The sequence below is a fragment of the Xyrauchen texanus genome, chromosome 31 (assembly GCF_025860055.1).
Source record: "Xyrauchen texanus isolate HMW12.3.18 chromosome 31, RBS_HiC_50CHRs, whole genome shotgun sequence".
Classification (NCBI taxonomy): domain Eukaryota; kingdom Metazoa; phylum Chordata; class Actinopteri; order Cypriniformes; family Catostomidae; genus Xyrauchen; species Xyrauchen texanus.
In genome coordinates this window covers 19,219,267-19,363,445 of record NC_068306.1, presented here as the reverse complement: position 1 = coordinate 19,363,445, position 144,179 = coordinate 19,219,267, and the positions used below count along the sequence as shown (strand labels likewise).

The following is a 144,179-nucleotide window of genomic DNA, read 5'->3' as shown; positions in this document are numbered from 1 at the left end:
GTACTGGCAGAGTTTTTATAGTCAAAACAATTGAAAAAAATCTACCAGTGCTGAAGAAGTAATTCAAAGGATTTAGAATACGTTATTGACCTTGAGTATTCAAACTGAATACATTACAAATTACATTTACAGCATGTATTCTGTAATCTGTAGTGGAATACATTTCAAAAGTAACCCTCCAAACCATGTAAATAGAATTATAGATCATTACAAGGCAAGATAATGATGAAGTCACTAAACATAAATGAGGACCCCCCCCCCCCAACCCCCCACCCGCCATATTTTTTATAGAAATATAATAATTATTATGTTATTACATTTATATAAAAAATCTATATAGCCTAATAATAACTTAAACATATATTAAAATAGAATCATAACATTATATAATGCTTTGCAGGTCTCAGTGCAATTCTTTCATGTAGCCTGCATGCATAAAAGAACGTGCATACTTATGTTAAGCATTATAGAACGTTTACTGAAATACTTATTAATGAAAGTTGGATATTTAGAGAAATGTCTTATTGCTTTTATGCTATTAAATCACACATCGAAATAATTTGTTCTACACAGAAACAGTACACCCCCGCCTCGTGAAAAGAGGAGAAAGACAGAGAGAGAGAGAGAGAGAGAGAGAGAGAGAGAGAGAGAGAGAGAGAGAGAGAGAGAGAGAGACGAGAAGCTCCTATATTCATTAAGACCGACACACTGGAACGCACCCAGTGCGCAAAGAAGAGAAAAGACCCGTCTGCAGAACCAACCCGAACAATGGGCTGTTTCTGGATCCTAGGCTTGTTGCATCTCTGTAACACAAAACATGTTTTGGCTTTGTCCATTACTACCCTATTAAGAGGACAACTGAAGAGTTTTGAAAGTTAGAAAATAATTTTGGTATGATACGTTTGGTGTGGATTTATGTTTGCCGGATTGCGCAGCGCTTCACATTGGCAGTTACGTTAAGATGGAAGTCGACGCGCGTCTTGGATGAGAATACCCGTGGAAATGGGGAATCGCCTCCAGACGCGTCCAGAATGGATTTAACTACCTTGCTGAACTCATCCACGGATAATAACGGCACTAGCGCACCGAGACCACCGCCACATTCCCAGTACGCGGCGGTGTTGATCATTCTCGTGGTCACCGTAATAATCTTGATGACCATCGTTGGGAACGTGTTAGTCGTGGTGGCCGTTTTCACCAGCCGCGCGCTGCGTGCGCCACAGAACCTCTTTCTGGTCTCTTTGGCGTCCGCGGATATTTTGGTGGCCACTTTAGTCATCCCCTTCTCCCTCGCCAATGAAGTGATGGGCTACTGGTACTTCGGCAGCACCTGGTGTGCCTTCTACCTGGCACTGGACGTGCTCTTCTGCACGTCATCCATCGTCCACCTCTGCGCCATCAGTTTGGACAGGTACTGGTCGGTGACCAAAGCGGTCAGTTACAACCTAAAGAGGACCCCGCGGAGAATCAAGAGCATGATCGCGATGGTGTGGGTCATTTCGGCCGTGATCTCCTTCCCACCGCTTCTCATGACCAAACACGACGAGCTGGAGTGCTTGCTGAACAACGAGACCTGGTACATTCTCTCATCCTGCATGGTGTCGTTTTTTGCGCCCGGTCTCATCATGATTTTGGTCTACTGTAAGATTTACAGGGTGGCCAAACAGCGCTCGGCCACCGTGTTCGTTGCCAAAAACTGGATGGAGCGACAGACTTCGCAGTCAGAGACATGCTTCATGCGTAAATCTGACAAGTCCGAGGTGGAGAGCCCCAACAGCCACAGCTCGGGCAGTTGCGAGCGCAAAGGCGAGCTAGACGACATCGATCTGGAGGAGAGCAGCGTCTCCAACAAACACAGCAACTCGCGATTCACCAAGAGCAGGAAAGTGGAAGGGGAAAATCAGTGCCCAAAGCCAAATGGACGCCTGTCGTGGGCATGCGGCCGTTCCTCGGAGCTCGACCAGGAGCAGAAGACGCGACAGCGGTCTTACTCCAAGTCCAAACTGGCACAGATGCGCGAGAAGCGCTTTACATTCGTTCTAGCCGTGGTCATGGGGGTGTTCGTGCTCTGCTGGTTCCCTTTCTTCTTCACCTACAGCCTTCATGCCATTTGCCGCGAAAGTTGCACAATACCGGATTCTCTGTTTAACCTATTTTTCTGGATTGGCTACTGCAACAGCTCAGTGAACCCTATAATATATACCATCTTCAACAGAGACTTTAGGAAAGCGTTCAAGAAGATTATGTGCCAGAACCCAATAAGCACGTAAATGTAGGCTACATATTGGCGCGTGTGATTCGCTTACCTGTGTACGAGCGCTGAAAACTGAGAGACATTGTGCGCGTGTCCGCGTCTCTGTAAACAGTGTTATATTAATTGATGAGATTTTCCTGTTCTTTGTTTACATGTCTTGAAATGTAGAACACTATTTCATATTTTAGCTTAAAAATATTAACAGTGTTTTTATTTCCTCGGACAAACACTTGCAGGTATCCTGGTAAAAATTGAAAATTGGCCATTCTGCTTCAATTCTGCAGCACATTTTCGAATGGAATAAGAAAAAATCTGGCTTGAAAGGCTCTTATTTGGCACAATGGTACTTTATTCTATTATTCAATCATGTTCCATTGTATAAGAGCATAAATGTGAGGTATTTAAAATAAAGTTTTTTGAAATGCACTTTCAGAGCCATTGTTCATGCAAACAGATGACATAAACATTTAGCTGTTAAAATCTCGGAAAACGTTATAGCCCAGAAAGTATGGCACAACAACCACTTCCACATTAGAAGCACCCTTTTTACAGTCTTGCGATGAAACGGCAAACTCAGGACTGACCTGACCTGAGCTGCAGCTATGCTTGTCGCTGTCCTCGGTCCTGATGGGCTTCAAAGGCCTTGAAAGTAGCCTAAACCTCTTGGTGAATTGGTTTCATTTAACCATGCAGAAACGCCCTAAAATGCATGCTGTACTTCTTTTTGATCACATTGAGGTGACTAACAAGGTTTGTCAAATGGGTCAACGAATTGACGCTCTTTTTTTCTTTCTTTTTTTCTATTCCGGATCTATTTAGTTATTCAAAAACTATGCAAAAATGCAATTTGCGCAAAACAACGAGTTGAATACACCTCTTCAATGATGAACATGCTTTCAATTACTTAATTCGAAGTTATTTATATACTTAGAAAAGAAAAACATAAAATAACTAAAAGCTGAGTCTCTTGAAAATGAATTGTTAGCATGAGTTGTGCAGAATAATCTTCCTAAAAAAATAAGCAGTACAATTATTTTGGTTTGAAAACCATGAAAGGTGCATTCAGTTATTTGTGGCTAATTTAAAAAGTTTTACACAACAAATAAATAGTGTTTTTGTGAAGAGTGATCTGAATGGCTGCCGCCTATGTAGAAATGCATGGCAATGCATATTGCGGTGTTGTTGGTGATGCAAAGATTCTTTCCATAAGATCAAAATCTCTACATTATTCCAAACATTTGGCTGCCAGTGTACATAAATCTTTTGTCCACCAAATCAAAGTCATAATATGGCGTATCCAACATTTAGGTTGTTGTCAAGTAAAAAAAAAAAAAAATTATTATTAGAACGAAAAATAATTTCAAATTTTTAAATGAATGATTAAGTACACTTTTACTTGGTATCACCACATTACTTTTTTCAATTCTATTTTTATTAGTTTTTTATATATATATAATTCAAAAGAACAACACAAAATATAGAACAATTGGAACTTTCCCACCCCAATATATATATATATATTATATAAGGTAAAATAACAGTAGGCCTAATAATAAAGAAATACAAATAGGAATACATTTGTAAAATAATAATAAATGATCATAGGAAAAATCCTTAAATCACAGTTACAGTTACAGTATCTGTTATTGTTTAAAAAAATGTTTTTTTCACAGTCATCCTTATTTAACATTCCCCATCAAGGATTTGTTCTCAGTAATCATTATTTACCTTCCACATTATCTATTTGTTAACAAATTGTATAAAGGGGGTCCAAATCTGATTAAACACATCACGACATTTCTTTGATCCATTGAGAGAAAGATGGCCTCTGGGTATTTTTTCCATGTCAAAGTAATAACCTGTTTAGCCTGTATTAAACTCAAATCTATCAGCTTACATTTGCTTGCACGTATAACAACAGTCACAGGGTAAATATGCAACATGCACAACTTAGCTTCCAATGGATTTTTATTTTCAGTTAGTTCACATGTCAAATCAAAAATCTCTTTCCAGAACACTTTTAACTCTCAGCATTCCAACATGCAATGAAAAATGTGCCAACCTCCTTACTACATTTTATGCAATTGTCTCGAATGCTGGGATTTAACCTGTGCAGCTTAACTGGGGTAATATAAATTCTAAGAAGCCATTTATTTTGTAGTAATTTGTATCTTGTACTGATGGATTGAGTTTGAGTCAGAGGACAGGATTTCTCCCACTCTTCTCTAGAGATTTCTACCTGGAGATCCCTCTGCCATGCTGAGAGATATGACAAAGAGTTCTCCTTTGATCCCACCAGTAGTGTTTTATTAAACAAGGAAATACTTCCCCTGCCACTCATGTGGATTAAGGTGGTTTGTTCTAGGGTAGAGAGTGGGTGTTTCAAATATGTTTTTATGTGAAAATGTGTATAAATCCTAATCTGTAAATATTTGAAAAAAAAAAACACATTTTGTGACAATTGTTGAAAGGTCATCAGATTGCCTCCTTCATATAAGTCTTTTAATGTACATAATCCTATTAGCATCCAATTTTTAAATCCCATTCCTCCCGGGTACGAAACTTCTATTTCCACAAATTGGTGAAAAAGCTGAAATTAATATCGTCTCATCCCAAAAGGAGTGGGCTTCATGCCAGACTGCCAAGGTGTTTCTGAGGAAGGGATTAAGAGTGGACTATTTAAGTGTTTTAACTGATGATGAATATTTATAAAAAAGTGTAATGGAAGCATTAATCTAGTCTTTTCAATATCGGTCCAGGCTGGATGGTCTGTTGTGGAAAAAATAAAACAAGGCTGTATGAAGCTGTGCTGCCCAATAGTATATTTTCATATTTGGCAATTGGAGCCCACCTCGATCATATGGTAAGTAAAGAAGGGATAAACATAGCTGAGAATGCTTATTATTCCAAATAAACCTAGTGAAGGCCTTCTTGAGAGTGGAGAAGAAAACAGCCAGCAATGGGTGAGGAATAGATTGAAAAAGATACAGAAATCTAGGTAAAATTGACATTTTGATCATATTTATGCATCCTAATCGGGAAATGGGCATTGTGCTCCATTTGTCCAGAGATTCTATAGTGCTCTTCAGTAATGGATCATAGTAAGAGTGGACTGTATCCTTTATATCTGGCTTCATTTTAATCCCTAAATAAATGTAAAGCCCTTGGATGTATTGGCAAATTGTGGATAGCTTCATTCTGTTTTTCCTCTCCTGACTATTTAGTATTAGTAAAACACTCTTGCTTGCACTCTTGTTGTTGACTTTGTAGCCAGAGAACTCCCCAAATTTTCCCAGAATATTGACTAGTGGGGGAATGGATTTTTTCACATTTTTTAACTGGAGACAGTGGTTCATTGTACAATAATTGTAGCCATTGTAAGTATCTGTCTCCAAATCCAAACCTCCAAAGTGTCCAAAGTACCACCATTCAATCCTGTCAAATGCCTTTTCGGCATCCAAGTGCAGAATCGCATGGTCATTAGAACAGCACTTTTTACGTAATCATTTTGAGTGTTGTGAAAAGCCTGCCTACCAAGAATAAATCCATTCTGATCATTTATGAGAATGTGTGGTATATGTATTTCGATCATCCTTGCTAGAGCTTTGCAGAGTATTTTTGTATCACAGGACATTAAGGAAATAGGTAGATAAGATTCTCTATCTGTGGATGACTGGTTTTAGCACAAGGGTGATTAAAGCTAATCTTAAAGATGGGGGCACCTTATCTGTTTCAAATGATTCATTGAACATTTCTAGAAGGAGAGGCAGCAGTTTCCAAGAGAATCTTTTTATACATTTCTACAGGTAAGCCGTCTGGCCCAGGAGCTTTTCCACTAGTCATACTTTGTAGCACCTCCACCAGTTCTTCAATATCCAACCCATTTTCCAGATTTAATTTAGCATCTTCTGTTAACTAGGGACATTCAAGTTCCTCTAAAAACCTGTTTTGGTTTTCCAAAGTGTCCAAACACTCGGAGTTGTACAAGTTTTCATAATATATTTTTCTGGGTCGAACAAGGTTTGTTCATCATCTAATGTAATCGTGTTTGTAGCTCTATTCATTTATATCTGTTTTATTCTCCATGCCAGTAGTTTTCCAGGTTTTTCGCTTTGGTCACAGTATGATTGGTTTAACCACATCAAATTTGTGGCTATTTTGTTGACAGTTAACTCATTATACTGGGCCTTCAATAACATTAGTTATTTTTGTTTCCCAGAATCTGCTCCAGTTCTTTAATTTGCTGATCAAGATTTCCCAGCTTCTTATAGTATTCTTCGGATTTATAACTTTTGTAACTCATTATTTCACCCCTTGAGGCTTCCCATTTCACTGAAGTGCTTGTCTGTTCCATGTTAAGTAGAAAATACTCATCTATTTTCTTATCTATGAAGTCTACAAAGTCTGAGTTTTGGAGCCATCCTGCTTGAAATCAAATCTAAATGGAGTAGGATTCAGATTGCTTATCTGCACTGCAAATGTTAATGGGGCATGATGTACAGTACAATGCTGTCATACCAGAATCTTCTGACTTTGGACAACAAACTATTAGAGATTAGAAAATAATCAATCCCATAGTAGGTTTTATGTGTACTCGAGAAACATGAGTACTCTCTTTTATTGGGATTAATATGTCACCAGATCTCTGTTAAATTTAGATATTTTATACAGGTCTTAATTATTCCCCTGAACTGGTGATGTGTATTATCTATACCCCTGGAGCAATTGATCTGTGCGTCCAATACACAGTTGAAGTTACCTCCAAAAATATATTGTCCAGGATATGATGAAATTGTAAAGAAAAGGTTATGGCAGAAGTGTCACGGTATTTAATCCTATGTCTCTTCCTTGTCTCGTGCCTTGTTCTTAGTGTGTGTTGTGTGGGTGCGTGAATGTGTGGGCGTGTTGTTTGTACCATGATTAGCGCTCTGCACAATCACTCCTCTCACCAGCTGTTACTCATTCCCATTCCCTTTAAATTCTCACCACTCTCTCATCTCCTTGTCAGATCGTTGTTTGTGATGTCCGGTGTTGTTCAGCTCTTCAGAGTTCCAGTCCAGTTCTCTCGTTGTCCCTGTTTCGGTGTCCTGTTTGCTGTTACCGGATTAGCGTGTCTGTTCAACACTTCTCTTCACTCTTCTCACCACGATCATCTGACCATTGGAGACTCTCGCCACTAGACCATCACCCGGACTTTTCCCTATCTTCTCAATTTGACTGTCAATAAACTAATTGTCAACTTGCAACTTGCTTCCTAGCTTCATTACGTCACAGAACGATCTGACCACAAGATGGAAGCAGCGAGTAACAATTCAGACAGCCTAGAAGAATTACGTGATGAACAGCAGACTTCGTATGGAGAACCAGGAGAAGAATCTCAATGACACGGCTCAGCTGTCCAGGCTCTAGTGGCGCAGGTGTCCGGACTCACCCAGCAAATTCAACTTCTGCGAGCTCCCACTGCGCCACCCGCACGCTGATTCCTCAACCACCACCAGCACCCCCTCCCAGTCGGAGCCCGCCTACGGTTCCAGAGCTATATTCAGGTGAACCTAATTTTTGCGAGCTTTTCTAACACGATGCTCAATGCATTTTTCTTTACAACCCAGAACATTCTGTGATGAAAGAACCAAGGTAAGCTTTTGTCCTGGCGCTACTTTCTGGGAGAGCGGCCCTTTGGGGAACGGCGGTGTGGGAGAATCAAGATGAATGCTGCACCTCTTTTCAAGCACTCTCAGCGGAGATGAAGCGAGTTTTCGACCGTGCTGTCTCCGGTAGAGAGGCAGCCAGAGTGCTGGCCGACTTGCGTCAGGGAGAGATCTGTATCAGACTTTTCTATCGAGTTCGGACGCTAGCGGCGGAGAGCCAATGGAGCGAGGGCGCAGTGGGACATGTTCCTGCATGGGCTGGCTGATCGGCGTCAAAAAGGAGATATCGCCATGGATCTCCCCACCAAGCTAAGCGATTTGATCGCCTTGGCTTAGAGTGGGCGCTAAGGTTATCCAGAATGGAACAGCGAGTACAAACCAACCGCCCCTTGAGAGGATTAGGCGGTCAATGTTCTGGAGGCGGGGCAGCGTTCAGCCCGTCTGTGATCCCGAGCCCATGCAGGTGGGTCGAGCCCGGCTTTCCGGGAGGAGAAGGAAAGGCGGAGATCCCAGGGACTGTGTTTGTACTGTGGTGGTGCTGGACATTTTGCCTACAACTGTCCTTTAAAAGGATCCGCCCGATAGCAAGTATGAGGCTACTATCGGGTGGGATCTCCGCCGAGAAGACCTCATCCACATCTACCCTCCTTCCGGTAAGTCTTCAATGGTCTAATCACCGTCCACGACTGTCGAGCACTTCTGGATTCTGGGGCCGAAGGAAATTTCATGGACTACACTTTTGCACTCAACCACCAAGTCCCCTCAAGTCTCTCACTCACCGGATCGCTGTTCACGCCCTCAATGGCCAGAAACTTCCCACCATTTCCCTAGCCACTGAAGACATCACTCTCGTCACGTCAGGCAATCACACCGAGACCATCTCCTTCTACATACTGGACACTCCTCTTGCCCCCATCGTCCTTGGTCATCCCTGGCTCACCCATCACAACCCTAAAGTGGACTGGCAGTCTAAGTCTGTGTCAGCGTGGAGCACTCAATGTCATAAGTCTTGTCTTGTTTCTGCCTGTTAGGTCTGTTTTTGTCCCTGTTTTTTCAGGAAGAGCGGTGGATTTATCTAGCGTGCCCGTGAGTACCTGGACCTGAAGGAGGTGTTCAGTAAGTCTCGGTGACTTCTCTCCCTCCACATCGTCCCTATGACTGTGCCATAGAGTTATTGCCAGGTACATCTCCGCCTAAGGGCAAGTTATATTCACTCTCGATTCCAGAGAGGGAGGCTATGGAGAAATATATTTCTGATTCTCTAGCTAATGGATTCATCCGCCCTTCCTCTTCTCCAGCGGTGAGGATTCTTTTTGTGGGGAAGAAGGATGGATCTCTGCGACCTTGCATTGATTACGGGGGCTGAACAACATCACGGTAAAGAATACTTATCCTCTACCGTTGATGTCTTCAGCTTTTGAGAGGTTGCAGGGAGCATCCATCTTCCGCGAAATTGGATTCACGTAATGCTTATCATTTGGTCCGCATCAGGGAGGGGGATGAATGGAAAACCGCTTTTAACACCCCAGGGGTACTTTGAATACTTGGTCATGCCGTTCGACTTGTCCAACTCCCCAGCGGTCTTCCAGGCACTTCGTCAATGGCGTGCTGCGAGACATGGTTGATCAGTTCATATATGTTTACCTGGATGACATATTGATTTTTCTTCTTCTCTCCAGGAACATGTGCAGCACGTCCGGCTAGTGCTTCAGAGATTGCTAGAGAATGGGCTTTTTGTCAAAGCGGAGAAATACGCTTTTCATGCACAGTCTGTTCCTTTCTTAGGGTACATCGTGTCGGTTGAGGAATGCGCATGGATCCTGAGAAGATCAAGGCTGTGGTAGATTGGCCAAGTCCAGAGTCTCGTAAGGCCCTACTGAGATTCCTGGGGTTAGCCAATTTCTACCGGCGTTTCATTCGCAATTTCAGTCAACTAGCCACACCTCTGACCGCCCTGACCTCCCCAGAACAACGTTCAGGTGGTCAGAGCGCAGCTGAGGCTGCGTTTGCCAAACTGAAAGGTTGCTTTGTTTCAGCCCCCATCCTGATAACCCCTGATCCATCACGTCAGTTACGTGGTGGAGGTCGATGCATCAGAGGTGGGGGTAGGCGCAATGCTATCCCAGCGTTCTCCTTCAGGCGACAAGATACACCCTTGCGGCGTTTTTTCTCATCGCTTGTCCTCGGCGAGCGTAATTATGACATTGGTAACAGAGAGTTGTTGGCAGTCAAGTTAGCTTTGGAGGAATGGCGCCACTGGTTGGAGGGTTCGGGGTACCTTTTATCGTCTGGACCGATCACAAGAATTTGGAATATATTACGCACAGCTAAAAGATTAAACTCCAGGCAGGCTCGGTGGGCTCTTTTTTCGGTCGTTTTGATTTTACTCTCTCGTACCGCCCGGGTTCCAAGAACATCAAACCCGATTCTTTATCACGTATTTTTGATCACTCCGAGCGCCCGTCTACTCCGAGTGCATTTTACCAGAGACTCTATTCATCTCTACACTCACATGGGAGATCGAATCGAAGGTCAAGACGGCCTTAGAAGGAGTAGCGCCCCGGCTCGGTGCCCACCGAACCGTTTGTTTGTGCCGGAGGGTTACGGTCCAGCGTTATTCAGTGGGGACATTGTTCTAATGTGGCTTGTCATCCAGGAGTTAATCGAACTAAGTTTTTAGTCAAGCAACGATTCTGGTGGCCTTTGATGGTTCAGTGGCGTTCACAGTTTTGTTTTGGCTTGCTCAGTCTGCGCCACTGGTAAGAGTTCCAATCGACCCCCAGGCGGGTTACTTCAACCGCTGCGGTGCCATCGAGACCCTGGTCCCATATCGCTCTAGATTTTATCACCGCCCTCCCACCCTCACAGGGACACACGGTAGTTTTAACCGTGGTGGACCGGTTCTCAGCGGCCCACTTCATTCCCTTGCCCAAATTACCCTCTGCCAAGGAGACAGCGGTGATTGTCATTGACCACGTCTTTCGGCTACATGGCCTCCCGACAGATGTGGTCTCTGACAGAGGACCCCAATTTGTGTCCAAATTTTGGCGAGAATTTTGTAAATTACTGGGAGCGACTGTTAGTCTGTCCTCAGGGTTTCATCCCCAGAGCAATGGTCAATCTGAGCGAGCCAACCAGGATCTGGAGAGAGCGTTACGATGTTTGGTATCCAAGAATCCTTCCTCATGGAGTCAGCAACTGTCTTTTGTTGAGTACGCCCACAACACGTTACCAGTATCATCCACGGGCCTATCTCCGTTTGAGTGTAGTGTAGGTTACCAGCCACCTATTTTTCCTAGTCTGGAATCCGAAGTCGCGGTCCCTCCGCTCACGCCTTCGTCCAGAGGTGTCACCGCACTTGGACTAGGGCCGGGAGACTCTACTCCAAGTGGGGTCACGCACCAAGGCCAAAGCTGATCGCCACCGGTCTAGGCCTCCCGTATACGTCGTTGGTCAAAAAGTGTGGCTTTCTACTAAGAACATTCCTCTACGTTCCGTATCTAATAAACTTGCACCTAAATTTATTGGCCCGTTCAGCTGTCACCAAGATCGTTAGTCCGGTGGCAGTCCGCCTCAACCTTCCTCCAGCGTACAGGAGAATTCACCCGTATTTCATGTATCCAAAATAAAACCCGTCTTTTATTCCGCATTAACCCGCCGGTTCGGTTCCCCCGCCGCGACTTCGTAGGCGGGAACCTACTTATTCGGTCAACCGTATTCTGGACTCAAGGCGGAGGGGCGCGGATTTCAGTACCTGGTGGACTGGGAAGGTTACGGTCCGGAGGAGAGGTTGGGTACCGGCCAGAGACATTCTGGATCACTCCCTTATCGATGACTACAATCGGCAGGTAAGGGAGCCTGGGAACGCCAGGAGGCGTTCCTAGGGGAAGGGTACTGTCACGGTATTTAATCCTATGTCTCTTCCTTGTCTCGTGCCTTGTTCTTAGTGTGTGTTGTGTGGGTGCGTGAATGTGTGGGCGTGTTGTTTGTACCATGATTACGCTCTGCGCTAATCACTCCTCTCACCAGCTGTTACTCATTCCCATTCCCTTTAAATTCTCACCACTCTCTCATCTCCTTGTCAGATCGTTGTTTGTGATGTCGGTGTTGTTAAGCTCTTCAGAGTTCCAGTCCAGTTCTCTCGTTGTCCCTGTTTAGTGTCCTGTTTGCTGTTACCGGATTACGCCGTGTCTGTTCAACACTTCTCTTCACTCTTCTCACCACGATCATCTGACCATTGGAGACTCTGCGCCACTAGACCATCACCCCGGACTTTTCCCCTATCTTCTCAATTTGACTGTCAATAAACTAATTGTCAACTTGCAACTTGCTTCCTAGCTTCATTACGTCACAAGAAGGAGGTATCATCTTCATTGGGAGCATATATACTTATTAAATTAACCTGCAAATTCACAATTAAAACATTGAGGATTATAAATCTACGCGATGGGTCTATATGTTGTCTTTGTAATAGAAATGGGATCAACTGGTAGATAAATATCATAACTCCCTGAGCATTCAAGGTATGGAAGATGCCCCAGCCATCTATTTGAAACTTGAATGGTATTGTCCCTTATCAGATGTGTTTTCTGTAGAAATATTATATTAAATCTCATTTGCTTAATCCTATCCAATACCTCCTTGAGTTTTACAAGTTTGTTCAATCCCCTCAAATTCCAACTACAAATCCTTAACTGTGCCATGTTAGATTATACTCTATAGGCGGTGTAGAACCACAAGAAAAAAGAAAAGAAAAGAAGAAAAAATTAACCCCTCCCTATTAATAGAAACAACCATGCACTTCTCCAAACGAAGTGCATGAGCATAACCCCCATTCCAAACATTTGTTATGAAGAATGATTGATCCATATTATATGGAGCAACACAGCGTGAGCTTTCAATCATCTCCCAATTTCAAGTGCGCTTCAAATTGTATAGGTTATCCTAAAGCCTTGCCCATATAAAGATAAACATTGTTGTCTTGCAGTTAGTCCCATACATAGATCTTTACATTTATTGTAAAGTGACATACACCACCGGTCAAAAGTTTTTAAACACTTACTCATTCTTTATTATAATGTTGTTGTTTTTTTTTTCAAATTTTAGAAAAAACTATGGAATAACATAAATGGAACTATGGGAATTATGTTGTGACTAAACAAATTCCGAAATAAATCAAAACGTGTGTGTTATATTTTAGCGTCTTCAGAGTCACCCTTTGCCTAGAATTTGCAGACATGTACTCTTGACATTTTCTCAACAAACTTCTTGAGGTATCACCCTGGGATGCTTTTTAAACAGTATTGAAGCAGTTCCCATCTATGTTGGGCACTTGTTAGCTGCTTTTCTTTATTATTTGTTCTGTCATCAATTTCAAAAACGTTTTTTTATTACATTTTTGTTTTATAATGAAATAAATTAATATGGTGGCACGATTATATTTTTGTCTACATACTAATTTAAAAAATGTAAACATACGTCTTTAGATCAAAAGATTTTTAAGGTCATGAGAAACATTTCTGTCAAGTGTTTCAAAACTTTTGACATGTATGTATGTGTAAAGGGATCAATGGAAAGGAGGAGGCGAGAACCGGCTTTTCAATAAAAATAATCGTTTAATGATAAACTTAAAAGAAGACACAAACACACACATGACGGACATGTCCGTAAACGATCTCTCTCTCCCGCACGATCCCCTGCAGTCGACCTTTACCCCTCACATAGGCATAATTAGCCTAATACGGGACCGGGTGTGTAGGATCACGACCCAGCCCCACCCTCCGCCATGCCACAGTATATCTTCCTAGATCAAAGTAAATAGATCAAAAGAGTTTTACCTTCTTTTTGTGGGACAAAGAAAAATCTGTATATTGGTCTATCTGTACTCTTATTCTGTTCATGTGGTGGTCTTCAACCCCTTAATTAAAAATTAATTATTTTGCTTCCAAAATGGACTTGAAGATGTGGTGTCGGTCTGCATGTGTCACTATCAAATGGGCTGGATAAAGCATGCTGTATCGAATATCCATCGCTTTCAGCTGAGCCTTCACACCGTCGAAGCATCGCTGGTGTTGGCGAGTCTCAGCCGACAGATCCAGGAACAGACTGACTCGCTGGTCACCGTATCACTTTTAATTACTGCCCGCTCTCAGTGTCTTCTTTATCCTTATAATTCACAAATTTCATCACAAATGTTCTGGGAGCAGAGAGACAATTCAGATTAATCTGGCCCACCCGAAGGGTTCTTTAAATAATAGGAGCAGTCGCAAAAGTATCTGAGAGAGCTCTGGGGAACCAATCTTCCAGAAAAGTACATACATCCATTCCACCTGTTTTCTCAGGCAGGCCAACCAGCCTCAGATTAGAACGTCACCCTTGGTCTTCCAGGTCTTGAATCTTGTTACTTAATGACTCGACAGTTTGCTCTAACCTCTTCTTTTTTTTTTTTTTTTTTAGTTTTTTGCTGGAGTGTAACAATGTCTTATTTGGCTTGTGAGATTCTATCCTCAGCTTCTCCAATTCTCCTGGATTGTGATTGAAGCTCTGTTTTGATACAGTTAATGGCTTCCAGCATATCTGTGTATTGTTTAGCCAAATCTATAGCGATTGAATGGCTGAAAGAATGGCTCCATTTGTAGCATCATCTCCATTTGCCACATTAGCCTCTAGCTTGTTAGCTTGATTCATGAACACCAAGTCTATTTGGGGTTGTGGTTTCAGCTGCTGTCCCCATTTCATGTTTTTTGGTGGCATAATCTTCCGAAAGACAAGTCCTCGAATTCCACCATTTGTTAGTGCGCTTTGGTAGTTTTATAGGCTTTTTTCACAGCAAGTTAGCGAAAGCTCCAAAAAAAAAAAAGCATGACTGATCAGCTATACGTCATTACTGGAAGTCCCCCACATGTCATTTTTTAAGTAATACAATTATTGATTCATTTTTGTAGAAAAAGCTATGTGTCTCAAAAATATACAAAACCAAAGTATACACAAAGACTATATATCTCCGAATTTGACATTTTGATTTTAAAAGACTTTAAAAAGATTTGTATTTTTTATCACATTGTATAATCTTATTTGTCAATAACCTGTAGACTGCAGAAACTGACAAATAAAATCTGTGGGTATTAAATCTAAAATTATATTATCCTAATTACATGTAATTTATCAGATTTTTTTCCTTGTGGTGGCATAGTGACTCCGGGTGGAAGAGGACGAATCTCTGAGTGTGCCTCCGAGTGTGAGACCATCAATCCCACATCTTATCAAGTGGTTTGTTGAGCGCGTTACAGCGGAGACGTAGCTCATGTGGAGGCATTCGCTATTCTCCGCAGCATCCATGCACAACTCACCACGCGCCCAAACAACAGGGAGAACCACACATTATAGTAACCATGAGGAGGTTACCCCATGTGACTCTACCCTCCCTAGCAACCGGGCTAATTTGGTTGCTTAGAAGACCTGGCTGGAGTCTCTCAGCATGCCCTGGATTCGAACTCGCGACTACAGGGGTGGTAGTCAGCGTCAACAATCGCTGAGCTACCCAGGCCCCAATGTAATTTATCTGTTAATGTCTCCATAACAATTCCATGGACAATTCAATGAAATGTCCAAAGCATTCACATCTCAGCTGAACTGAACAGTTGTATAAAGTATGACTATCCATGTCAACTGTTAACTGTTAAGTAGTACCTTAAACCTCTAAGAACAGGTCTCGATTACCAGCTATGGATAAAGTGTAGTGGAACATAATTTCTTTAGAAAAAACACACAAAACAGGTTTTACAGGCCTGAAAGAATTAGATTAGTGTTATTTATGCTATCATTTCCTGGGGCAAATATAAAGGGCGAAAGGATTCATTTCTCAGTTTGTGCTGGTTTCGCCTTGTGGCAGGGCGGAGGGCGGGGCCGGGTCGTGATCCTACACACCCGGTCACGTATTAGGCTAATTATGCCTCCGTGAGGGATAAAGGCTGACTGCAGAGGATCGTTGACGGACAATCTCTCTCTCCCGCACGATCCTCTGCAGTCGACCTTTATACCTCAGAGGCTTGATTAGCCTAATACGGGACCGGGTGTGTAGGATCACGACCCGGCCCCGCCCTCCGCCCTGCCACACGCCTTATTTGGGGATTAATCATATCCCTGTTTTTCCTTATCATAAAAATTCACTATGTTAAAATAAATGGTATTCTATTTATAATGTTCTCATGTAAAACCTCAGTGGGGTGTTCTTCTTTTCTGGCATCAACTAAAAGCAAGTGACCTAATAAGAGAGCTGGCAGAAGTGGTACAAAGTTATAGCAAAGGTAATCTTATCTCCAACTCGAATGCTATTGAAAAACTACCATCTATAAAAAATTTAGACAACTTTCATTGGCCAATGGTCAGAGAGACTTCAAACTAAAGAAAATTAAACAGAATAGCAGAAAACAGGGTCAGTGTAAAATGTGTAAAATCTTGCCAGCCACGTGTGTTCCGCTCTTTACACACCTCACATTAAGGCCACTGCTGTTTAACATTGTTGTGATGAAAACCGCGTTTGATGCTTAATGTGACAGTTCACTCAAAATGAAAATTGTAAGAGACTGACAGCTTTACGCACCATCCTCTTTCATTATATGGAAAAAAGATGCAAAAGAAGTGAATAGTGTCTGAGATAAAAATATTGCCTAATCTCTTTTTTTGTGTTTCATGTAAGAAAGTCATACAGGTTTGAAACAACATGGTTTGGGGGTAAATTATGTCATAATTTTCATTTTTGAATTACTATCCCTTTAAGTTTGAGGCAAGACTGCAATGCAAGACTTTCTTGTCCCTTTTGAAGTGTTTAATCATCAAACCCCCCCTTTGAAAAGTAAAAACAAAACAAACGTAATTTATTGCTTTAATTTCATGCTTCAACACCACATTTTGGCAGTGCTCTTCATCAAAAACTCAGGCAAGAAGCAAAATAAATATTTCAGAGGACCATAAATGCAGTCGGTTGAAGTCCAAGCCAAAAACACACACACAGATGAACAGAACACATAACGAAATGACTAAAACCAAGGAGGCATCCACTTTTCATTCACATTGATGACTGTTATGAGAACGAGAGAGAGAGATCACATGAGAGATTTTCCCTGGAACAGGGTCAGATCAAAGGAGGCCAGGGGGCAGGCGGCAACTCCAGCACACAATAATATGATGAGGGTGCCACGGCACAGAGGGAGATGATGAGATTCCTCAAAACGTTCAGTCCTCACAGGAATGTGTGCAACCTCAGAGCAAAACAACCTGACTTGATACAATTAGGTTGCAGAAAAAAATATGGCACGACAGATACTTTTGCTTGTCATCACATGACTGAGACATGCCTATTGCTAAACTTGGTGCCGTCATGTCCTGTGCAATTTTGGTTTGGTTAAACTGTTTGGTTTAAGGAAATTAATAAAATTATGCCTATGCATATTTTGTGCAGGGCAGTTTCATGACAGAGCTGTCACCGTTGCGACTTTTTTAACCCTAGAACCCTAGATCTAGATGCTTACTCATAATGAAACTACTTATTTAAGGAAAATGATCTCTCCTGATAATTGTATTAGTTATTATATTTTTTAAACAGTATATATCTGAAGAGTTTCAGACACCTTGAAACGGGAGTAGGAGTTTTGGGTGTGAGTCTATAAAAGCCTAAATAACAGAAATATGGAAATTGTCATGTTTGGTGGCAAAATATGAAATGTCTCAACAACAACCTGTTCAATATTGTCGAATGACACTATATTTCAGTATTACTATATAGAGTGGTGTGGCGTACTAAAAAATAAGTTGCAGGTTCAAACACACTACGAAGTGGTCCAAACGCTGTAACCATTGTGCCCTTGCTGTGAACAAGGCATCTAATTTCAGGTTGCTCCATTTGGACTGTCCCTGTAATGGATTTAATGTCAAGCAATTTGGAGTCATATCCCGATGTTACCAGAGCCAGACAGATCCAGCTCCGTTCCTTCTTGGTGTCGGACTCCACTGCTACGTGTTGCTGAGTGATGACGACAAACTACAGCCGGTGCTATTCAGTATTTTACGATGGACTTCAGAGGATGAACTGATGCAAGCTCCAACTGTAAGACATCAGCTAATTCACATGCCACTGCCTGAACCTTGGATTTAGGATGGACCCCACCAAACCTCACTGAAATTACCTGTACCTATAGATTATCAATTAATTTGCCAACAAAAGCCTTCATCAGCCAACTAAAAAAGGACAATACATCTATGTGAACTTCTGCAGTTAATCCAGGATGGACTTCAAAGACATTAATCATTCATTTTACAGTTCTTACAAACTCTTAGTTTAAACACTGGCCCTTAACACTTTCTTAATTTAATAATTTTAAACCATGACTTGCACTGCACATAAATAACTAATATTGGCATTATATTTATGCTGTTTAGCCATAGAGGAACTGGCCCCCACAGTGAGCCTGGTTTCACCCAAGGTTATTTTCTCCATTACCCAACATCTTTGAGATTTGTGTTGCTTGCCAGTCGCCTTCGACATGCTTACCTGGGTTCGAAATACAATTATTATTTAACTAATTCATTATTCATTTTTATACACAAATTACAATTAAACAATGACTCTACTTTATAGATATTAAAGTTTCATTTTCTGTTTGTGACAAAGCAGGCGGAGAATGGAGATCTATATGCAGCAGTTTATTAAAAAATCATAAAGAAACTCAGAAGAAAGCAAAACAAGGGAAACCTGGCACAGAGCATTTTAAAACGTGCAAGAACTAACAAGGAAACTAAAAGGGTTTATATACAAAAAGGAACAAACAAGGGAATAAGGAACACCTGGGGTAACAATCAGGGAATGAGAACTAATCAGGGGAACACCAATCATAAAAAGAAACTACAAAAGGACTACAAAAACCAAACAGGAACTAAACTAAACTTCAACATAAAAGCACAAAAACAAAAGACAACAGTGAACATGACAGAGCCCCCACTTTAAGGAGCGGATTCCAGACGCTCCAAAAAGTAAAAACAAAACAAGAAAAACAAAAATCAAATTGTACAGGGAGGCACAGGAGGCGGAGCAGAGGGAGGCTCTAGAGGCAGAGCTGTAGGAGGTGGCGCCGTGGAAGGCTCAGGAATTGAAGCCATGGGAGGCTCGAGGGGCAGAGCCCCGGGAGGCTCTGGGACGGTCGAGGCTGCAGGCGCTGGCTCTGGGACGGTCGAGGCTGCAGGCGCTGGCTCTGGGACGGTCGAGGCTGCAGGCGCTGGCTCTGGGACGGTCGAGGCTGCAGGCTGGCTCTGGGACGGTCGAGGCTGCAGGCGCTGGCTCTGGGACGGTCGAGGCTGCAGGCGCTGGCTCTGGGACGGTCGAGGCTGCAGGCGCTGGCTCTGGGACGGTCGAGGCTGCAGGCGCTGGCTCTGGGACGGTCGAGGCTGCAGGCGCTGGCTCTGGGACGGTCGAGGCACTCGTAGAGTCTCCTCCACAAACTCGAGGAGCGTCCAGTGAGGTTCTGCCGGAGGCAAATGCTCCTTTAGTGAACTACAGAGACCTGCTCTGAAGAAAACCACCAAGGAAAATTCTGGGTAGTCCACTAAATTTGCCAGATCTAAGAACTCACGAACGTGATCCTCAACTGGATGGTCCTCTTGCCTGAGGAGGAGAATTCTGACAGCTGCTAGATCCATAATGGTGGTTAGTTCTTCTGTGACGAAGCAGGCGGAGAATGGGGATCTATATGCAGCAGTTTATTCAAAAAACATAAAGAAAAACTCAGGAGAAAGCAAAACAAGGGAGACCTGGCAAAACATGCAAGAACTAACAAGGAAACAAGGAAACTAAAAGGGCTTATATACAAAAAGGAACAATCAAGGGAATAAGGAACACCTGGGGTAACAATCAGGGAATGAGAACTAATCAGGGGAACACCAATCATAAAAAGAAACTACAAAGGACTACAAAAACCAAACAGGAAACAGGAACTAAACTAAACTTCAACATAAAAGCACAAAAACAAAAGACAACAGTGAACATGACACTGTTAAAGCATGATTTTCTGTAAAACTGCTTTGAAACGATGTGTGTTGTGAAATACGCTATACAAATAAAAATAACTTGACTTCACTTGTTAAATGCACTGAATATCAGAGGAAACACATCTAAGTTACATAGGACCCGCATACGTATTCTTGGAGTAGTGTTGCAAATACTCTTATAATTAAAAAAATATTAAACTTAATGTAAAAAAGTAACTTCACATGATAGAAGACACATTAATTGAGGAATACCTGGAGTGGCAGATCAAAAGATCACTTCATGTAAATATTATGTCCTAAAAACTACACGCAAGGTCACTTTTGACCCGCATCCGCATTCTAATATTTAAAATCATAATGAAAATATCCTTGTCATTCCATTCTCACCTCGGTTTTGAAGATTCCGCTACAGACTCGTCAATCTTCTGATTCATCACATGTGTTTAACTGCTATATTTTATAATACTTATAAATATATTAGTTTAGTTCAATTACAATCATATCAGTATTTTAGATCCCTCACTCAACCCCTATTCTTAACCCTAACCAATTATCAACAATATAAAACTTGTAACAGACTAGTACATTTTGTCAAAACAATTTGAGTCACATTAAACTGTTATATACTGCAGATATTTTTGAGCACATAACCTCACTTAATCCTAACCAATATAAATTACGAAACAAGCAGATAATAGTAGTCGCAATAATGTATTCCAAAAAATGACAAAAAGCACTATAAACGTATTTCTAAAGACGCATGCTGCATTTAATTGGTGAAAATTGTTCTCTCTTTGAAGGCAGTCATATCTCATTCAAAAAATACATACTTCAGAATACCATAATCAGTCACAATACATGTGAAAACCAATAAAACTTTACTTCACTGATGTCAAAGCTATTGTTATGCTTCTTAAGATGGCAATTTTTAAATGAGTTGGGATATGGGTCAGGCTGTGAGTGTTACAGATTATGGGGCTGATGATTGTTGCATAAAGGCTTAATCTGTTTCTCACACAAAGCGTTACACAAGGTTTAGGAAGATCCAGAATACAGCACACAAATAGCATGGATTAAAGATAATATTTATGCCCTTTTTCTAATTTTTTGCCGCAGCTTGGACATTCAGAAAACTCCCTTAAACAAAATAAAAATGAAATGATAAAGTAATTAGTAAATGATGACTGCATTTTCAATTAATTTTTCTGTTTTAAATGTAGCCTTGGGTAAAGTTTTGAAATCCTCTAAAATTTGTTTAATACAGCATCAAAAAGACGTTTAAAGTACAAAACAATGGCAAATGTTTTGGGGGTGCAGGCAAAAAGACACTATAATGATGCATCGTTTTAAGAGTGTGTTGATTTTGGCCAATAGGGTTATTGCTGTTGTGTCAAATTGAGCAAGTTTGTTGGAGATTTTACTTAAACCAGCGTCACACTACCTGATATTTTCCCAGAGATTTTCATGTGTGATGACAGCACACATTAGCATCTGCCAGCAGAAGCTGTTAATCACTTGACCATTGGGACTCCCTGCTTATTAATTAATGGTTCCAGCAACAGGGAAAAAAACATAAAATAAAATAATTGCTCTGTAGCTGAATGTTTTCATCGCACTCAGCTGCATATAATTACAAACGCTGATTGTAATCCATAGTGATTCTGTTACCAAGCATTTGTGAAATCAGAAATCAGAAAGTGGAGGTACAACATTGAATGTAATTTCTTTATTCACTGAACGCTGCATATAGACATATACGTTCTACGGCAAGACTTGAGGGGATAATTACACACTTTCAAAAGGTAAAGTTACTAAATGAATCATGTCCTAAATCACTCTATTGCAATTGTTTATGCTCATAAAGTACTCCTGTTGTTATTCGGCAAGCTCCACATGACAGGGATTAAGAGAGAGAGTTGGTATGTTTGTCACAACTGTACCAGCAAGTGTGTCATACCTCATACCTCAGATTGAAGAGCGTGAAATCTCAGCAAAACAGTCAGCAAGTGTGACATCCTCGGCCAAAATCAAGTTGTTCTGAGACTGCTATTGTGATGCCGGCTTCTGCCTTCACAGGCAGTATACGAATGTAGGAATGTCCGAATCCAATGATTGCTGTCTACTAAGATGGTTTTGTGGTTGTTTTTTTAAGGGAGCATATATGTATCCTTCACTGTCTATTATATGCCATAATCCAGTGTTTGTGGTTTGGTATTGGTGGAAAGAATAAAAATGGAATGGAGTGTCTGAAAGAAAAGAAGTAATTTAACTCATAAATGTTTATTTATTCATTATTTTCAACATAGAATTCCATCTCGAGAAATAAACCTTGTAGAAAAATAAATATTTGCTTTGTAATCTAAGGCTCACTTGAATGCTCTAGGCTATCAGACATGACATTATGGTGCCTTGTAAACTAGTCTGAAACCAGTTTCAATAGGAGGTAATTCCATACAAAAAATCTGCCTACAAAGTCATCAGACTTATCGGACTGTGAATTCGGCAACAGTTGGTCAAAATTTAGCTGCTGAAATCTATTTGTGCTTCGCAGAATTCAAATCACTGCCCCACTGGCCAAAGTTGAAAATGTTGTTGTGTGTTAAGGCATGTGTAAGCTCCAGTTACTGGGTAAAATGTTCACAGAGTGGCACTAAAAGTGAGTTGGAATTTTAGTTGTAAATTATGTATTACAATCAACAGGAATGCATATTTTATTAACTCTAATATTCATAAATCTAACCATCAGTGGGGTAAAATTTTTATTTTAAAGACAAAATGCAACCTCCGAATTGCACTCACCGTTGTTTATGTGAATGCAACTACTTATGGGGCTTTTCCACTGCACGGTACAACTCGACTCGACTCTGCTCACTTTTTGGTTTTCCACTGTGGATAGTACCTAGTACTTTTTTAGTACCACCTCGGTCGAGGTCCCAAGCGAGCCGAGCTGATATTAAATGTGACGTCAAAACCCTGCAGATCATAGATTGGCCAGAGAGAATCGTCCCTACCAGTATCACTGGATTTGCGACACGGGACATCAACCCACTAGTTTTAAAGTTAGCAACAGCGATAGCAGTTTCGTTTGTTCATGTGACTTTCAAATTGTAAAAATAAATGGCTGTGCGTAAAACCACACCCTGGTCAATAAATGAGGTGCAGACGTTCCTCTCGTTAGCGACTAACGAAATGACGTGAAATTAAAAATTGACGTGTCTTGATGTGTCTCAGCTGTTGGCCATACATGGCTACCACCGGACCAACCAACAGTGGTAAAGAAAAGAAAAGTTAAAAAAAAATTAAAAGTGACTACAGAACCATCAAGGAAAAGTGGAAGTGGTTTGACCAAATGGATGAGACTGGGAGGGAGAGTGCCCTGGACTCAGCCACAGCTGGAGTCCACGATGGAGGATGGTACGTTAACTCTATACTCTGCTTGAAAGCTTCACTTTATTTAGTTGACCAGCTACTGGAAATCTTGCTTTTAAAACAACCAGGCCAATTTAACTGTTACACTTGTGTAAAATCCCCATGCAACAACTACTTTATACAGCACAATGAGCTAGTAGCTAACAGCTAGCGGTCGTGTTATTGTTTATGGTCAGTAATGTTTGTGTCATGTTTAAGATTATGTCACGGCAGTAGAGGTGGCGCAACTATGATGATCTGCCTATAATCCCACCCACGTTGAGGCAGCACTAAACAGCAGTTGAAAAGCAAGCTCAGAAAAGTAAAGCAAGTGAGTCGAGTTGAACCGTAACATGCTGTGGAAAAGTGCCATTGCTGATTCCTGTGGGACCAGAACCTGTCTCAAATATTGCTTGTGCGATGGAAATGTATGCACACTTGAAATTATGCAAAAATGGGGGATGGTGCTTGACAGTAGTTCGCTAAATTGGGTTGATTTGAGGGTACATGAACTTTCGGAAGCAGTATTTAAATTTCCAATGTGATCATGTTATAGGCAGCAAGTTGCAACAATGACACTCCAAACACCACGGAGTGATATTTGAGCAGTGATATTGGTCTTTAATTTTTTTGTACGTTTTTCAAGTTAAACACATAAATGAGATGTAGGTAAACTCATTGGACTTACTCTCCATAATGGAGGGCTTGACCATGAGACTTGACTTGAGCTCAAAATTCCCCCCAGACAACTTAATTACTGAATATCAAAGCAAAATGTATTAAATAAAGGTGGATTTGGGGTGGTGGAGGGATGCCAGAAGAATTATCACAGGGGTGAAAGGAGCAGCCGTTTATAAATACTTGTGTTTTGATTGGCATGATTAACTTTTGTTAAGAAGGCCATTAAATGAATGTAGATAGACATCTGGGCAGATGCATTTAAAATAAGAGCTACTAGAGGACTACCTAAACAGATGTATGTAACTTAAGGGCTAAATGGGCAGTTTTTTCAGGTTTCTCTATAGGGCAATCACCAGTGTCAATGGGTTTTAATGCCTGAAATGTATCTTTACACACTTTAAGCAGTTGCATATTCATTCAGACGATAATTGTCTCATTCAGAAAACCATCACAGGTGTCAGCTGTGTGTTTTAAATGAGATGTATATCTTTGATCTTTGAGATTTCCGTAAGCCATCATTAACAGGTCCACATAAATAACACCAGTCTCTCATCAGCTTTTTAGCCGAGAGACATAACAAATGAGTTGTGATTCATTATAATTAAGTCCTCTTAGGAAACATTTTATTAATACTCATAACTCTCTAAATGAAATTAATTAAATGTTCTCTAGACCCTAACAAGGGAACATGGCTCAGCCATTATTTCAAATATTTTCCACCTGCTTCTATTATGTATTCTGCTCTCTGGGACTATGGTATTCCTAGTAGCTCCATTGGGAAGCTTCTGAAGTCTTTCAGCTCTTCTCAGCCTCAGATGCATCACTAGGGAATGAGTTAGGTGAAAAAAAATAACATCGACTAAGAGCTAATGTAACCTACAGAAAGACCTGACACGTTATTTAAAAAAGAAAGTTCCTTTTCTCTGGCTTCATATATCATTCTTGAAAAGAATCAGGCATCAGCAAATGCTTTAGCCTGAATTATTCCACTGTTCTTTTCCCTTTAAAGGTTTTTGAGGACGTGTCAAGTTAAGACTGCAGAATCTCTAATTTCCTCATGTTCTTCGAAACAGATGTAAGGAATGATCACAACGGCAGTGTGACGCAAGACAAAGTAATGTTAAACACGAGAAGCTTCAAACATATAATGTTAATGAGTCATGATTTTTGTTGATTTACATTAATTCCCATGACAGCTAAGGGTTTCACATGTAAAAAAGGGATGTTTTTGTGCAGAAATTAAACAACAAATAGAAATGACAAATATTAATACGATTAATAATAAATGTGCTACAGGAACCATATTTTACATTGAACATTGAGTGGTCACTCAAAAGAGTGCAACAATAGTTTCTTATATAAAATTAAATAAAAAATATCCTTTCAATCAAACTTTAAAATTGTTGATGTTTGTTGCAAGTGAACCCATATTTAACCAGTGTCAAATTTTCATGGTTCTGTTCATGGTTTTCGAAAATGAGGTCATGTCATGTAACCTGTCCATGTTGGCATCTGCCTCATTTGGCTAGTTTCAACCAAGTGAGAGATGAATGTGCTCCAAAATACAAGCGTTTAATTGGATGCACACAGCCTTTTGATGAAAAGATTGTAAGTTTTTTCTCTTCCATTTTAACAGTTTACAAACCTATTTATTTAGCTATTTATTTTGTTATTTGCATTTTATTTTTTGCATTTCCATGGATTGTCTGTGAATCTATCTGAACTGATGGCAGGAAGCATTTTCTCCTTCTTGTTTTTACAAATGTATTAATTTAGCTATTTTTTACATTGGATTTTAACAAAAATGTACATGCATTTTATTATTTGCATATCAGAACAGACTTGGATTCACAGTAACACTTTACAATAAGGTTGTATTTGATAACATTGCTTAATGCATTAGTTTTCATGAACTAACAATAAAAATATCTTAATTGTTAATCTTAATACAGTAAATGTTGGTTTATCAACATAATATTATTCTTTATATTTTGTTTATGTTAATTCATAATGCTTTAATATTAACACACATTTTGATTGATAAACAAAAGTTAATCAATCCACTTTTGGTTCAAGAATCACAGTTGTAGGGTAGAAAATAACAACAGAACAATTAAAAATTCACACTTGTTTCTATACGGGTTATTGGCATTCAAATGATAGTTGGGGGGAGCAAGTGAGGGCTAAATGGAGTGCAGAGAAACATTTGAGTAAAGAGACATAAACAAGCAGAGGAAGACAGAAAAAAGACAAAGGTTACAGCAGAACATTTCCCTCAAGTCTTCATTTTGAAAGTGGAAAACATCTAGGGTACTAGTGTAGCCCTGGTTCCCTGAGAGGAGGGAATGAGACGTTATGGTCAGGGGCATCTCCTGGGAAGCACCTGATCTCTCTGATTTATATACCATCATGACAATATATTGAAAGGTGATGCTGTGCATCACCACCCACCTACCCACGTGTGAGTATAAAGGGAGGAGCAGCATCACCTATACGTCAGGATTCCGACTGAAGAGGCGAGACGGTCCCACCATCTTCAGTGGCCATCAGCCTTCTGGCCAACTTAAGTAATGTCTTCTTCCCTCCTCTCAGGGAACAAGGGTTATACTAGTAACCTAGACGTTCCCTTTGAAGTCGGTCACATTGACGTTACGGTCAGGAGTGTATACCACAATGCCTTAATGCTGAGGTCAGCAACGCCTACCCAAGACGCTCACTGGACGACCCATCTCTGCATATGGGGAAAAATTATGGGACATAAAGTTATGACATGAAATTTGGCAAAAGCCAACCACGCGCAATGGCATAGGGGCATGGGGCTGTTTTAAAGGCATAGGTGGCCACACCAAATATTGATTTAGCTTTTTTATGTTACTGGACTTTATTTGATGTTAATTGATAAATGAAAACTATTTATGGCATTATTTTTGAAGACATCCTCACTATGCAACATTTTTCACAAGTGCCTAAAACTTTTGCATAGTACTGTAGTATACATAAATTGTCCGACAGAATAGACAGAGTGTATTTGGGAGGAAAATGACTAACGTCTAGAATATAAAATCCAGCAGACTGGTCTTTCCATAAAGAAAAAGTTCATCATAGAGGGAAGCTGTGTAGTCAAAAGACAAAACATGCTTAACCATAATCTCTATTCCAAAGGAGCACCCACCTATATAGGGGGAAAACTCTTAATTATTGTAGCCGTGGCAAGTGTGCTCAAAAGACAGCTATACATCCTAGGAAGAACCTGGGAGAAGACTGACGCAACGCCTAAATTATAAAATGTAGCAAATGTGTTCGGGATGCCCACCCAGCAGCCATTTTTCTGATATGGATACACCCTTTAGACACACCCAAGAGGAAGCCATGACTCAGGTGGAGTGTGCTTTTACACCCACAGTAAATTGTAAGCCCTGGGATTGGTAAGCAAGGGCTATAGCATCGACCAACCAATGGGAGTGTCGTTGCTTAGACACAGCCAAATCTTTAGACTGCTCCCCATAGCAGACAAAGACCTGATCAGTTAATCTAAATGGGCTTGTGCCCTCGATATAAATATCTGAATTCTAAATAGGTTTTGTCAACAGACAATGCCTGTAAGTCTCCAGTACGCTTCACTGAAGCCAGTACAATGAGCAAAGCAGTCTTTAAAGACAGAATGCGTAAGCTCTCCAGTGGTTCAAATGTAGAAACACAGAGTGTTCAGGATCATGGAGAGGTCCCAGATTTGAACTGTGGTCAGGCATCCTCAGACATTTTGCTCCATGCAAAAACCTGGTGACCAGCTCATGTCTACCCAATGAAACGCCCCAAGCAGGGGCATGATTTACTGCTATTACCACAATAAATACATGAAGCATAGAGGGGGCTCCTGTAAGAAGTCCAGTATTTATTCTGTTATAAACAATTGCATAGCTTGAGCAAAGGCTTAACAGATAGCGTACAACTTCAGAAAAGAACTCCAGAAAGCAGTCTGAGAAAGTTTAGTAACTTTACTGGTGATTGTTCTTCTAAATGTTCAGGTCTGAATTCTTTCTTGAATTTTGTAAAACTACAAACAGGACAAGAAAATATGAATGAACATTACATTCACATTTACAACATATTAATTTGAATACTTACAACAAAGATACAATAATAATCTAACAACCTCTAATATGTATATATAATCACTATTTAATACAAATACAGCACTTACGGACATAAATATTCAAGGCTTAGATGATGAACTCAACCACCGAATTGAACTGCATGCATGTTAACTCTTGACTGCATTCACTGAGGGAAATCGAAAGTAAACTGAACTGAATAATTATATTGCAGTACCTTAAATGCGGATAAGAAACACAAATGGGAATATACAACAGCACACTCCCTGTCTGGTATAATAACTTATTATACCATTATTGATCCTTTTGTTGCTTCCTATGCAGGAGTAGTACTACCTCTGAGATGGGCCTAAGGTATACCTTTGCAGATTGTTCCTTAATCTTTATCTCCACCTTCCTCACTCTATCATCACTGCTGGGTATGGTTTTCACAATGAGCCCAACCGGCCACTCATTACGTTTCACATTAGAGTCCTTAAGCAAGACAACATCACCTTCCTGAAGGTTTTGTATTTCCTTAGTCCACTTCCTTCGTACTTGCTATGTTGCAAGATAGTTTCTCCTCCATGCCTTCCAGAAAGCATCTGCCAGATATTGAACCTGCCTTTTGGGTAAGAAGCATTGCAGAAGATAGAACTTCCAATGAGTCAGGATCAGAAGAAATAGGAAGTAAAGCTCTAGCATTCATTATTGCCATGACTTCTGACATGAGAGTAGTCAAAACCTCATGGGTAAGAAGGGAAAGAACGGTTTTCAGCAACAATACATCCAGAATGCACCGTGCTATGTTAATCATCTTTTCCCAAGCTCCTCCCATGTGGGAAGAGTGAGGAGCATTACATGTCCATATGCAATATTGTTCCTGCAAGTAACCATTGAGTTGTGGATCATCGGTATTGATGTTCAGTTCTCGACAGGCTCCGATGAAATCTTAAGAAATCTCCAGATCTTAAGTGTTTGACCGTTCCATGGACGGCCAAGAACAGCCTGAGGGCGACATAGACTCAATGACTTCCAGATGGACAGCTCTTGTACTTGAGCAAGAAAATATGGCTTGCGTAATGAAGGAAGCGGGTTTTGTGAAATGTATGAAAGCTACCAACCATAGGAAGGGAGCATGTTTGTTTGAGGTTTCTTTGAACAGAGACCGAATGAAGAGGAAATTGCTCTTTTTGAAAATGTATAAGCTTGTTTTTATAATTACACAGTATAAATATAAATACAAAGGCAACAGTGAAATAGAGTTTAACTTACAGTAGTTGCCACAACAAAAATATGCGCAAGTTGACGTAGAGATTTATTTAAGGTTTATTCTAACTTAAAGGTGCACTGAGTATACTTTTTCCAGAGTGACCATTAGCAGTAGGTGTGAATATAACCTGCCACACAGTGCAGCTATTTGCACTCAAAAAGTCTGATGAAACACTGAAATTAAAGACAAACTACACCCTCAAATGTTACTTCAATGCCATTGTGTGTAAAGATGCTATGGAGATGTTTCTCTCGTACGAACGTCCCAGGTTCGATTCCCTCTTTTGTCTGTCCTACTTTTCCCCATCCTGTTTCCTGTCTCCACTCTTAATATTTCCTTTAAAGGGTTCATCAAATTTTCCTTGATCTGTTGACATATAAGAGGTCATTGTACTATAAAAACATACTGTAAGTTTCAGAACTGAAAAATACTCCTTAATAGAAAAAAAGCATTTATTTAAACCAGGCTCTAGAAATGGGTCGTTTGGAATTTGTGGAACTTGTGATGTCACAAGGACCAAAAACATCTGCATAATTACTGCCTCTAGCAAGACATCAAGGCCTATTTTTAGTCATTGCACCATTGGCCCCACTTCTGGTGGTCACAGTCAGTCACAGAGGTGAGGAGAAGAGAAGGGCCTTTCATAGGAGATTCATCTACAGCAAAGGGGGCTTACACAGGACCCCTTCATGTGCCTGTATTGAAATGTTTTTCTACACTTGACCATTATCATGCATCTTTTGCCACTTTTAAAAGACGCAATATCAAGTTTGATCTATATAGGAGACCTCCAATGTGTTTCATTCAGGTGTGTTTTTCCTGTTATTTTGTAGTCATCCTAGACCATTTTTGCACCCATCTGTGCTATTTCTAATTGTTGATCTTTTGTGAACATGACTAGATGGACGTCTTTAATCATTTCGAAGCATTTCCGGCAATGTGCGCCACGTTTTAAGAGCGGTACAAGTGCAACTTTTAGAAAAACAAATGGCATTCTGAGTTTATACAAACACGGAGGATGTGAGCTCTCGTTCCGGTGAAGACCAGTGTCTCTGCTTTGGCCGGTTGAAGCACTCAACATCACCATGTACTGTATTACATTTGCGTATTCATAACATTTCAGTGTGGATTGTATGTTTTTGGCTCATATAGGGTGGATTGCTTGTGAACCAGTCACAATATGATTCAAGCTTTGCAAAGGAACTGAAAGATGCTGCATTTAAATACTACCGGCCCCGGTAGTGATTACACAGTTTAATTCACAAATGTTTCAAATGTCATGACTGTTTGATAGTTGCTGTGCAATAGGGAAAATTTCTATACATTCAAATGAAATGTGTTGGGTATACGTTATGTGTTGACTATGAAAATAATTTTTTCGATTGAATTTCAAATATAACTGTATTTGAGGGACTGCATGATGTTAGCCAATCAGAATTCTACAATGACATCTGTAACTGAAAACATTTGCTCATGCTAAATGCTTCATACCCACCGCTAGGTGTCAGTATCCAGGATTACTGACATGTTGGCCAGCACAACATAAGCAAAACAAATGACTTTTGATCTTGTTCTACTTAAGATCTTTGTGACATAAAAATAAGGGTTTATATTACAAAATAAACACACATTTTCTGTATAGAAGCAAAGTTTCTAGCCGTTTTTCCTAATTTTCTCTTCTCAATTTGAATTCGGCCTTTTGTACTAAGGCTGTGGTTAACAAAATATACTTTAGGCCTATAATATGAAGATTTGTATGACTAGGCTGTTGTTAACTTGTTATGAAGATTACATGATTAAGAGCTTTTTGCAGTTTGCTTTTCCAATTTTCTGAGTTTTGGTGCAATCAAGGGAAGTAATGTTGGGTTGATATAAAAAGTCCTAATCATTCCTTTAAGGCCGATCTTGTCAGTAGCAAAAAATATGAAATGTTAGACCCAGGCCTAAAAGGATATTTTGTTCAACTGATAATATCTGATAAAAATGCAGAATGGTGAAAAAGCCTCAGCAGTGCACAAGATTCAAAATTTAGACTCAATATATCATTGGGGACATGGGTGCTTGTGGCTCTTTGATGGGGTCAGCAAGAGAAAAATTATTAATCTCTGATCGAGAATTTCAATCTTGTAACAGATTCACAGACTCGAAGGTAGAGTTAAACCCGGAGGTGTAGTTTATTGAGGGAAAAGGGAAGCTGGTGAACCTGAGTGCACACCGCAGTGCTATGGAGAGGAGATCACGGGAACTTGTCGATGGAGCAATGGAGTGAGGAGCTTGAACAAGCCGGAGCGTTGGAGAGGAGAATTACGTGGAACGTTGCTGGAACGAGGAGCTCTGGACGATGACCATGAAACGTCTAGGAGAGGAAGCAGGTAATTGAGTCTATGATCGACTTATGAGACCAGACAAAGAGTGAATGGTGAGTGGAGCTTATATACTGTGAGGCAGGTGATGAGGGAACAGGTTTCAGGTGCGGGTGATTAGTATTCGGGAGAGAGAGAACGCGGAGTGTAAGTGCTGGGAGTGTCAGGCGGAACTGTGACAAATCTGTTTTTGTTCTGCAGATAGACTTTTAAGTGCCATTCACTTACATTGGCTCATCAGAAACACTCTCTGAGAAGTAACTTGTACATTACACAATTGCTTTAGTGTTACTATATACTGGAGATTCAGAATACTCATTGAAATACATTTGAATATTTGCTTGCTATTTGATGGATTTTACATGAAAATGACTTAGCAAAGCACCCCAGTACAGTTAAAGCAAGTTACAAAAATAAATGCCATTAGTATTTATGTGGCCAACGAGCACATGGAAAAATATAACATCATATCAACAGTCAACAGTTCAATTTACACAAGGTCTTTGTCATTCTTGTTTTTCCTAGAGTGGCTCGGATCACTGCAGCAAGGTGGCAAAGAAAATGATACATTCAGTCAAAAGAAAATTCTGCTACGGTATCAAAAGCACAGACACAACTGACAGCCATGATATGATGCCCCAAGTCCATCATTCATCAGTTGTTAAGACACCATGAATCTGATCAATCAAAACATTCTTTTTGTCCAGGGTTTCAACTCAACACATTAACTTACTCACATACTCTAACCACACATGAAGTTACTCTAACCACTCTTAGATAGATAAAAGTAGGCATGTCCAATCCCTTTTCACCACTCACTGCTTTTTTGAGTGGGGGAATGCTTCAGATAAAATTTATTGCCAAATAATAATGCTTTTGAAGACTGTTAATGCAAAGTTGGAGTCATCTAATTATATGAACCACAGCCTGGGGAAAACAGTGCTTTAGTTTCTTGAAACTGAGCAAAAAACTGGGGTTTCTGTGGGTGTGTTTTGATTACTGAGTCATTTTGGGGCCAAATGTGATCAGCTCACTGTGACATCTATTAAAAGAAACACAGAGTGCCTCACTGATGCTCTTTGCAAAGCGAATCTAAGACTGTCTGAGACTGAGACTGACAGAGCAATAGATTCTTGCCACCATTATTGAAAGGTACTATGTTAATGCAAGCAGCAGTGATAATGTGGTAAATTAGCTTAGCGTATTTAAATGCAACAGTTTGAATGCTTTCATTAATGACCTAATATTACAAGTCCAGAATTGGACTCTGGATGCTATGGGTCAGTGGTTTCGATTCAGGTCCAAGATTAACATTGGACATCAAGTGGTGACTCATCACAGAACCAAAGTTGTTTTATGTAAAAAAGTAAACAAAATGTCCTTAGAATCAAACTTTGAAATGTATTCATATAATGATGAACTGCATAGACAATACACAAAATTGTTAAAATGAAAATATTTAGAAATATCTCTTCAATTGCGTTTGTTTCACGGTCTCTGAAGCCAATAATTCACTGCACAAAACAAATTGTGGTTGGCGCAAACCATGTTTTCAGCAAGTGAACCTCAAGTCTGGGCAATTTTTTATTTTATCTTGTGTAGATTTATTCATGGCTTTCAGGGATGAAGGCATGCATGCAACACAACCTGTCTATGCTGACATTACTTTATTTGACTAATTTCTCATTGAGATTGATTGAATGCACAGTATCAATAAATTATACTTGAAGCATTTTCTCCTCCCTAATAAATTACTTTTTTTTTCACATAAATCTACACTCCATACCCCATAATGAGAAAGCAATGAGAACTTTGCAAATTTATTAAAAAGAAAAAATGTAAATAACATATTGACATAAGTATTCAGACCCTTTGCTATGACTCTTAGCTTGAAATTTAGCTCAGGTGAATCCCATTTCTCTGGATCATCTTTGAATTATTTCTACACTTTGACTGGAGTGGCTAATTCAATCTGTGGCTAATTCAATTGATTGGACATGATTTGGAAAGGCACATACCTGTCTATATAGGTTGTCACAGCTTGAAATGCATATCAGAGCAAAAACCAAGCCATGAGGTACATAAGGAACTGCCTGCAGAGCACAGAGACAAGATTGTATCAAGGCACAGATCAGGAGAAGGCTACAAAAAATTTATATTTTATAGTCTCACCAAATATTTCGATATACGATTAATTGTGATTAATTAATCGGCACATGTATGTAAATAATTAGATAAAATTTTTTAATTGATTGACAGCTTTACTTTTAACATCATAGGCACAAAAATGCTAAGTAAAATTATATATATATATATATATATATATATATATATATATATATATATATATATATATATATATATATATATATATATATATATATATAATATGGTATTACCACTGGTTGGACGCTAAGTGGTACTATGGGGTAATTTTCATTAACCAATAGCCTACACAATAATGCAAGGCAGCTTGATTTCAAACTTTTAACTTTATTTTTTATTTATTTTAACAAATAATTCTAATGGAACTGAAATAAATTAAAAGCAATTAAAATGTGTGTTTTCAACGTTTTGAAAGCTGGCTTTACAACAGTTGGGAAGGGCAACATTGCTTTGGCAACAAACCAACTTCATCTGTTAATTCTCTCCATCATAGGCTACCAGTCGGGTATTTCATTGTCTGGGCAAATACATCACTTATTGTGGGTTGTTGCAGGTTTAATGTTATTATTATTAAGGTTTATTACCTTTCATCCCAGGACCCAGTTTAGCTACTTCTGAAGGTTAATGAATTTAAATGTGCAAATAAATTTGTTTTGCGCCCTCCTAGGGCTGGGCGATATGCAAGAAATATGTTCACAATATTTTTATTTAAAAAAAAAATACATATATATATCACAGTATCCAATTATCCACATAATGGTGCATTCATGTCATGTCAGAATTACCATAATTACGAGATTCCGACTTGTAAAAAGCATTCACATCTTCGTGGAACTCGTAAATACTAGTTGTAAATGGAATTTTGTGAAGTTATGTGAGAAGAACCAATTTGGCAGAGTCCTCAACAGTTAAAGTTGGTGAACACATATTTCTGTTTGATATACCATCCTATTATGGCAACGTTACCTGTAGCGTTTTCTTTGTTCTTGAACATTTTGCAACAACATATCAAGGTTAATTAATTAATTTATGCGGTGATAAATGTTTTTCATGGTATGCTATTTACACCCCAGTTCAAATAGTGGCAGATATTATTTTCACCCCAACCCTGGTGCAAAATAATGGTTGATACTAATTGCACCCTGCTGCACAGAGTGCACCCATATTGACATACTAACATGCGGTCACTGCAATGTGTTTATTTATAGTCCCACAGACACACTACATTAAATCCTACCCCTAAACTCAATCATGACCTATAAACTTTTCACCATGGTATTTTGTTGTAAATTTACACATCACAAACTTAACCATGGTATATTACCACCATATTACTGTAGTAACACCATGGCTAATTGCATTAAAACGATGGTTTCTGCCAAAAAATATGGTTACTACAATATTACTATAGTATAATTAAATCTACACACAAGCGATGCAGAACAAGTGCGATCAACAGACCTCACCCCTGGATCAAACCCTTCTCTGCACTCCCCGACATTCACTGTGACCAAATCACTGTGATAAAATTAACTTTAATATTAATTTTTATATATTATTTTAAGTAGCATTAAAGGAAATATTAAGAGTGGAAACAGGAAATCAGATGGGAAAAAGAGTGTGACAAAAGGCAGATTCAAACCATGGTCACTAGTACAAAAGTACACATTTACACCGTCTTTACATCCCACGTAACAGCAGCGACACTTGTCGTATATTTCTGTGGTTTCGCCAGACCAATGAGTTGCAAATAGCTGCACTGTGTGGCAGATGCTATTTACAACAGGGTGCAAATAGACACTATGTAAATATTTTGATGTTATCAACAAAAAAGCTGTATAAGCGTTATGAGTGTTGTCATAGAAATAAATTATTTCAGAGTTCCCATGACGTGAACGAGTAGCTCCGAGTAGAACCTCCGAGTTGTCATCTCGTAATTACAGTAATTCCGACACAACGTGAACACAGCATATATGTATTTGTTCGAATTTTATTTTGGATGCATTTAAACATAGATGTAAACTTAAAAAAAATGGATCTCAAGACCCTGCATTCATTTATGCTCTGCCCAGCTGTCTTTGAATGCAAGAACATGTCCTGCTCTGTGAAGTTCCTCATTTAGCACTTGCTGCCTGCTCTCGGTAAGTGTGTCTGTAGAGCAAAAGTTGCGCTGCCCTCTACTGACTGCTATTATAAAAATCATGAAGGTGGTACCTCAAGGTTGCCTGAATTGCTCCAACTGTAGGAAAATCTACTGAGTCGGAGTATCTGAGTTTTGGCTGAGGGTCTCAGAACACAGATCAGCACAGTATCTTTAACATTACTGAGAATTTGCAAGAATTCCTTGGCTCTGAACGGCTACAAAGCCACTGTACAAAATGCCTCAGTGTTTCAAATGAATGCATCAATAAATTGTGCATTTTCTCTGTTTCAGTTCATTAGAATGCCATATGGTTCTTGGATCAACTTGGACCTGTGTTGGTCTGGACCTAGATCTTAATGGGGCTGGTCTTGACCCCAACTTACTATATTTAATGACAAATACAATTTAAAACTTCTCCCTTACCTATAATGTTATCACATACTGTAGGGCTATGCTGTGTGAATGATGGGCAAAAATCTGCATGAGATCCTCATTTACTGCTAAATCTAAAGACACCTTTATACTCGCCTGGTTAATTTGCTTTAATATCCTCACATCTTTTGGTCCCAAATAGCTCAAAACCCTTGTTAAAGTGAGATGGTGAGAGGCAGAGAGAAAGAAAGACAGAACAATCGATTTAGCAGAAACTGTTGTCAAGAGAAGTCTACTGAGAGTGAAAGTCTACATTCACAAATGACCTTTGACACATGTCAGGTACCTTCGGTATTCTGGTAGAATTTTAATTAACTAAATTCCTGCACTGTGCCCTGAATGTGTGAGAGCCACAAATGCAATTCCTGACCTTTTTTTTTTTTTTACTGATCTCTACCTGGAGCACTCTCTGTGGAGTTTTCACCCTCATTTCTGACAGTATAGAGGTCTTTCACAGCTGCTAAATGGGCACCACACAGAGGCTTGACTTAGAAAATCTCAAGCCAACCAGAGAAAATTTTCCAGTGAATCCTTCCTTAATTTGACCTGTTGTTGCATATGACATCTGTCAACATGGTACTTTCATTCAGATGTTTTGCAGTTTTGCCTAGAATAGTGAGTTTACAGCTAGGAATTTACACAAAACTGGAGAGCTCTGAGAAAATCCATATTCATTTTTAACAAACTTCTATCAAAGGCAGAATTTCTGGGGTTTTATTTTGTGTCAGCACAAAATTAAACATCTTCTTAAATCCCAACTAGCAAATAAATATGCTTACTGTTTTAAACTGCAAACAGTAGTGTTGACCCTGCTGGAAGAAATTGCTTAGACAAGCATGAATTGCCATGCATGTTCAGTCTTGTTTATATTTGTTGGTTCTGGTCTAGTAATGGTCTAGTAGGTAGATGAGCATATCCGTGCTTTTCACATGCAGAAAAGCTGGTAAACTGGCATGATGTTTCTTTTAAAGCTGGTAGGGCAAAGAAGTCTTGCTTGGTGGCACAGAAGATCCTGGGTTGGAATCCTGCCTCAACTGGGCCTTTCTGTGTGGAGTTTGCATGTTCTCCCAGTGTTCATATGGGTTATGCTTTGGTTTGTTCTATTTCAATGTTCATGTTTATAATCAAAAAGGGAGGTGTGATATAAATCTAGTTTGATAATAAAAAAAGTTGTAATGAATTTTCTAACAAACAGAAGGGTTAAGCTCAGAGGCGTAACTTGGATCTTATGGGCCCAAGTGCAAAGAACCTGTCGGGCCCCCTCATTGGGACGTGCACAGACATTTTGGGGGGCATTCCCTCACACTCACAAAATTGTTTCATACTCAACAGATTTCTACAAAATAAGCAGTTCACACAGAGACCATGGTCTTCTTTAGTATTCACTAGGTTTATCACAAGAGCATGCAACAGCAAATGAAACAATGCCACAATGTGCATGTTTTCTATGCTACTAGATTTAAGTATATATTTAGAATAAATGACTGCACCAAGAAGAGGGACATAGTTTCACTAATAATTTGTTTATTTCACAAGACAGTAAATCGTTTTAATTCTTTTGGTGTTATTGGAATACATAACACTTCAAAATCAACAAAAATCTTCATTAAGTACAATACATTAGCCTGTATGGCCATGATTATATAGCCTTAGCTAAACTTAAGCTAATAGCTCATGAGTCATGCATGTTAGCAAGACACAAGTTAACTAAATATTATTTGTCTTTTGGCTAATTAGCTGTTAAATCGAGGCACTGGTAGCTTAGTCTATTGTTCATCACCACTCACCTCCACACAAGCCAAGAAAAATAGGAGCTGGGAGGGGCTGCTGCCTGCCTGTCCATGTGTCTGATATGCTGATGTGTGCTTCACTGCTGCGCGGAGGGAATCGGAACTCGACAAAGTCTCATCTCCCGACCTGATATTTTGATTGTTTATTCAATAAACAATATATTTGTATGACAGGGAAGCTATGGGCAAACAGAAATATATATATATATATATATATATATATATATATATATATATATATATATATATATATATATATATATATATATATATCTGTTATATATATATATTAATTTATTTAAATTTTTAAAAAAAAAAGCACCCCAGATAAAAGGACACATTCTCTAGAGGAAGTAAAAGGGCAGGTACTCAAGCCCCCTTTGATGTCTGTGTGCGCACGTGCCTGCCCGTCAGCCACTCTCAGCTTCACACCCAGCCTATTCCTGTAGTTACGCCCCTGGTTAAGCTAATTAAGAAGTCTGGTGGGGACACCAGCTCACCAGTATACCATAATGGGGACCAGCATGCAAAACAACATATGCTGATTACCAGAAATGCTATCAATTGCCAACATTTGTTTTATCATCACCAAACATATTTTGTATGATTTGATGTATTTTGAAACAGAACAATTAATTTTTCAAAAGATTTAACACCAAAATTTTGCATTTTATAGCTTCACCTATCTTTTATTCTATTCAACTATCCTCAGTATATTTCTAGCAATTCATTTGTAATTGTTAATCCATATATTTAATTAAAGGGTCAAAGAGTCATTAGTGAAAGTACAAAAGTGCAAATGATTGGGCCAATCCTAAATGTCCCTGCATTTTGCAGGTAAATTAATTCTGGAATAATAAAAAATGTAAGACCCCTTTAGATAAAGCAGTCTCTCTCTCTCTCTCTCTCTCTCTCTCTCTCACCCACTCACCCTCAGCACCCTCGGAGCTACTCGTTCACGTCATGGGAACTCTGAAATAATTTATTTCCATGACAACACTCATAATGCTTAAACAGAAATGGAATAGTTTAGAGTAGATAGAGCAGCATTTTGATACTGACAGTGAGGGGAGATGGACTTTAAGACCTAATTCTGTGTTTACTAGCCTACAAGTAAGGAATACAAAGAGGTATCGTATATACACTGTAGATAGAGAGAGTGGGCACATGCAATCCCATACCAATCTAAAGAGATGGGAGGCTCACAAGAAGGAATTTAAGCATGTTTTGCTAGGGCAGGAGTTCATTAAGCGACTAAAGCCGTGTTCAAGTAAGGAAGTAACTGAATCGAAATGACTCAGTGTACAAATAGTGGAAGATGTGCTACCAACTCTTTTTTTTATACATATTTAAAATGTATTAAAGGAGAAATGAAATCTTGAAATGAATCTAAATTTCTTCATAATATCATTAGTTGAATTTATGAAGATAAAAATTAAAACCTAACCCATGATATCTCAAATCATGCGCCTTATTGAGGAGAGTGTGCTATTACTTTTCGAAATGATCAGATGAGTGATTTTCCTCCCCCCAAATTCCTTAGACTTAGATTTAAGAAAGCACACAAACCATATCTAGGGACCAGAATATCACAGAGACTTGGGGGTGAGATCTTTTCACTTGGGCCAGTAAGCAACTACTAAGCAACCCTCAGAACACCCTAGAAACCACTCTGCAACAAGATAAAACCCACTCTGAACACCTTCCTGTTCAGCATAGCAACATCCATGAAATCCCCTACCACAGCTTAACATTGTGCTGGTGATTTCTCATTCAAGCACCACTCACGTGTTCTTCAAAAAATGAGAATATCTAGTTTATTTTATATTCTCAAACCACTCTCACTCAAAATGAGAAAAGGTGCTTTTATCTGTGATATTTTTGTAAGATTTTTGCTGCTATTCTCTTTCCTGTTCAAATTGTTTTTCAATGGTCTTTTAACCACAATGTTTTTTTTATTAAGCTGTCATTAGACTTCCATATAACAGAGCACAGATAAAAGACATCTGCCCTGAGGGAAAACATCTCAGACAACCTTGAAATTATGAATAAATGTTGATGTACACAAAAGCTTTCATAAACATAATCCTTCTCAATAGTGAGACACAACAGTGTCTCTCACATTGAAATGAATTCAACACAAACAGATTTAGCAGTTAGAGCCCCCCTTTCTTACAACCCCACAATGTAACTAAATCATGTGAGAGTACAGCTGCAGAAAAAGTATTGTGAATCCATTGATTATACTTGGATTTGTGCATGAATTGGTCATAACATTCACTGAAAACTCAGGGGTGCCCAATACGTCGATCGCGATCTACCAGTCGATCGCAGAGGCAATGCTGGTAGATCGCACAAAATTTAAATGTACTTTCGAAAAATTTTAATAAAAATAAATATAATGTCTTTCCTTCTTTTAGTTTCTGTCTGACTTGCACTTGTCGAGTAAATATTGACCAGGCGAGGTTTTGTTTATTCAGTTGCCATGACAACTAGGCTTGCGCATATGCGCCTTCCAAGGACTTCTGAGAACAGAGCGCGAAATTGCGATACTACTGCCCGGATTAGGCAAAACTGAATGGAATCAGACAGTTTTGCCTAATCCGGGCAGTAGCATCACAATTTCGCGCTCTGTTCTCAGAAGTCCTTGGAAGGCGTGGCTATTGTAATCTATTGTGCTGTAGGTGTTTAAAATGCTTGTTAGGACTACTGCATGTATCCCTACATGGAATTTGTTTTAAAACTGAATGATATCAACATTGAACATTATTATATATTTTTTTTTATTAATTAGAAGATGAATTCCATTTAGGGATACATGCAGTAGTCCAAACAAGCGTTTTCTTATTTTAAATGAAACTGTGTATTTTTAGTTGGTAGATCTTATTGAGTTAATTCAACTGTGGATATTGGTTCCACTCAATGAAAAAAAAACCTAATTGAAGTGAAGGCAGCACTCTGCTTTTTCAAGTGAAAACATAAAATCATTGATTTAACCTCACTTAAATTTGATGTGTCAAAATTACTTCATAGAACCTTGCAGATAGCTGTAAGCTAGCAACAACGCACCTTATCATATATCTTTTAGGGTTAACTGATCCTCTGTCAGTCATTATACTGATGATCTCTCAGTATTTGCTTCATCATTAAATCAATACACTCTGCTACTTCTGTGGCAATATAACTATCCTTGACCTAAACCATAGCTCCACTCTTCTCAACAATTATAAAGTAAAAAACAAAACAAACTCAAACATGACCTAAACTCCTCTAAATCCCAACATAACATAACAATAAAGACTAACAAGTCCCCTACTTGTTTCATTTTTAGAAATCCATGAAAACATGTTGATGTGCAAATCCCCAAAACTGATGTCGCTTTGTTTAAATTAATTCACATTTTCAAATTTGACAAATTTGTGCTGAGTGACTCCAGCCAGGTCTCCTAAGCAGCCAAATTGGTCCGGATGCTAGGGAAGGTAGAGTCACATGGGTGGGGTCAATGAGCATCAACAGGTCATATTAAGGTCCCTATGCTAGGGAAAGCTCAGACAGAGTATCTGACAAATCGGAATGAATAAGCTCCATTTGGAGGGTGTGGAAAGAGTCGCTTCAGATTGAAATCGAAGGCTGCGTGCTAGGTAGGACATGTCCTTTGAAGACTACAGTATACCAAGCGTCCTCCTTCAAACAAATCTCGTTTATTGTGCTATGTACTGCTTATTTTGTGTACAACGCACTGAGAATCTGCTTTAAAGGTGCTATATAAAATAAAGTTAATTATTATAATTATTAAACGAGATGGCCTTCGTAGGACAAACAGTAATGGAACATAACATGGTTGCTATGACAGCACACCACTCTTTAACAAGTGCGAGCGATTCGAGTGAGACGGTAACAAAGTCCCTTCAGAAGGGAATGTATGAGGTAAATATTAGGAGCGTTAGAAAGATGTAAAGAGAAAAGAAAATAGATTTTACAGGTGTACTTTTAGTCTAATACTTTATTTTAATTATACATATTATATATTCTGCACCCATCTATTAAGGTACTTCAACTTGGGAATTACTTGCATTTGAAGATAATATTTATGGTTTTTTTAAGACATTTCCATTGAAGCAAAGAATTGTGGGTTGTGAGTGCCCACGAAGGATACACCTCATGCATCCTCCGAATTCCCGTGAAAGAAGGTCGCATTCGAAGGCTGCATTCAAAGTGTCCTACTCGCTTTTATGAAACGAGACAACCTCGATGTCGTATGCGGCCAAGAAATGGGACCAAAGGAGGACGGAGCCTTCCAAATGAGACACAGCCAGTGACTACGATTGTACAATGCACAACTGGTCTGGCCTCATGGTGATTTTAAAAGTCAACATTGTCAGAGTGCACTGCAGCAAAAGTTGGAATGTTCTTAGCTTTTCATCGTGTGACAGAGCGTGACTTTCGCAAATCCTTGCGTTTACCTATACCTTACCTCTGTCCTTCCTACACACCATATCCATTAAAATCAATTAATTTGCAGTGTTCTCTGATACAGCAAAAGCTCTAGTGTGTAGGCTAAAATTGCAACAAACACAGCTGTTTTTTGTTTGTTAGTGCTCACGGTTTTTTTTATGGTCTTAGTCTGACTGAAATCAAACTTTTAGAGCAAGTAATACATTTTCACATCTCCATCAAACACAACGTGTAAATATTCACAGTGCAGACAAGCAAAAGTATGTGAGCCCTTGAATTTAATAACTGATTATCCTCCTTATATGCTTATATTCACCAATATATATATATTGGTGAATAGAAGAATATAAGGAGGTAATAGTATATATATATATCATATATATATATATATATATATATATATATATATATATATATATATATATATTCATTTTTATATATCTATATATATATATATATTTTTTTTTTTTTTTATTATTATTATTTCTGGTGTGAATCGCTCTCTTGAGGTCATGCCATATCATCTCAATTGGTTTGAGGTCAGAACTCTGACTTAGGAACTCCAGAAGGCTTCTTCTGAAGACTTTCTGTTGATATACACATGTTGCATCGCTATTTAGCTTCAACTGGCAGATAATGAATTATTGTTCAAATAAGAATTACATCAAGCAAATGATCATATTCATAGACTTGTCTTCTTGTCAAGACAACTAAGGAACATGCCACTTAGGTAATTCCCTTGAGCGATGATGCCTCTCACTTGCTGCAGTTATAGATGATTCATGTCAGCATTGTAAACTTACTTCTCTACAATGTATTATGATTCAAGGTGGTTAAATTAAGGGGAGAATTACCCTCTGTCTTTGTACTTTGGCAGTTCTATTACACTCCATCTTTAGATCAGTAGTCTTTTGTTCACCTCATTTATGGCCTTACTGTGCACATGTGTGTGCACCGGAAATGTTCCAATATTAATTGGGCCTATATAACAAGGTTTACAGCCCCTTGTGGTATCAGACATTGGGATTCAGCACCACACATAGACCGACCCCTACCAGAGACCTTATTTAAGTATTCATATGTCTATTCCACACCACTGACTTACAGTATGGGACCTTAAAGGGTTAGTTCACCCAAAAAGGAAAATGAAAAGTCACATACATGTTGTTCCATGAATGTTTGCAACCTCTCTGTTTGCAAACTGTTTTCTTCAGACGTCTTAACTAAACATAGCACGTGAAAGTTTGTATAACTGCACAAAGTGACTATATAATGAGGCAAACATTTAAGGTTTTAACCGCGAAGGCGATCTTTGTATCAATCAAGTACTTTATAAAAATGAAAAAAAAAATTCAAGGCAGACTTATCCCTCTGCGGACCAATAAAAAGACTATGTAAAACCAGTCGATCAGATTACAGCTAACTTTGCAAAAAGCGGTAACCTGCCATTGATTACGGCAGTAGTCCCTAACTCTAACTGTAACCCCAAACCCTGACCCTTAAGGAACATGCTTTTTATGGTTACATTTAAACTGACTGGTTTTAAGTAAAAATTATTTTTATTTAGTTATTTATTTAATCAGAATTAATTTACCTGAGAAATGTCCTTGAATTCAGTTGACAACTCTGCTGTTTGAGCAAGTATGAAGCCACAGTCATGCTACAACAGCATGCAATACATGCTGCTTTTAAGTACGGCCATTAGTAAACTTGGAGAAGTTAAAATAAAACCTTAATTGACTTGATGTGATTATGACTGAAACATCTTTTAGTTTGGATTGCATCCCCCTCGAGTATAACATTATCTCACAACTGACAGTAAGATGGATACTGCTTGGACCCAAAGCAGACAGAAGCCCATCCCTTTAGATGTGTATGTACACTGATAGTTCACTGAACGGAAAAGCTAAGCACATCATTCTGCTCTCTAGAATGGCAAAAATGCAGCCTCTTATGATTTGCACACAAGATACCTACTTTTCTTGTACCATGATGCTGCTTTTTACAGAAAACACATGAAGACCCATAGCTCACTCACTCATATTTTATATAGCTAGTATAAAATAGACTTATAAATCAACAGAATGATTCGGCGAAAAGAAAAAGAGTCCCCCTTTCAGCTCTGGTCCTGATGGGTATAATTCTGTTGGTGGCCATGGAAACTGCTGAGTTAAGTGTCTCAGCGTGCTCTCAGATCAGAGATCAGCTGCCTTTACACTAGGGTTTTATTTATTAAATGAAGTGGCATTGAGAGTGAAAGACTTATTGAGAGTAAAGAGGTTTGGATTGGTTCCTTGTGCAGCATTCTGTTCTTCAGTATGACACAAGTTAGTTCAAACTTTCTCTCTCTCTCTCTCTCTCTCACACACACACACACACACACACACACACACACACACACACACACACACACACAGACCCACGGTAATACTTATGAGAACTTTCCATAGACATAATTATTTTTATACTGTACGAACTATAGATTCTATCCCCTAACCCCAAACCTAAACCTCACAAAAAACGTTCTGTATTTTTAAATTTTCACGAAAACATTGTTTAGTATGTTTTTTTAAGCAATTTGAATTATGGGGACACTAGAAATGTCCTCATAAACTACATTTATAGCATAATACCCTTGTAAGTACCAGTTTGTATCTTTAAGGTTCATTCATTCATTATTTAGCCCATTTTTCTGCATTGCCAATGGGTTTGGGGTTTAAATATTTAATGTCAGGACATCTTGGGACTCAACAAATGCAAAGAGTGTTGTTTTATTCCACAAGATGTACCACAGAGCTCACAGATGATGCAAGGACAAACTAGCTGTCTCTTAAATGCTATTTGTAAAACAATTAAATAAATGGAAAGGTAAATCAAGGGAATATAAATAGTATGTTATGCATCGCTTCCTTGTAAAACCAATTATTAAGCAATACACAAGGGCCATGAAATGGCTTATGAAAACATAGATGTGTTTACATACAAGGCGTTTGTCAACAGCAACATCTGGCATATGTCCAAGAAATACATGCAGTTTTAAGGATAACCATTTTTTTTATGTATTCTTTACAAAGCATGAGGGGGGAAATTTGAGTCCTGTACAAAGCTCAGGTGTTGCATGAGTTTGCAAAGGCTTTGTGGTTTCTGCGGTCTTGGAATGGGTTTTTTGAGATCTTGGAATTGGTTTTCTAAGGTCCTGGAATGGGTTTTTAGAACATTAGTACCCAGGTAACACATGTGGATCAGTTATGTAATTTATTCATTTTTGGTCATTTGGAGTCCAGAAATTGAGTAAATGATGGGAGAATAATTTTGGGGTAAATTATTCCTTTAAGTTACCAATTCACAACTTTATCTTTACTTCCTCCTAATGTCCCAAGCCAAGCCACAATATTCCAGTTCCGTTATATAATTTTGGTAATTACATGACTTATTGGCAACAGAACTGCAAGATAAGCCCATCATTTCTTTACCATTACATTACCAATTTAGATTGTCCTTTTTAAATCCTCCTAGTGTCCCTAATATATATATATATATATATATATATATATATATATATATATATATATATATATAAGCAATATCACACGAGCAAGAGTGCGATATGGCCCTACATCAGCACTGCTGTGATTCGGCCACAGGGCGAGTGCCATAGGTAATCATAGCAGTAATGATTTAGGGCCATATAGCATGATTGTGAGTGTGATATTGCTTATATACAACAGTTCAATAAACGAATACATTTTTAAAAATTAAGAAAAACTGAGTACATTCATAAATGGCATTTGTGCATGGAACTACTTTCTTATGCGACAGATCAGAATCTGCTGTTTCTGGTTCAAAACAAATGATTTATCCAAGATTTAGTTAGTAATTCAAAAATGTCACTTCAGAAATAGTATCATGGCTGTTTCGAACAAGTTATTGGATAAACAAGGATGGATGTGTGTGTGTGTTTGAGTGAGAGAGAGAGAGAGAGAGAGAGAGAGAGAGAGGGAGAGAGAATGAGAGAGCGCGAGAGAGAGATATGGAGCATGTGTGATCATGATATAGCCACTCCCAAGCTGAGATGCTGTCAGCTTTCTGAAGATCAGCTTTCTCAGTGGAAAAATAGCATCCAAGCAGGGGTATTTCTCCCTATTTCTTGGTAGCCGGTGCGCAAGAGTCGATCATTATAGAAACCGCAATGTCCTCCTCCATTTTAAACAGCACCATTGTGTAATTAATCAATCTGTTGTGTCTCTCATTTAAAGCAGTTTACACTGCAAAGTAGTGTAGTTTAGACAAGCGTTCACGAAGAGCTGTTTTATATACACTGGCTGATGCGGATTCACTTCACGTCGCCTAACTGGCTCATATTACACACAAAAATGATCTTTTTTGCTCTTACACTTTGGTTTAGAACAGCACGAACACAAGCGGGGTGATACACACACAGTGAAGCGTCGGAGTGATGATGGTGTCCGACCAATCAGTGTCTCTAGACCAATCAGATTCAATGACCAGAATGTGTGTGTGTGTGTGTGTGTGTGTGTGTTAAAATACTTGAGATTTGGGGTTGCTTTATGAAACTGTAATAAAGCATTCATAAATTAGTAATAGATACTGATAACTGCTGCTATACAAATACTAAATAACAAAAATGAATGACTGTAAAACTGAAATCTTCAGTTTGCATTATATTGAAGAGCATTGAGATCTCATATATTTTGTAATTTTCAGTAGTTAAAAACACGTATGTAAAATTTTGAATCGAACCATGTCAATAAAGCTAACAATATGGCCTCTTTTCTGAAGTAAAACTTCAAGCAATCACAGAATGGTCTCATCAGTCTGTGTACACTTCAGAAAAGTGTGCATCATTCATTGAGTGCTTAAGTGCACTACTACTTATGGGCTTAGAAATTTTTATCTTCTCTCTTCCAGGATCCACTTAACTGCTGATGTGGCCCCTGTACCAAAATAATCGCACACACCTGCTCAATTGAATATGTAAGACTAATACTGTAAATTGGCAAGCAGATTTCCTTGAATCCCAGCAAACAGACAAAAATCCCTGCATTTTGTGAACACAAAAACATGCTGCATCAATGTATTTCCTAATCTGCAGGAGCAGCATTTTGCTGTCATTTTCAGTGACAGATTATGTGGATAAAATCCAGCAGCAAGAACTGATTTGTAAATGAAAAACTGTTCTTTACATTGATTTAGTAATATTTAAACATTATTTAATCTATTAGATAATGTGTAATTACAATACATCTCCACTTTATACAGAGCATCCCCACTATTTTCAGAAGCACCTTCAGTGATTTTGATCTGGAACCAGGCCTGTAGCTGGCTAACATCCACAGATACATACAATTATATAACCTATATTTTGTAGGTCTATTTTGGGTACATTGTTCATATTGCTTTCTCTTTTTCACCCTTTGTTTTATTAACTACTTGGGCAACCTTAGGCACAGCTGTTTGTGTGTGTGTGTGTGTGTGTGTGTGTGTGTGTGTGTGTGTGTGTGTGTGTGTGTGTGTGTGTGTGTGTGTGTGTGTGTGTGCGTGTGTGTATGTGTGTGCTGTTTTGTTTGGCTCATGTCTGGTCTGTTCCATATTCAAACTTTTTTGCTACTCAAACAAACTCAAACTTTGGGGTGCCAATCTAAAATCTTGTCTAGGGTGCCAACAGAGACTGAACTGGCCCTGGGTGAGTGTGTGCGTTGTTGGTTCATTTGTTACTGTTTAAAGTAGTGGTCGACTGAAATATTGCTGAGGCCGGTAAATGTTCCTGTTTGGGGTTTTTTCCTTGAGGGCGCCGAAAATCACCTGCTTGCATGTGAAGTGACTGAGACATGTAAACGACCAGACATGGTTAGTTTTGTTTACGTGCCATCGTGTTACTTCAATAATAGACCGGTGTGCAACACATTGTTATTTAATCTATCTGCATATCAGAGCCTACTGTTAAAGTGCTCGACTGTTTCATTCTACCTCTTTCTCCTCAACAGTTCCCTGTAACTTTAACTGTCTTTTCTAATGAGAAAATGGGACATTTCAGTAAAACTAATATCATATATACAATCTGCAAATATACACATACTGTATCTCATTTAAACAGATGTAATAAACCAACCTCACAAAATTTCAGCAGATACAGCGTCCTGTGGAACGCTCATAAACCTTCCTCTGAAGCACGTATTCTATTGTCTGTCCTCAACAGTTCCCTGTAACTTTTCTAATGATAAAAGGCAAATATCAATAAAACTTGTATTATATATGCAACTATGCAAATATACAGATATCTCATTTAAACAGATGTAATTTACAAAACTCAAGAAAGTCCAGCGTTTCCTTCCCATCAAGTGCTCATCTTATATCTTCCTCTGAAGCACATATTCCATCAATCAGAATCAAAAACTTCAGGATCAGGATCAAAAGTTCCTCACAAATCATGCGTGTGAGTGCAACTTCAAGGCTGCCTTTGAAACAAGGAAAATGCTGCCTCCAAAGGCTGTATTCGAGGTACGATGAAAATAAGGTGCTTTTCAGACTGTTTGGAGACCAGTTTGCTTAACAGTTCCATTCATTCAAAACAGATGTCAGTTTAGCCATTACCTGATTAGGCAGCATGGTAGCAAGTCAGCTGCCTACATTTTCAGATGCAGCCCCAGGTAAAGGTGCATCATGTGTGCTATAAGTAAATATTCTCTATGCACTGTATGTACAATTGGTTTGATTCTATATTTGTTTTAGTAAATGTGATTGCTAATCTGGAAATGCCATCAATGTTTGATGGATTACTGTGTGTACTGGTATTTCCTTCTTCCTAATATATTAACAATTTCTTTGAGTGCAAATAAATTATTATTTTTTATTTTTTCTGCTATCTACCACTTAAAATACAAAATAATTTTTTAGTTTTGTGTGAAATTTAGTAAATATAGTGGTAAATAGGCGTTTAATATTTTTTTTAGCAATCACACGTTTGTTATTTACTATATTAAATTGTTTGATATATTGGCATTGTATCGGCCTATCGGTCACCCTGCTCTCTGGATATCAGCATCGGCCATTAAAAAGCCCATATTGGTTGGCCACTAGTTTAAATGAGTTTTGAAGTAAATATATGGGATCAGTGGTATTTTGTTGTTTGTATCCATGTTATCAGAATTTTGGTGTGTTTTCACTGCATATGTGTGGTGGTAATTTTGCTTTTGGGTAGCTTTGTGGTGAAGCGAGTGCCCAGAGATTTAAAAGCATTTGTTTTGTCATTTATGGAGACTGTGAACACTGAAAGTCATTAGTTTCCATGACGTGGGCCAGGGACTGGATACGAAGAGTTAAGAATGATCTGCCCCTCCGGCTCGTCATCGTTGCCCCATTACTTAGGGCCGCCCTTCAGCCAGTCTTTCCCTCACGCTTGCCACAGGCGGCCAGTGATGCTGCTGCCCCTCACACTGTGGACCTTCGAGGGGAGCTTGAGCGGCTGATTGACCCAGCTCGTGCCTGAGCCTTCCTATTGACACTACCCCGCCCTTTCATGGAGCCCCATTCACCGCAACGATGCCAGATTCCCCCTTTGTTGTGAACACTATTCCCCCTTGGACACTTTTATTATTTCCAATAAATACCTCTCTGTCTGTCTCTTGCTCACCCTGCCACAATATATTTATATATATATATATATATATATATATATGTAGTTTATGCACAGTTAGGGATAGTACTGACTGACAAAAGGGAGAGCTCAGATGACGTCACTCATCTGTGACTGACAAGAGGGATGCGCAGAGGATGGGCCTTGGATGCGACCACCACGTGTTTACAAGTGTTTTGCTCTCTCTGTGGATTATCGCTGGATGAACTGTGACTATCACTTATTGACGAATATTTATTCTTCAATAAGTTACATAATTACTTATTTTTTAATACTGTTTGTACCTCTATCACTACCACCTTTTTTAAACCTGAATGGAACATCATCTCTCTGGGTGTCTTCTAGCTAACACATACACACATCCATACATTTTGTTAGAGCTGATTCCAACATTATATTACATCATGCAGGGACAGTTAGTTTGGATGTTGCCGGAGGAAGCCTCTTTAGCATAGTTCCCTAGATCTGTAGTTTGAAGCATATTTACTAGCGCCATTTCTGAGTCATAACACCCACCAAGCCAAGTTGCCACATCTGACCCGCCATGCTAAGTCACCACGTCTGACCTGCCAGGCTGCCTTGACTCCTGCGCCTCTGCCTCCAGTGGCTCCGGAATAATCAGGAATTTACTGTGTAAATGGAAGACGTGAATGCAGTTAAAAATCAAGGATTTGTAATTTAGCACATTTTAGCATCATGCAAGTGATCTTATAGCGAAAGGCCAGGAGTTTATTTATGTGTGCCCAAGGAGTGCGGAGAATGAATGAATGAATTTAATTAAAAGGAACAGCTCAACCTAATATTTAAAGATATTCCAGTCCATGGATATTTCTATGTAATTATTATGAACATCACATTGAGCCTTTTGTATAATACAAATCTGAAAGATTCAGTGACACCAAAAACAAACAGCAATTTTGTTCAATTGTTCAAATAAGCATCACTATTACTATTGCTCATACTTATGATTAGGATTTGAACAAACCGTATTAAACTTACATACAATATACTTATACTCCGCAGTGGCAAAGCCCTGGGGATTGATGAGATCCGACCAGAAATGTTGTAAGCTTTGGATGTGGAGGGGGTGTCATGGATGACATGCCTCTTCAACATTGCGGGGAAATCTGGGACAGTGCCTAAGTAGTGGCAGAATGGGGTAGTGGTTCCCCTCTTCAAAAATGGAGATCAGAGAGTGTGTGCCAACTACAGGGGTATCACACTTCTCATCCTCCCTGGTAAAGTTTACTCCAAGGTTCTGGAGAGGAGGGTTCGGCCGATTGTCGAACCTCGGATTGAAGATGAACAATGCGGTTTCCGTCCTGGCCGTGGAACGATGGACCATATCTTTACGAAAGGATCCTGGAGGGGGCCTGGGAGTATGCCCATCATGTGTTTTGTGGATCTGGAGAAGGCGTATGACCGGGTCCCCCGGGAGAGACTGTGGGAGGTGCTGTTCTTAGGGCGATCCAATCCCTGTACGCCAAAGTGAGAGCTGTGTCCGGGTCCTCGGCACGAAGTTGAGTTCATTCCATGTGAGGGTTGGTCTCCGCCAAGGCTGCGCTTTGTCACCAATCCTGTTTGTGATATTCATGGACAGGATATCGAGGCGTAGTCGGGGTGGGGAAGGTGTGCGGTTCGGTGGGCTGGGGATCTCCTCGCTGCTTTTTGCAGATGATGTTGTCTTCATGTCATCATCGGTACGTGACCTTCGGCTCTCACTGGATCGCTTGGCAGTCGAGTGTGAAGCGGCTGGGATGAGGATTAGCACCTCTAAATCTGAGGCCATGGTTCTCAGCAGGAAACCGATGGAGTGCGTACTCCAGGTAGGGAAGGAGGTATTGCCCCAAGTGAAGGAGTTCAAGTACCTCGGGGTCTTGTTAATGAGTGAGGGGACAATGGAACGGGAGGTTGGCCAGAGAATCGGGGCTGCAGGGGCGGTATTGCACTCGCTCTATCGCACTGTTGTCACGAAAAGAGAGCTGAGGCGGAAAGCAAAGCTCTCGATCTACCGGTCAATTTTTGTTCCTACCCTCACCTATGGTCATGAAGGCTGGGTCATGACCAAAAGAACTAGGTCGTGAGTACAAGCGGCCGAAATGGGCTTCCTCAGAAGGGTGGCGGGCTTCTCCCTTAGAGATAGGGTGAGGAGCTCAGTCATCTGTGAGGAGCTCGGAGTAGAGCCACTGCTCCTTTAGCGCCGAAAGGAGTCATTTGAGGTGGTTTGGGCATCTGGTAAGGATGCCCCCTGGCCGGCCTCCCTAGGGAGGTGTTTCAGGCACATCCAGCTGGGAGGAGGCCTCGGGGAAGACCCAGGATTAGGTGGAGAGATTACATCTCCACACTGGCCTGGGAACGCCTCGGGGTCCCCCAGTCAGAGCTGGTTAATGTCAAGTCAAGTCAAGTCAAGTGGTTTTTATTGTCGTTTCAACCATATACAGTTAGTACAGTACACAGCAAAATGAGACAACGTTCCTCCAGGACCATGGTGCTACATAAAAACAACAAAGGACCAACACAGGACCACATGAGACAACACAACGAAATAAAATACCTATATAAAAAAAAACCTACATATACCTATATAAAGTGCACGTGCAAACATGTGCAAAAAGTACAGGACAGTACAACAAATTTCTGACAATGAACAGGACAATAGACAGTGCAGCGCCGACCAGTACTCAGTAGTGCAAAAAGATGACAGTTTCTAAAAATGTAAACATAACATACTATGAGATAATGTTCTAAGCACATAGCAGTTATTTAGGTAGCAGACAGTTATAAAGTGACAGTAATTAAAGTGCAACTCAGGACACGTGTGTGTCAAACCAGTCTCTGAGTATTGAGGAGTCTGATGGCTTGGGGAAGAAGCTGTTACACAGTCTGGCCGTGAGGGCCCGAATGCTTCGGTACCTCTTGCCAGACGGGAGGAGGAGTAAAGAGTTTGTGTGAGGGGTGTGTGGGGTCGTCCACAATGCTGGTTGCTTTGTGGATACAGTGTTTTTTGTAAATGTCTTTGATGGAGGGAAGAGAGACCCCAATGATCTTCTCAGCTGTCCTCACTATCCTCTGCAGGGCTTTGCGTGATGCAAACGGTGCAAGTCCCAAACCAGGCAGTGATGCAGCTGCTCAGGATGCTCTCAATAGTCCCTCTATAGAATGTAGTGAGGATGGGGGTTGGGAGATGTGCTTTCCTCAGCCTTCGAAGAAAGTAGAGACGCTGCTGGGCTTTCTTGGTGATAGAGCTGGTGTTGAGGGACCAGGTGAGGTTCTCCGCCAAGTGAACACCAAGGAATTTGGTGCTTTTGACGATCTCCACAGAGGAGCCGTCGATGTTCAGCGGAGTGTGTTCACCTTGTGCTCTCCTAAAGTCAACAACCATCTCTTTTGTTTTGTCGACATTCAGGGACAGGTTGTTGGCTCTACACCAGTTCGTCAGCCGCTGCACCTCCTCTCTGTATGCTGACTCGTCGTTCTTGCTGATGAGACCCACCACGGTCGTGTCATCGGCGAACTTGATGATGTGATTCGAGCTGTGCATTGCTGCACAGTCGTGAGTCAGCAGAGTGAACAGCAGTGGACTGAGCACACAGCCCTGGGGGCCCCAGTGCTCAGTGTGGTGGTGGTGGAGATGCTGTTCCCGATCTGGACTGACTGAGGTCTCCCAGTCAGGAAGTCCAGGATCCAGTTGCAGAGGGAGGTGTCCAGGCCCAGCAGGTTCAGCTTTCCAATCAGGTGCTGGGGAATGATTGTGTTGAATGCTGAGCTGAAATCTATGAACAGCATTCGAACGTATGAGTCCTTATTGTCTAGGTGGGTGAGGGCCAGATGGAGGGTTGTGGTGATGGCATCGTCCGTTGAGCGGTTTGAACGATACGCCAAACTGCAGTGGGTCTAGTGAGGGGGCAGCTGGGTCTTAATCTGCCTCATGACGAGCCTCTCGAAGCACTTCATGATGATGGGTGTAAGTCGCGACGGGACGGTAGTCGTTGAGGCAGGACACTGAAGACTTCTTTGGCATGGGGATGATGGTGGTGGCCTTGAAGCACGTTGGAACGACGGCGCTGCTCAGAGAGATGTTGAAGATGTCGGTAAGAACATCTGCTAGCTGGTCTGCACATCCTCTGAGCACTCTGCCAGGAATGTTGTCTGGTCCAGCAGCCTTCCGTGGGTTGACTCTACGTAGAGTTTTCCTCACATCTGCCGTGGTAAGACAGAGCACAATGTGGCTCGGCATAGGAAAGTTTGGGGCCCGTGCTGGAGCAGCTGCCCCGCGACCCGACTTCGGATAAGCGGTTGAAGATGGATGGATGGACAATATACTTGTGCTTTTTGCATGGTTGACAACAAAAAATAAAACTATAAATGCCACAGGCTTACATTGAAAAGAGGAACCAGAGTTGTTTAGGGACCAAAATATCTGACACTTTTGAATTGACCTTTGCATGACCAAGCATTAGTCACGTTGTCTTTAGGAAATGTTTAAATCGAATTTAGTTTTATTTCTTCCCTCTATCTGTATATCCCCCCTCCACAAGCATGTGGAATGTCAATGTGGTCTTAAGTGTCTGAAATGTTGTATGAACAAAACCAGACAGAGGGCTGATGCTTATTCACACCTACAGAGACCCTGTTCACTTGACAAGTTTGCGATTTAGTTGAGAAACTCTGGGGAAGGAATGCAATTTGCAACCGTTTATGATTATTGTCAAGTTATTAAGATAAGCTGTCAACAAGTAGAATGCAATTTATATGGCTTCAACTTCAGGATGACTCTATAGATTTTTTTAAGCTTGTTTGTTGTTAAGTATGAATAACTTGCTTTTCATTTACTCAAGGTTTACATGTGGTGGTGGTGGTAAAAATAGATAAAGAAAAGGAGAAAATAAATATATGAATAATTAGTGTCATCAAAACTAAAATATAAAGAGAAAAGAAAATAACAATTTGTAAATCATAAATAAATGATTTAAATAAATAATAATAAATCATCAGAATATGATATTGTCATTGAAAGAAATTGAATATTATTAATGCATACTATATGATTGTGTATTAAAGCGATTGATATTCCTTTTCTTATGGACAATCGATTGTTTGATTGCTTCTGCCTTGGCACATTTGCACCTGCTGGGGAGAGGGCGCACTGCTCAGACAATACAGAGATTCAGACGATGCTGAAGCAGCTCCGTGTCCTGTGTCTTTGTTAATTGTTTTATCTTCCCTTACCAGGTATGACATGTATAAATTGTAATGTAAAGACACTTTGTATAGTTTAAGGCTGTGAAAAATGGCAAACATAATTCTGTGAAGTGTGTTAATTGTTTGTTAAAATGTTTAAAAGTTCGGTTCAAGTTAACTGTGTGTGGGGATGTCACGTGTGCAACGGGTGAATGCTAAATTGATAGCAGAGACCATGCGGTTACAGCAATTGTAAAAATGTGATAAATGTATACAATAGTATTTGTACTTTTGATAACTAATGTAACATAAGAATTTGAAGTTTGAGTGCTTTAAAGAAGTATTGTGTTGGTTCATTATATTATGTAAATGGTATAATTAATGTGCATCGTGATCCTTGTTTCTATTGAAATTATTTGTTCAATTTGTGGAAACAGTACCTGATGAGAACCTGTATGTGAGTGTAAATCTGTATTTTTCTGTATATTGTGACTTTATCTTAACAGAGATTATCTGTTGTTATATGTTAATTGTTAAATGAGAATGCAGAAATATTTGCTCTGGTCAGACAATACAGAGATTCAGACGATGCTGAAGCAGCTCCGTGTCCTGTGTCTTTGTTAATTGTTTTATCTTCCCTTACCAGGCGGTGAGGGTGCTACATTTTGGAGGCCCCAGCGAGGATGAGTGCAGTGCGAGTTGGCTTCCAGTAACGACAGCCTGCTTTCAGTGCCATTCAGCCTTCTACTCAGCCCAGGTGACCAGTGAAGTGAAGACGTTCAGTGTCCGTGTCGAGCCAGGAAGGAAAGTGCAAGCAATCTAAGGTTTATCTTCGATACTAGGAGCGCTGCAGAATTCCAGTTTGATAAGGGCATTTCTTCTATCACTTTGCACACATCTAGACTGAGTAACTCATGGATCACTTAGAGGATCTGAAGCTTGAGGTGATAGGAGCAGTATATGCTCTCTCACAAGAAAATTTGATTGAACTGTGTGAATTCCTTGGTATTGAGTGTGAACATATTAGTAGTAAAAGCAGGTCATTTATTATTTCTGTGATTGTGAGACACATTGAGAGAGAGGCATTAGAGGAGCTTGAAGATGCAGGTATGGCAGAGCTTCTATGTCTAAAAGATAAAATCTGTGAAATTCAGAGGGTTAATGAAAACAGTGATTCAGAGAGGAAAATAGCACAGTCCACTAAGAGAGTGAATGTAAATCCAGGAGCAGAAACCACAGTGGCAGAAACCATAGAACAGGAAAATTTGCAAAAAGAAATTGACACATTACAATTAGCATTGCAAAAGCTAATAGAGCAGAAACATAGAGCAGCTAATCACACACCACAAAAAACATGTACACAACAGAACACAAGTACATTACAAAGTTATCCCACTTTACCAAATCCAAATGTTCAGCCAGACCCAAGCTCTGATCTGCAGTTAATGACACACAGACCAGTTATGATTCCCTGGAACAGAGAATTCAAGATATCAGGACAGATAGGTGAACCTGGACAAAAGGATAAACTTACCTTTTCAAGTTTAGCCCATCAAATCGAACATGGATTGAGCAAGGGAGTTTCAGAGCTTGAAATAGTTGACGCAGTAATAAGAGCAATTGCACCAGGCATGCAGCTTCGTAGTTATCTGGAGGGAAACCAAATTTAACCCTTCCTGTGCTGAGACGTATACTAAGAGCGCATTATCAAGAAAGAGGGGCGACTGAATTGTACAAACAGCTTACCTCCGAGAGCAAAGTAGTAAAGAGAGCCCACAAAGTTTCCTCGTTCGGTGTCTTGATTTGAGGCAAAAGATCTTGTTCAGCATCTCAGGAAGCTGAATCCAGTTTGAAATATGATCCAAGTCTAGTTCAGAGCATGTTTCTTCATACTGTTCTTACTGGCCTGCAAAATGACACCATAAGAAGTGACCTGCAACCTTACTTGACAACCATTGATGTGAGTGATGAAATTCTTTTTGATAAAGTCAATGTTGCTTGTGCAAATGAAACAGAGCGGCAAAACAAGAAGAAGCTTATATTCCATCACACCAAAGTGAATCCAGTGCAGGTGGAGGCAGTTACTATTGAAAAGAAAGGAAAGACACAGTGTCACAAAAACACAGAGAAATTTGAACCTGACATTTTGAGTGAGTTAAAGGAAATGCGCTCTGACATGGCATTGTTGAAGGATCTCAGTGCGGAGGTGTCTCAAATTAAAGAATCTATTCAACAACCTAAGATCATGTCCACACAGTTTTCTGCCAATGTGAGGGATCAAACTAAAATGCCTCCATACAACATACCACCCCAGCCTCCGTACCCACCTCAAAGTTATGTGCAGCAATATGACAGGAGAATGGGGGCAGTTCAGCAGCCACAGTGGCTCCCTGCACAACGCTTCCATCCTCCCCGACTCGTGTGAGAAAATGTCTGGCATGTCAACAAAGCGGATTGGATGTATACTGTACTCACTGCTATAAGTGTGGCAGTAGCGATCATTTTGTGGTTGGTTGTAGAGCACGAGGCCCAACGATGTACAGAGAGCAGTCGTTAAGCGGGACAGGGTCACGACTGCGGGACGAGGAGTGACCAGGTATTCAATGATGTCCCCACAAAGCTGCGTACAGTGTGGTATCACAGACTATGACTTTAAACTGCGACAATGTGCTGCCTGTAAACAAACATTGTATTGTTCTAAAGCATGCCAAGCTAATCACTGGACAGTCCATATGGAACAATGTAACCAGACTGCAAGAGTATACACCAATTCTGCAAAACATAGAAAGAAATGTGAAGCTGATAAGTCTACACATGCCGCCTTTGTAGGAAAACAGTGTCTAGTCCCGTGTTACTTTCAAGGGCTCCGTGTTGATGCATTGTGGGATACAGGATCTCAAGTTTGTATAGTGGATGAACTGTGGAAAAGTGAGCACTTACCAAACATTAGATTGAGAGATGTGGCTGAGGTAATTGACGCACCTGAAGGATTCCATCTAGTGGCAGCAAACGGACAAGAAATACCTTATATTGGTTGGATGGAAGTGAGTTTTAGTTTGACATCACATGAAGTGGAAACAGATAGACTTGTTATACCGGTGTTGGTGATGAGAGGTAGTCAGCTTCGTCATCCTATCGTCGGATATAATGTTATCGAGCAAATGGTAAACTCCAGGAGGATAACGCAGCCAAGCACAAGTGACTTAAAAAAATAGCCTGTCCTAGTGCAGCAACAGAAACGGTTCAAGCTTTTATCAAACAAATCCATGCTGAAACACCATATGAATATACAGTTAAAACAACCAAGGAAAATGTTAATGTGCCCAAACATACATCAGTACAAGTGGAATGTAGAGTGCAGACAGAAAGACCAAAGCAAGACACTTTGCTAATTTTTGAGCCTGACATTAACCCACAGTGGGCAGAGGGGTTGGAGTTTTGTGAGACAATTGTAACCTTACGGCAATATACATCTCCACACATAGTTGTCAGTGTTCAAAACCCTACTGATCATGACCTACTGTTAAAAGGCAAGATGGTAATAGGCACAGCGCAGCCTGTGCAGGCTGTGTATCCAATTGCCGCTTTTGAGGAATCTGATTTAATTTCGGTAACAGTCAATCAAATCAAAAATGAAACCAGCAATACCTCTGACACCGCCTGGGTTCCGCCAGTTAACTTAAGCCATCTAAGTGAGCCTGAAAAACAAATAGTTCAGGTAATGTTAAAAGAGGAAGCAGCTTCATTTTCTGAATCTGATAATGACATAGGTTGCATAGAGAAACTACAACTTTCTATTTCACTGAAAGACACTAATCCTGTTGCACGTACTTACCGGTCAGTGCCTAAACCCCTCTACCAAGAGATGAAAAACTACCTGCATGATCTCATTACGCAAGGATGGGTGCAGAAATCAAACTCACCATATGCCTCACCTGTAGTATGTGTCAGAAAAAAGATGGTAGCTTGCGCCTATGCATCGATTTCAGAGGACTAAACCGGAAAACGCATCCTGATAGACAGCCCATCCCCGTGTACAAGACATAATGGACAGTTTGGGAGGGAACTCCTGGTTTTCACTTTTAGATCAAGGAAAAGCATATCATCAAGGCTTCATGGCCAAGGAGAGCAGACCTTTAACAGCCTTTGTAACACCATGGGGCTTATATGAGTGGATTAGGATACCTTTCGGCTTGATGAATGCACCTTCAGCTTTTCAACGCTGCATGGAGGAGTGTCTGGGTGAATTAAGAGACAATATCTGTGTTCCTTATCTAGATGACACATTAGTTTTCAGTAAAACCTTTGAAGACCATGTGGATGATGTAAGGAAAGTCCTGCGAAGATTGAGACAATATGGAATAAAATTAAAACCTGGGAAATGCGAACTGTTCAAACGTGAGGTGCGATACCTTGGAAGGATTGTCTCGGCGGAAGGGAGTAAGATGGACCCGGCTGATACAGCTGCCGTGAGTAGTCTGAAAGATAAAAGACCAAGCACAGTTGGACAGTTGAGAGCAGTCATGGGTCTGTTGAGTTACTATCGACAATATATCAAAGATTTCTCCAGAATTGCGAGTCCTCTGTACAATCTACTGAAAGAAACTGAGACAGAGAAGGTAGAATGTAAGGAGACATGTAATCGACAGACTAAAGTAAAGAAAAGAGGAGTGCCTTCTCACAGGCCGATTGTATGGACGAACGAGCATCAAAAAATATTGGAGGGACTGATCGATTGTCTTATTGAGCCACCAGTACTTGCATTCCCAGACTTCTCACAGCCGTTCATACTTCATACGGATGCATCGAATCAGGGTCTTGGGGCAGTTCTATGCCAAAAGCAAGCAGGTAAACTTAGAGTTATCGCGTATGGTTCCCGAACCTTGACAGCTGCAGAAAAAAGTATCACCTTCACTCAGGAAATTGGAGTTCCTTTCCTTGAAGTGGGCGGTCACCGAAAAGTTCAAGGATTATCTGTACTATGCCCCACATTCACTGTATATAGTGATAATAACCCACTGACATACGTTCTAACCAGTGCAAAGCTGAATGCAACTGGATGTAGATGGGTAGCGGAACTTGCGGATTTCCATTTTAACATTAAGTACCGGCCTGGCAAAGAAAATGTGGATGCAGACACCTTATCCAGGATGCCCCTGAATATTGAGACCGCAATAAAGGAATGCACAGAGGAATTGCCATCTGACTGTGTTGAAGCAACCATCCAATCTGTTGAGGCACCACACTTCAGTATCCCCTGGACTGCAATGATTTCTCTTGATGACACCATGGCATCTGAGCATGCATGTGAGATATTACCTGTGGAGGAGATCAGACAAGCACAGCGAAATGATGACCACATTGGACCTGTCCTACAGTTTAAGCTAGACAATAAGAAGCCAACAGGACATATGTTTAAGACTTTGAGTCCACAAAGTAAATGCTTATTACGCAGTTGGGACAAACTTCTCCTGGGAGACGATGGCATCCTCCGTAAGAAGATGAACACCAAGACACAGCTAGTCTTACCCACAAGGTACAAGCAGCGTGTTTTGAGAGAATTACATGATAATATGGGTCATCAAGGTCTTGATCGAACATTGTCTTTAATCAGAGAAAGGTTCTATTGGCCACAAATGCACAATGATGTTGATCACTATGTCACAAAGAGTTGCGTTTGCCTGAAACAAAAGAAACCATGTAGGGAGGCCAGAGCACCGCTCCAGAATATGGTCACTACTCACCCATTCGAGCTGGTATCCATTGACTTCTTACACCTGGATAAATGTAAAGGAGGGTACGAGTATATCCTAATAATTGTTGACCACTTCACACGATTTGCACAAGCCTATGCGACTACCTCGAAATCTGCTAAAACTGTTGTTGACAAGTTGTTTAATGACTACGCTCTGAAGTTTGGGTTCCCACAAAGAATTCATCATGACCAAGGAGGGAGTTTGAAAACCAGCTTGTTGCTCAGTTGAAAAAGAGTTGTGGAGTTGCTGGATCAAGAACCACGCCGTATCACCCTCAAGGAAATGGGCAGGTTGAACGGTTCAACCGAACGTTACTTGGTATGTTAAAGACATTGACTGAACAGCAGAAAACCAATTGGAAAGAGTCTTTAAACAAACTCATCTTTGCATACAACAGCACACAATGTGAAGTTACAGGATTTGCACCATTTTACTTACTGTTCGGAAGGTCCCCGAGATTACCCATTGATCTAATGTTTGGTTTGACACCTGAAACCGGAACTACTGATTATAAGGAGTATGTTAAGAGATGGAGACAAGAAATGCAGGAAGCATTGGAAATCACCAGACAGACTGCAAAGAAGGTGGCAGAAAGAAACAAGAGGAACTATGATGGAAAAGTGAGGGGTTCTATGTTATGTCCTGGAGATCGCGTTTTAGTGAGGAACTTGACACCTAGAGGTGGAACTGGGAAGCTTCGAAACCATTGGGAAGATGTTGTATACACAGTAGTCCGTCAACTTGGAGAAAAGCGCCAGTTTTTGAAGTGAAACCAGAACATGGAAGAGGAAGATCACGTGTTCTCCATCGTAACCTCTTGATGCCTTGTGATTATCTCCCTTGGAGACTGATCTTGGAAAGGAAGAAAAGACAAAGGGACCAGTGAAAAGACCAAAACCAGTAAATAGAAGTGTAACTGGTCCGGGGAAGAAGAGGATGAGGATGAAGATTATCCTTACTATAATTACCTACCTGCAGTCCATCCTCAACAATCTGGGCGTGAAAACTGGCGAGATGAATACGTACCTGATGTCCAGTTTCAGCAACTTGGGGAAGGAAATGGAGAGTTAGTAAGTGGAAACTTACCAGTCATTCTGCACAGTGAACCTGAAAAGGAAAGGGAAGAAATTGATCAAAATATATCAAAGGATCAAGGACTTGAAGTCCCTGTAGAAAATGAGATACCTCAACAGGAAGTTGATGTAATGGAGGAGGAACAACCTGGAGGAAGACCTGACGAAATGGAAGAGGTACCTGTGAAACGGGGTGAGAATGACAGAGAAGCAGGACAGGAATACAGATGGCCAAAGAGAGAAAGGAGACCACCAAAGACATTTACTTATGATTACTTAGGTAATCCGGCATGTTATAATGTGGAGCACACAAACCCAACAGTGTTTCAAACCATGTCATATGAGATGCAGAACTTGCCTCCATGGACTTACCTAGCACAACACTATCAACCAGTATACTTGTATGCATGATGGAATGAAAACCAGGGGTTTGAAGAAGAAAGACTGCAGTTTCAAACACATGCTCTTATTCACAATTAACACACAGTACAAATAGGCATTGAGATATTGCATACAAACAGTACAACATTGAGACAAAACTTTATTAGGATCATTTTTTGATTTATTCATTTTGATATGAAGAAAAAGGAGATTAATGTCGGGCTGACATTTATTTTTGACGGGAGAGTGTGGTGGTGGTGGTAAAAATAGATAAAGAAAAGGAGAAAATAAATATATGAATAATTAGTGTCATCAAAACTAAAATATAAAGAGAAAAGAAAATAACAATTTGTAAATCATAAATAAATGATTTAAATAAATAATAATAAATCATCAGAATATGATATTGTCATTGAAAGAAATTGAATATTATTAATGCATACTATATGATTGTGTATTAAAGCGATTGATATTCCTTTTCTTATGGACAATCGATTGTTTGATTGCTTCTGCCTTGGCACATTTGCACCTGCTGGGGGAGAGGCGCACTGCTCAGACAATACAGAGATTCAGACGATGCTGAAGCAGCTCCGTGTCCTGTGTCTTTGTTAATTGTTTTATCTTCCCTTACCAGGTATGACATGTATAAATTGTAATGTAAAGACACTTTGTATAGTTTAAGGCTGTGAAAAATGGCAAACATAATTCTGTGAAGTGTGTTAATTGTTTGTTAAAATGTTTAAAAGTTCGGTTCAAGTTAACTGTGTGTGGGGATGTCACGTGTGCAACGGGTGAATGCTAAATTGATAGCAGAGACCATGCGGTTACAGCAATTGTAAAAATGTGATAAATGTATACAATAGTATTTGTACTTTTGATAACTAATGTAACATAAGAATTTGAAGTTTGAGTGCTTTAAAGAAGTATTGTGTTGGTTCATTATATTATGTAAATGGTATAATTAATGTGCATCGTGATCCTTGTTTCTATTGAAATTATTTGTTCAATTTGTGGAAACAGTACCTGATGAGAACCTGTATGTGAGTGTAAATCTGTATTTTTCTGTATATTGTGACTTTATCTTAACAGAGATTATCTGTTGTTATATGTTAATTGTTAAATGAGAATGCAGAAATATTTGCTCTGGTCAGACAATACAGAGATTCAGACGATGCTGAAGCAGCTCCGTGTCCTGTGTCTTTGTTAATTGTTTTATCTTCCCTTACCAGGCGGTGAGGGTGCTACATACACACCAGTCAGAAGTTCTTCTTTCACAAAGTTCACTTTATAACAATCTCTTTACCTTCTAAACCATTCATTTAGCCACCATTGTGATTTAGCTGTCATATTCATCAATGGCACAATAGATCACTGTGTCGTGATGAGAACTGATAACATGTTCTTTAGACAAAACTAACTGAGACTCTTTGCCTATTCATCAAGTACAATGAATCAATTGAAGAAGCCTTTGATGCAGCATGCATGGATTTCTCTCACACTTGTATTTCTCTCACACTTAAGAAAGGCTCCCCATGGAGAAGCTGACCTTTGGTGCTGTTCCTGTGAGAAATGAGTGGGAAGCAGATCGGGAAATTTAAGTTAATGTTTTAGAGTCTCATAGACCCTAAACAACACAGCTGCCAACATATAATCTGCATACGTACCATGAACTAAACAGGCAGATTTCTACCTTTGCATAGGACCACAAATCTCCAATTAATTTGATATTCTTGGGGTAATTTTTCTTGTGCCGTAGAAAGCCTATCAAGAAAACCTGGTTGTTTTGAGGCTTCACTTGTTATTTCCCTCAAATTCTCTAACATTGTATTGATATTACCTAAAGCATGATTAATCACCATGGCAAGTAAATAAACCCAATTAGACAAGTTCACTGCCTGTTTAGGTTATTATGGGCAGGACCATTTCTGATCATTCTGGTGACCTAGGCGAGATCCTTATTGGCGACCCCGTGGGGGAGGGGTGATTGGGGTGCTTGGCGGCGACCTCCTCTTTGGTGAGGATTTAAAATCTTCAGTCTCTCGCTTCCAGTTAAAAAGAATCAGGAAAATGTATTTAATCACAAAGCTGATAAGAATCTTTCTAATGAAAGAGAACGTACTGTCCCCCTACAGCATCGCTCTTGTCTGTGTTCTAATCACATAAATTATGCCTTCACAGTTCGAAATAGGGTTGCACGGTAGACTGAGCCGTGCGATCAAACCGGTGTGTGTGTGTGTGTGTGTAAGTTATTTACCAGGAGACGGGCTGAAGCAGTTAAAGCAATGAAACATCTGCTCAAAACAGTCTTTTCAACATTACAATATCTTTAAGTTTATGTTACCAACATTCAAATACATTTGCATAAATAATGGAATAAAAGTTTAAAGACGTTGCCGTTTGAACTGGCTGTTTTGATGCGGTGAATAATTTTATTCATTTTTTTTTTTTTTTACATCAAACTAAGAATGTATTAGGTAACAAGTTAGACCATTTGAGCCTTCTCCCTGTTCATCCATCAGTTATTTTCCCCACTTCCAGAGCAACAAGTGGAATTTCTAAAAACTACCATTGCTGTTTTGTTATGTTGTTAAAATTAGTTAATGTATTAGGTATCATGAACAAACAATTAACTATATATTGGTAACACTTGAGAATAAAGTAATGATTACTTATGGGTTACCAGAATTATTTAAAAAGACCTTCATCAATATCAAACATGCAGAATTTAATAATTTTCTAATGTACAGAAGATATATCCCAAGGAATATACAGGCTGGGCACATACATCCCTGCATTTCTGTAGGCTCAAGCTATTACACACACAACTCACCATGTGCCCCACCAAGAGCAATAACCACATTATAGCGACCACAAGGAGGTTAACCCAACGTGACTCTACCCACCCTAGCAACCAGCCAATTGGTTGCTTTGGAAGCCTGACTGGAGTCACTCAGCACGCCCTGGATTTGAACTTGTGACTCCAGGTATGGTATCCAACGTCTTTACTTGCTGAGATACCCAGGCCCCAAATGTGTAGTGAAATGTGATTGAAAATATTGATATTAGCCTATTGTGATAATTTAAATTATACAAAAGCACATATTTCTCGAACCATGATTTATATTTTAGTGATTATGATCAACATTATAATTATTTTTACATTTATAATTGTTTTTATGTCTTTTGTGTAAGTAATTTTCCACCTGCATGGTTAGATATATGCCAGTAAATAGAAGGTTATATATATAATTTTTTTGATCACTTCATTTTAATTGCTTTTTGATTAGTTTAGAGTGCTATTTTAATTTAGACATTTATTTGATTTAAGTATATTTTTTAAATAAATTAATTAATTCTCAATGCAAAATCACTACACAGATCCCTCAGCCCAGGTGTTGCCGATGTAATTGGATATTGCGATATATATATATATATATATATATATATATATATATATATATATATATATATATATATATATATATATATAACACATTATTTAACAAAATTTATTTATTCACACACAATGTATTTTCCCACACAAACTAAATACCCGACCAGTACAGAATGCCAAGATGGATTAGGTTCTTTGCCAGAGAGATGTTGCCATTTACAACTCTTGTAAAACCCTCTTTCAAAAAGTTGATCACACATTTTAATTGCACTTAATCTTTTTCCAGGTTAATTTGAATATTTATTTAAAATAAATGTAAAAAATACATTTCAAAGTTTGAAATCAAGGTGTCTTGCTTTATTGTGTAGGCTTAGCCCTAACCCTGCTTAACAAAAATTACCCCATAGTACCATATCCATCCTGCGGTAATGCTGGTGTTCATCAGTTTCCTGTGGAGTTTATGTGTAAACAAATGACTCGTGAGTGACAATCGGGACCTGAATGAAAGGATAATGAAAGTTAGGACGATTTAGAGTGATCAATAAATTGAATTAAAAGAATGATTAGAATTCAATTAGAGCTTTAATCTTAATTAGAGGTTTAACTTAAGACAGAAAGGTCAGAAAAGACAGAACAATGCAGAAACCTTCAGCCATTTTATTGGAATCTGACACCGGACCAATAGTTTTGGCTACCCTTTTTAAATCAGTGCATTTGTGTGTGCATCTGTATGTTTGCCATAACAGATATTGTACAAGTGCTCGCCTGCTCTACCCTGGGCTATGGCTGGGGCCTGGCACATACAGACAAACAGCTCTCTGCTCCTTCTACAAGCATATTGATTTGTTAGATAGTTATTATTTCTTGGCTGAAAGTCCAAAAGTGACATTGTCCGACTTTTGTTTAGCTTGAGGGCTCTTACTGCCTGGATCAAACAAAGCTAATATGAAGTTCATTAAATTTAATCCCCCATGGATACTCCAGATCTGCTACTACAAATGGGTTTTTTTTCTCACTCATATCAGGAGAATATCAAGTAGGAAACCAAAATCACTTTTAGCAATATAGTGTGTTTGTCACAGGTTTGAAAAGGTTCAGATCCCAGATCAATACAACACAACCACAAACCACTCAAATAAAATTGTAGGAAGGAAGGACCCATGCAACCCACAACCCAGCAGTGGTGGTTTTAGACCATTTTAGTGATCGCACTTGTAGGGGGCCAATTGTTATACCTTAAATGTCCTATTTCAAGTTTAATTATTCTCATGAATGTGCCAAGAAGAGCAAGGCCAGATTTCAAGGTTATTAATTAACCACTTTGTCTATTCCTCACACAAAGCTATCATATGACTTCAGAAGACTTGGAATATAATGCACAAGTCATATGATTCACTTTTATTGTACATTTCTGATGTTTTTTCTGTTTGTATGTTTTTAGTTTTTTTGTCATTATGGAGCTTGACTGCCCCAGTCCTCATTCACTGTTATTAAATTGAAAAGATTGACTTATATTTTTACCTCTTGTGTTCCACATAAAGAAATGAATATGGCTCTGGAACAATATTGCGGTGAGTAATGACAAAATGTTTATTTTTGTGTGAACAATCCCTTTAAGCAAAAGCAATATAATGCATAACCAGGATGGTAGTACTGTTGTATACATAGCATTACAGACATGTCTGCACTTTTGTTTAAGGGTTATAGCAATAGCCACATTTTACTGTGAAAAGTGCTCAGCTGCTAAATCGTGGGTTTTTCTCAACACCTCCGAAATCACAATAAATGGAAGACAGAAGCCAAATGGAACAGGTGCATGCTCATTACAACACAGCAAGATGTGCACGGCAGCATGCCTTGGAAATGAGAACTATTTTTTTCTTCAGTTTTATTTAGCTTTATTTATCCTTCAAGCAGACAGAAACAAATTTGTATTACATTACATAATGTGTTCTAAATCAACAGCAGGTTAGGCCAGCTGTGATTGCTTGATTCTTCATGACATCTTGTATGTGTCTTATTTTTAATTTAGCCCTTAGAAATAAAAAATATCCACAAATAGAGATTCTTTGACAACATGCAAGATTTAAGTCACATCAAAGGTGTAGTTTAGAGTCAGTCATAATTAAATCTCTTATCTGAGAATCATCGACTAACATGTTGTAGCACAAGAAAAAAACTAATCAAATCACTTCTTCACAGTCACATAATTCAATGTCTTAGCAAATGGGGCTAATTAAGGTGAAAGACATTAAGTAAAACAACAAGAAACACTTTAAATATTGACATTTTTGAATTTATGAAAATTTCACGCACAACAGTCAGAACCTCAGGGGGTTTTCAAAACAGCAAATCGGTTACTGCCTAATTTATGTTATCACCGCAGGAATGGAAAATGTCATTAAGAGCGTTTGATTGAGAGGTAGAACTTTCAACCTAGAAGTCATTGGTTTCGCCAGACATGCGCTAAAAAAAAAAAAAAAAATCTATTGCATATCCACCCATGTGCATATACAATTATAACAGATGCTACATATCCCCCTAAATATAGCCCTAGAACTGAAATGAATGCAAGAATGACAAAAAAATATAGACTATAATGGAAATTGTAAAACTCTGTCCATCAGAATGATAAAAATTGTTTCCTAGCACAAACCGTATGGCAAATTATGTGTTTGAAGAGCAGAGAACAAACAGTATGGCCTTTCTGTTGAATCCTTCTCAGTGATGTGGTTGTGAATCACTGACGTGCGGTCTGGGTAGGCAAACTAGGCACTGCCTACCCTGCCAAAATTCAAAAATAAAATGTTTATTAAATAATAAACTTGTATTTGTATTTGTACTTTTTATTCTTGTGATTTATATATCCAATATGTGTGTTATTCCAATTGTTTAGACGTTATGATGACAAATGTAGCAGTTACGCATAATCAACTAAAAACAAATGGTAGAATAAGCAGTGCTTTTACGGTCCATTCATTGCAGGCGACAAGCGGAAAACCCATGTTAGCATGCGCACTTCGATCCTGTATTCTTTAACATGTACGGCAAAAAGCACAAATCTGCTGTGCCTTTTGATGTAAATATGTTATGCCCGTAATCATCTCCATTACGTATCAGACATGGACCAATTAAAATCGAGATATTCCTGGACATTTGCGTAGCTAACGTCATTACACCACAGCTAGCGTACATGCCTAATCCCCGCCAAATTCAAAATGACAGCACCGGCTGTAATCACAGAATTAAGAAATTTTTCCAAGCTCGATTTTAATTCCAAAAGAGGGAGGTCTACGCCAGCCTTAGATGGACTAGTACAGCAAAAGGGCCCAAACATTATCCGATCATTTCAAACTGATTGGTATGTAAGAAAAGATTGGCTATGTGGCTGTGCTAACAATCAGCGGCTGTACTGCTATCCCTGCCTGCTTTTTTCAACCAGTCAGACTGTTTGGACTTCAGCGGGATATTGTGATTTGAACAACCTGCCCGCAGCTTTAACCAAGCATGAAAAGTCACATCCAGTGTCAAATTACACTGAAAACCTTTGGAAAATCTCGGATCAACCATGCACTTGACGAGCAAAGGAAGCTGAATATAACCTACCACAATGAAAAGGTAAAGGAAAACAGAGAGGTTTTGAAGGATCTGATAAATGCGTAATGTTCACTGTTTACGCTTGTGTGTGTGTGTGTGTGTGTGTGTGTGCGTGTGCGTGAGAGAGAGAGAGAGAGAGAATACACGATATACATCCTGATTTGTACATTTCTTGATATGCCGCGCTTGTGCGTAACGTTCACTGTTATTACGTATTATTAGCTTAAACAATAACTCAGGTAATCTGGATTTCATAACTCAGTGCCTAGCCTCTTTAAGACATCACCGCACGTCACTGTTGTGAATAATATGGGAAAAACACAGTTTTACCACGACCATTTTCTCCAAATGTATAAAAGCTTCATGAATACTCAGTTTTCATTGATTGTGTGAGTTGCAACACCTTCTCCTGATTAGTCAATGTAACGTATGCCAAAATGGCTTGTTCAACCTAACACACCTCACGAATGCAAGCCGACAGAACCCACATTTTTTAGATGGTTTTAAAATGTTTAGTGAGGTCGTGAGCTGCCTGTAAGCTGCTCGACTCCGCTCGTAATTCCTCTCAAAGGATGCAAGCACCAATGATTTCTACGCAATCTATCCCGACTGGCGAAAAAAAAGAAATCGTTTGGGAGCACGCATGACAGCTGAAAATCGCATCATTTACTCACCCTCATGCCATTCCAGATGTGTATGACTTTATTCTGTAGAACATATATTATGCTTTTTAGAAGAATATTTCAGCTCTGTGGGTTCATACAATCAAGTGAATGGTGACCAGAACTTTGAAGCTCCAAAAATGACATAAAGGAGGTATCCATACAAATCCAGAGGTTAAATCCATATCTTCTGAAGCAATATGATTGCTGAAGTGTGGGTGAGAAACAGATCAATATTTATCCACCTTTGACCAGCCCAACCATTAGGTGGCAGAATGTGATATTGATTCAAAAGATTTTAAAAATCAATCTGTTTTCACCATGCCTATTATATCGCTTAAGAAGATTTATATTTCACCACTGGAGTCGAATGGATTACTGTTATATTGCCTTTTGGTCCTTTTCTGGTCACCATTCACTTGCTTATGAGGACCAACAGAGCTGAAATATTGTTTTAAAAATCCCTCATTGTGTTTTGCAGAAGAAAGAGTCATACACATCTGGGATGGCATGAGGGTAAGTAAACGATGAGAGAATTTTCATATTTGGGTGAACTATAATGTGCAAAGCATGATCTTCCTTTTGTGGCATAATACTTCTACATTCTGAACAACGTGTCAACGGGGCATTCCCATGAAATTCAAATAAACAAGCACAGAAATGTGACATTTTATCTCATCCTCCAAATTGCAAAGTGTATCTATGGCTTCAAATGTTGGTGGATAAAAATGTATAAACAGGTTTGTTTTGTTTTTTTGTTTGTTTAGTATCACATGCAGCACATGTCAGCCACCCTGCAAGCTGAAATGGTATAATGGTGAGATGTTAAGCAGAATTACAATCACAGTCATCATTCACTTTCATTGTACAGACAAAAAGTGCAATGAAAGTAAATGGTGTCGGAGGCTCATTCTGCTGAACATCTTATTTTGTACTCCATGGCAGAAAGTTATACAGGTTTGGAACAACACAATTTTATTTTTTGGGTGAACTATCCCTTTGAACTATACCTTTAAGGTTTCACAACCCATTTCACATTTCCATTTGTTGTCCACTACAATGTCTTTTCAAGGTTTCCAACCTCTTTTCAAGATTTCCATGGTATACAACAATAAGTATATCCCTCATAGCAATGTTTTTATTCACAGAAAAATAAACATGGGGTCTACCCTGGCTTAGGTCTATTATATGTGTTGTAGTTCTCCTGTTTGAAATTAAATACAGATACACATCCTCTTGCAAATAATCCCGAATGACTACACAAAAATGACAGTTGTGACGTTGAAGTTCAACTATAGTGAGATAAATATATTTAAATAGCTCACAAATGACCTCTCTTATAAGTTGTAAGAGAAATTTGTGCTCACAGGTTCACAGAAATTTTCCATGAAATTAAATATGCTTTCAGGATTTGGTAGTACATTTTTAATTCAGACTAATTATAACATCTATTGAAGTGGAATAAAGCTGCATACTATTCTGCCCCAGCACAGAGCATCAAACACCTAATGTGGTGTGATGTGAAACAGTTTGTTTCCTTCCCTACGGGCTTGCTGGTAACATTTTCAGTGTAGGAGGATGGAACATGCACTGCAATTTACATAAAATTGAGGGGGAGGTGACTAGGCGTGCTGCTAATTTAAATGTGAAGGTGATTACATCAGTGGATTCACTGTCATAAGGAAAGCCGGCAGGAATATATCTCAAATACTGGATTTAAGATCTCTGATCTTCTAATTAACTGAGCAAATTAATTTAAATACATGTGATCTAAGAGGAACCTGGTTTATAAAGGGCAGTATATTCAGCAGTTTCATTTTTTATTTTTTTTTTGCATAATCTGTTTATCTCTGATGGTATACTGAACTAAATGAGAAACAACCTAATTTGAATGCCAATTCCCATTAAGTATCCTGCCAAAACAGATATTTTGATGTCAGGAAGGAAAATGTTGTGACTTGAGTGAACTTCGTAACATCAATTTGCATCTATGCTGCATCTTTGCATTAAAATGAATCTTCAAGTAATGCTGCACTGGCACAAATTTGAATAATGAAGTGTGCTGCAAAGTTTATTCAAAGGCAAACTCTTAAAATATTCTTTTGAAGAATTTGTCAATTAATAATTTGGCCTTTAATTTTTGATTGCATAGTCTGCAGTGGTGGGCTTGAAACAGAATCTTCAAACAAAATCATTTTTTTTTTACTTTTAAAGCTTTGTTTTCAGCATTATATGATAATCAGTTATGTTTTATACTTAAAGCTACACTATGTAACTTTTGGTCCTCTAGCAGTTAAAAAAATATAACTGCATGTGTAATGGTGGCCAGCTGATAAATAGCTGTGCAATGTGCATAAACCTCACTCTCCTGACTGACACTAGAGGCTGTAGCCTTTAGCTTTCTTGTTAGCGCACCCGCCTCCCATGTCGGAGACGCCCATACGGAAGTCCCATACGAAGGACATTGTTTTGGTTGTGCTTCGGCTCTGCTCCTCTGCGCGGATGAATGTGGTTCGAGGCGCCAGTGTACACATGGATACAGGACATCTTATCAGCGCGAATGAACAAATAAATTGTGAAAAGATATCCGAAAACATGTGATCTGAACAGGTAAGTGTCATATCTTATGCTGTTGTTTTGACTTATTGGAAACATTGATGTTTTGAAATAAATAACGTTACAAAAGTTAGGCAATGTTCGTTAACATTAGACATAATGATTGCAAGTCTGATCTGGTCAAACATGGTAAATTTTATAACTGCAGGATATTCTGGCCAAATAGACCATGGTAGTAACTAATTTATAAATTGTCATAGTTACCAACCAGGGGTGAACATAATTTCAAGACTCATATGTCCTTGACAAGTCTAGGACTAAAGGATCTATTTATATAAATTATTGCAGTTATAAAGAAAAATAACATGTGTGCTAGCAAATGAACAGTTCTGCACCGATTACAGTATAATTATTTCACTACACATTTGTGAGTGTGTGTGATTACACAACTATACATAAACCATATCAATAAAATGTCTTACCTGTTGAGAAAGAAAAAAGCCATCTCTGGGTCACTTTTAAATCCTTTCAGTTGTCGGCAACTCTGAAAAGCCAAGCCGATGTTGATTTGTGTTTTATTATGGACTCTGCTGCTTTCCCTTTTTGCTTTTAGTCTTCAAGGTTTCTTTGTTTTTACAACCAGTGTTTGCCGTTTTGAATGCTCCATGTAAATTTGTCTCGTTTGTTACTTTCAGCTTCACGCTACTCCCACACCATACATGTGCTACAGTAGCCGGATCTTATTTTCTCTGTGTGCGGATATGACGTGAACACACACAGGCAAATGACGTATGTATGCTATTTCCCGCAAAATCCATCCTTACAGCTCTAAAATATAAATCACTATTATAGGTTTATCAGAGTGTATTTGGGTAAAGACATTGTTTGGATTTTTGTTGCACTCTCTCATCAATAACATTTCATTTATTTAACAAAAAAAAGTGTTACATAGAGTGGCTTTAAATGAATCACTTTAGTACATAACTTCAAGTTGTGAAGTTACGTACATATTTCAAAAAAGCATATTTCATTTTTGTATTTATTTTCCTATTTTTATATATAACACTCACACACACACACACACACACACACAGTCAGAAGTTTACATACGCTTAGGTTGAAGTCAATAAAAAATTTTTTGAACCACTCTTGTGTCGATTGTAGTGACACAAGGGGCTTCTTTCGGGAGCCTCGGATACCTCTGAATATGAAAAAGGCCAATGCCAAATTGACCAACAGAAATTGCATGTCCCGCCCCGGACATATGGGTAAAAAAGGCAGGGATTGTGCATCTGTTCAGTCAGATTTTTTCTTCGGAGCAGAGCAGTTGTGTGTGTGTTCACCGAGCTGAAACCTCACTCTGTTATACTCATCTCTAAAGAGCTTTCCTGTTGGATCTACGGCACATTTCCAGCGGCTTTCTCCCTCCTCTGCATGCCAGTGCAGTCCTCACTCCTGGGCACTTCTCTAAAAGAGTACCATTTTCAAGAAAATCAAAGAGTTAACGTTAGTCTTTTTAAAGAATCATCTTAAGGAGACATTTGTAAAAAAAAAAGTGCCATACTAAAAGTTTCACTTGCATCAGCATTCAAAACAGATTTAAGTGCAACAAGAATTTTTTTTATAAATTTTTTTGTAACTGTTAAGTGCTCTTGGAAAAGACGTGTTTTTAGCCATTTCTTGAAGACACAGAGTGAGTCAGCTTCACGGATGTTGTTGGGAAGGTTATTCCACCAACGTGGTATGATGAAACTGAGAGTCCTGGAAAGTGTTTTGGTGCCTCTTTGTGTTTGTACAACAAGGCGACGTTACTTAGCCGACCGCAGGCTTCTGGCGGGAGTGTAGATCTGCATAAATGCATTCTCGTCATGGACTCAGTCTCAATGGTGGCGCACCTCACAAACGAGCGTGCGCAGTCGGTGCTGAATTGCCTCTCATCATTCAAAATAGGCTATGCGGTCCCTCTAAAACAGTTCCAGAGGCTCCTGGGGCATATGGCATCCTCAGCCGCTGTCGCGCTGCTAGGGTTGATGCATACGAGACCGCCTCAGCACTGGCTTCAGATTTAAGTCACGAGATGGGCATGGCACCGTGGCACGTATCATGTGACCTTCACCCTCCTCTGCCATCAGTTATTCAATCCCTGGACAGACCTCTGCTTACAGCGGACAGGAGTCCCCCTGCAGCAGGTGTCCAGGTGCATCGTGGTCACCACAGATACCTTCAAACACGGTTGGGGTGCCGTGTGCAACGGGCATGCAGCTGCTGATTCCTGGTCGGGCCCACGGCTGCATTGGCACATCAACTGCCTAGAGTTGCTGGCTGTACTTCTTGCCCTGCGGAGCTTCTCCCAATGATCCGAGGCAAGCACGTCTTTATTTGTTCAGACAGCACCGCGATGGTAGCATACATAAATAGCCAAGGTGCGCTCTCGTCATAGGTCACAACTCGCCCGCCATCTCCTCATTTGGAGTCAGCACCAACTGAGGTCACTGCACCCCACTCATATCCTGGGCAGCCTCAACACGGCAGCGGATGTGCTGTTCTGACAGGCTCTGCTCAACAGAGAGTGGAAGCTCCACCACCAGGTGGTTCAGCTGATCTGGGACCGTTATGGCAAAGCACAGGTAGACCTGTTTGCTTCACAGGAGAAATCCCATTGTCCGCTCTGGTACTCAGTGTGTGTGTATATATATATATATATATATATATATATAATGCTTTTTCAAACATTTAATAATCACAAAGGGTTCATCTAACAGAAACAGAAACTTTCTGTTTCTGTTAGATGCTTTTTAGAAACTAAAAATTATCCCAGATGTCATGTTAAAGCTATGATTCTATTACAATTCTGTAATTTGGTTATACTTTAAACTTTGTCTGCGATAAATCTTAAACACAGACATATTCTACATCTGTATATTCTATAAAAAAAAAAAAAGAAAATGTTGCCGTCACATCTATTAAACAATACTATCAGCTGGTAAATCAGAACCCTGGAGCAAGCAGGAGCTCTCCTAATAAAACTTACATTTTGATGAATTAGATGACAACCTAGGAATGAGCATGTTTCATTAATTGTTGAGAAAGGTTCCACTCCATTACTTTGCTCCATAAACTTTTAAATATGTTGTTTTAATAACATTATATAGTTATATAATCTTATGTGGAACAAATTAAAAATAAGGTGAACACACCATGATACCCTATTTTAGAAAAACTTGGCCAAGCGTATTTTTACTCATGAGGTGCTGATGTTAATGTTTATACAGCTTGTATGCCATCATTACTTATCCATTACAGGAGAGTGATTTGAATTATTCTGTATTTTATAATATAAATTTTATGTTGACATCACCAAGCCTATGAGCACAAGCTTACAACAGCACAGCTTGATAGTGCAGAATACATGCAGAGCTGTTCTAATATATTGCCTGCTGATGCCATGTTTAGCATTCTAATTCTTACAAGTGAGGCAGAACAAGTGGAACAAAAAATTTACATTGTTTTTGACAACTCAAGCAGTTAATGCAAATTATTAGGGCAGTGGCACTTCATAATGTGTTGTACTGTGTGCATGACTGGAGTGATTTTGCCATTATCTACTTTAAGAGTTAATGTATCTTGGGGGTCTTGTTTACGAGTGAGGGAATGTTAGAGCATGATATTGACAGGCGGAGTGGTGCAGTGTCTGCTGTAATGCAGCCACTGTACCGAACCGTAGTGGTGAAGGAGCTGAGCCTGAAGGCAAAGATCTCAATTTACCAGTTGGTGTACGTTCCAACCCTCACCTATGGTCATGAGTTTTGGATGGTGACCGAAAGAATTAGATAGTGAATAAAAGTGGATGAAATGTGCTTTCTTCATAGGCTTACCCTAAGGGATAGTGTGCAAAGCTCTGACATCCAAAAGGGGCTTGGAGAAGAAACGCTGCTCATCCGCGTTGAAAGGAGGAAATTTGTTTCATTTCTTTTTTTTTCCCCCAGTTTGATTATTTCAGTGATGATAATGGCAGGTTACCACAGTTTAAACACAGGATCAAGTTGGCTTGATGGATTTAAGTTGGCTACAAGTGTAACCATGGTATGTTGGTGGAAATTATGGCTTCCATCAGGACTGGGTTACTTTTAAAACATATTCCACTGCAGATACTCTGCCTTTTCCTCCTCATATGGTGTCAAGTGCGCTCAGTGAGCTGTGCTTGTGTAAACAGTTATGGTCTAATGTGCGCACCAGATTCAAATGGGTAAAGAGGAAGATTTCAGTAAATCAAAATGTACATTTCAGTCTTTTCTTCATACATTGCTATCGAATGGTTTCAGTAGACTTGAAATGTTACCCACAAGTGATATGGACAACATTTGTGGGGTTTTAATGTGCTTTTGGAGCATGACAGTCACAATTCTCTCAACCTTCAATCTTGTGTTTAACAGATGGACAAAGTCATACTTGCTTGGATCAAAGATGGTGAGTAAATGATGAAAACATTTCATTTTATGTTGAGCTATTAAATATTAACATTGCTCCTGCAAGCACAACCACTTTTGTATTTATTCTATTTTTGGATGTTCAATAATTATATAAACTTAGTCAAAATGTTTTCGTTGTTATGTAAATGCAGAAAATAGGCTATACATAATATAACAGAACAATGTGGGCATTGCAACACAACGTTTTTATTTGTATTATAATAAGACTATATTCCGATACTGATACTTAAATAAAAATTCAGATATTTTTTGTTCTTTTCCTTCCACGGTGGGGCAAAACTTTTTAGATATAAAAGGGTGGGGGGCCCAAATGTATGACATTACATATTCTATTAGATTACTCAATGCAAGTAGCCCGATATAAATCTAAATACTTTGGATTACTTCATATTGCTTTCCATCAAATAAAAAAAATGGTGATTGAAGATCTTAAAAAAAATAAAAGTAACACAAAAGTAGTCAAAACAACTCATGAGTCATATACACTCACCTAAAGGATTATTAGGAACACCATACTAATACTGTGTTTGACCCCCTTTCGCCTTCAGAACTGCCTTAATTCTACGTGGCATTGATTCAACAAGGTGCTGAAAGCATTCTTTAGCAATGTTGGCCCATATTGATAGGATAGCATCTTGCAGTTGATGGAGATTTGTGGGATGCACATCCAGGGCACGAAGCTCCCGTTCCACCACATCCCAAAGATGCTCTATTGGGTTGAGATCTGGTGACTGTGGGGGCCATTTTAGTACAGTGAACTCATTGTCATGTTCAAGAAACCAATTTGAAATGATTCGAGCTTTGTGACATGGTGCATTATCCTGCTGGAAGTAGCCATCAGAGGATGGTACATGGTGGCCATAAAGGGATGGACATGGTCAGAAACAATGCTCAGGTAGGCCGTGGCATTTAAACGATGCCCAATTGGCACTAAGGGGCCTAAAGTGTGCCAAGAAAACATCCCCCACACCATTACACCACCACCACCAGCCTGCACAGTGGTAACAAGGCATGATGGATCCATGTTCTCATTCTGTTTACGCCAAATTCTGACTCTACCATCTGAATGTCTCAACAGAAATCGAGACTCATCAGACCAGGCAACATTTTTCCAGTCTTCAACTGTCCAATTTTGGTGAGCTCTTGCAAATTGTAGCCTCTTTTTCCTATTTGTAGTGGAGATGAGTGGTACCGGTGGGGTCTTCTGCTGTTGTAGCCCATCCGCCTCAAGGTTGTGCGTGTTGTGGCTTCACAAATGCTTTGCTGCATACCTCGGTTGTAACGAGTGGTTATTTCAGGCAAAGTTGCTCTTCTATCAGCTTGAATCAGTCGGCCCATTCTCCTCTGACCTCTAGCATCAACAAGGCATTTTCAGCCCACAGGACTGCCACATACTGGATGTTTTTCCCTTTTCACACCATTCTTTGTAAACCCTAGAAATGGTTGTGCGTGAAAATCCCAGTAACTGAGCAGATTGTGAAATACTCAGACCGGCCCGTCTGGCACCAAAACCATGCCACGCTCAAAATTGCTTAAATCACCTTTCTTTCCCATTCTGACATTCAGTTTGGAGTTCAGGAGATTGTCTTGACCAGGACCACACCCCTAAATGCATTGAAGCAACTGCCATGTGATTGGTTGATTAGATAATTGCATTAATGAGAAATTGAACAGGTGTTCCTAATAATCCTTTAGGTGAGTGTATACAAGTTTTCTGAAGTCACACAATAGCCATGTATGGAGAACAGACCAAATGTAAAATTTTCATTCTTCACTGATAAATCTTATTTTAATCTAACAGTTCCCACTGCTTTGGCTCATTGAATCTAACCATATAATTCAGTTTTATTAACTGTTCTTTCAGTCTTTTTTGTGAACAAGATTAGCCAATTCAGTGAAAATCACAAACCATTTCTTCTGTCATGGACTCTTAATTTCTTAATTTAAGTCTGTTCGATCGGTTACTCCCACAAAATCATTGTTATCATCTTTGATATTTAAGGGTGAGTAAATTATGATATAATTTTCATTTTGGGGTTAACACTTGCATATGAAGAAAGACTCCTCAAGATACTCCTTCAGAAAGCAGGTTGTTACTGGCACACACAGCTTACATCAGGGTTGCCAACTCTCACGCATCTGGCGTGACACTCACGCATTCAGCCTCACCGTGAGATTGAGGCTGAATGCGTGAGTGTCACGCCAGATGCGTGAGAGTTGGCAACCCTGTTACATTGTGCTGTTATGTTGAGAATTTTCCAAATTTGAAGGTAAATCCATCACTGTATTTGTCAAGGTAGTGCACTCAATAGGAGCAGGAAGAAAACAGGCAAAACAAATAGGCAAAACTCCAGAGCAAATAGTTTAATCAACAGTCCAAAAAACAAAACCCAAACAGGGCCAGCACAGTTAAAAAAGTACAAAAACAAGAATAGCAGGGCTTATAATCCAGAAAACACACTTGAGGAAGGCTGGAGAACTCAGCAAGGAAGCAAGCAAAGGGCAACATATAAATATAACCAATAACAAAATGGGACAGGTGGAAATAATTAGCTCAAATGGACAGAGGCAAAATAATCACAGAGAGTTCACTGAGGGCCTCTGGTGGCCAGGAGATGGATATTTGGCACAAATTCTATCAAGAATAATGTTTGATTAAAGTAAAAGTCTTTGTGGGAGCTACAGTAGGACTACATTAGAATGATCTGAAAATTATTTATATTGATCAGCTTATCAGTCAATATTATTCTTCTCAAACAGAATGCAACCAATGTTTAACTTGGCACAGCATCCTAAAAAACAGAGCCTTTATGACTACAGATGCTGAAAACTAGTGAGATGCGATTCAACCAAAGTGAGACACTCCAAAAGTGTCAGTCTGATGTATGAGTACATAGACCAACAATTCTATAATAGTGCAGACAGACCTGGGCCAAAATAAAAGGATATTTTTAATTATATGGAAATTAAACAAATTATGTTCTGACTTTTAAAACCTCTTTTTCTATTGTCTAAAAGCTTTTCTTGCCTGCTGCCACCATATATGTATATGATGGCCATTTTAATTTTTATATTAAATATATTTAAAATGTATAATCATTTTTATTCTTATATACTAAATTATATTTATTTGGAGGCCTTTCTCAGTAAATATTGATATTTACAATTAATTGTGATATATTTTATGAATTTAACAGCCCATTATGTCATTAATTCGATTAAAATTTTTAATCAACTGACAGCCCTGATTTCTACTTGTTACAATTGCCTCGACCTCGCTGCCATGACACACACACACACAAATCCTAATGAAGTAGAGTCTGGTTAAATAGCAACCTAAAGATAAAATAAATCTAAGTTTGAATAGAAGAATATATATATCTCTAGTTCCCAGTCTGTCGCTCACTTCGGCGTTGTGTTGAAGAAGCGACACTAGGGGTCTCTCTTGAGAGCCTCGCGCATCTCTGAACTTGAGAAAAGGCCAATGAGAAATTGGCAGACAGAATTTGCATGTCCTGCCCCCAGACATACTGGTATAAAGGAAGGGAAATGTGTCTGTTCATTCAGAAATATTCTTCAGAGCCGACCGGTTCTGTGAGCAGCAAGCTGCGATTCACAAAACTGTTTACCTCATCTCTAAGAGCGTATGCTGTTGGATCCACGGCACATATCAGCAGCTTTCTCCTTCTCTGCACGGCAGTGCAGCTTTGCCCCTGGGTGCTTTGAAAGCGCTGTCTAAAACAGAATATTGTAAAAGAGTTTGATTCTCTAAAAGAGCAATACACAGCGCCGTTGAACATCCTTTTCAGGACGTGTCTTTATAAAGATGCCCTTCCGCCGTCAGCGACACCTGCCTGGAGTTCGGTCCGGCAGAATCTCACGTCATCCTAAGACCGCAACCGGGCTACGTGCCAAAGGTTCCTACGACTCCCTTCAGAGACGAGGTAGTGAACCTGCAAGCGCTGCCCCGAGAGGAGGCAGACCCAGCCCCTTTGTTGCTGTGTCCCGTACGTGCTTTGCGAATCTATTTGGACCGCACGCAGAGCTTTAGACGTTCTGAGCAGCTCTTTGTCTGCTTTGATGGACAGCGGAAAGGGAACGCTGTCTCCAAACAGAGGCTTTCCCACTGGGTGGTTAACGCCATAGCATTGGCCTATCACTATTGGCCCCCTTGCGGGTTCGAGCACACTCGACGAGAAGTGTGGCATCCTCATGGGGACTGGCCAAAGGCACCTCCTTAGCAGACATATGCAGAGCAGCGGGTTGGGCAACATCCGCTGCCCCCCGGTCACCCTGTCTGTAGAAACTCCTCCCTCCCAATGAGGTAGGATCTACCACTGCGCCATTCTCCACATGCGACCTAAAATCCCTTGTGCCTTTTTTACCTCCTTTTTTACCTTGTTTACCTCCCTCAGCCTAGGCAGGTGTGGTCTCCGCAGGGTCTTTCCCCCCTGAAAGAATAGGAATTAGGAAAGAACGCCTTCCCAGATGCGTGTGATAGTGTTAAGATGGCCTCAGCCGCTTTAACTCTATGCGAGAAACATAGAGAGAGAAAAGGCGTGGCCGACGTTGAACATCCTTGCTCCCATGCTTGGCACATCGCCTTGTTCCCCCTGTATCAGGGTGTAGGGAACCAGAAGGTTATGACGATCTTATGGGGTGTTGAGGAAGGGTACGTACATTCAGACACGGCCTGTCGTTTTGGCACGCAACCGTACACGGTTCAGCACATGGCGTGATTAAAATTGGACCCCTAGTGTCGCTTCTTCGACACAACATCTTGTTCCCTCCATCAGGGAACGGAGGTTACAACAGTAACCTAGACGTTTTTAGTTGAAAACGTGAAACAATTGCCCATGTCGCCCTTTTTGCCTATAGGTGTTCTGCATAGAAAAAAAAGTGTTATGTCCAGAAGAGGTCAACCACAGCAAGACAAAAGATTGCAATAACAAATGACCTGAATAACCTTTATTTATTTATTTAGCTGTTTGTCTTGTGCCACATGAAGCACACTTTTAAATTAAGGTACCTGACTAAACATTTTTACATGTTTGGATCTATTGTATTTTAAGAAATAAAATTGAGCTGCCACAAAATATTTACCTACTGACAAACTATCACTACTAATTGTGTTCCTTTTTGAAAGTTTTATCAGATATCAATAGAATAAACAATTGATCTTATCTAAAAATACTACTTCTTTTAAGTAACTCAGGAGAAGTTAGTTTAATACCATGTGAAAATGGCCATTCCAATTTCAAAAAGCATGCTTTAATTAGTCTGCCATTTATATGCTTGACTATGCGTGTCATTGCTTCTGAGGACTGGATTAGGCATTTTAAAATTGACTTGCCAGAAGAAGTCAGAGAGGCCACTAAAGCAAGTCAGTTTACAAGTGTTCATCTAGGAGCACTCAGCTTGACTGAAGATCTTTGACTTTTCATGAATCTATGACTACAGCCCTGTTCATATATTCAGTGAATATAAAATTCTGTGTTGCATGCAGTAAAAATAGTTTAATGACTGGGAAGTTCTTTTCAATATACAAATTGAACATTTCTGAAGTTGTTTTATATAGCTTAGCTTCTGGAACACACAAAAAAGTGCAGACACAATATTTATTTTAAGAGGTTACATCATATGACAAAATACCATAATCAGTGTGCAAATTATACAATAGGGTTGAGCCTGGCCAGTACCTGGATGGGAGACCTCCTGGGGAAACTAAAGTTGCTACTGGAAGAGGTGTTAGGGAGGCCTGCAGGGAGTGCTCACCCTGCAGTCTGTGTGGGCCATAATGCCCCAATATTGTGACAGGGACACTATACTGTAAAAAGGCACGTCCTTCGGATGAGATGTTAAGCTGAGGTCCTGACTCTCTGTGGTCATTAAAAATCCCAGGGCACTTCTCTTAAAAGAGTAGGGGTGTAACCCCGATGTCCTGGCCAAATTCCACCCATTGGCCCTTCTCAATCATGGCCTCCTAATAATCCCCATTTAGAAATTGGTTCTATAACTCTACTTTATCCTCAACACCATTAGCTAGCGTGTGGCGTGGCACTATGGCTGCCATTGCATCATCCAGGTGGATGCTGCACACTGGTGGAGGTTGAGGAGAGTCCCCTGTTCACTGTGTGAAGCACTTTGAGTGTAATGTCCGAAAAAGCATGTTATAAATGCAACATTCACTCATTCATTCAAAGTATTGCTTAATTGTATTTCTTAGTAATGGAGGTAGTCTACCAAGAATTATCAGGGCCCAATTCAATCGTGTGATTATATACAGTGTTTATCAATGTATTTATTTCAATATATTTTTAATACGGGGAATAAGTGTAAAATATAGTTATAATGGGCCTTATGATCTTAACAATTATGCCATGTTACGCCAATTAAATTAGTAGTCTGAGTACCTCTTATGGGTTGCCAGACAATAGATGCAACACCCCAATCAGAGATTTAAACATGCACAAATAGAAATATTTCACCTTATGTAATACTTAATGTATGCAATCTGGCAACCATATATGCAAGTGTGTGCTTTCTCCCTCTCCTCCTCAAAAAAACATGTACACGCATGAGGCTGCGTGTGCGGTTAAGTGCCAAGACTGTGAGCAAACCTTTTCAGTGATGAACTTTAGTTAAATCCCAAAAGATTATTGCATCATTCGCACACAGAGGGGATATGCGAGCAAAACTAAGCGAGAGGTTTGTTCTTTGTGTCATTTGTGAAATGCTGATGTCCTTTATGCAAAGGTTCCTCTGGCATTAATAATTTATCATAGTTATTCAGCCTTTTTTATTCAGTTGTGTGCTGAATTGGATGCCAAACAAACCATTGACGAGACCCACATTATGACCCATGAGTGTGTAAATGGGTTGATAATATTCACAGAATAAAACAACTTTATCCACTTTGCTGCAAACATTAAAGTAAGCTTTTGAATCTATAATTTCTGAATATTTTATTTTACTATTATATAACCAGACTGATGTAGAGAGTTAAATTGAATACTAAATTACCACTGCATTGAAGTATGGAAAAATAAACAATTAATCATTTTATTTAGCATTTATTCAGTTTTACTAACACATGATAGAAAAGTAGCAGTAAAACTTCAAGCAATCACAGAATGGTCTCATCAGTCTGTGTACACTTCAGAAAAGTGTGCATCATTCATTGAGTGCTTAAGTGCACACCTACTTATGGGCTTAGAAATGTTTATCTTCTCTCTTCCAGGATCCACTTAACTGCTGATGTGGCCCCTGTACCAAAATAATCGCACACACCTGCTCAATTGAATATGTAAGACTAATACTGTAAATTGGCAAGCAGAATTCCTTGAATCCCAGCAAACACACAAAAATCCCTGCATTTTGTGCACACAGAAAATGCTGCATCAATGTATGTCCTAATCTGCAGGAGCAGCATTTTGCTGTCATTTTCAGTGACAGATTATGTGGATAAAATCCAGCAGCAAGAACTGATTTGTACATGAAAAACTGTTCTTTACATTGTTTTAGTAATATTTAAACATGATAACAAAAAATGTAATATGCCGATAAATAATAATAATAATATATAATAATAATAATAATAATTTTAGTTACAATATACTATTAGTGTATATAGATATTTTTGAGTTGCTAATCCAAACTCTACCCATACACGTTACCCTAACCATTTCTTATATATATATATATATACATATATATACACACACACACACAAACAAGTTGTTTGAAACAACTACAAACTGGCACATACAATTTTTATCACAATAATTTTTTTCCAAAAATGCCAAAAGGCAGTTCAAAAGTAGACAAACTATATTTTTGCCTAATTCTAACATTTCAAATGCACTGATGGCACACAATAGCTTTGTTTGAGGTAAGTTGTTTAAAAAACTAAATTTAAAAGATAAAGTAATGATTAAATGATGATAGGATTTTTATTTATTTAATGTTTAAATACTTGGTCTAACGATATAATCCTTTAAAATTAGTTGAAAACAGTAACATAAATCACACAGAACAGAATGCAACCTTTATAATGTCTAATTATGTAAATGTGTACACTGTTTAAATAAATGTCTTGGCATTAAACATTTTATTCATCTCATTGATTAAAATAAAATCCGCTGATTCATTCCATTAATTTAATATAAGGATTCATAAATAATTTTACACCTTTAAATGTGTTCATACATAAAATGGTTTACATTTTACATGCTGTCAAAACATCAGTAATGTACATTTCAATGTCTATGCAAATGTAAGCAAATGTACATGGACCACACTTTATGTTTGGATTACGTACCTGCAAGACTGAGAACTGCGCTGCGCAAATGTACAACATTGTTGTCTGTTGCGACATTACCTGATTTGCACATTTTCATTAGGGGGCACAATATATTCTTAGTGAATTCCCAGTGTATTTATAAGCTTTCCAAATTGAGTCAGTGAATCTGATTCTTATTCGAGTGGGAATTAAAGTCTATTAAGGCTTATAGTAATTAAAGTCTATTATTATTATTACAAATTAAGTTAACTGAAAGGCAGCAGCTAACTTGTCTCCTGGGCTAGCTAATACGGTTAAGAGGGCTGTAGTAGTCGTCCCAATATTGGAGCCCTGTGTCAGAGGGTTGGCACACTCAATACGTATCACTCCAATACCTGAAAGTGCAATGAACATGAAACACTAGGATTTCTGTAGCTGATGAAATTATGTTATAATATGAATCTAACCTTGTCGACAGCAAATGGGATGACCATCAATGACCACAACTTTATGTGGCTATATCTGTTTGAAAAGCCAACCAGCGTGTTTGCCTTTTAAAGTAACAATATGTTTTAAAAATGTAGGCTGCCCAAATAACGGTTTCGGTGGCGGCACTAAAACTTCATAGGATTTGTGGTCTCCCAGACAGTGTAATTAGAAAGCACACAACTTCCTAGTGAGGCTTTAATGCCTCACTAGGAAGTTGAATCACCGTGTAGCTAATTACAATAAATCCAGGAGCAATGTTAGTCCATCACTCTTACATCCATCGATGGGGCAGGTGGATTAGAGTAGGCTTAAAGCATCAAATGAAGATCTCTTTCTTCTCTTGCCATTATTTCTCCCATCCTTTTTTTCTATTCTATCTCACTCCTTCTCTCAATCTTGTTTGTTGATGCACAACAGTTTATATGTTAAAATGATCACACAAGAAACCAACCTGCTGCTTCCAAATGTTCATGTGCCCTGAATTGACATATTACCAGATCACTGACAATCACCATCCCCCATCATACATTTTTGTATCAATTTACACCTTTCACCTTTGCCTGTGGTGCTACTGATAGCGTATTGCATGCATTATTATCCATGTTCTTGTCCCATGGAAACCAGGAAGTACTTGTGTTCACAAAAACAATGGTGAGGATTATTTGTTGCAATTTTACTGACCGGTTTCAGCAGCAGAACGTTCAACCTCCTGTTGCAAAATTTACATAGTAATTACTCTGTATGTCTATGCTCTGTCCACATGAGGGAACTAAACAGAGAGAGAAATCAACAGGTAATCGAGGAAGGCAGATGAAACATTAACTGAAAACCAAACAGAAAAGTCGAGGGTGAGGCCGGAACAGACCAGGGCAGAGTCTGTGGAACAGACCATGGTGGGTAGAGTGGGAGAAGCCAAAGATGGTGCTCCACATTAGGAGTGGGGTCAGGCAGCCTAGTTTTTTGTTGGCAGATGCCTCTTGGTTTGATATTTTGTATCTAATGCAATGACATTTTGATATGTTTAAGTGTCACTTAAGGGTACAAATGTGTTCAAATGGGGGTCACTGAATAAGTTTCTTACACAGTAAGATATCCAAGGCACCTTTTACAGTGTGGAACACTGTACCTCACAATCAGATGTGTCCTTTGAATATGTACCATAGTTCTCACCTATGCAAATTATTTTCTGAATGGCTTTGGCCACTTGGCCCTGAAGAAGGGAGTTCAGTATCTTAATCAGCAGCCGGAGACAGGAACAGAGCTCCAGCAGCGAGGAAGCCAGCATAATCAACTCCACAGCCAGATCAGACAATTGGTTATCAACAAATAGATGAGAGCCTGGTCAAACACGCACTTCAGTCTCCAGTGAAAATGCAGCTATCAATCACAATTTGATAGGCATGTGTGCCCATTCACAGTGATGAGGCCATCAGTTGGTGATTATGGGATCACGTGTTACGTGTTACCAAAGAGGATTTCACATTCTTATAAATTAACATTATTTATGCAGCACAAAATGCATCTGCTGGAAATGATGTAGGCACTTATAATTGAGGGCTTGAGCCATAGACTGTCCTCTGATAAATATAGAGATATTATTTGTTCTTTCACAAAAGGTGGGTCTTGTGCTCTCCGGATGTAAAAGTGGAAAAATAATTACTAATATGTAGCCGATTGCCTGCAAGTCATTATTTGAAGCAGGATGACTCAAAAGCCCATTCAAAGTGTAAAAACATCCTCTTTTTCTAAAACAACCTGAAAACTGCTGTTGATCTTGAATGTGTAGTCAGTCTTTTTTAAACAACCATATGACTCAGTGGTGGTCTCTATTACAGGCAGTACTAATGCAGAATATATGACAGTTATTATCCCAGACAGCATTCCAAGTAAATGAAGATGAGGCAAACAGACTTCAGAAAGACTAAAAACAATAATTTTTTCTATTTTTTGAAATCATATTTTTTTTATTACAAATCCAGATTGTTAATAAGAGACAGTACTGGAGGGCAAGCAGCGGAATAGGTAAATAGACTGCAAAAGTTTAACAAAATCCTAATTCTCTTTTTATTACAGTGCTTGCAGTGCAGCACTGCATTGATATTCCTCAAACATTAGATTTTGTTCAAACTTAACTACTTCAAAGAATAGTTCACCCAAATATCTGACTTTTTGACTCTGAGTCCAGCAACAGGAAGTTGAAAATTTTGCTTACTGAAATTTGAATCACTGCCTCCATTGGTGGAAGCTGGAAGTGTTACTGAACGTATGGGCACGTGGGAGCTCCAGTTTCCTGGTGAAATGTCCACAGAGGGATGCCTAAAGCGAGTTGTATTTTTAGTTGTAACTGATGTAATGCAGTCAACAGGAATATATATTTTATTAACTCTACAACCAAACACAAACCCTTAACACAAATATATATTTTATTAACTCTACAACCAAACACAAACTCTACAACCAAACACAAACCCTTAACCCAACCATCAGTGGAGTACAGATGTAATCTTAGAGCTTAAATGCAACCTCAGAATCGCACTCACCATTGTTCATGTGTATGCGATTCCTTCTTGACAGCAATGGGACCATAGCCTGTGTCTTGGAGGTTGCTCATGCAACGTTGTTTCAGTAGCTCTACGGAAAGATATGTGATTTTGTTTGAATTGATGCCAAAATGTCTGATCCCAATCATGGCAGATGGCAGAATTAATTAATAAATTTTTGGGTGAACTATCCCTTTTATATACAAACTTACAGTATAGACTTCGTCATCGATGAGCTTCAGACTTGTTTTGATGTTTGAATGGGTGACACTGTGAGGTAAGCTCTCTCTACCATTTGAACTCCTCTCTCTCCTCTTCCTGCATTAGATCCACGATGCCATGGTGTTGGTGACAGAAGTGTCGATGTTAGAGCCCTTGATGATGGGAATGGCAGATCCAACATCAAACACTGTTTGGAACACAATCTATACCAATCTGTGTCACATATCATAATGTGCAACATTATGATATGTGACACTGCGGTCACGACTTTCTTTACTCACGGGAGAAAGCCACTTCAGCCGCCCCCCACGTCGTTCCTTCTTCCCACAGGGTTGAGGACAACCTGGCTGGCGATGAAGGGAATTTGGGGATGACAACGGGCTCGGTTTCGCCAAGTAAATCCCCACGAACCACCCGCCCCCCGGCACGTTTGCCTAGCGGCCAGCCGGCATTCTCCCTTGAGCCCCCGGAATTGGATGATGACATTGCCGCTGCATTGTAGAGCGTCACAGCGGCGTCGAATGCTGATGACTCGTCTGGGCTGCCACCTTGGGGTCTGCTCGCCCAGTCTGAGGCTGACGTGCAGATGTCCACTTTGCTTTCCTGGGCCGCCGCGAGCGTGAGGCTGGACTGGAAACCTCTGTCCCCCCCTCAGCTACTCGGTCGGTTCTTTGGGTCAGGGCGCAGCCCATAGCGCCACCCATAGATCCCATAACCCCCCCGGTTCCTTTCTTCCCGGAAGTGCATGACGAGCTGACACGGTCGTGGAGGGCACCTTTTACTGCCCGGAATCGACCCCTCCGCTCGCCGCTCTCACTACCCTGGATGACGGGGCGGCCCACAGGTACATGGAGGTCCCCCAGATGGACAGAGCGGATGCGATCCACTTGTGTCCCGAGAACGCCGCCACCTGGCGGAACCACCCTTTACTCCCCTCCAGAGACTGTAGAATGACATCATCACTGACCTTGAAAGTCTACAGCGCCACCGGACAGGCCGCCTCTGCCCTGCATGCCATGGCTCTCCTGCAAGTTCACCAAGCCAAGGCACTCAAAGATCTGCACCTAGGTAGTTCCGACCCCCGCCTGCTCGCCGAGGGCGTCCTCCTGCAGCTAAAAAAAACGGAAGCTCTGCCTCAAACCGGGCCCAGCTCTCAGCCCCAGCATGGAGCACTTCGCAGGCGGCAATTGCCCCCCGTCTCCAGGACCCCTTCCAGGACCAGGAAAGCTCCGAAGCGCTCCTGAGACCCAGGCAGTCAGACGTTCGCTCTGGAGCTGGTACCAAGACCACTCCATCCCCCGGTGGAGGGCCGGGAGGAGAATCCTTGTTTAAATTCCATTCAGCCAATGCACGCCGTTCTCACTGCGCCCCGGCCCCAAAACTCTACAGTCCCAGCTCCCCGAACGCAGATCCCTCACCTCCGGCCCTGAGACTGCTCAGCCTCGGCAGACCAGCGCTGACGAGTTCCGAAGACGCCTCTCTAGGACCTCTTCCTCAGTCTCTAACCTGCCCCCTGCCGGGTGCGCTGAGCAGCTCTTTGTCTGCTTCGGCGGATGGCGGAAAGGGAACGCCGTCTCCAAACAGAGGTTACCTCACTAGGTCGTTGATGCTATTTCCTTAGCTTATCAAACCCAGGCCGTGCCCGCCCCCCTTGTGGGTTAGAACACACTCTACGAGAAGTGTGGCATCCTTGCTGGCAATGGCCCATGGCACCTTCTTTGCAGACATCTGCAGAGCAGCGAGCTGGGCAACACCCAACACCTTTGCCAGATTTTACAATCACAGAGTTGAGTTAGTCTCATCCCGTGTTTTGTCAGGTTCGAGCCGGTAGAACTCGGTAACGCGGCACAACCGACCGGGTGTTCCGCTTGCACACAGCGTCCTTCACCAAGTTGATCCAGTGCACCTTCGATCCCAGGTTAGTCACTAAGCATCTCCTCCCTAGCCTTCTGGCCGGCAAATTAAGCGGAGCAATTCGCGGCCAGACCCACTACAAGTCACAGGTGCTCTGTAATGGGGTCGGGCTCCACGGGCTTAGTTCCCTTCTCAGGCAAACTCCCTGTGATGTATTTCCCATGGTGCGGGGTTCAGAGGTAGGTTTGGCGTCCCAGGAATACCCCTTTGTGTCACTTCATTCGACACAACGTCTCGTTCCTTCCCTCGGGGAACAGAGGTTACAACGGTAACCATGACGTTTTTTTGTGTGAACTGCATTTTTATGTATTTTTTAAATAACTTACTAGATCCAGACCAAATAAAAAAATTGAATTTAAAAAAATCGAACAAATTGTGTCACGTTATTGACCCACAAACAACTAACTCGTCTTTAGAATTATCGAAGGTGTTTGTACATTTCAGCTTGAAATAATCAGTTACATTGCAACTTCCTGTGTTCATAGATCTCATTGAATTAACTGCAAAAATGTATGAATAACACGCTTAACTCCGCAATTAAAGCTGACAAAGGTTTCTTTATACAATACTTGTCATGTGGGTATCCAACCGATGGAGGTCCAAACTTGCATCCAAACCTATCACTCTGGAATGAGAGACCCCAGCAGCAAGATAACCTCACAGGGACCTCGTCATCTTAATGATATCTTGCCCATCAGCTTGCCTGAGCCCATGGCAATGAAAAGGAAATGAAAGGTTTGGCAGAATTTATTCATTAAATAGTATGACATAAAATGTCACTGTCTGCACATCATTATGAAACTCCAATTCTCAGATTAATCAGTTCTCATGCAGTGAGCTGGCTGTGGTGAAATGACAATGAAGCAACAGCACTAATGATCCAGGCAGCAGTCATTTTGAGTGCAAAATAATCTGAAATAATTTTGAGCAGCTGAAAGCTCATGATGTGATCTCTCAGCATCTGTCTGTTACCAGTCAAAGATTTACCTTAATTTTCAAGTGAAGTGCAGCACAGTCTCTTGCCTAACAACAGCTACTTAGACCAGTATCACAGCAAAAACTTTGTTGCCATTATGACAATGCTTTAAAATGCTGTAAAAGTATGTAAACAACTTTACAGCTCAAATAACAAACAAGTTTAACTAAATAATTAATGTTAACACTACACTAAGGTTCTGATAGTCAAAATAAGTTAACAAAATGTGTTAAGGTAAACAATACTTTTACAGCATTTATTAATCTTGGTAAATGTTAAATTCAACATATACTAATGCATTTAAATCAAATGTTTTATTTGTTATCATTGGTTATTTTAATATGAACTAGCATAAATTAACAATGAACAATTGTTTTTATCACACGCTGTGAAAAGTATGTTGTTAATTGATTCCTAATGCAGTAACTAATGCTAATGAATGGAACCTTATTGTTTCTGAATTGAAGAGCTTTTCTTAAATTATTCACTTCAAATTTCTGCCTTTTAAACCCTCTAAATATTGTCCCTATTACTTCTATTATAAATGCCTCACTGTAACCTCGATTTGAACTTGTATTGAATCCAGAATATTCCATTAATTGTTTGTATCTATTTATATATTATTTTGTTACATCCCATAGGTGAAAGTACACAGCATAAACATGACACTGCAGACAAAGTAAGCTGTTGGTCATAATTTATTGAAATTGAACAGCAAAAGAAAGAAGCAAAACAATTACAGGGATGAGTATTGGCTAAAATAACAAACAAAAGACAATCCAACTCTCTGGAAGAAAATACATTTTCACAAGCAAGAAAATAAAAATAAACCAAAATACAAAGAAACTTCCCTAACTCCTTAACTTATTACAAAAACAGGAGAAAAAAATATTACAGAGGAATAAGGAAACTGCCCTCATCTTCTACAGCTTCCTACTTTACTGTCTAGGGTCACAAAGGTATCTAAAGTTGAGTTGTGACTCAATAGCCATCACAAATGACTTACTACGAATTTGGCTACACATATCAACACTAAACTAAACATTGGCTCAAAACATCAACAGACACAATTCACTGTGATCTGTATAAATATTAACAGACTCATACAAATGAAAGCAGCAGCACGTGATTATGGTCGTGATTTTCCTTCAAAACACCTGTGATTCTGCCAACTAAACTGAGTAAAAGTAAGTCGCAATGGAATAAACAAACACACAGAACAATTCCTTGTCTCAAAACCCCAAAAGTTGGAATCCTGCAATCATTTGATCTCCTCCAATGAGGCACTCAGTTCTGAGGTCTCCTATAAAATATAAAAATATTTAGATTCAGCAAAATCAAAGACATCAAACAGCAAACACAACCATGTACCAAATAATAAAGAGGCTCTGACAGCAAAAGCAGAAATGTCTCATCTTTGGTCTAATCTTTGATCTATTTGTTTCAAAGTGTAGCTTTAAAAGCAGTCCATAATCAATCATTACATGTTTACCTTTAGTTTCTCAGTCTCTGGTTTAGTCGGGAGAGACTTCTGTGGTGTGTGAAAGGCCTGTGGCAGGAGGGCAAAAACAGACATCAGAATAAGAATAAGAGAATTTTTAAATAAACATACATTTTTCTAGCATGGAGGGGATGTCCGTTGGCCTCTAATGTTTTCATACTGAGCTTATATTTTTTTTGTGCCATAACCCTTACCCCTACCCTTAAACCCAACCATCAGAAACATTTTTTGATTTTTAGATTTTAGAACATTATTTGGAATGTTTATTAAGCTGCTTTCCTAATGGGGTCTTCTGGGTGATTTCAGATTGTGCCTATATGATGGGGACCAAATGTCCCCGTCATGTAGACATAACTATGTGTCATTTTAAAATATAATTTCATTTAAGTTTAAGCTTCAGTTAATGTTCACATCAACCACAATTAGTGATTTGGACGGTGGCGTGATTGTTGGTGCTAGTGTTGTCACGGTAACAAAATGTCTGTAGTCAGTACTGATACCAGTGAAATTTCACAGTTCTCAATCCCAATTTCAGTACCACAGCATTAATATGCTAATATGATAATGTGCTACTGATCACACCTGTTTAGCCCGTCTTAAATGTTATTTTTCACTGTAAATAACAAATAAATAAAAATCCATGTTTCCTTCAAGGGTTTCTCAGTCAAGGATGCATTTTTTTCAAGTGTTTTTAAGTAGCACCCAAAATCTGTTTTATTCTCTACCAAATCATGTTTTCCTTTTTGTTGTTATTATTATTATTATTATTATTTTCCAGAACTCCGTGTTTTAGTTTAATTAAATTTCATCATCATAATGGTGTCTAATCAATTCATTCTTAAATCTTTTAACAAGTGAAAATATAACTTTTCAACATGTTATTGCATTTGTTTTGCCAAACTTTTATTCAACAGCAGTTTTACTTGTGATATATTGCTTCATTATTATTATTATTATCATTACAGTGAATATTATATTTTACTATACATTTGTTATACATTTCTGTCACAAATTCTTCAATTTCAGCTTATATTTTGAAACATTCTTTTATTATTACTATTTAGCCTCTTTTGGTGAATCGCACCTGCAATATCCCAAAACTTTATATCCAGGATTAATTAGTATTTTGAATAAACTCAGATTTTTGAACCCCACGATGTGGGTTTATATTTTCTCTTTTAATCGTCACATTTTAACGTTGTGTTTAGCCTCCCATTCAGCTCATGAAAACATGCTGCGTGAACTTGAGGAAGGATTACATCAAGATATAGACTGTAGTGCAGGTGCGGAATAGTCTACTCCTCTCTCGCCATTGCTGGCATGCCAGTGATTACCCCTCTGCGTACCATTCCTAGGTTGCCACCCCTGCTCTAGAATTTACTTCGAAAGGTGCCAATAACAAAAAACATCCAGTGAGCAGCAGTTCTGTGGATGGAAATGCATTGTTGATGAAAGAGGTCAACAGAGAATGGCCAGACTGGTTCGAACTGACAAAGTCTATGGTAATTCAGATAACCGCTCTGAACAATTGTGGAAAGAAGTCAAGTCAAGTCAAGTGGTTTTTATTGTCGTTTCAACCATATACAGTTAGTACAGTACACAGCAAAATGAGACAACGTTCCTCTAGGACCATGGTGCTACATAAAAACAACAAAGGACCAACACAGGACCACATGAGACTACACACAAAATAAAATACCTATATAAAATACCTATATATACCTATATAAAGTGCACGTGTAAACATGTGCAAAAAGTACGGGACAGTACAACAAATTTCTGACAATGAACAGGACAATAGACACAGTGCAGCGCCGACCAGTACTCAGTAGTGCAAAAAGATGACAGTTTATAAAAACGTAAACATAACATACTATAAGATAGTGATCTATGCACATAGCAGTTATTTAGGTAGCAAACAGGTATAAAGTGACAGTAATTAAAGTGCAACTCAGGACACGTGTGTGTGTGTGTGTGTGTCAAACCAGTCTCTGAGTATTGAGGAGTCTGATGACTTGGGGGAAGAAGCTGTTACACAGTCTGGCCGTGAGGGCCCGAATACTTCGGTACCTCTTGCCAGACGGCAGGAGGATAAAGAGTTTGTGTGAGGGGTGTGTGGGGTCGTCCACAATGCTGGTTGCTTTGCGGATACAGTGTTTTTTGTAAATGTCTTTGATGGAGGGAAGAGAGACCCCAGTGATCTTCTCAGCTGTCCTCACTATCCTCTGCAGGGCTTTGCGGTCCGAAACGGTGCAAGTCCCAAACCAGGCAGTGATGCAGCTGCTCAGGATGCTCTCAATAGTCCCTCTATATAATGTAGTGAGGATGGGGGGTGGGAGATGTGCTTTCCTCAGCCTTCGAAGAAAGTAGAGATGCTGCTGGGCTTTCTTGGTGATAGAGCTGGTGTTGAGGGACCAGGTGAGGTTCTCCACCAGGTGAACACCAAGGAATTTGGTGCTCTTGACGATCTCCAAAGAGGAGCCGTCGATGTTCAGCGGAGTGTGTTCACCTTGTGCTCTCCTAAAGTCAACAACCATCTCTTTTGTTTTGTCGACACTCAGGGACAGGTTGTTAGTATCTCAGAATGCTTTTCTGAGATGAGGGTTGGTGCTGTTTTGTTGACACAAGGGGGATCTACACAATATTATTTTTAATAATATTATTAAAAATAATATTTTTTCTCAAATTTTTGTCAAATTTAGCTCACTTTGAGGAACAAAATTGTCCCCAAACTTTAGTTAAGAACACACAAACACACGCACACACACACACACATTATTTGACCACATCACTAGATGGTGCTGGACAGCTGAAAAAAGAATGAGTTACACACAGACTCCTGCTCTTACCAACAGAGACATCACCCCCTTTCAGGCACAAGTAATGTTATGTTATTAGCATCTCAAAGATGTGAGTGTGAAACATATGGGACATAGTAGCATGTGGGTTGTTGGGTTTATAGTGGTATTCATTGGCTGCAGTGCTTGCTGTTCATTACAGGCAATTGCATTGGATCCGAACTGTGTCCATTACCTTTTTGGCTTGCTGTACCTCATCTGTGGACTTGGACCTATTTCTGAATGTCTGTTTTTGTGGAGAGATTGCGGATACCTCGGGGGAATGAACATAAGATAAATGTTTAGCCCAGGAACATGTACCATTTGAATATCTATGCCTTTTATAATTTCCACTGTTTGTGGTATACTTTGAGCAGTTGATTCATTCTCTACATACTTTATTCTCTGTCCTCTCCATGTCTCAGCTCTGATCCCTCAAGATGGTAAATCAGCTGTTTCACTAGGCAATGTAGTCAACACTATCAGTTCCCTGCAAATATAACAGAGAAGAACAATATAATTCATTTTGGAATCAAAGCAAACTATGATAAAAAAAAATACAGAAAGAAGCATTTCATTTCAGACTGTCTCTCAGTTTGTTTGATAGGAAATTTTCATGTCAAAATGTGTCAGTAATTGGCCCTTAGAGATTATGGGGCTGCTCAGTAAAGCGAGGGTCTTTGTTAGAGATGCTGGTTCATTTTCACCACATTTTCTGCCATGTCTGTAGAATATTTGTCACCAAACAAAATTATTCTAAATTGCTTCTGGCGGTAACGCCATAAAAAGGTAGGAGGAGCTGAGATTGAGAAAGCATTTGTGAGGCAAAAGTGAAGCCGGAAAGGCCCATTGTAAATGCATAAAATGGCACCCTGGAAACTGCATGTCAACACAAAGCTACATTTACATAACCCAAAAGCAACAAAATGGCAGAATGTTAACAGTTATGTTAACATTCAAATGAAGCAACATTTAGGCAAAACAAAAATCCCTTTCCACTCAAATGCCTCTAGGTTTTGAGGGGAATTTGTTTTTATTACAGAAATGTATCCAAATAATTGCAGTAACAGCTCTCAGGAATACTGAATTCTGTCAAATGTATTTGTAAAATGCATACAAAATTGCATAACAGGGACGGATTTAGGCATAGACGACATGGCAGTCGCCATGAGGCACCACACAAAAAAGTGGGCGCCCTGAAGTCCACCAGCCATCTCATCTCCAACCACCCACAACTCCAAACAAAGTCAACAACTTGAAGTGCTGAAGATGGTTTCGTCCAGGGTCCCATACAGCTAGAACCACTACTGCTGTATAATATAAAACAGACAGTTCCGACTCTATTGATTTGACGAGCTGCGTTCAAAGCTGTTGTAAAATGACTTTAAACCCAAACCTATGGCCATGCACTATACATACTGTACCTGTACATGAGCCCAGTATATATTTGGCTTGGCAACTGCAAACTCCTACAGTTAGGATAATAAACTGTATTAGAGGAAGTGTTTTTCAGATTATCAGAAATGATAAATGATTTTATTAGTAGCAAATTATGTGAGATAATGAACAGGAATAAACCGCATGCTCTAACCCAATCGACCCTGAATCGAAGTGCCTTCCTCTATCAGACATTTTTTATCAAATCAAAATTGTTTGCCTTTCCCTGTTGCATCATTTATAACAAACTGCATATCGCTTTTTTGCACCAACCTGTGGCTATTTCACCTGGAAATTAGTTAACAACATTTCCAGCTTCGGCCTCTGGGGGCAGTGGTTTAAATTTCTGTAAGCACAGACTGATTTCATCATCAAAAATTTCAAGTGGAGCCCTTCTACCAGGCGGACCCTTTAAGATTAGCATAAAATAGCATAAGACAGTATTCCCATAGGCATTCTATGGCAGCACACTAGCAAAGAGAGAAAAGGGCTTTTTTTTATGGATATCTATGAAAGAGATGCTTGAGTGTTCTGAATAAACTGCTTTTGTGAGGAAACAGCTCATCACTTAATGAACTGACTGCCTGTTAGCTAATCTTCAACATGTTTTACACTAAAGAATCCTTTTGGAATGAACTATGTGTGGAGTTTCCTGCAATAACACTGACAGTTTTGCTAGAGGTAGGTGTCAGTTTACAGCACTTCCCATTCATTTGTGTGGTATTTGCATACTGTGACTTACTTTTGCAACACATTTACATTTTAGCAAATGCTTTTATCTATAATTTGTCATACAAAAGTCAACAATATCTGCAATATTACACTGCCAAGCCCTCAAAGTGGCTGGAGTAGTATATATGCTACAATAGAAGAGAGAGACAAACAAGACATTTTTGTTTTAATTATTGTTAAATAGTATGTTCATTTAGTGTGGACTATTTAAGTGCTAGTGGAACAGATGTGTTTTCAGCTGGTTCTTGAATGCTGAGATGGTAACAGCAGATCGTGTGGAGGTTGGAAGCTCATTCCACCACAGAAGAACAGAGAAAGTGAATGATCGTGAAATAGACTTTGTGCGTCTTTGCGACGGGACAACCAGGCGCTACTTGTTCTTTGACCACAGAGAGCTAGTTGAAACATAGACAGGAAGGAGTGAATAGAAATATGAGGGTGCTGCTCCATTGGCTATCCTGAAGGCCAGAGTCAAAGCCTTGATTTTAATGCAGGCATGCTACTGGTAGCCAGTGGAGCGAATTCAAGAGTAGGTTGACGTGAGCAATCTTTGGCCGATTGAAGACCAGATGCACTGAAGCGTTCTGGACCATCTGCAGTGGCTTAATCGTGCTACAGGCATTACAGTAGTCCAGCCTTGAAATGACCAGAGCTTGGACCAGGAGCTGTGTTGCATTCAACTAGGAAAGGTCTGATTTTCCTGATGTTGTAATGCATGAATCTGCAAGACCAAGCAGTTGATGAGATGTTGGCAGTGAAGTTAATCTCATCATCTACATTTTCCTACTTCCTATTAGGAATAGTGCAATGGAACGCCACTTTAAGTCAGACATCCAGCTTGGAAACTTGTGCAGAAATGTTCAGCTCTGATTTCATGCATTGTGGGTGCATGACGTCACGCAAACATCTTGCACTCCTACTACATATAAAGACTGCATTGTAAATCACACAGTGGCTGTTATGCTTTTAAAAATGTCCAGCTTTCCAATTCAGCCTATAGTATGTCATGTATAAATTTGCATATTATTGGGGCTATGCAGTTCATGCCATGGTAATATTAATACATTTCACTGTTTGATTTTAAGGCCTTTTTTTAATTATTTTTGTACGATAAACAAATTTGGTACTTTAGTCACCTCTTGATGTCTGATGTCAAATCTGGCGTCCTGAAGTAAAGAGCAGCACTGTCGAATGTATACAGAGTAAACTGTGCAAAACTCTACATAATAGAGAAAGGGAGATTCAATTCTTTTGAAATGTGCACTAGAAACATAAGGATGGAGTGTATGTAAACTTCCAAATACTCTCCTTGTTTAAAAAGTATTAAAGAGCAGCACTTCACAGACTCAGGTTATTCTGACATCAAATATGAGTTTGGTGCAAATGTTAGCAGCAGATGGTGAATCATCAAATTATCAGTCCTCACAAAGCATATGAAAGGTGTGTGTATGTGTGTGTGTGTGTGTGTGCGTTTGCTAGCAATTGAGAGACTATGAGGGCGAGATAGATAGACGTGCAGCCATTTAAAATCCCACCCAGGACTGAGGCCAACTAGGACTCATTTCTCTCGACTGCATCCCCAGACGGTATTGCCATGGTAACAAGCCAGTACCAGGAGCCTGACAGATGAAGGAATGAATGTGGCAGGCAGTGTCCCTCCATGGTGGGTTTAGATTACAAGGACCCCTGTATCAAAACTTGATTTTCATCTTTCAATAAGTAAGACTATTGAAACTTTGAACATTAGGAAATTCCCACACTGTAGTTTAAACAAGCTATTGAGTTGATTCACATAAGTATTGGAAAATGATTACCTTGACTCATTCATGTTGCCTGAACCTTTGTGATTACATTGAATCATTTGCATTGTTTGACTTTACCCTTTGCCTTGCATCTTCTTTTATGAGTAATTCAAAGGCAAGTCTAGTAAGCTATAAGGCATGAAAGACAATTTTGCATAAACCAAGCCAAATACAATCAAGTGATTCATATCTGATCTGGTTTGAGCATGGTGTGCACAAACATTCAGGAAGGAACTTGAACAATCTCACTATCTAATAGACCACAGGAAATGTGTTTAATGTGAGTTGTTCTTATCTTGCATTATATCTTACAGTGTAGTTTAGTCATTGTGCATTCTGTCAGGTTTAGAAGGCAGACATCAAAAGACATCTTAATTTATGTCATTTTTAGATAGCATGACAAAGATTTGGATGATGCACATTATAGAAAAGGTTAAATGTACAATATTACATAGCTTTAGAGAAGTGAACTTTCTCTTTGTGTCAATTCAGCTTTTAAGTAGATCTTTTAAGCAGTCATTTGTCATAACGTCAGATTTACTGTAGACTGTGTGTCAGCCAAGCCTAGAATCACTTTTAATACACAGGTATAGTAATTGAGTGAAATACTTTATTTTAATTCATTTTAATTGAATAATTTTTTGGGATTTGTACTTTACTCGAGTTCAATTTTAATGGAATACTTCAAAATAAAACTTAAAAAAATGGTACTTTTTACTCCTTAAATTTTTAATTATACTTGCATTTTACTTATTACATTTTTGCAGATCATTTTCTTTCTCTTAAAGTGCACCTATTGTGGTTTTTAAACGTGCCTAATTTTGTTTTAAAGGTCTCATACAATAGATTTACATGCATCCAAGGTCAAAATACACTTTAATTTGCTCATAATTTAAATGGCAGCATTACCTTTTTTTCCCAGTGTCACAAACAGCTCGTTCAATGATCCATTTAAAAGGATTCATTCTAAACTCCTCCTTTCAGAGAGCCTACTCTGCTCTGATAGGTCAGATGTCCTAGTCTGTTGTGATTCATCTACAGCTTACAGCGTGTGTCGGAAAGGAGCCCACTACCATATCAGAGTTTCAGCTCCATCTGAAAAAACAACCTATTACCTTAACATTTTGCGCCCGTGTCCGATAGTGATACATCGAAAGATAAACCCGAACCACCATCGCAAGCATGATGAGAACAGGACATTTCTCAGTGGTAAGTTTATATGTAGTTTGACAAAAACGTGAGTTAGCTGGTTGGCAGAGGCTAACATCTAACAGGCGAACAGCATAAAACAGACCAGAGGTGGGTTTTTTGTTACCAAATTACGTAGGCTAGTACAGGAAGGAATTACTAATGACTCGTTTCAGGTGTTCAAAATCAGTTCTTTCTTTTGGGAGTAAATAACTCCATTTGTTGTACACTTTGCTTTTTGAAACTTTGCAGATTTTACATTCACAAACAGCTATATAACACACTACATGAAAGGTAATATTTGAAAAACCATAATAGGTGCTCTTTAAGCTGGCTCTACACTAGCTGATTTTTACAATGATCTCCCTTGCAAATTGAAGTTTTTTTCTGATTAGCCTCACTAGGTATGCCCTCTGCAAAACTATCAGAGTAGCCAAATGCCAGTACAGGGACAAGATTGAAGGACAGTTAAAAACCACCAACTCTAGAAGCATGTGGCAGGGAATTTATATCATCACAGACTTCAAAGGGAATAAAAACTCTGCCATGAACACCGCTGCCTCTCTCCCGGATGAGCTAAATACTTTTTATGCTTGTTTCGATGAAAATAACACTGCCCTTGCGGAAAGAGCTATCATGGCCGAAGCTACAGAGGTTAGTTTACTCTCCGTCTCTGTAGCGGATGTAACCCAATCCTTCTGAGTGGTGAATATCTGTAAATATATATGCTGATGTTTTTACGGACATTTTCAACCTTTCCCTCTCCTTGTCTGTAGTCCCCACATGCTTTAAAACATCCACCATTGTGCCTGTACCAAAGCAATCCAAAACCACTTGCTTAAATGACTGGCGTCCTATTGCTCTGACCCCCATCATCAGCAAATGCTTTGAGAGACTAATCAGAGATTACATCTGCTCTCTGCTGCCTGCCTCACTGGACTCCCTGCAGTTTGCAAACCGCAACAACCGCTCCACTGATGATGCCATTGCATCTACACTGCACACTGCACTCTCCCACCTGGAAAAAGGAACACATATGTGAGAATGCTGTTTATAGACTACAGCTCAGCATTCAACACCATAGTGCCCTCCAAGCTTGATGAGAAATTCTGGGCTCTGGGCTTAAACAGCTCGCTGTGCAGATGGATCCTGGACTTCCTGTCAAGCAAATGCCAGGTGGTTAGAATGGGCAGCAACATCTCATCACTGACCCTCAACACTGGAGCCCCACAGGGCTGTGTTCTCAGCCCACTCCTATATTCACTGTACACACATGAATGTGTGGCAACAAATAGCTCCAATGCCATCATAAAGTTTGTTGATGAAACAACAAAAACACAGCCCCATCACCATCAGTGGAGCACAGATGGAGAGTCAGCAGCTTCAAATTCCTCGGTGTCCACCTCACTGAGGAATTCACATGGTCCGTCCACACTGAGGCAGTTGTGAAGAAGGCTCACCAGCGACTCTTCTTCCTTAGACGGCTGAGGACGTTTGGAATGAACCACCACATCCTCACACGGTTCTACACCAGCACTGTAGAGAGCATCCTGACTGGCTAAATCACTGCCTGGTATGGCAACAGCACTGCCCTCAATCGCAAAGCCCTGCAAAGTGTGGTGCAAACTGCCAGACACATCATCGGATGTGAGCTTCCCTCCCTCCAGGACATTTATACCAGGCGGTGTGTGAAAAAAGCTCGGAGGATCATCAGAGACTCCAGCCACCTGAGCCATGGGCTGCTCTCACTGCTACCATCAGGCAGGCGGTATCGCATCAGGACCCGCACCAGCCGACTTCATGACAGCTTCTTCCCCAAAAGCAATCAGACTTTTGAACTCTTGATCAATCACAATACATATATCATATATAAGGTGTATATTGTATTGTGTAACAGATGTGTAAACTGTGTTATGTGTAAATCAGATGTTTATAGTAATTGTCATACTGCTTTGTTACTTGGAACCGCACCCATGACTTTCACCCACTGTTGCACTTGTGTATATGGTTGAATGACAATAAAGGGATTTGAATTTGATTTGATTTGTTTTCTTTGATGCAGGCCAATAATTTCCCGTTCTCAAACACAGTAATATCTTTTCCACAACTATGGGATACATTTTCTGACATGGTTGTTTAAGAAATGAGAAGCTACACACTGCAACTGTTAGGGTTAAAAGAATTGTTGTCAGCTGAAACATATTAATCACTGCAGTAATGATCCAATCATAGGCTCTGAAGTATCTGCTTATTTAAATCCAAACTGTGACTTTGTTTTTCTGAGAATGAAAGCTGACGCAGAGATACAATGCCCCTGTTGCTCAACAGGTAGAGCATAGTGCTGGCAATGCCAGGGTCTTGGGTTAAATTTCCTGAGAACACACAAACTGATAAAAAAAAATCTGTACTTTGAATGCACTGTAAGTTGCTTTGGATAGAAGCATCTGCCAAATGCATACACGTAAATTATGAAGAGAATGGCTAGTTTTCTGGAAGTTTTCACATTTTCATGAATGTTATGCCTAGTTAAATAATGGTCTACTCATGTTAAAAAAAAAAACATTTTCAAATTCCACAACCACAGTGTAACATTTGGAAAATGTTTTAAGAACATACATTTGTTAGCTGACTATTAACTGTATTTTCTACATTAAATGACTGATTGTTTACCTGTGAGTGTAGAAAGTGTCTGGGTGTCTATGAGACTGTTGGTATTTGACTTACCTCGACTATCTATCCCTAAACTCACACTTGACTATTCTGCCTTTGACACACTCATACAACACACGTTTTGTTTGACATCAGAACACAAATTATATATAGAATTTAAGTAAAAAAAATCAATAAAAAAAAAAATCAATATACTGTAACATGACATACTGTATAAGATCCATTTGTTAAAGTGAACTTACCTTGAAAACGTGTTGTTATTTCAGTGTGTACTCATTAAGGAGAGACTCACACTTTTGTAGGCAATGAAACAACAGAAAACGGCCCTTTGCAAATGAGTTGGAATTGAAACAGTCGAATCCTCAGAGATGTTCAATGATGTAAGGCAGAATCCTCACCTTCAAGATTACCCACCCTTCCTTTCGCTCTCGCTCTCTCTCTCTCTCTCTCTCTCTCTCTCTCTCTCTCTCTCTCTCTCTCTCTCTCTCTTCTTTCTTTGACTGTGCCTAAGCTTGAGGGCTGGTCATTTGTGGCAGTCCTGATTGAGTTGAATTCTAAAACTGACCAATTACAAAAGTCTGTGTGTTGTTCTTTATATTTTTTGAGTTAGAGGAAAGCCATGGAAACCATCAGCCTCAAGCTTTCAACCCAGCTACACATCATGCATTCACTCCTCCTTGCTGACTTCTCCCTGCATCCTTTCTTTCTTTTCTATCTCCTTCCATTTCTGTCATTTTCTCTTTATTCACCCTCAATTCACCCAGTTGCATGTCCTTGGAAGAGATGCCCTAACTGAGTGAGGCAGAAGTAACTGTCTAGCATATACAGAGCTTCTTTCAGTCCTGCCATTTTGTTCTCGCAAGCTACTTAAACATTTAATACAGTAGCTATTTACATTGTAGTTCTTATTACCCAACTTGTACAGTAGATCTGTAGAAATACGAACGTACAAAAATATGTCACATTGCTTTAGAGCAGTAGTTCACAACTGGTTTTCTATTTAATGTAGTCTGGGTCATATTTATTTAAAAATTGCATAGATTTGTTTGGTTTTCAAGGATGAGGGCATGTCATGCAACAAGTCCATGTTGGCATCTACCTCATTTGGTAAGTGAAAGATGAATTTGTGCCTAAATATTGTAGAGTATGATTGAACAATTGCCTTTGACATAAATGGCAAAAGATTGATCTTCAGATCTTCTGAATTCGGCAACAGTTGGTCGAAAATTCTGCTGTTGAAACCAGTCTGCCAGTGCCCGAAGCTAGAATGTTTTAAAGGCATGGGCATGTGTGAGCTCCAGTATTTGATAAATCCACAGAGTGGCGCCAAAAGCAAGTGGTGTTTTTAGTTGTACATCATGTAATACAGTAAAAAAAAAAATATTAACTCTACACCCAAACCCTAGCCCTAAACCTAATCATCAGTGGATTACAAATAAAATTTTAGAGTGAAAACCGATCACGATTGTTTATGTGAACACAACTACTTTCTGGTTTCCTCTGGACCAGAACCTGTGTCTCTGAGGTCGCTTGCACAACGTGGTATCAGTAGCATTAGAGGGAAGTGTGTTCATGCTTGAATTGAAGTCTGAAGAGGGTAAATGTCTGATGGGGTATGGGGCTGATTTTAGGGTTCATGAACTTTCAGAAGCAACATGTCGATTTCTCGTGAGATCATGTTGAAAATGTACAGGAAGAATTTTATACTCCCTTTTACGGGAAAAGCCTAATAATGTTCCAATCCTATAATGCATGATTATATGTTTAGTTTATTTAATGATTAGCATTTTATAACTTGCATTTAGCATTGTTTTTTCTGCGGTCCATAACCCTATATGAACAGACCTACAATGCACTTTTGGGCAGCGACCCACCAGGTAAGTGTCACGAACACGGGTGAAGGCGCCTCCTCCTCGAGCCTCCGGAGATCGCATTCACCTGAATACTAATTACTCACATCAGCTGTTGCTCATCACCTCACTCTATTTAACCACGCCAGTTTGTTCTCTCCTTGCGAAGTCTTGTTTAGCCCCCGGCAACATTTCCGAGCATTATTCAGTTATCTCTCTCTGGCTTACCCGTGTACCGACCTAGTTTCTCTCCGTTCCTGTTAGTTCGCCGCCTGCCCTTGTACTCTAGTCCGCCTACTACGTTTGTCTGCTGCCCGCCCCGATCTTTAGCCTGTCCCTGACTACTCTTCAGCCTCTCCGCCTAACTCCGTTTGCCTGTCCCAGACCATTGCCTGTACGATCTGAGCTTGCCTTATCAATAAAACTGCATATGGATCCAAACCAGCCTGAGTCTTCATTACAGAAGACTTCGCCGCCCCACGATCCAGCGGTAATCACCCGCCTATCGGAGGAACTCTCTGCGCTGGCGAACCAGCTCTCCGCGCAACAGCTCCAGCTCGGACGCCTCGCTTCAGCGATCGAGGAGATAATGCGCACCGTACAGGCAGCACTCCAACCCGCGCCGGCTTCAGCGGCCGCACCGCATGACTCCTCAAGCAGCAAGCCCGGTGTCAGTCGGCGATTCGCTTCCCCAAACTACCGCTCCACGACTCGCCTTCCCAGAAAAGTTCGACGGCACGCCCTCGAAATGCAAGGGCTTCGTTATGCAGTGCACCATCTTTTTAACACAACAACCAGCTGTTTACCCGACAGATCAGAGCAAAATTCTCTTTGTCAGCTCTGTTCTCACGGGCAGCGCTCTCGACTGGGCGACAGCGGTTTGGCACAATCAGGGCTTCACTCAATTCTCCTTCGATTCGTTCATGCGAAGCCTGATCGATGTCTTCGATCACCCAGAAAGTGGCAAGAGCGTGGTGAGCAACTTCTGGCTCTTCGCCAGGAAATCGCACTGCGGCGGATTACGCACTCACCTTCCGCACCCTCGCCAACACAAACCGGTTGGCTTGAGTGCACCTTGAAACTTCTCTTCCGTCAGGGATTGAACATAGACCTGCAATCCGAGCTGGCCTGTCGCGATGAGGGGACCACCTTGGAGCAGTTCATCTCGCTGGCTATCCGAGTCGACAACCTTATCCGCTCCCGACGACCAGCCAGGTGGCTTCCGCAGTCCGCTCCGACACCCCAGCACCAAGCGGCACCAGAACCCATGCAAGTAGACCGCGCCCACCTCACTCCGGAGGAGAGAGAACGCCGCCTATCCAACCGCCATTGTCTCTACTGTGGCCAGGCCGGTCATGTCCGCTCCACCTGCCCTACGCGCCCGCCTGAACGTCAACAACCAGGGGTGAGTTTATTACTTTCCTCCACTCTACCCAGTTCCAGCCTGAAAGTTCCCATTTCACTCCGCACCCAATCATTTAGCATAAATATACACGCTATGATCGATTCTGGTGCGGCTGGTAATTTCATTGATGAGGGCTTTTGCAAGAAACATGGTATTCCCTTGACTGTGTGTGAACCTCCCTTGGCAGTGGCGGCACTAGACGGACGACCCCTGGGTACCGGTAGAGTGTGCAACACCACCACTGACAGGCTGCAGGTAGGAGTGCTGCACACCGAGACCATCCGTTTGCACCTCGTCACCTCCCCTCACTACCCGGTAATCCTTGGCCTCCCCTGGCTCCGACTCCATGACCCTCAGATCTCCTGGCGGAACAATCAAATCACGCAGTGGGGAACCGACTGCTCGGCGAGGTGCCTAAAAAAAATCCACCCCTTAACCGTGGGATCCACCCACGTCCAAAAGGCTCCTGATGACTCCGCTCAGATACCCCCCATGCACGCTGACCTGAGCTGAGGCCTTCAGCAAGGCCAAGGCCTCCCAACTCCCTCCTCACCGACCTAGCGATTGTGCCATCGATCTCAAACCGGAGCCACTCCACCCCAAGGCCGAATCTTTCCCCTGTCTGAACCCGAATCCTTGGCCATGAGGTCTTACATCGAGGAGGAACTGGCCAAGGGGTTCATCCGGCCCTCCACGTCCCGGCAGCTGCGGATTCTTCTTCATAGGCAAGAAGGATGGCTCCCTTCAGCCCGTGCATCGACTACCGCAGCCTCAATGACGTCACCATAAAATTCAGATACCCCCTGCCACTGCGTGCCCGCTGCTTTGGAGCAACTAAGAAACGCTAAGATCTACACCAAGCTGGACCTACGCTCCGCCTACAACCTAGTGCGTATCCGGGAGGGAGACGAGTGGAAGACTGCCTTCTCCACCACCTCTGGCCATTATGAATACCTGGTGATGCCATTCGGTTTGTCTAACAGTCGCTTCGGTGTTCCAGTCCTTTGTCAATGACGTGTTCAGAGACCTGCTCAACCGTTACCTCATCGTTTACATCGACGACATACTAATCTACTCTGACTCCCTCGAGGAACACATAATACATGTCCGAACCGTCCTCAAACGCCTCATTCAGCACCAGTTGTATGCTAAGGCAGAGAAGTGCGAATTCCACCTGAAGTCGGTAGCCTTCCTGGGGTATATCATCAGCCCAGAAGGAGTGGCCATGGATGACCGCAAAGTTCGAGCTATCCTGGAATGGCCTCAGCCCGCCACAGTCAGGGAGCTCCAACGCTTCCTGGGGTTCGCGAACTTCTACGCCGGTTCATCCGAACTTCAGCACGGTCGCTTCCCTCTTACCGCCATGTTGAAGAAAGGAGGAAACAAACTTCACTGGCCAGCTGAAGCCCTCCAGGCCTTCACCCAACTCAAGACACGCTTCACCACTGCACCCATCCTGCACCATCCCAATCCTGATCTCCCCTTCGGTGGTAGAGGTGGAAGCCTCGAACACTGGAATTGGCGCCGTCCTCTCCCAACACCAAGGAAACCCACCGAGCTGTTTCCCTGTGCCTACTACTCCCACAAACTCACTTCTGCTGAGCAAAATTACGATGTCGGCAACCGGGAGCTTCTGGCCATAAAAGCAGCCCTGGAAGAATGGCGTCACTGGCTGGAAGGGGCCAGGCAACCATTCCAGGTCTTGACGGATCACCGAAATCTTGAGTACCTCCGGCTCCGCCAAAAGGCTCAACCCCAGACAGGCCCGATGGGCTCTCTTCTTCACTCGGCTCGACTTCAACATCTCCTATCTCCGGGTTCCAAGAACATCAAGGCCGACTCCCTTTCACGTCAGCACGAGACCACAGCCCAAAGCCAAACCGCTGAACCCATCGTGCCGCCCGAGCTCTTCCTTGCCCCCGTCCAGTGGGATCTTATGTCTGATATTTCCCAGGCTCAAACCTCAGTACCACCTCCTCCCGAATGCCCTGCGGGTCGGACCTTCGTACCCCCAGCCTCCGGAGAGGGTACTCAGCTGGGTGCACGACTCCCCTTGTTCCGGCCACCCCGAATCACCGCTACCACCCACCTCCTGAGTAACCGCTTCTGGTGGGGGACCCTACCCGAGGATACCGCAGACTTCATCAAGAGGTGTCCAGCCTGCAACCAAGCTAAACCCTCTAAACAACCTCCGGCCGGCCTGCTACAACCTCTCCCCATCCCGCGATCGTCCTTGGTCACATATCGCCGTAGACTTCAGTAACCGATCTACACAACTCCCAGGGGCATACCACCATCCTCACGGTAGTAGATCGCTTCAGCAAGGCCTGCCGCTTGATACCCCTACCCAAGCTCCCCACTGCCCTCGAGACCGCCGAACACCTATTCCAGTTCGGTGTTCGCTTTTACGGTCTGCCCGAAGAAATCGTCTCAGACCGGGAACCCAGTTCACCTCCAGGGTCTGGAAGGCTTTCTGCCGACTCCTAAATATCAACCTCTGCCTCACCTCCGGTTACCACCCCCAGTCCAATGGTCAGACAGAAAGACTCAACCAAGAAATTGTCAGGTTCCTGCGCACCTACTGTCACAACAACCAGCGGGACTGGAGTAGATTCCTTCCATGGGCCGAGTATGCCCAGAACTCCCTGATCAAACCGTCCACCAAACTAACCCCCTTCCAGTGCATCCTGGGGTACCAGCCCCCTCTCTTCCCTTGGTCCGGAGAACCTTCGGAGGTCCCCGCCGTTAACGACTGGCTACAGCGTAGCGAAGCAGTTTGGGACCAGGCCCACGTCCACTTACAACGGGCCGTGGACCGCACTAAGTCACAATCCGACCGCCACCGCCATCCTGGACTTGACTACGCCCCAGGCCAATGGGTTTGGCTTTCCACCCGAGACCTCCGCCTCCGCCAGCCCTGCAGAAAACTCGGGCCTAGGTATGTTGGTCCCTTTAGAATCCAAAGAAAAATCAACCCTGTTACCTTCCGTCTCGATCTCCCCACTAATTACCGTATCTCTCCCTCTTTTCATGTCTCCCTATTGAAACCGGCCCGACGAACCGGGGCGAAGAGGAGGCCACTCTCAGACCCCCTCCCTGATCGTGGGACGGTGAGGAGGCCTTCCTGGTGCGAAGGCTGCTCGACTCCAGGCGCCACCGAGGCCAGATGCAGTACCTGGTTGACTGGGAGGGGTACGGCCCGGAAGAAAGGTCCTGGGTCAGCACCAACGACATCCTCGACCCAAACCTCATAACAGAGTACCATCAGTCCAACCCGGAGAGACCGGCCCCTCGACCTCGGGGGAGACCTCGGCGAGGATCGCACCTTCGCGTCAGGAGCCGCTCACAGGAGGGGGGCTCTGTCACGAACACGGGTGAAGCGCCTCCTCCTCGAGCCTCCGGAGATCGCATTCACCTGAATACTAATTACTCACATCAGCTGTTGCTCATCACCTCACTCTATTTAACCACGCCAGTTTGTTCTCTCCTTGCGAAGTCTTGTTTAGCCCCGCGACATTTCCGAGCATTATTCAGTTATCTCTCTCTGGCTTACCCGTGTACCGACCTAGTTTCTCTCCGTTCCTGTTAGTTCGCCGCCTGCCCTTGTACTCTAGTCCGCCTACTACGTTTGTCTGCTGCCCGCCCCGATCTTTAGCCTGTCCCTGACTACTCTTCAGCCTCTCCGCCTAACTCCGTTTGCCTGTCCCAGACCATTGCCTGTACGATCTGAGCTTGCCTTATCAATAAAACTGCATATGGATCCAAACCAGCCTGAGTCTTCATTACAGTAAGAACCACTGATTTAGGCCATTTATAAAACTTGACCTTATGGTTTAGGTTTCAAAAACCTAAATGAAACGGTTAAAGCAAGTACACATTTCAAGCCATGTCTTCAGAAATCAAACTGTATTTTTGTAAAGTCAATCAATTTGAAATAAATAAAAGCAGCTGGGCATTAACATTGTGCAGAATCACATCTAATGTAAACAATATCATAGCATTTCCTGTTATCAAAAAAAGTCCTGAAAGATCCATCCTAACGTATCCATTATTAAAGTCAACATGAAATGGCATTCACAACACATTTTACTTCCAAAATGTAATGTACTTGTAATGCAATGTAACAGGATATTCACAGAGAAAGTTAGGACTTAATTTTATCCACTCGGAAATGACTGGATTGTGAAAAAAATAATTCTATTATGAATAATGTGCACCAATGAATCAAGCACAATAAGGCCATGACTGTGAATTATGAAAGTAATTAGGATCAATTTTGGTTTCTTGTTAACTTTAAAGACCATCACATGTTCCCATTTCTTAAACATACAGTATTTTCCATGTTGTGTGATCATTGAAGCAAAGGATGCAACATGTCCATTATGTTATAGCTCACACTACAGTTTCTCGTGCTGGATTAGAGCTCTTGCTTTCAGACAGTCTTTCCTCTAATGATTCTGCTTGTACTGAAGCTGCAGGAGAACTCACTTCGAGAGACCCCATGCTAGAGCAGGACTCCAGTGATCTGCTTGTCTCTGTTTCCTCCACTTCATCCAGAGGCAACTGGAGAAACTGAGGTAGCATCAAATGTTCTTTCTTCAGGAGACCTCTCTGATCATCAGCACTGCAACACTGAGCTCGGTTTAACAACTCTACCAAACCTATCCATTCCACCAGTATAAACACAGATGTAGGCACTTTTATGTAAACAAGTATGTTGTAATATAAAAGACAAACTATTAAGTAAATATGAGGCAATCAGTATTTGTATACTTCACCCTCCATGTTATATGTTCTCCTCAATTCAGTGTTCCTCTGTCTGGCAGTTGATCTGGAAATTCCTGGAGGGAACATGTTTGCATCCACTGCACCTCTTCGATCCTGGTGATGGATACATTACAGTTTAGACCGCAGAAACTTACAGGAATATAAGACGGAAACAATAGCTCTATTTCAAAACCTTGTGAGCTGCTTTGCTGTCTACTGCCTACAAAGGCATCCTTACAGCAACAAACAGATCTTACAAGCAGCACTCCTCACATGAAGTGCACAGAAGTCTTGACTCACAATTGATTTTAACAGAGTTTGACATTAGCATGTTGCTAAGCTAATGATGTGATAGTCTTAAAATCATAAAAAAACTCATGAGCTCATAAGGCAAGGTTGTAATTCTCTCTAACACCTGTCTCTTGTTAAAGTGATGGCGGAGAGCCCGCAACAGTGCATCGGTTCGAGAGAGAGAGAGAGTGACCTGAGAGCACAAACTCGGCACTTACTGAGTGTATTGAAAAAGTTTTTGTTATCTTATTGAGTGTTATGTATCTACGTGAATTGAGTGCATTGAAGAAATCCAAGAACCTGATGGCAGAAAATAAAAACTTGCAGGCACAGTTTCGTTGTTTCCTGGCACCTCCATTGCCCAAAAGAACTGATCATACTACAGTGGTGCTGAAACACAGGAATATTTGGAGGACAACGCTGTTATGGAGTCTTCACCACTGGGCGAAGTTATCAAATCCCTCGCCAGCATCCAGCAGACCCAGCATCAAGCCCTCATGGAGTTACACCTGGAGCAGGACAGTGCTTCCAACTCCTGCTCCAGGCCCAAGCGGAGGACTGGCAGGTGTTCCGGAACCTGATTGAGAGCGAGGTGGCTGGTGTTGCGACCCTCGCCCCCCCTTTACCCTGTGACCCTCATGAAGCTGGGGACAACCGATGATCTGGAGGACTAACTTGTCTTGTTGGGCAGCATGCTTGTTGCCAGAACACTCCAGGGAGGTGCAAAGAAATCCAAGAAACTGAAGGCAGAAAATAAATAGCTTGCACTGCTTCATTGTCTCCTGACTCCTCCATTGTCCAAAAGAACTGATCCTCCTTCAATTGGGTATTATACAACACTTACCTTGGGTTAATTTTTCATGAACTCATTGCAATACATTCTGGAATTACCTTCTCTACAATGGATAAGTGTGATGCTGCCATAGAATTTGGACATAAGAAAGTACCTTTTGGAACATTCTTTGTGAAGCAAGCATGCCTATCATGCCTTAAAATGCTGTCTAGGTTGGCAGATTACTAGATTTTGTAACAAAGCAAATTAGTTATATTTTCCTGAAGCAAATCTAGACTCACTTGTAATGAAGGAGGTGAGAAGGTGCCATTTGAGCTGCTGGCCTGATCAACACCTGTTAGATAGAGATAGATTGATTAAAAAACTGATTCCAGAAAGTCAGAAAAGATGTTTCAATGTTAAAATAGTCCATCTACATTCTAATCCAAACTAGCTATGCCCTTGGGTGCAGTAGCTCAGATGCTGTCCAGTATGAAAGTTGTAATGTGCACAGGCATATTAAGAGCCCCACAACAACAGTAATGTATGATGACATGTTCTTCACAGAGACAGCAACTCTTAAGGCTCTCACAAATTAGAAAAAAAAACATGTAGTCATGTCAAGTATTAGTCCATCAGAAAATCTGGATGCTTAGAATTCCTGAGGTGAAAACCATAAGATGTATTATTTAAAAAGTGAGCAGCAAAGCATGACCTGATATCCATACCTCTATCAAGAATTAGTGTCTTATTGGCCAGACAGGTGACAGCTGTGTTCATATTTATGATCTTTCCACTTCCACTCTGAGAATAAAGAGCACAAAGATTAAAGTGGTTTGAGAATATGATCACGAGTGTTGGATTTAAGTCACTTAAAAGAAGAACAACATATATGAGGAATATCAATACAGATTTGCCTTCCAAGACATGACCAAAGTTCAGCCATACAACTCTATGTGCTGCAAGATAGGTTCTTTGACTTGTTATATGTTAGCAAATCAGCTCACTCACATGCGACAGGTTAAGCCAATCGGCTCACTGGTGTAAGTTGATTGGTCCTCTGACTTGTTATCGGGTAGCCAATCAACTCGAGTCTTTCTCTTTGTATAACATTTAAATGGCTCAGTTTTGCTGATAAGTTGGTTTCTTTGTGGTGCGCTGTGAGAGTAGTTAGCATACATTTGGTGCAAATGGCTCTTCGGAGCAGCATCAGTACAGAAGTCTTGATGATAGATCTGCTTGTTTAAGGGGTTGTGTTTTGTGTTTATGTTTTATACATCTCCCCTGCTTTGTTGGGGGCATTGTGGGAATTACACCATGACATAAATAATAAATAAATAGATCAATTGTCACACATACATTTCTGCATATACATGGTGAAATTATTTATTTTTCACATATCCCAGCTAAGCTGGGGTCAGAGTGCAGGGTCAGCCATGATACAGCGCCCCTGGAGCAGATAGGTTCAAGGGCCTTGCTCAAGGGCCCAACAGGGGTGTCTTGGTGGAGTTGGGGCTTGAACCCCTGACCTTCTGGTCAGTAACCCAGAGCCTTAACCGCTGAGCCACCACTGCCCATTCGGGGGGTCTCCCCTTTTTATTGTTGCTGGGGGGATGCAAAGATTGGTGTCTCAGATTTGCTCTGTGGACTTGGGGGGGTGGGGCTGTTTTGCTAGGGCTTGAAGCCCGAAGTTACGGTCATTGAAGCACATGCTGAGGCAGAGTTACAGCAAACAGGAAGGGATCAGATCTGTATCAGCTAAGACTCCAAACAGGTTATTCCTTCCGGGGTCTAAGACACCCCTTAATTTGCACTGTGGTTGGGGGATTGTTTGTAATGTCTAATTGCGCAGCAGCATGTATGACATGCTTAATGCAGCATGTCTATATGTCCACAAACTAATTTACAGTATGTGCTGAATGTGTATATTCTAACAGTAGCAAGTCTCCGTACTTGCTCTGCAGCAGCAGAAATGTTAGCAGATCTAGTCCGCCAAGACCAATATTCTATCAATATAGCATTCCTTTCACATGCTAAATCTTTCCAAGAGTTGTCATGACTGAACTAGGATTAAATAGAATTAGTTAGGATTATCTTGATTGACCGGTACTCTTACTAGCCAGTAGTTATTCTGATTAGTACCTTTGGAACTGCAGGGTTCCAAAGGTAAAGATTTTATTGATTTTATCCATAGAAAATTTTATTTTAACAGATAGACGTCTGTGCCAAATAGTGAAAGGCCTTATATTTCAAATAGCTTTGGTAAATAAGTTCAAAAAATTATAGTATTGTCCAAAAGAGAGGGGAAGTTTGCAGACAATGTGTAGAAAAAGTCATACAATTTTTTTTTGTTTATCAGTGCAAAGACAAAAAGTTTTCGATTTACATTGTCATTAATGTCCCGTTAACAATATCATACCTGATTCCATTTATAAAGAGGGAGTATTTACCGTATTTATCTAAATAGAATTTACTTAAAATATACAAATGAATACTAAATGTTATAGACATATATTGCCTCTTTATATGGTATACCGGCCTTCACATATATTACTAAAGAAACAAAGACAAGTTATCAAGAATCTATATGTTTACATCACAAATTACATAAACATTACATATACAAAAATTACCTGTTATATTATTATATCACAACCATACACCAATAATATTAATTATTCAAAGAAGAATTGTTGTATGCATACAAATCAGTAAGGAATTATATTTTGTGTCATATATACATTATATTTCGAGAAATGCCAGTTGAAATGTTCTAATTTGTCTAATGGTTTTTACCACATATTCTTTGCTGCATGGACAAGAAATTAGATAAATTGCATTCTCAGAAATACAAGTGACAAGTGTATACAAGTGACAAATCTGTTATACAGCTCATAAATTAGCTGATTTTTCTGTTGTTATTCTTACAGGCGCACAATTCAAACATGGGAAAAAACTAGAACACCCATGTTTGAATTACGCCGCAGGCCGAGTGCCATAGGTAATCACAGCAGTGCTGATTTAGGGCCATATAGCACAATTGCGAGTGTAATATTGCTTATATACAACAGCTCAATGAAAAAGTACATTTTTAAAAATGAGGAAACACTGTGTATGGGCACAAAAAATGCATTTGTGCATGGAACTACATTCTTACATGATGGATACACAACCAAATGATGAGACCAAGCCTCTCAAAAATGTCACTTTAGAACTAGTATCACAGCTTGGGCTCTTTCTAACAAGTTATTGGAGAAACAAGGATTTCGCAGTAACCAGTGCACAAGAATCATTCACTATAGAACTACAATCTCCTCCAGCATTTATGTCATCTCCAATGTGGAAAATACGGTAAGAGGTAAGCGTCTTGAGTTTGTGTTATTAATCAGTCTGTTGTGTCTCTCAAAGGTGTTGAGTCTTAATGCTGAAGTTTTTAGTTTAAAGCTGTTTTTCCCAGCTTTGGTAATGTTGTAGTAATATGAGAAATCACGGTGTGCCGATGAATGAAAATACTGATTGCCTGACGAAGCACCTCACCTCAGCAGACTCATTTAAACACAAAAATGGTCTTTTGCTGTTCTAAATGGTCTATCTGCTGGCTAAACTCTGCGATGCCACAAAAATAAATGTAAAGAGACACATCTAGGTTTTTGCACATCTGCACTGCTCTTACACTTTAGTTTAGAATGGCACGAACACAAGCGGAGTGATACAAACAGCGAAGCGTCTGAGTGCTGATGTTCTGAGACATCAGTACTCATGGAACATCTCTTGTCCAATCAGATTCGAGGACCGGAAATAACTGTTGTATGTGTGTGTGTGTGTGTGTGTGTGTGTGTGTGAGCGTGTATTTATCACTTTGTGATAAATACACGCTTTTTACTATCCCCATAAGGATAGTAAAACCCGAAATGTTTGACCTTGTGGGGACATTTTGTCGGTCCCCATGAGGAAAACAGCTTATAAATCATACTAAATTATGTTTTTTGAAAATGTAAAAATGCAGAAAGTTTTCTGTGAGGGTTAGGTTTAGGGGTAGGGTTAGGTTTAGGGGATAGAATATAAAGTTTGTACAGTATAAAAACCATTATGTCTATGGAAAGTCCCCATAAAACATGGAAACACAACATGTGTGTGTGTGTGTGTGTGTGTGTGTGTGTGTGTGTGTATATATACATATATATATATATATATATATATATATATATATATATATATATATATACACAGTATATGGTATTTTATTATTGTCAATGACTTGTGTAGTACTGTTGTTGATTGGGCTATTTTATTATATCATGCACAATTCTTTTTGAGAAGAATACTTCATTCCCAAGCCATTAAGTAAACATTCTTTTTCTCTTTTGTTTGGTTTACGGCTAAATAGTATTCAATGAAGGATTATTTTAAATGTTTATGGAGAAAATGAATGAGAAATATATTCCCAGATCCCAGTCTGATGGAAAAGTGGGTAGTCGCTGTTGAGCTCTATACCATATCGCAAGTCGAGTTATCTTTAGCATATCAACCATATTTGAGTTTCTGTGCGTTTCTCGTGCCTTGATAGACATGAAACAAAATTATTTGTTCAGTATTGGCAGTCTCCTAGTTTGTCAGCAGCAATTTAATAACCAGAGAAACAGGAAAATCAAATCTCTTCCTGTAAACAGCTCTAGTCCATTAAAAAGGATGCTGCTAAATTTTAACAAAGAAAGAAAAGTAATGTTTGTTATAGTCGCTGTAGGCCACCACTCACCATGGTGACAGTGGTGTCCTGTGGTCTGAGGCGATATTTGTTAAGCATTGTGGTGAGTGCATCCTGCAGGGTCTTATTGGACTTCACCACAACAGCCACCGTCTTACCTGTGAATGCTACCTTCACTCTGTACAAAAAAGTCACAACACATACAAGAATTAGTTCACCCAAAAATGAAAATGATTACTCGCACTCATTCATTCCTAATCTGTACAACTTGATTTCTTCCATGGAATACAAAAAGTGATTTTTTAAAGAATGTCCTGGGCACTCTTTTCCATATAATGAAAATGAATAAGGATTCAAATTACGGTCAAGCTTTTTGGAGCCATCCAGGCCATTCAGGTTTCTAACTATTCCTTTAAAACTTGATATCAATTAGCAATTTAAACAGATTGTTCATAATTGAAAAATAACCAAGGAGGGTTTTCTGACATAAATAGTATTTCTGTTAAAGAGCAAAAAAGAAATTGCACAATACTCACGCAAAAGTAACCCTCAGTTCTAAATACACCTGCTGGTCTTTCAGCACAGAGCTGTCCTGATCCAAAGACAATGGTTGCTATACCATGACATGATATGAATAAAAAGTACAAAAAATGTGAGAAAAGGATAAAGAGATCGAAAAAATAGAAAGCAGTAGTTCTGTTCCAAAGCAAAACCTAATGAGCTACTTCACGGCCTACTGTCTACAAATGCTGTCTTCTAATTGTAAACCTAGCAAATATTGCTCTTTCTCACGCAAAGAGCACAGAAAAATGAATGTGTAATATGTTTCCAAAAGAGTTTGATGCTAGCATGTTTCTAAGCTAACGATACAATATTCTTACAAGAATAAAAATACACCGCAATAACAAATATCTGGTAAAATATTCAATATGTAATTACAATGAATACTTTTTATTGATGCTTTTCAATATTGAACAAAATATAAGTTTATTTATTATTAAATATCTATGGCTTGCTCTGTTCACCACCTTAAATTTTTTTCACTGAGCTTGTTCCAATGCTGGGATTTCCTCCTCTGTGAAGGAAGCATGAAATGCTGCCTTAGAATTTGGTTAAAATTAGGTATCTTAGGAGGCAGCATAATTAAGTAGCCTACATTTTGAAACAGACTTTGTGTCGCAGTGTGTCTATGATGCCTTAAATGCCTCCATAGGAAGCTCATTAGGTTTTGGACCATAGCATCTGAGGTAAATCAGAAATTTTATGTCAAGATCTTACTGTCTAATTGTTCTTACCTTGTCTTTGCCCTGCAGGTAGATGATGATATCTGTCAGAGGAAGGCCTCTTTTCTCACACAAGCCGGTGAGCATGCTGCGAACAGTTTGACCAGGTCGGGCCGGAGTCAGAGAGGCCGTGCCATCAGGCAGGAAAACACAGCAGTACTTATCGGCCCTTGCTTCTGCAGAGCGTGCAACTAATTTCTCAACCTGCAACAACAGATATTTTTTTATGTACTAGTATGACAGGTACAGTATAAAACTTAAATTGGCAGACTTGTATTGGCAAGTTACCTCTGAACTCTTCAATCCACACTTGAAATTGTTTGGAGAATCTGGATGTGCCAACAACGGAAAACAGAGAATTAATTACAGTGCATGATCGAAATCAGAGTCTGAGGCTAATGTATAATTTGTTTGTTTTTATTTAGTGTTATTAGTGAAGTTTCTTCCATGTTCAAACAATCTTTTATGTTCTGACTTGATAAAATTACCTCCCCAGGATTCTCTCTTCTCTTTCCGCTTGTCCTTTCCAATCATGCCTTGCAGATTCACCTTCCTTCTCTCCACCACATCATCAGCCTCTGCTGTTCCTGATTTAAACTTCAATCTCTGGAAAAGAACAAACCAATTTTTATATCCTATTATGAACAAAAATTATATTTGCTATAATTTGGCACTAGGAAATAGAGTGCATAAATTAAGTTATATATTATATTAATATTAATTACGTTAATACCTTATTTTGCTGATATATTTTTGTTTTTACTAGGGCTGTCGCTAATTAACACGCTAATTAAATGCAATTAATTATATAAAACAAACTATGCATTGCAAAAACGTAACAAAAAGAGTACTTCAAGCTTAAAGTACCACCTTCGCATTTTTAGGAGTCTCAGTCAGCAGGAGGCAGTAAGCACAACCTCAGCTTTACAGGCTATACAAACAGCTATACAGACAACAAACCACAGCTGACAGCTCAAGATGAGGATGCGTTCTTGCATTCAAACACAGCTGCATGGAGTGCAATGTTCTTTTTTTAAGTTTCAAACAATGTTTACCTTGGCTGTGTGTGACGTGACTAATCCAAAGCGAGATCCTCCAAAAGTGTCCATCTGACGCACACACATACAATAGGCCGGTGTTTCCCAACCTTTTTACATCTAAAAAATTATACGGCAATTTTTAGATCTAAGCGTTATCTTGGTAAATTTAAATGAGTTCAATAACTGGGGTCTCTGATATTCGTAAACTATACGGTAATATTTAATTAAAAGAAATTATGAGACATTCAATATCTCTTCACAAAATTGGGACAGTTTTCAAATATTTCTTGTTGCTTAGTACCCTCAAAGATATTATTTGTGAAGCAAAAACGTGTGTGGGAAAAACACTTTGGTGTAAAGTGACGTCACTTCATACACTTCAATGTATTCTGCAGCGCTGACACGAGTCATGTGAAAGACCCTTAACGCTTATAAATATCCGTCAATTTTGCACATTAATCATTGCTCTTCACAATCAAAAAAGTGACCGATTATAGTTTAAGAATTTGAAATTATATATATTTTTTCATGTATTTATTATTTTGTGGAATTTGATCATTTTCCAAGGTAACACCTGACAATCTTTCACGGCACGCTAGTGTGCCGTGGAACAGTAGTTGGCTGAAGACCAGCTTGGCCATCTTAAACCAGCTAAGACCAGAAAATTAGGGTAGCCTGATTTAAGTTGTTTTATTTGTATTTTTTTTTCAGTAGTGCATCCTTTCACATTTTATCAACCTTCACGGGTTCCATACCTCCTTAGTTCTGTTGTCAGTCTTGGCTTGCTCTCTGGGTGAAGTGTGTTTTGTTGATGTGAGGGGTTTGCCACGAGAGTCCAGCCCTGGCAGAGGCCTGCCCTCCACATTAGCCAGCATGCACCTCTGATAGAGCTGTGAGCGTACAAAGCGTGTATAGCTATCAAACTTCATCAGCTTGAAGATCTGGAAGGGGAGAGAGGGAGATTGGAAGGGAAAAGAGAGGATAGGTAAGGACACTTCTGCTCAAGAATGACTCAAAAGAGGGTCTTGATTTGATTGCCTTTAGTAGCTCTGGATAATTGAGTCTTGATTGCTGTTTGTCCTTAAACTAAAGTGGTTTGCTTCACTACATATGAAATAACAGAAGCTTATTTGTCACTTTTGAGCATAGAATGAAAATATATATTCAGTAACATACATTTATATGTCCTAAAGCTGCACTAACTACAATGGCATCTGCTTTCATATAGTTTTTCCTTTGACATCCGCCTTAGTTTTGATCTTATTTTGCTTGCCAGTGTGATGCAAAATTGTAACCTCTACTGGTTTGTTGTCCCGTTGTTAAGGCTGAATGCATTTAAAAATGTATTGTAAAGCACACTGTTGATGGTGCTCACGATTAGTGACGTCCAACTCCTGAACGAATCGTTCTTTTGTAGTGGTTCTTTTTAGTGAACAATTTGAACTAGTTCACCAAATCAGACTGAATCGTTTGTCACAATTCGTGCTTCAAGTCAACACTGATCCACAAGTTACTCTATCTTAACCCGTCTCTCAGATGTGCCTGACACTCCAAATAAAAATGAGCCGATAACCGGGAGTAATATGATCCTAGAACTGGTGATGTCTGCTTTTGCCAACTCTACTTTGCCATTAACCGCTCCAACTAGTTCACAAATCGGACTGAATTTTTGGGTCACAACAGCTCTTGAGTCAACAGTACAATGATTTGCCTGTAACAGTTCCCGAGTCAACAGTACAATGAGTTACTTGTAACTTACAGTTCTTGAGTCAACAGTGAACTGAACTGAGAACCGATGAGTTGCTGACATTAAGCATGTGTGTGATTAAGGGCCGAAATGTATGTTTCAGGTGTATTTCACTGAACAACAGAGATTGGAACAAATAAAACAAGCTGGAAATATGTTTATGACTTGATTGTATTACCGTTTTATCAACATATGAAGATGATCCAATCTACAGGTCTCGAGTCAACAGTACATCGAGTCGTTCACAGCAGTTCTCGAGTCAACAGTACACTGAACCGAGGACAGCAGTTCTCGAGTCAACAGTACACTGAACCGAGGACAGCAGTTCTCGAGTCAACAGTACACTGAACCGAGGACAACAGCTCTCGAGTCAACAGTACATCGAGTCGTTCACAGCAGTTCTCGAGTCAACAGTACACTGAACCGAGGACAGCAGTTCTCGAGTCAACAGTACACTGAACCGAGGACAGCAGATCTCGAGTCAACAGTACATTAAGTCGATCACAGTAGTTTGTGAGTCACCAGTACACTGAACTGAGAATCGCCTCTTTCGGACATAATAATGAGAACTGCTGATCAGCAAGCAGCAGATGAGCATGTATGAACCGAGGATTGAAGAGGGGGTGAAATGTTTCAGTCGAGAGATGTAAACAAATTTTACTGTTGCGTATTGTGCATGTAGATTATATTTGAAGCTGTGATGGGCTGGATCGATGTTTCTGTAAAAAAAAAGTGTGAGTTGATAAAGACTAGTTTAATCACTTTTTATGCTTTCAAAATGTGTAGAACATCCACATTTGTATATCAGTGTCAGTACTGGGTGCTTTATGTGCAAAACCTTAATGTAGGATGTATTCTAAGATCACTGAATGAAACACTGATGACAATAAACACCCTTATTAGTATTATTATAACTTAATTAAATACAATGTTACAATCAGCAACATGCCCTTACATATGGCTTTATTGAATGTGTTTGTGCGTGTATTCTACGACGCCGGCATATTAGCTTTATATATAGTGATGTCATTACGTGATTATGTAAATTAACTGGTGAATAATTATTTTTTTACCTGTTACTTCGCAGAAAAGAAACAGACTTCCCATTACTGCTCACGATATTGCTCACATGAAGTGGAGACAGCTTGGTTTATGCTAATGGAAGTGTTCTAGTTTTTCGCATCACGTTGCTAGCAGTGTAGACCGAGAGTAAGTTGTTTGCTGCTGGGATGCAGCAGTGGCGTTTTCTCCAAAGAGGCAAGGGAGGCAGTGCCACCTCAAAATGTTCAGGTGAGAAATTTTTTTATTGTTAATAAATAAAACAAATACTATATTACAGAATGTAAACTCAGATAGTGTGTATAGCAGTCATATTTCCTCATGAACAAATTGTGACATTAGCAGATGAAGATTCAAAGGGTGGCAGCATCTCTCATTTCAAATGGAGTGTTGCACGGTGGCTGTGTGGAGTTCTGCAGAGGCGGAATTTCGGATCTGATTTGAGCTTCGTGTGAGCGCCCGACTGAATGTGATGTATTCATTTTAAACTATGAGCACGAAGTGAGAAACATTGATGGTTTTAGTCATAAACTTTATTCTAAATGCCAGCTACTTCTACATATTAGACAGTTATGAAGTCAAAATGATCATTCACGTTGCAAATATATAAACTCAGCAAAAAAGAAACATCCTCCCTTTCAACTGCTTTTAATTTCAGCAAACGTAACACCTGTAAATATTGGAATGAACATTAAAAGATTCAACAACTAAAACATAAACTGAACAAGTTTCCCAGACATGTGACTAACAGTCACAGAAATGGAATAATGTGTCCCTGAACAAAGAGGGGAGGGGGGTCAAAATAAAAAATAGTCAGCATCTGGTGTGGCCACCAGCTGCATTAAGTACTGCAGTGCATCTCCTCCTCATGGACTGCACAATATTTGCCAGTTCTTGCTGTGAGATGTTACCCCACTCTTCCACCAAGACACTTGCAAGTTCCCGGACATTTCTGGGGGGAATGGCCCTAGCCCTCACCGGTCCCAGACGTGCTCAATGGGATTGAGATCCTGGCTCTTCGCTGGTCATGGCAGAACACTGACATTCCTGTCTTGCAGGAAATCACGCACAGAACGAGCAGTATGGCTGGTGGCATTGTCATGCTGGAGGGTCATGTCAGGATGAGACTGCAAGAAGGGTACCACATGAGGGAGGAGGATGTCTTCCCTGTAACACACAGCGTTGAGATTGCCAGCAATGACAACAAGCTCAGTCTGATGATGCGGTGGCACACTGCCCCAGACCATGACGGACCCTCCGCCTCCAAATCGATAATGCTCCAGAGTACAGGCCTCGGTGTAACACTCATTCCTTCGGCGAGTCCGACCATCACCCCTGGTGAGACAAAACCACGACTCATCGGTGAAGAGCAGTTTTTGCCTGTCTTGTCTGGTCCAGCGAAGGTGGTTTTGTGTTGATGTCTGGTAAGACCTGCCTTACAACAGGCCTACAAGCCCTCAGTCCAGCTTCTCTCAGCCTGTTGCGGACATTCTGAGCACTGATGGAGGGATTGTGCATTCCTGGTGTAACTCTAGTAGTTGTTGTTGTTGCCATCCTGTCCCTGTTCCGCAGGTGTGAAATTCGTATAATGGAGTGGTGGTGACGTAGTGGGCTTAAGCACTAAACTGTTAAGCAGAAGGTTGTCGGTTCAATCCCCACAGCCACCAGCATTGTGTCCTTGAGCAAGGCACTTAAATCCAGGTTTCTCCGGGGGGATTTTCCATGTAATAAGGGCTCTGTAAGTCGCTTTGGATAAAAGCGTCTGCCAAATGCATAAATGTAAATGTATGTACCTATCCTGTGGAGGTGTTGTTACACGTGGTCTGCCACTGTGAGGACAATCAGCTGTCCTTCCTGTCTCACTGTAGCACTGTCTTAGCCATCTCACAGTACGGACATTGCAATTTATTGCCCTGGACACATCTGCAGTCCTCATGCCTCCATGCAGCATCTTTCATCTTTCTTTTGGTGTTTTTCAGAGGCAGTAGAAAGGTCTCATTAGTGTCCTGTTTTTATAACTGTGACCTTAATTGCCAATACAGTCTGTAAGCTGTTAGTGTCTTAACGACCATTCCACAGGTGCATGTTCATTAATTGTTTATGGTTCATTGAACAAGCTTGGAAAACATTATTTAAACCCTTTACAATAAAGATCTGTGAAGTTATTTGGATTTTTTCAAATTATCTTTAAAATACAGTGTCCTGAAAAATGGCCATTTCTTTTTTTGATGAGATTTTATATATATATGTATATATAACATAATTAAATGTGTACATGTCATTTATTTCAACACATATTTAACTTATATCTATGCATTTCTATTCCCTATTTGCTAAATTATTATTGTTTTTGTTAGACAATTGTTAATTATAATAATAAATATAAAAACAGAAATTATAATGATAATAATAATAATAATAATAATAATAATAATACAAATAATGGAATCTGAGTAAATATTCATCATGAATTTTTTTTTATTCATCCATCAGCTCAACATCAAGGTTTGGTAGCAAATCTCAGAAAACAATTCACAAAACCAACAACATTACTGACTTTCTTTAAGCTTCATTTCATTTTTTTTTTTAATCTCTATCTATGTCTCAAGGGACTGGGTGCTCTGACATCGCAACGAACATTGCAGTTCTGTGGCAACATTTTTGCAAAATAAAATTATGTGGTTTATTACACATCTCAGGGCAGTTCTGAAGTGAAATGTCCACTGTTTGGCTCAAAAGTGTGTGAAATTTTATTTTGTGGTGCTTCTATGACACACCACGTGTTGACTCGCGTGTTCTTCAGGGGACGGTTGCACCAGCTATACGCACGTTATAATTTAGCCTAGTTGTGGTGCAAATGGGCACTAAGTCACAATTTACACACTACTAAATATTTAGTTAGGATGTAAACATACATATAAACTAAATATGACTTAGTACAAACTAACCAGTAGTTACTAAGCCCTTAGTGTGAACGTAACATCTCAATTTAAGTGAGACCTTACGCACAGCTGGTGCAACCCTATTTAGGACATAAATGCAACACTCTTATCAGTTGAGCTACCACACAATTTGATCATCTTGAACAAGCTTTTAAAAGTAGTTGATTATGTAAAGCAAACATTAAAATAAGTCTTCAATTTACTAGAAATGTGCTCTAGTAAAAGTGTTAAGATGTCATAAGATAGCATTGTGTGAGGAACAGGGCATAAATTACATGTTTATGAACTGATAATCTGCCTTTTTACTCATGATTTGAGTGAAATGGGATAAAAGTAATTGTTTTAGCAACTTTAGCGTTCATGTCACCATGAAATTGCGATGTTACGTACAATAGGCCACATAAAAATCATTTTGCAAAAATTTTTTAATTCTTGACCAGCTTACGAATGAAAAAAACTATAATTTTTTTTTAATACTTATGTAATGAGTACTCTTCCATTTTAAATAAAATTGTGAGTAAAAAGTAATTAACTTAATTAACGTAATTAAGAAAAAGTACAAATCCCCCCCAAAAAATACTTAAGTATAATACTTTTGTGATTGGGTGGTTTACAAGGACACATTTTTTAGGTTACAAACTGGTAATTAAAAGTGTATTATACTATAAATTTAGGTTTATAAGGACATTTGTAGTGTCCCCTTAATTCAAATCGCTTAAAAAACACATTAAACAATGTTTTTTGAAAATGTAAAAATGCAGAAAGTTTTTTGTGAGGGTTAGGTTTAGGGGATAGAATCTATAGATTGTACAGTATAAAAATCATTATGTCTTTGGAGAGTCCTCATAAGGATAGCCTCACCAACGCGCGTGTGTGTGTGCGTGCATGTGTTCATGTGTGACGAGCACTAATGTAAACAGACTTGGTTGCGTGTATTTATAATCATGCTTGATCAGCATGTTTTCACTATGAGAATACGAATTTTAAACTGTTATCATGGTTCAGAAAACATATGTATTATATGCCTGAAAAGACTATTTGAGTTGTTGTTTGTGTTAATGAAAACAGCAGCTGCACCTAATCAGTAGACATGGCTGCGTGCAAGGGTAGATCGTGTTTAGATATATGATGGCTGTGTATATACAAGCTGTGAACTGTTATCATGGTACTTCGGTGACAATTTGGCTGTTTGTTACATAAAAACATATTATGTGCTTGAAAAGACTCTTTGAGTTGCTGTTTGTTTGGCAAATGGCAACCATTTCTAATGTAAACAAATGACAGCACACATCGGAGGAAGATCGCGTTTGATGTATTGGCTGTGAGTAAACTGCTGTAAACTTTTTATCGTGGTACTTTGGTGACGAGTTGGATGTATGTATACAAAATAAACGTATTCAGTGGTTTAAAAGACCGTATGTGTGAAACACATATGTGTGACGCTTCTCTGCAGGGCCCAGTTATTAACTGTTACATATGTGTGATGGTACCTATGAAAGCATGATAATAAAACATAAACTAGATGAGTCTTTGATTTGACTTGATTTAATGTAGTCTATTAATATGAACATACAAAAATATTATAGTATTATATAGTGGTCAACCGATATGTGTTTTTTAATGGCCAATGCAATGCCAGTATATCACACAATTTATTATAGTAAATAACAAACATAAAATTACCAAAAATAATAATAATAATAATAAACTCTTATGTAATACATTTCACACAACACTAAAAAATTGTATTGTATTTTAAGTGATAGATAGCAGTTTCTTGAGATTTCTGTTTAGTCATCAAATTTTAGTAATTTATTTGCAAATGAATACATTGTTCAATTAGGAAGAAGGAAATAACAGTACACACAGTAGTCCTGCAACCATGGATGGTATGTCCACGTTAGCAATCACATTAACTAAAATAATATTGAATCAAACCAATTGTCACGAACCCCGCTCCCTCGCTCCGCCCCCTCGAGCTTCCACGCTCGTTTTGCTCCCTCGAGCTTGCACGCTCGTTTTGCTCCCTCGAGCTTCCACGCTCGTTTTGCTCCTACGAGCTCTCCTGCTCGTACACTATCTCCCTCCTCGGGCTCACATACCCGCTCCCAATTGTCAGAACATTATGTACACCTGCACTCGTGTCATCTGCACTCCTGTTCATTGTATACACCTGCACTCGTCCCTATCACCTGTCATTGTTTACACCTGCACTCGTCTCTTTAAATATCACAGCACATTCGTCTCCCGCTTGTTGGTTATTGTATTTAGTTTCCCGTGTCCTTGCCCCCCGCTAGTCTTGTCTAGTTTAGTACTCCTCTCGTTTACCCCTTAGCTTGCCAGCTCCCCTTGTTCCCCTGTCTTTTGCTCCCACTAGTCCCGTCTCACTGATTCTGATTAATCCGGCTTTGACCCTACGCTTTCCACGACCTCTCTCTTTGGATTTGCCCCTTTTATATTCTCCGATTCCCCGGCTTCGACCTCTCGCTCCCCTTGACTACTCTTCACTGGATTTGCCCCTTGATTGTACTTTTGCCTGCCTGCAATAAAACACAGTTTTGACTTACATTGTGACTGTCTCTTCTTGTGCGGGTTACAAAATAACCAACCTTTACTGAAGACAGTCACAATACCCCGCGCTGAGGATTCGCGCAGCTCACTAGAGCGGAGATGCACGTCACATTCGGCGCGAGGAGCTACAGTTTGGAGGCAGGACCAAGCGCTCGCGGCCCAGGGGCAGCAGGTATGTTCTTTGTCTGATTTATGTCACCCTGTTTCACCTGTGTCTGCCCCTGAGCCCGTTTATGCCTCCAGTGCAATTCTGAGCGCCGTAAGCCTTCAACCCACTGAGAGGTTTGATGTCTCTTCGGGCGCTTGCCAAGGGTTGTTTATGCAGGGCAGCGGTTGTAGAACTTTAAACCGTGCCCTTAACATTATGGACCCAGCGGCCCAACTCTTGGTTTTGCGTCAGGGGAGTCAACCCTTGGAGGCTTATGTGGTTGACTTTTGTGCCCTGGCTAACCAGGTGAATTTTGATGAGGTGGCTCTAAAAGACATTTTTCAATATGGACTGAAGGAGCCAGCCTCATCATTCATGCCTGGTGGTCGCTGCTCTCTCAACCTGGCTCAGTTTATTGACCTCGCCCTACTGTACGCTGGTTCCTCGTTTACTGTGGGGGAGGCAGACACTGAACCAGCGCTCCACACCACGGCCCCCGTCTCGAAGCCTACCACGGCCCCCGTCTTGAAGCCTACCACGGCCCCCGTCTTGAAGCCTGCCACGGCCCCCGTCTTGAAGCCTACCACGGCCCCCGTCTTGAAGCCTACCACGGCCCCCGTTTTGAAGCCTACCACGGCCCTAGCCCCGAAGCCTTACACGGCCCTAGCCCCGAAGCCTTACACGCCCCCAGTCCGGAAGCCTGGCACGGCCAGCGAGTCAACGCCCATGCCTGCCACAGCCAGAGAGCCAGCGCCCATGCCCGCCACGGCCAACGAGCCAGCACCCATGCCCGCCACGGCCAACGAGCCAGCGCCCATGCCTGCCACGGCCGGCGAGCCAGCGCCCATGTCTGCCACAGTCAGCGAGCCAGCGCCTGTAGCCTCGACCGCCCCAGAGCCAGCGCCTGTAGCCTCGACCGCCCCCATGGCCACGTCCCCTGTTGGCCGAAGATGTAAGAGAAGGAAGAGGGCCCCTTCTCCCCAGTCTCGTCTTGTGCTCAAGACCGCAGAGGTTCCCTCAGAGTCTTCCACAGCTCTACCGCCCTCTGCTCCGCCCTCAGAGTCTTTCACGGCTCTGCCGGGTTCTGCTCCGCCCTCAGAGTCTTCCACGGCTCTGCCGGGTTCTGCTCCGCCCTCAGAGTCTTCCACGGCTCTGCCAGCCTCTGCTCGCCCCTCAGAGCCCTCGCGGCCTCCGCCTCACGAGCCTCCCAAGGCTCCTCCTCCCAAGCCTCCCAGGGCTCTTCCTCTCGAGCCTCCTAAGGCTCCTCCTCTCGAGCCTCCCAGAGCTCTACCTCCCAAGCCCCCCAGGGTTCTGCCTTTCAAGTCTCTCGAGCCTCCCAGAGCTCCGCCTCTCAAGCCTCTCAGGGCTTCTCCTCCCGAGTCTTTCAAGGCTCCTCCTCCCAAGCCTCCCAGGGCTCCTCCTCTCGAGCCTCCCAGGGCTTCACCTCACGAGCCTCCCAAGGCTCCTCCTCCCAAGCCTCCCAGGGCTCCTCCTCTCGAGCCTCTCAGGGCTTCTCCTCTTGAGTCTTTCAGGGCTCCCCCTCCCAAGCCTCTCAGGGCTTCTCCTCTCAAGTCTTTCAGGGCTCCACCCCTCAAGCCTCTCATGGCTTCGCCTCTCGAGTCTCTCAGGGCTCCTCCCCCCCTCAAGCCTCTCAGGGCTTCCCCTCTCGAGTTTTTCAGGGCTCCTTCTCCCCTCGAGCCTCTCAGGGCTCCGTCCCTCGAGTCTTTCATGGCTCCACCCCTCAAGCCTTTCACGGCTTCGCCTCTTGAGTCTCTCAGGGCTCCTCCTCCCCTCGAGCCTCTCAGGGCTCTGTCCCTCAAGTCTTTCATGGCTCCACCCCTCAAGCCTCTCACGGCTTCGCCTCTCGAGTCTCTCAGGGCTCCTCCCCCTCTCAGGGCTTCCCCTCTCGAATCTCTCAGGGATCCTCCTCCCCTCGAGCCTCTCAGGGATTCTCCTCTCGAGTCTTTCAGGGCTCCACCCCCTTCCAAGCCTCTCAGGGCTTCGTCTCTCGAGTCTTCCAGGGCTCCTCCTCCTCCCGAGCCTCTCGGGGCTCCGTCTCTTGAGTCTTTCATGGCTCCCCCCCTCGAGCCTCTCGAGCCTTCCAGGGCCCCACCTCTAGAGCCTCTCGAGTCTTCCACGACCTTTTTCCCCGAGCCTCTCACGGCTCTACTCCCAGAGACTCCAGAGCTTCCTAGGGCTCCGCCTCTCGAGCCTCCAACGGCTCCACCTCCCGAGCCTCCTACAGCTCCGCCTCCCGAGCCTCCTACGGCTCCCCCTCCAGAGCCTCCCACGGCTCCACCTCCCGAGCCCCTCACGGCTCTGCTCCCAAAGACTCCAGAGCTTTCTATGGCTCCGCCTCTCGGGCCTCCTACGGCTCTACCCCCCGAGACTACAGAGCCTGCCAGGTTGTCGCCTCGGGGACCTCCCACGCGCCACCTCCATTGGCTCCACCTCCTGAGCCTTCCAGGCCTTCGCCCCTAAAGCCTCCTTCGGATCCACCTCCAGAGCCCTCCAGGCCTTCGCCCCTAAAGCCTCCTTCGGCTCCACCTCCAGAGCCTTCCAAAACCCCACCTCCAGAGCCGCCTACAGTGCCGCCTCTGACGGCACCGCCTTTCACGGCTCAGCCCGGACTTCCTGACCCCCTTCCTGTCCTGTGGCCTCTTCCCTGGCCTCCGGACCCTATTCCTGTCCGGTGGTCACCTTCCAGACCCCCGGACCCAGTCCCTGTCCTCCAGTCGCCTTCCAGACCCCCTGACCCAGTCTCTGCCCTTTGGATGCCCCCTAGATCTCCCGACCACCCGCCTGTCCGCTATGTTCCCCCTGACCTTGCCTTGAAACTGCCCATTGACCCCATGGACTGTCTCATTTCCCTCTGTGGACTGCCCTCAATTTTGTTTGTGTGTTTTGTGGGTTGTCTGTTCAGGGTTGTTTTTTGTTTGTTGGGATCGTCCAGCACCACTTCCCAGAGGTCGCGCTCCTCGCAACCGAGCGCGGCCGTCAGGAGCCGTCCGTTATAGAGGGGGGAGTACTGTCACGAACCCCGCTCCCTCGCTCCGCCCCCCTCGAGCTTCCACGCTCGTTTTGCTCCCTCGAGCTTGCACGCTCGTTTTGCTCCCTCGAGCTTCCACGCTCGTTTTGCTCCTACGAGCTCTCCTGCTCGTACACTATCTCCCCCCTCGGGCTCACATGCCCGCTCCCAATTGTCAGAACATTATGTACACCTGCACTCGCGTCATCTGCACTCCTGTTCATTGTATACACCTGCACTCGTCCCTATCACCTGTCATTGTTTACACCTGCACTCGTCTCTTTAAATATCACAGCACATTCGTCTCCCGCTTGTTGGTTATTGTATTTAGTTTCCCGTGTCCTTGCCCCCCGCTAGTCTCGTCTAGTTTAGTACTCCTCTCGTTTACCCCTTAGCTTGCCAGCTCCCCTTGTTCCCCTGTCTTTTGCTCCCACTAGTCCCGTCTTGCTGATTCTGATTACCCCGGCTTTGACCCTACGCTTTCCACGACCTCTCTCTTTGGATTTGCCCCTTTTATATTCTCCGATTCCCCGGCTTCGACCTCTTGCTCCCCTTGACTACTCTTCACTGGATTTGCCCCTTGATTGTACTTTTGCCTGCCTGAAATAAAACGCAGTTTTGACTTACATTGTGACTGTCTCTTCTTGTGCGGGTTACACCAATTGTACATACTGCATAGTGAATAAGACATTTACTTAAGAGCACACGTGAATCGCTTTTACCTTGGGCAACATCCGAAAATGTAGGCAGCTAACTTGCTACCTAATCAGTTAATGGCTTAACTGACATCTGTTACTCTTATGGAAACTGATCTCCGAACAGTTTGAAAAGCACCTTATTTTCAGCATACCTCCATGTACAGCCTCCTGATTCGGAAGCAGCCTTGTTAGACTCAGGCGCTCGTGCGGATCATCACCTGACAGTTTAAATGGCTTGGATCACCTACTTGGATTGTCACTGACGGACTGTCATGACTTGTGAATGAGAGGAACTTTTGATCCTGATCCTGACATTTTTGATTCTGGCTGATAAAATGCACGCTTCAGAGGAAGATATTAGATGAGCGATCGACCACAGGCTTTACAGCTATTCAATACATCAGTTTTGTTTGATTTTGTTTAAATCACAGATGCTTGAATTATAACACCTCAAGATGTAGTCCAACAGCTTCTAAAGATTCATCATAAGCACTAAAAAGAATCACCTGGCCTGTCTGCACCCTTTAACTCTTTGTTATATCCATCATAGCAAAGAAGTACTGGTGCCTTTGTGAGTGTTTGTGTGTCTCTTGCCATTCCCAGGGACACAAAAACAAAGTGTGACACGTACACGGCATAACGGCGATCATGCTAAAGTGACAAAACATTTTACAAAGAGAGGGAAAGGCCAACACGGAGCGGCAGTGGAAGAGAGAGTGGAGAGAGAGAGAGAGAGAGAGAGAGAGGAAAAAAAACACTCCCTCTGCGGTTCTCCGATACGCCGTAGCTTGGTCCTCGGCCACTCCTCCTCCCTCTAATAAACGAAAGCCGTGCCTCCCCGGATGGATCAGAGGCAGACCCCTGGCCCCTGGGGGACGGAACACCCCGCCGCATTTTTGGTGGACGGTAGGGGTCTCCCCCGCCCCTGGCAGCAGTTACTGCTCCAGGCAGTTGATTGGGAGCCCCTCCTCCCCTCGCGGTCAGTGGCCGTTTCCTCCACTTCAAGGCAGCCGGGCTCCTCCGTCCTCCGGCGGATAGTCGCGGCTGCTCTGTTGGGGTGGATGGTAGTGGCGAGGACTCTACTACGGTGCATCCCTCCTCCTTCCCGGGTTTCGGCACCAGTGTAAAGGGATTAAAGGGAAAGGAGGAGGTGAGAACCGGCTTGACGATATAAATAATATTTTGATACGAAACTTAAACAAAAACACAAACACACAAAGGTTTCGGACAGCTGTCCGTAAATCTCTCTCTCTCTCTCTCTCGCACTGCATTTTCCAGTCAGCCTTAATCCCCTTCCAGTCAGCCTTAATGGGCCGGGTGTGCAGAGTCACGACCCGACCCCGCCCTCCGCCCTGTCACAATAGATAATTAAAATGCATTACATCATTGTGACACACAAGTGAAGCATTAAAAAAAGATGGTAACACTTTACAATAAGGTTCCATTTGTTAACATTAGTTAACATGAACCAACAGTGAACAATACTTTTACAGCTTTTATTCATCTTAGTTAACATTAATTTCAACACATTCTAATACATTATATCAAAAGTTGTGTTTGTTAACATTAGATAATGCACTATGAACTAACATGAACAATCAACTGTATTTTTAACTAATATTAACAAAGATTAATAAATGCTGTAAACAGTATATTGTTAATTGTTTGTTGATGATACCTAATGCATTAACTAATATTATCCATTAGAACGTATAGTAAAGTGTTACCAAAAAGACAATTCAAAAAGTGGCTTTAGGGTGCAATATATTGTTTATTTCCATATTATTGAACATAAGCCTATCCTTGGCCTACAGTTCATAGCAATCCATTTTGCAACTGAATTCGTCAATCTGTCCGAGATAAATTTATTATGAGGGCTTGTCTACTGATGCGTCAATGTACACCTATTTAAGACACTATTGGAGCGTCTCGTTTGTGTCACGTCATAAACATACGGTTTTTTGGTCGTGGTGTCATGTTAAATACAGTTTGAATCTTAGAAAAACATGTCTTGAGATACCGATGTTAATATTTGTGTTCCATCAGCTGTGTTTGAACGCAAGAACATGTTTTAATATTGTGGGTGCCTGTTGATGGTGAGTGTGGTTTGTTCCCTGTACAGTTGCACGTTAAACTTTAATTTACTGCCCCCTGGAGAAAACAGGTGGTACTTCAAATTTGAATTGCTCAGATGGAAGAAATATTCCTTATTACAGTCCGGGGATATGATTACTTGCGTTAATTTTATAATTAACTTGTTAAATCGACAGCCCTAATTTGTTCATACACTGGGGCCAAAGGTTTTCGGAAGGAAATTGGTACTTTAATTCACCAAAGTGGCATTCAACTGATCACATAGTCAGGACATTACTGATGTAAAAAACAGCACCATCACTATTTGAAAAAAGTCATTTTTGATCAAATCTAGACAGACCCCATTTCCAGCAGCCATCACTCCAACACCTTATCCTTGAGTAATCATGCAAAATTGCTAATTTGGTAATAGAACATCACTTGCCGTTATATCAAACACAGCTGAAAGATAATTGGTTTGTTAAATGAAGCTTAACATTGTTTAATGTTTAAAACATAATTTGTCACAGTATGCAATCGACTGGCATGTCTAAAGGTCAATATTTCGTCAATCATTGTTTTGAGGAATTCTATATAAAGTCTATACAATGCTTGAAATTGCCAAAAAACATAAAAAGTGTACACTACAAGCTTCAAAGACAAGAGACAGCTAGCTCTAACAAGGACAGAACGAGATGTGGAAGGCCAGATGTACAACTGAACAAGAAGATAAGTACATCAGAGTCTCTAGTTTGAGAAATAGACACCTCACATGTCCTCAGCTGACAGCTTCATTTAATTCTACCTGCTCAACACCAGTTTCATGTAAAACAGTAAAAAGAAGACTCAGGGGTGCAGGCCTTATGGGAAGAATTGCAAAGGAAAAAGCCACTTTTGAAACAGAAAAATAAAAAGAAAAGGTTAGAGTGGGCCAAGAAACACAGACATCGGACAACAGATAAATGTAAAAGAGTGTTATGGAGCGTTGCTGAACATGGAGGGTTAAAAAAAGGGTTAAAAATTTTGTCAAATTTTAATAGTCATTTTTCATGTTATTAATGTCCAGATTATACATTTTGATTAGTTGAAGGCCACTTTGGTGAATAAAAGTACCAGTTTCTTTCCATAAGAGCAAAATCTGTTCATTATTCCACACTTTTGGCTCCCAGTGTACAGTACTGCATTATATATATATATATATATATATATATATATATATATATATATATATATATATATATATATATATATAATGAGATATCATGAGGGTGAGTAAATAATGAGAGAAATTTTAATGTATCCCCTGATGCTTCAAGCTATATTTTTAATATACCAAACAAAATATGTCCCACAAAAGAAGTCCTTGGAAATCTGTCTCTATGACAGCCCTAGGCCCACTCAACAGCACAAAAAGTGTCACTTGAGCAGATCATGCATTTTTAGCTCGTCAGTAAACTGACATGCTGACATGTCTTTGGAGGGGGGGTTTTCAGAGTGTGCTGGAAGCAAAGTGGACGGGTTAATTAGCTAAGTCTGGCAGAAGTTAGTAAAACAGCTTTAAAAAAAACACTTAAAGCATCTTTAAATCAAAGTGAAGTTTTCATTTTATTTAAAAAATCTTATTGTTATTATTTAATTGGCATTGTCATTTCTCTCACAGACATTTGTGAACCCTCAATTTGGAAACTCTGTGTTAGGGTAATATGACATACCTGTTGTTGGGCCTTTTGAAAGATGTCAGAATGGGGGTTTTGTACGTCTTTCTCCTCCACTCGTACCCTGTCATCTATATTAATAGGACTGGTCGCGCTGCTGGACAGGAAGCTGTTGTAAATTGAGAGAGCTTCTCTCCTCATCTGTGGTAAGAAAAGTCACAATTTTATACAAACACATGATAATTGTCACTTTAATGTACCAGTACATTTTGGTACAAATGCAAGTCACAAATGTATAATTAATGTTTTTCTGCCGTAATTAGGAAAGATAAGAAATTGTAATGTTAAAGTTGAATTATCGTAAATAAGCATTTCCCACACGGAAGTTGCATTTGAATGGAAGTGGAATTACAACCGGGAAACTCTGAGATCTTTTTGATACCCAAGTTTCTGAGTTGGGATGAGAACAGGTGAGTATGGTTTCTTTAGTGAATGACATGTTTTAATAATATTTCTAAATATAGTTAATTGTTAGCGCTTGCTGTTTCCGTTTTAATTTATGAATATCAGCAATCATTTGATGCATGTTGTACATTTTTCACCATGAAAATAGCTTGTATTTGGCCAACATTCCATTATCGTTAGCAAGCTAAATGAGTAATATATATGATGTTGTCAAAATAAACTTTCCTCGTAAAATTTGCATGAACGAACCTGCTGTCTGTTTCCTGTTCTTTCCAACAATAAAGGACTCGAGCACAACATTTTCGTAATTATTTGTAATATATTAGGTTTATCCCGCGACCCTGTACACAGGATAAGCGGTTGACGATGGATGGATGGATATTAGGATTATTACGAAAGCACATGAAAGCAGCATTAGATTCACCATTGGAGCATCAGTATTTGTGGTGACATACCTGTTCAGTTTGATTGGCAGGTATCTTGCGAAACTTTTCACACGCCAGCCAAAATAAGATGTTCTCAGCACTGACCTCAGATTTCAGAAATGCCTGTTTTGAAAACAGATCACATTTCAGATTCTCATCCTTATCGTCTACATTAATACCCAGAAAATGTGCCAACCCCGAATTGCCTGCTGTCCGTGGGCAAAGGGCATACAAATATAATAATAACCATCACCTGCATCATTATTAAAATCAAGATAATTTCATTAGTGGACCTGGCTGGCATCTCTCTTGGCCACCAAATCAGGAATTCACAGTTCCATCAGTCTCAGAGCATTCTCAACTAAACAACCAAATGCCATTTTTCTTTTCCACCATTTCCACCATTTCTTTCACCATTCCAGCCCCCCTGCTAAAACCAGCTCCTCATCTCTTGATTTGCCTATAATTACAGTGACTCATACCGTGGGCTGTTTTCTCCTCACCACCTTTTTTCTGGTTTCACAATGAATTGGCATTGAATATATTGTGTTGCATGGTTGATAAACAAATGTGAAATAGAGTTCTAAATGAACTGCAAGTGAGAGCCAATCAGCATTGAAGCTATCAAAGGCACTCTTTTGTATACAGGCACTCACCTGTATATGCTCCCAATGAGCCAAATAATGAAAAAGAACCAAATTGCTTACCACAGCTATGCAGACGACACACAGGTCTACTTAGCCCTATCACCTAATGATTACAGCCCCATTGACTCCCTGTGCCAATGCATTGATGAAGTTAACAGTTGGATGTGCCAAAACTTTCTTCAGTTAAACAAAGACAAAACTGAAGTCATTGTGTTTGGAAACAAAGATGAAGTTCTCAAGGTGAACGCATACCTTGACGCTAGGGGTCATACAACTAAAAATCAAGTCAGGAATCTTGGTGTGTCTCTACAGTCAGATCTTAGTTTCAGTAGTCATGTCAAAGCAATAACTAAATCAGCATACTATTATCTGAAAAATATTGCAAGAATTAGATGCTTTGTTTCCAGTCAAGACCTAGAGAAACTTGAGCATGCTTTCATCACCAGCAGGGTGGATTATTGTAATGGACTCCTCACTGGCCTTCCCAAAAAGACCATAAGACAGTTGCAGCTCATACAGAACGCTGCTGCCAGGATTCTGAGCAGAACCAGAAAATATGAACATATCACACCAGTCCTCAGGTCTTTACACTGGCTCCCAGTTACATTTAGGATTGATTTTAAAGTATTATTACTGGTATATAAATCACTCAATGGGCTAGGACCTCAATATATTGGAGATATGCTCACTGAATATAAACCCAACAGATCACTCAGATCATTAGGATCACATCAGCTAGAAATACCAAGGGTTCACTCTAAGCAAGGAGAGTCTGCTTTTAGCTATTATGCCAGCCGCAGCTGGAACCAGCTTCCAGAAGAGATCAGATGTGCTCCTACAGTAGTCACATTCAAATCCAGACTCAAAACACATCTGTTTAGCTGTGCATTTACTGAATGAGCACTGTGCCACTGTGTGTCCGACTGTTTGTACTGTATTTTATTTTATTCTAAACTGTTTCAATTATTCTTATTTTTTTATTCTTATTTTAATCTCTTCTATGTAAAGCACTTTGAATTACCATTGTGTATGAAATGTGCTATATAAATAAACTTGCCATGCCTTGCCTTGCCTTGCCTATTAAGACGTCACAGCACAGAAGGATATGATGTGTGCATAAAGACTGGCTTATTTTAGGAAACCACCTCTGTTTTATTCACAAGTGCACAGAAAGAGAGTTAGTCTGTTGTATTAAACAAATGAGCAATGAGTTGTCATGTTGTTTTGGCCATTAATAGGTACAAAACTATATTTAACTTTAAAGTCTGAACTTAGAATCTGGTTGATACTTCATTACTTTTACTAATCTTATGAGAATTTTATACAGAAAAAGAAACTTGATAACATGCCCTCAACAACAAAATAACAAATATTACATTATTTATGTTTGGGGTTTTAAAGACCCCAGATATAATAAATCAAATGTTTGCAGGCTAAGAATCTTTGACACACTGTAGAGATACACTCCTGCAAATTGCCTGTTTTGATTACTTTTATTGCATTTTTCTACACTGTGTTTAATGACCAAAATGACCCCAAAAATGACCCCAAAAAGAAACAACATTACTAAAATGGGAATTAAGCATTTCTGACAAGTGCATGCACCTTTTAGGAAAACAATCAATAATATCTGCCCACTGAGTTTTGATTAGGTCAGAGGAACTCATTAAAGATATAAAAAGGAAAATAAGAGGTTACTTTTGAAATACTAGTATAATTTTGACCCCAAATGTAAAAAAACGTCTCAACAGAACATAAGAGAGCATGATAAATGTAATTATAACATTGAATATCAATGTGAAGTAATATATAATTAATTCCAGGAAATTTCCCACCAAGTTAAATAATTATTATTTGAAAAACCATTAGTGAGATAGACCTGCACTACAATCAACAAAGTAAATCAATACCTTCCCCAATTATTCATGAATTTCGGATGCATTTGTTCACATATTGATATTTTCTTAATGTGCTTTCTTACGTTCATAACTATTTGCTCTAAATGTGACATGAGCATGAAAGGTGCTTGTTTACTCACTGTGAAATAGTGTACGCCTGTGGGGTCTTCCAGCAGTCTCTCAAAGCTAACGGCCCAGCTGGCCACCTGACCCACCCCTCTGGCCCCGTCACTAGGTACAGTGGGCAGACTGGAGTTACTGCTGGAGTGTTGTGTAGCTGCACACTCATCGATCTCCAGCACATTCAGTTCTAATGCCAATGAGACAGAGATGATGAGTGGCACTGGCAGGTGAACTCAACATTTTGATACAGTAAAATACATTTTGATTTGTATATATATACAGTGGCCCTAAAATGCATTTGGACATTTTAGCCACAATTAAAAATGTAGGCATGTCTTTGCATCATAAACCAAGTGTCATTTATTTGTTAGATAGATATCGCATGCATACTTTTCAAATATTTAAGGTTTGGCTTAAGAGTCTGAAAGTGTCCAAATATTTTTTGGGGCCACTGTATATTTACTTATATACTGAAGGCTCTAAAAATGTATGATGCATATGGCAATATTTACTATAAAGGCATATTCACATATCATAGTGCAAATACAATCCAGTGTACAAACATGTCAGACGGTGAATCTCAAGTGCTTCAACCTTTTGTCAAGAATCAATTAACTGATTCAGCTCAGCTTTTTTCTTCCTTGGGCTGTGGGATTTTTGAGACACACTTAAACATGAGGTTTTTTTACTATTCATTTTTCCGCAGTGTTAAACTTTCTCCTCAGGGTACACATTACCGAAAAAATTATTTATTCTATTAGGCATCTAGAAACCCCAAGTTGCTCCCAATGGCAGGTTAGTGCCTTGCATGGCAGCTCTGCTGATATTGGTGTGTGAATGTTTGTGTGAATGGGTGAATGAGACGCAGTGTAAAGTGCTTTGAATACCGCTAAGGTTAAAAAGGCGCTATATAAATGCAGACCATTTACCATTAGGAAGATTACTGTACACCAACCTGAGAAACATTTTCACAGACAATATTGTAAATCAAATGGATTAGCAAAATAGTCTGAATCAGTTTGTGATTCCTTGCAAATCTGGAGCGGTTTGGTACTCGTTAAAACAGTATTGGGATAGCCTTCTTTAGAACACAGAGAACAAAGCACTGAATGAAGGATATTTTCCTTCAATAAACTGAAACAAAACCAAAAGAGTATCAATACGCCAGCAGTTCATGAAAACACTTAAAGTACCAAAAAGTACTATTGCATTCCCATGGTTTTTGTACAATGTACATACATGTACTTTTGAGTACCATGTAAATACCATGGTACATAATTTCGTACCATGGTATACATAATTCTATTTTAAAATGTTGCTTCCAAAGTCACCTGAATTGAATGCTTTAGTGTTTTTAAAAATTTTACCAGAAAAGTTTATTCTGATTTTCTAATGCTAATTCTTGATATTAGCAAATACATTTGTACTAGTAAAAACTCTTATTCAAAACGTTAATTCCATTTATGATATCAAGAATTTGTTCCTGCTAGTAATGACGTCAATGTTTTTATAGAGAATTAAAAATTTTACTAGAGCAAATGTAATTACTCATATCAAGAATTTGCATTTTAATTAGTGAAAACTGGATTGTTGTCCATAATATATAATCTGTGTCCCAGTTCTTGTAAAAGATCAAATGTCCCTGCTACACTCATCGCTTGTTTTTGTGGCACTGACATGCAATAGAGGAATTCCCCAAGAATGAGAAGGTCACACTTTATGAATGATTAGCATCAGTGACACTTAATAATTAGCCAATCAAAGTGGCCTTGTTTTGCTGGTGCTACTGATGGTTGTCTACTGTAGTGATACATTCATTTCTAGACAGTCACATGATTTTCTATACCTCTGTTTGTCTGCCTGCCTACCTGTTTTTTGTTTTTTTCCCTGCTGTATCTCACAATGTCATTTGAAGAGAGCAAGGAAATATATGTGGTTACACCTGCCCCTCCAAAACAGGATGTAAACAGGTCAATGATAGACTCAGATGCATAAGAGTCGTTCAAAAAGCCACGTGTATGAAGCATGAAAACACAGTTTTCCACTTGTGTATTTGAAGACATACAGTGGAAGGGGATGTATTATTCATTCTATCTCTATTATCAAAAATCTTTGTTACTTTATTACTCACCTCCATCTGAAACAGCCAGTGTCTGTGGGTGAAAATGAAATTATATCAATCAGAGCTGTAACAGACAGACAGACAGACAGACAGACAGACAGACAGACAGACAGACAGACAGACAGACAGACAGATAGATAGATAGATAGATAGATAGATAGATAGATAGATAGATAGATAGATAGATAGATAGATAGATAGATAGATAGATAGATAGATAGATAGATTCCTGAGGGAAATGTAGAAAGGTTTATATATTTAATGATCAGCAGTAAAGAATTAAGCTGAAATTACTAGAAAAAAAATTTGGAATAGAAAGTAAGTAGTTCCACCTCGACATGAGTCAGAAGCACAAGGCTACTGGTCTCCTGATAACTTCAGCAGATTAGGTTCAAGAAAAGTTGTCAGTCTTTCTTGTGAGAGACAAAAAATGTCAGTCTCTTTGGTATCAAGTGTGTCTATATTTGGCTTTTACTTGTCTAACTAATACATATATTCATTTTCTAATTCAACAGATATCTGTAGCAATCCATTTTTATATAATACAATATAGAGACATAATCACACACAGGCCTGTACACAAACATTCACAGATAGAAGCCCTTCAAACATACCTTAAATCCATTGGATATTCCAATGCTATTCCCTTTCAGAGACATATCCTTGGAATCACATGCACTTTAGAATATTAATGAGCACATGAGTGAGTCGTTTCTGATGTGCATATGAGATGTGCTTTGAACACATTATAACTTCCTGCTCGAACAGGAAGTTTTACCATGGTAACATGCCGCAAGAGGAAGTGTGGGCATGTTTCAGACAGGGATCTATTTTCTCTTTGAACTTTTTCACAGTGAAACCATGCTTGTAATTCTTCCATCATTACATAATGAATGAAGTAAGTCATTTACGTAGAAAAAAAGTTTGCAGGAATGAAATGACGGAATATTTGATTCGTAATAGTGCACGCAAAGGCAAGCATCGCAATTACTATTGCTCATATATACTGTAGGGTTAAGGATTTAAAGTAACTCCTAACCCTCAACATGAATAATCAATTATTAATGGGAATTTGTAAATGCTTCACAATGCAACCCAAACACCCCACCCTGCCCCACACAAACACACACACACACACACACACACACACACACACATGAACTTACATAAACCCTGTGGTATTCCAGCCATATCTTAAAAGAGAATATCAGACCTCAAAATTGAGGGGTTTTTTTTATTTATTTATTTTTTACTTGGGGCAATATACAGTGTCCCTGTGGGGGGACCCTACACATATATACCCTTACAAAAAGTCTAAAGTTCTGACAAACATGTTGCAAATTTCCCATTTATTATTTTTCACATGCAAATTAGCTTGCGATTCGCAAATGTTTTCCAGATGATTGCAGCTCTTCAATGTCAGTGGTGAACCTGCAGCAAACCCCTGGTGACAATGAAGAGTTTGCCTTAAAGCTCATCAAAGCTCAAGTTTGTAGCAAGTTTACAAGAACTCATGATTTTTGTAAGGGTAGGCACGAGCATATCATATAGCTTGTTTACATTAACAGCAATAAACTGATACTATCAAAGTTCAGCTTATTAAAAAATGCAATGCAGCTTATTACATGCAATGCAAATTTAGATCATGGGCAAAAATCTACATGTACTGATTGTTTTTTCTTAAACCGTTTATGACCTTACCCTGATGAAGGATTGCCTATGATGCATTTATATGACCTTATACAATAAGCAATTTATATACACACCAATACTGATCACTACCAAAAAAAATAGGTGATTCAAAAAAAACATTCGCATTTACATGAGACTGAAATCATCTGATTATTCTTGTTTTATTCTGTTTCTTATGACAAAACATAAACAGACATAAGCACAACACTTACGCAGAAAGAGATAACACGCTGAACGAAATCTGTGTAATAGGAAAAAATTGCTGATCGATTTATGTTTAAACAATTAATGACCTTAGCCCAATCAGAGGTGGGTAGAGTAGCCAAAAATTGTACTCAAGTAAAAGTACAATTACTTCAAAAACATAATTACTCAAGTAGAAGTAAAAGTACTAACTATCTACTAACTATATTTGAAAGTATCAAATTAAAAGAGTACTCAAGTAGTGAGTAACTCGTTACTTTCGCAAATAACATAATAGATGCTTACTCCATTACAAAATGCACTTTGAACATGTACTACAGAATTATTATTATGATTATTATTCATGGAAATTCTGTCATCATTCACCATCATGTTCCAAACCTGTATGACTTTCTTTCTTCCATGCAACACAATAAGGAGATATCAGAGAGAATGTTTGCCTGAGTCACTATTTACTTTCAGTGAATTATTTTTTATTATATATATATATATA

General features: G+C 40.3%; 3 protein-coding genes across 5 annotated transcripts; 1 reads left to right on the top strand and 2 right to left on the bottom strand.

The window, feature by feature from the left end:
- Positions 1 to 850: 850 nt before the first annotated feature.
- On the top strand, positions 851 to 2,297 carry LOC127625427 (alpha-2Db adrenergic receptor-like). Its single transcript, XM_052100722.1, has one exon. The coding sequence runs from the start codon at positions 894 to 896 to the stop codon at positions 2,268 to 2,270; it is 1,377 nt and encodes a 458-aa protein (XP_051956682.1). The 5' UTR covers positions 851 to 893; the 3' UTR covers positions 2,271 to 2,297.
- An 83,732-nt stretch (positions 2,298 to 86,029) lies between these two features.
- Positions 86,030 to 88,807, bottom strand: LOC127624883 (sodium-dependent phosphate transport protein 2A-like). The gene is made up of 3 exons (XM_052099836.1): positions 88,798 to 88,807; positions 87,428 to 87,595; positions 86,030 to 86,163 (listed from the first exon to the last, which is right to left on the bottom strand). Exons 1-3 carry the CDS (start codon positions 88,805 to 88,807, stop codon positions 86,030 to 86,032), a joined length of 312 nt encoding a protein of 103 aa, XP_051955796.1.
- A 3,808-nt stretch (positions 88,808 to 92,615) lies between these two features.
- On the bottom strand, positions 92,616 to 142,520 carry LOC127625193 (regulator of G-protein signaling 14-like). Of its 3 annotated transcripts, XM_052100312.1 has the most exons (19): positions 142,405 to 142,520; positions 141,800 to 141,821; positions 139,686 to 139,855; positions 137,031 to 137,123; positions 136,168 to 136,311; positions 120,945 to 121,130; positions 119,638 to 119,755; positions 119,438 to 119,478; positions 119,162 to 119,353; positions 118,403 to 118,479; positions 117,918 to 118,044; positions 113,890 to 113,965; positions 113,464 to 113,516; positions 112,110 to 112,212; positions 111,820 to 111,992; positions 96,645 to 96,737; positions 96,444 to 96,521; positions 93,402 to 93,458; positions 92,616 to 93,212 (listed from the first exon to the last, which is right to left on the bottom strand). In XM_052100312.1, exons 1-16 carry the CDS (start codon positions 142,447 to 142,449, stop codon positions 96,708 to 96,710), a joined length of 1,650 nt encoding a protein of 549 aa, XP_051956272.1. In that variant the 5' UTR covers positions 142,450 to 142,520; the 3' UTR covers positions 92,616 to 93,212; positions 93,402 to 93,458; positions 96,444 to 96,521; positions 96,645 to 96,707. The 3 variants fall into 3 exon arrangements, with proteins under 3 accessions (XP_051956272.1, XP_051956274.1, XP_051956273.1); XM_052100314.1 differs by lacking the exons at positions 92,616 to 93,212; positions 93,402 to 93,458; positions 96,444 to 96,521; positions 96,645 to 96,737 and having other exon boundaries at positions 111,231 to 111,992; XM_052100313.1 differs by lacking the exons at positions 92,616 to 93,212; positions 93,402 to 93,458; positions 96,444 to 96,521; positions 96,645 to 96,737 and having other exon boundaries at positions 111,858 to 111,992; positions 112,105 to 112,212.
- Positions 142,521 to 144,179: the final 1,659 nt, after the last annotated feature.

Excerpts from the sequence above, each read along its gene's own strand:
- LOC127625427 (XM_052100722.1), top strand. The coding sequence starts at position 894 with ATGATACGTTTGGTGTGGATTTATGTTTGCCGGATTGCGCAGCGCTTC.
- LOC127624883 (XM_052099836.1), bottom strand. Across the intron at positions 86,164-87,427 it reads TCAGAAAATAATTTGCATAG|GTATTGGAGTGATACGTATT; the intron begins GTGAGAACTATG and ends TTGCACTTTCAG.
- LOC127625193 (XM_052100314.1), bottom strand. The coding sequence starts at position 142,449 with ATGTCTCTGAAAGGGAATAGCATTGGAATATCCAATGGATTTAAG. Across the intron at positions 121,131-136,167 it reads TTCAAAAGGCCCAACAACAG|ATCTTCAAGCTGATGAAGTT; the intron begins GTATGTCATATT and ends CTCCCCTTCCAG. Across the intron at positions 112,213-113,463 it reads TCTCACCTCCTTCATTACAA|GATCGAAGAGGTGCAGTGGA; the intron begins GTGAGTCTAGAT and ends ATCCATCACCAG.